Source organism: Sapajus apella, unplaced genomic scaffold (genome assembly GCF_009761245.1).
Source record: "Sapajus apella isolate SASKATOON/1434 unplaced genomic scaffold, GSC_monkey_1.0 scaffold20, whole genome shotgun sequence".
NCBI lineage: Eukaryota > Metazoa > Chordata > Mammalia > Primates > Cebidae > Sapajus > Sapajus apella.
The window spans coordinates 27,420,512-27,564,690 of NW_022436960.1; the positions used below are offsets into that span (position 1 = coordinate 27,420,512).

The 144,179-nt window shown below is 46.1% G+C and overlaps 1 protein-coding gene and 1 non-coding gene across 10 annotated transcripts; one reads left to right on the top strand and one right to left on the bottom strand.

Annotated features, from left to right (window-relative positions):
* Positions 1-43,577: 43,577 nt before the first annotated feature.
* Positions 43,578-88,281, bottom strand: JDP2 (Jun dimerization protein 2). 9 transcript variants are annotated; one of them, XM_032287799.1, is made up of 5 exons: positions 88,162-88,281; positions 77,035-77,258; positions 53,683-53,829; positions 52,625-52,729; positions 43,578-44,746 (listed from the first exon to the last, which is right to left on the bottom strand). In XM_032287799.1, exons 2-5 carry the CDS (start codon positions 77,233-77,235, stop codon positions 44,561-44,563), a joined length of 639 nt encoding a protein of 212 aa, XP_032143690.1. In that variant the 5' UTR covers positions 77,236-77,258; positions 88,162-88,281; the 3' UTR covers positions 43,578-44,560. The 9 variants fall into 9 exon arrangements, with proteins under 9 accessions (XP_032143690.1, XP_032143689.1, XP_032143691.1 ...); XM_032287798.1 differs by lacking the exon at positions 88,162-88,281 and adding an exon at positions 87,280-87,399; XM_032287800.1 differs by lacking the exon at positions 88,162-88,281 and adding an exon at positions 86,540-86,704.
* On the top strand, positions 72,474-72,639 carry LOC116558102. The gene has a single exon (XR_004271836.1).
* Positions 88,282-144,179: the final 55,898 nt, after the last annotated feature.

A 144,179-nucleotide genomic window follows, 5' to 3' on the forward strand; every position in this document is an offset into this window, starting at 1 on the left:
GAATATTCTATTAATGTTTGATTTAGGTTCAAGTTTTTTATTTCCTTGTTAATCTTCTGTCATTCCATCTATTAATAAAAGTGGGGTATTAGAGTCTTCAACTATTATTCTTTTAAAAAAATTTTTGAGACAGAGTTTTGCTCTTTCAACCAGGCTGGAGTGAAGTGCTATGATCTCGGCTCACTGCAACCTCTGTCCCTGGGTTCAAGTGATTCTCCTGCCTCAGCCTCCCAAGTAGTTGGGATTACATCCACCACCGTGCCAGGATAATTTTTTGTATTTTTAGTAGAGACAAGGTTTTGCCATGTTGGCCAGGCTGGTCCCAAACTCCTGACCTCAGGTAATTCACCTGCCTTGGCCTCCCAAAGTGCTAGGAGCCAACGCACCCAGCCTCAACAATTATTCTTGTATTGTCTATTTCTTTCTTTAATTCTATGAGTTTTCACTTCATTTATTTTAGGAACTCTATTGTTAGGTGCATATATATTTATAATTGCTAAATTTTTAAAATGGATTTATTATTGTGAAATGTCCTTCTTTGCCATGGTAACATTTGTTGATTTTTGTCTGATAGTAACACAACTACTTCAGCTTTCTTTTAATTGTTTGCCTCATGTATGTTTTTTTCCATCCTTTTACATACAACCTATTTACGTCTTTGAATCTGAAGTATGTTGTTTTTGTTTTTTTTTTTTCTTGAGACAGAGTCTTGCACTGTCGCCAGGCTGGAGTGGCACGATCTCGGCTCACTACAATCTCCGCCTCCTAGGTTCAAGCAATTCTCCTGACTCAGCCTCCCGAGTAGCTGGGACTACAGGCATGCGCCACCACGCCCAGCTAATTTTTTTGTACTTTTAGTAGAAACGGATTTTAACCATGTTGGCCAGGATGGTCTCGATCTCCTGACCTTGTGATCCATCAGCCTCAGCCTCCCAAAGTGTGGGGATTACAGGTGTGAGCCACTGTGCCCAGCCTGAATCTAAAGTATGTTTCTTATAAACAGCATTTGGTTGGATTATCTTTTTTATCCATTATGCCAGTCTCTATCTTTTGATTAGAGCATTTAATCTATTTATACTTGATGTAATTACTGATAAGGTAAGATTTATATCAGCCACTTTGCTACTTGTTTTCTACACGTCTTATGTCTTTTTTGTGCTTGCATTCCTCCATTACTGCTGGCTTTTGTGTCACATAGATATTTTCTAGTGTACTATTTTAACTACCTTGCCATTTCTTTTATTATATTTTTTGAGTTGTTTTTTTTTACTGGTTGTCATGGGGGTTACAATTAACAACTTAGAATAATCTAGTTCAGATGGATACAGACTTTAATTTTAAGTTTGTAGATTATTTAATTTTTAGAATTACAAAACTTTGCTTCTTTATAACTCCAATTTCCTCCTCTTCCTTTGTGCTAATATTGTCATAAAATTACTACTTTATTTACTACATGTACATCAATACATACCTACAGTTATTACTTTTTGCAGTTATCTTTTAAGTCAGATTGGAAAGAAAAAGTGTTATAAACAAAATATACATTTACATTGTCTTATATATTTACCCATGTAGTTAACTTTACTGGTGCTCCTTATTTCTTCTTGTGGATTCAAGTTACTGTCTAGTGTCCTTTCGTTTCAGCCTAAAGGACTCTTTTTAGTATCTCTTATAAGGCAGGTCTGCTAGTAATGATTTCTCTCAGCTTTTGTTTATCTGGGAATGCCTTAATTTTGTCTTCATTTTTAAATAACTAAATAAAGTTAAAATATATATATATATATAAAAATATATACAAATAAAAATATATAATAAAAATGTAATTCATATACTATATAGTTGACTCATTTAAAATGTACAATATAATGGCTTTGAACATATTCATACAGTTACACATCCATCACCACAATCAATTTTAAAACATTTTCATTACTCCAAAAATAAACTCTCCACCCCTTAGCCAGATTTCGCAAATATCTATCCATTCTCTCAAGCCCTAGGCAACCACTAATCTACTCTCTGTCTCTATAGATTTTTCTATTTATGGATTTGATTGTGTAAAAGAATGATCTTTTGATTTTATCCATTATCTTTGCTCCATTGGTTTTCTCTATACTTTTTCTACTGAGTATAGTTGTAGTTTATTTCTTCTGATTACTGTTGATATTCCAGTGAGTGAATGTAACATAATTTGTTTATTCAATTATTGAATAAATTTTGGATTTTAGGCACATATTTGATATGTTCGTAGCAGTCCAATCTTATTCTTTATTTATTTTTTTCTTTTCCCTTTCACAATGGAATACCCAGAAAACTGACTTACACCCAATGAGTAAAGACTTAACTGCTCTCAGCATATCCAATCAATCCCATTTTTGGTCTCAGTTGCTATACGGTTGAAATATCTAACTATAATAATAATTTCCTATAATTAATAATATTAATTAATAAATAATTAATAATTTCCTATAATTAATACTTTCACTTTTTTTTTTTTTTTGAGGTAGAGTCTTGCTCTGTCACCCAGGCTGGAGTGCCGTGGCATGGTCTCGGCTCACTGCAACCTCCACTTCCAGAGTTCAAGCCATTCTTCTGCCTCAGCCTCCTTAGTAGCTGGGACTACAGGCACACGCCCCCACACCCAGCTAATTTTTGGATTTTTAGTAGAGACAGGGTTTCACCATATTGGCCAGGCTAGTCTCGAACACCTGACCTCATGATCTGCCCGTCTCAGCCTCCCAAAGTGCTGGAATTACGGGCGTGAGCCACTGCACCCAGCCGAGCACTTTCACTTTTCTAGTTTTTACTATTTTATGAAAAAGGCAATATGCAATAAAATATTAGATAATTACACAAAAAGACTGTTATATAAAGAGGTAAGGCCTCACATTGAATTGTTGACTGCCTGAGAGAACCACCAAATATCCCACTCTTTTCCAGCTGTCATTGAAAGGACAGAAACAAGCGCAGTAAGGAGTTGACTCAGGATAAAACTGATCATGGAAGTGAGGGCATTAACAGACTAGAGATTCTAATGCATTACCAGAAGACTAAAAAAATGTTGGAAATGTATATTCTTTTCTTTTTCTTTTTCTTTGAGACAAGGTCTTGCTCTATTGCCCAGGCTGGAATGCAGAGGTGTGGTCACAGCTAACAGCAGCCTCAGCCTCCTGCTCAAGTATTCCTCCCACCTCAGCCTTCTGAGTAGCTGGAACTAAAGGAGCACATCACCACACCTGGCTAATTTTTTAAAACACTTTTTGTAGAGATGGGGTTTCACCACATTGCCCAGGTTGGTCTTGAACTCATGGACTCAAGAGATCCACTCAACTTGGTCTCTCAAAGTGCTGGGATTACAGGCACGAGCCACCATGCTTGGCTGAAATGTGCCTTCTTTAGCCAATTAGTTAAAAATCCAGTTTAGCACATGAAAGGAGACTGACTAGAGAGAGAGAAAGACAATGGTACAATAGAAAACTATTCAGCCACTAAAAATGATGCTGCAAAAGAATGATAAAATATATAATGATGCACAGAGATGTTCACAATATATTAAATTATTATTGATTAAATTATTATAATTTAATATAATATATAATTACATAATAATATAAATATATTACATTTAAAAGCAAGTTAAAAACTATGTATTTAGCATGTTCATATTTTTCTTAAGAAAGCACATGTATTTAATTGGCAGATGATACCAATTTGTGTCAAAACGGTAACAGTGACACAAACAGTATACATGTTTTATCTATAAACAAGTTTCAGTGGTTTGAATGTGTCCCCCAGAATTCATGTCCCCCAGATTGGAAACTTAATTCCCAATCCAACAGTACTGGGGCCAATAAGTGGGGCCTGACGGGAGGTGTTTATGTCATGAGGGCATAGGTTAATGCTACCATAGAAATGGTTTGAGAGGGTAAGTTTGCTCTCTTGTACTCATGCCCTTTCACCTTCTGCTATGTGATGGCACAGGAAGAAGTTTCTTGCAAGATGCTAGCACCTTGATTTTGGACTTCCCAGCCTCCATAACTATACACCAGTAAATTTCTGTTCATTATTAACCACCCTGTATCAGGTATTCTGTTACAACAACACAAAATGAAGACACATATAATGTAATAATAGAATTGACTGTAAATTATTATATACCCACAGAAGAGCGGATTTTAGAATATCTCTAAGCATTTCTGTGACTATGGCTGTTAGTGGGGAATGGCAGTAGTGTGGACAGGTTGGGGTTTATATAGCTCAATAAAATTGATAGACTTTTGCAAGATAAACCACCTTTTTCTCCATCAGCCTCATGTGTGCGTATGTCAAATTTTCTAATTTATGTAATAAGAAAGTCTTTAATCTGGTTCCTCAGCAAAAAGAACATGTTTGTCTTAACTCCACATGGTTTCCATGTTTGGACATACATGTTTCTACATTGCCCATTCTCCCCTTTGTGGCCTGCCAATGTTCTTTAATCTAGTCGCCCCCATGGTAGAAATAAACATCCTTGGGAATCTTCATGACAACATAAGTGGCCAGTCCCATGGAGCCTCACAAACTGCCACTCAGGAATGAAAGGATGAGATTTCCCTGTGAGCCGCCATCCTTTTAAACATAGGATTTATGTAAATGAAATATATCTCAGCAATGTATTTCTAAACAGATTCTGGCAGTACTGAAATAGCTGCAGATTGATTTAGGGGGCATTTTGTTTTTATTCCCACCCTGGAAGCAGGCAGGATAGAGCATATAATAGCCTCTCTATGCACACTGTTATCCTCAAGGATGTGTCTGGAAGGATACAAGATTATTATTCCTCTCTCATTCTACTGGTTGGTGTAGCTTTCTTGGATCCATGCAGATACATGGTAGGATTAAGAAGTTAAGGCTGGCTGGGCGTGGCTGCTCATGTCTGTAATCCCAGCAGTTTGGGAGGCCAAGGTGGGTAAATTGCTTGAGCTCAGGAGTTCGAACAGCCTGGGCAACATGGCAAAACCCTGTCTCTCCAAACAAACAAACAAACAAAAAGAAATGGAAAGAAAAGAAAAGAAAGTTAGCTGGGAGTGGTGGTGTGCACATGTAGTCCCAGCTACTCTGGAGGCTGAAGTGGGAGGATCACTCGAACCTGGGAGGCAGAGGTTGCAGTGTGCTAAGATCTTACCATTGCACAATAGAGAGAGACTCAGTCTCAAAAAAAAAAAAAAAAGAAAAAAAAAAAAAAAAAAAAAAAAGTTAAAGACTGAGAAAATAGTTGCACCAGTGGGCTTTCTAATTCTATTATTATCTAAAGGTTAATTTGAAAACCACCTCACATCTCTAATCCAAGACGGACTAAGCCTATGTGCTTCACATGCCGTTGAAATGATAGAGAAGACATGCAGAGAGGAACAAATTCATAACGACGCTTAATAACGGGAGGGAGACATGTGAGCAGGCCAGGAGACAGCCTGAATAATTTCTGGGTAAGAGAAAATGAAAGGACCATAGTGAGAGAGAAACCATGGTGGAAAGAGCTTTGGCTAAAATTAGCAATGTGTAAGTGCCAAGACTGGAGTGGAAAACGGAGCAGAAATGAAGGCGGGCATCAGGGTACTGCCTCAAGTTGCACCATCCAACATGATAGCCATTAGCCACGTGTGGGTATGGAGCCGTTGAATGTGCCCAATTAGTTCTATTAGAAACAAAACTAATTATTTATTTATTGAGCTGGAGTCTTACTCTGTCACCCAGGCTGGAGTGCAGTGGTGTGATCTCTGCTTACTGCAACCTCCACCTTCTAGGCTCAAGTGATTCTCCTGCCTCAACCTCCCGAATAGCTGGGATTACAGGTGCCCACCACCATGCCCTACTAGTTTTTTTTATATTTAGTAGAGATGGGGTTTCACCATGTTGGCCAGGCTAGTCTTGAACTCCTGAACTCAAGCAACACGCCAGCCTCAGCCTCTCAAAGTGCAGGGATTACAGGTGTTAGCCACTGTACCTGGCCAGAACAAATTAATTTTAGATGTGTACTTAAGTATCTAAAAGTGATGTGTCATATTATCTAGAAGTTATTTTCTAATGGCTTAGAAATAAATGTGTGTGTGTGTGTGTGTGTGTGTGTGTGTATTTTACAATGGTGAATCCAGAATGGAGTTCACTGTTCTATTATGGCAACTTTTTGATTGACTTGACTTTCCCCCACAAAAAATGTAAAACATGGGGGATAAAAAGCTACATGATCATAGTAGGAAAAGCTTATGCTCTTTTGTTACCAAGATGAAACAAAGGCGACTTAGAACTCCAGTAAAAATCTATATAGAAATCTATCTCGAAATCTCTAAATCTATCTGAACTAAGGTGTGCTGTAAATGTAAGACACAAAAAAGAAAGAATATAAAAATCACATTAATCATTTTTGTTGAAATGATAGTATTTTGGATATATTGGGTTAAATAAAATATCATTAAAATAAGTTTCTCTTTTTTGCTTTTTAAAATGTGGCTAGAAGAAAATTTAAAGTCACACACGTGGCTTGCATTGTATTTTAGTTGGACATCACTGGTCTAAAGGAACATCTGAGCAAGTCCCAAGACAGCACTGGAGGCCGGGCACGGTGGCTCACGCCTGTAATCCCAGCACTTAGGGAGGCAGGGGTGGGTGGATCACTTGAGGTCAGGAGTTCAAGAGCAGCCTCACCAACATGGTGAAACCCTGTCTCTACAAAAAATACAAAAATTAGCTGGGCATGGTGGGCGGGTGCACGGAGGCAGGACAATTGCTTGAGCCTGGGAGGCAGAGGTTGCAGTAAGCTGAGGTCGCGACACTGCACTCCATCCTGGGCAACACAGCGAAACTCCATCTCAAAACAAAACAAAACATAGCACTGGAGTTTACTCCCTGGGTAAAACTACAGAATTCAAACTAAAACAGTTTGACACTATTCCTGGGAATGACTAGTGTTCCTACTATGCATGTTATGCGTGTGTGTGTGTGTGTGTGCGTGTGCGTGTGTGTGTGTGTGTGTACCTTGCTTGTTCCCTGCCTCTGTACCGGAAAATGCAGCCTGAAAGACTACACACTCCACTCACACATCCAGAACTTACATCAAGAAATCTCTTGGGGAAACAGAACTTACATCAAGAAACATCGGAATTTACATCAAGAAATCTGTTGGGGAAACAGATCTATACCAAAGAAACCCATCTTCCTGATTTAATCTACCTAATCCTTCATTCCTAAATATGATTGCATAAGCAAGGATCATCAGATATATGAGGGAAATACTCACAGGAAAGAAAAGATAAAAACCAATAAATAGATCTTTGTCCCTAAAAGAAATAAAAATAATTAATTTTAAAAACTACTCTCCTCGAAAATACTTGAGAAGATATAGCATCCATAAAACAAGAACAGGCTGAAATCAGAGGCAAGAAAGAGTTCCTTGAAATTAAAATGTGTCAGCTGAAGTGAAGAATAATTTGGATGAGTTAGAAAAAAATTAATATAAAACAAAGATAATTTATCCAAAAAGTTAAACATTTGAAAATAAGAACAAACAGAAAACCAGAGGGGAGAAAACAATAAAATAGTCAAAGAAAATTTTCTTAAATTGGAGAAAGACATATCTTTAAATTACAAGTAGAAATAGAACAAATGTAGAAATGCCTACATTTAGACACATTTTTGTGACATTTTGGATACCAAGGATAAGGAGAAAAATCCTAAAAACTGGAAAAAAAAAACAACCACAACAGACAACTTACCAAGAAAGGAGATTTATATTGGTATCACACTTCTTTTTGTCAACATTGAATGCCAGAAGACAATGCAATAACATCTCCAAAATTCTGAGAAACATTACTTTGAAGCTAGAATTCTGTAGATAGTAAAAATATCAGTAATATCTGAAAGTAAAATAAGGACATTTTTATACATGCAAGCACTGAGAAAATCAATCTCATAGCCTTTTGCAAGAAAATTACTGAAGAACGCACTCTAGCAAAATGAAAATAAAACCCAAGGATGGCATCAATCCAAGTAAGAGTGACCCCAACCAAAACTCCAAAGAAAAGTAGCCTCAGGACCACTATTGTACAACAGGTCCAGAAAGCAGGATGGAAAGTCAGAGGCCTGCAACAAAACAAAATTTTAAAAAGAGAGAATTCTCTCTACCATGTATTATGAATAAAAGCTGGTTTGTCAAGGCATTACAACCAGAAACAATATGCAAACGCGAATTCGATTTTGGATTTTAAAAAGTTATAAAGTGTATTTTGTGGACAATTAGGGACATGTGAGATATAGACAGTGTATTAGATGATATTATTAAATTATTGTTAAATTCCTTAGGTGTGATACATTGTGGTTATGTCCTTGTCTGTAGGACATAACCTGTCCATGTCTGCTGTACACTGACTGACTTAACACTGATAGGTCACGTTCTCTACAAGTTATTTTCTAATAGCTTAGAAATAAATATATAAGCATGTGGTGTGAGTGTATGTGTATTTAAAAATGGTGAGCCTATTATAGAATGGAGGTTCACTGTTCTATTATGGCAACTTTTTCATTGACTTGCTTTTTTCTCTCCAAAATTTAAAAAATGCGTCATAAAAAGCTACATGAGCATAGTAGAAAAACTTGTGTTCTTTTGTCACCAAGATGAAACAAAGGTGACTTAGAACTCCAGTAAAAACCTGTATAGAAAGTTGTAATTGGAAAAAGAAGCAAGCCAAAATGTAATACAATTTTAAGCAATTGGTCAACTGTAACAATTTAAAAAATCCATTTGACATTTAATCTTGCAACAGTTCCCTTTGGGAGGCTCAGTTTTAATAGCATAGGATTCCATTTGCTTGTCTGCAGGTCAAACCTCACAATTTAGATTGGCACTAAAGAATAAACAATAAAAATATTATAATTATTGTCTTCTGTTTTCAATTCTTAGGAACCATCTTTGAATAAAGCCGGAACACTAAATTATAGTACCAAGAGAGAATGTAAATATTACAATCCCATCAGTACTAACGTCATGGTAGAATAAAACATGGCATAATGTTATTTGTGGTGGTGTTTCTTCTGGTTTTAATTTTATTATTCTCTTTTCTTGTTTGTATGTTTGAAATATTTCACAGTAAAAAAACAAAAAAATTAAAGTAATTGTTTAGCTGACCAAAATCAGAAATAGAAATAGGAGATACAGAAAAGATATGTATAAGTTTCCCAGAAAACAGACTGACTCTCTATGACTTGGGTAGAGGGGGTTATTGGAGAGCGTTCTCAGAAACGTCACCTGTGAGGGCTGAAGGAGCCAAGACCGGGCAGGGGAGGAGTGAGGAGATACAAGCCCCAGGCAATGCTGCAAGAAGCTTGGGAGAAGGTAGAAGGCCCTTCAAAGTTGCTCGATTTAGGCCAATAGGCTGGCTAGGCCATTGTAACACATAAGCCATACTGACCAGTCACTGGATATGCGCTGCCCTCTGGGAGGTGGCATAATCTCCAGGTATCTCCCTTCAGCCAAGAGCAGTTCCTGGAGAGGAACTCGGCTGAGACCTGTTAGCTGCCAGCACTCCGCAAAGTTGGGGAATTGAGGTCTTGGTCCTGAAAGGGATCTGGGCAGCACAGCACACCACGGTGGAAGGAAGTCTGCCTTGTGTATTTTCCTGAACTTACACTGTGTAAGCTAGACATACTGTAAAAGGCGACAGGCCAAGAAATAGAGCCTTAGGTAACTCTCTTTATAACTTCTTTAAAGTTATAAAGATTCCAAGAGACTAAATATAAAAATAAAAATTGGGAGGGAGAGCATGAGGTAAAATGTAACCGAGTTAAATTCCTCAATATTCAAAGTATAGAGGAGCCTTCAAATAATGTTTGAAGTAGATAAACTAAGAGAAGTATAAACATGTTTTAGAATTCTCTCTATAACCACAAAGAGGATAAAACCTAGATCTGATTTTAAATATTTATCTTTAATGAGTGAGTCTAGGGGCAGGACCGGAGAGGTGGAAAACTTATGTTTTCTTTATCCTTTTTGTAACTGTTTGAAATTTTATTACCACACACATGAACCATTTTTATAGTAGTTAAGAACAATAGCAACAACAAAAAAAAAACCTCCCCCCTTAGGAGCTGCTTGGAATAACTTTCTCCTTTTATCTCCTTCCAAAAGATAAATATACTGATTCGATCTGGCCTCTCCCATCTCATTCCCGATCAGAACGTGCTGCCAGGAAAGCATAAAATGACCAGGCTTAGGTGATACTCTACAGTTTTGTTTTTAATTTAGTTTTAATTTTTTGTTGAAACAGAGTCTTGCTCTGTCACCCAGGCTGGAGTACAGTGGCACGATCTTGACTCACTGCAGCCTCCACCTCCCAGGTTCAAGCGATTCTCCTGCCTCAGCCTCCTGATGTAGCTGATATTACAGATGCACACCACCATGCCTGGCTAATTTTTGTATTTTTAGTAGAGATGGGGTTTCACCACATTGGCCAGGCTGGTCTCGAACTCCTGACCTCAAGTGATCTGCCCACCTCAGCCTACCAAAGTGCTGGGATTACATGTGTGAGCTACCATGACGAGCCTTATTTATTTTTTTAATTAAAAATTTAAAAAACCATTGAAACCTATTATTTATTTATTTACCACCCTGTGCCCTACCGTTCTGAGTGAACATCATAAGGCTACCCTTTTGTGAGTTCTCGTTTGGTTTAGTCCTGGCAGAACCTAAAAGAATAGCCACTTTCAAAAACACAGTGGTAGGAGATGAGGTTCCAAAGCCCAGTACTGCAAGCTCCTATGATGGGAAGAGCAACTGGAGCCTGGGAGCTGGGACTCCTGGCGACCCCAGCTTGACACTGACTGTGGGACTCAGAATAAGCCTCTCTCAGGCTCAGGCCTCATCTGTGGAGTGAGCACAATGAAAGTAGCCACACACTATGTTGGGGGAGTTCAATGGGATGATGACTAGAAAGTGCTCAGCCATGTGCACGTGGCCGCCACTCCATAATGTCTGCTGTGTTCGTGTCACAGCTGCCACCATTTCGTTATCACGGCTGCTCCTGGATTCCTCTGAAAAAGCTCAGGGAGATGCCATCTTCAAGCCTCATTAGGCATTTCCTTTGTGAAGAGCTCAGCCCCAAGGACAAAATAAGGTCCCCATTGCCTCCAACAATCCCTACTCTCAAGCTGGAGGCAAAGAAAACAGCATCAGAGCCAAGTCTCCATCTACCTTAATGGCGCTGAGAGCCACGCCCGGGAAAGTTCCTGTGATGTGGCTGGAGACACTCAGCAAGACGTCTCTGCCATTTGCTGGTTTGACAAAGCTCCACCATTTTCTGCTGTGTTCGATGTTCAGGACAAACTGTCCAGGCAGAAAGTTCAGCTCACTCTACCCAAGAAGTTTCACAGGAAGACGGCAGCTATGTGAATTCTACATTTTCTGTTGACAGCCCTGAAACCATGAAGTCCAGGTTCCAGTGACTTAAAAAAAAAAAAAAAAAAAAAGAACGAAAAGCACACAGTCATGGTGGTATGCACATCCAGAGTCCAGACTGGGGGTCACCAGGCCCAGGGTCTTCTAGACGTTTAGTCTAAGGCAACACAGAGCCTGGGCTGGCTACTGAGGTTTCTTGCTCTGAATCACCCAGCACAGAGGCAGCCAGCAGTGGCTTTGACAACTCAAGCCACAGTTACCTGTCTCACTGATTCTGAGGAAAGAGATGGTCCTCAAACTCTCTGGGGGCTCCCACCTCATCTATAGAGCAGTTCTCTTTTTTTTTTTTTTTTTTTTTTTTGAGACAGAGTTTCACTCATGTTACCCAGGCTGGAGTGCAATGGCGCGATCTCGGCTCACCGCAACCTCCGCCTCCTGGGTTCAGGCAATTCTCCTGCCTCAGCCTCCTGAGTCGCTGGGATTACAGACACGCGCCACCATGCCCAGCTAATTTTTTGTATTTTTAGTAGAGACGGGGTTTCACCATGTTGACCAGGATGGTCTCGATCTCTTGACCTCGTGATCCACCCGCCTCGGCCTCCCAAAGTGCTGGGATTACAGGCTTGAGCCACCGCGCCCGGCCGAGCAGTTCTCTTATATGCATAGTGGGGTGTAGAGTCTTTTTCAGAATTTCTATGTCTACTTATTTTTATTCAAAAATAATAAGAAGAAAATGAAGCTATGATCATATTTAATATATTAGTACAAGAGTAAACATCTATTTTGTAAATAAAGATATGCATACTGTCTTGTAAACAATTATACATATGCTTTGTCTTTTTTTTTTTTTTTTTTTGAGATGGAGTGTCACTCTGTTGTCCAGGCTGGAGCGCGGTGGCACCATCTCAGCTCATTGCAACTTCAGCCTCCTGGGTTCAAGGGATTCTTTTGCCTCAGCCTCCCGAGTAGCTGAGATTGCAGGTGTGCACCACCAAGCCTAGCTAATTTTTGTATTTTTGGTAGAGATGGGGTTTCACCATGTTGGCCAGGCTGGTCTTGAACTCTTGACCTCAAGTGATGTGCTCACCTCAGCCTCCCAAAGTGCTGGGATAACAGATGTGAGCCACCACAGCCAGCCCTGTATTTATATTATATACAGATATGTACAAACATTTTTGCATGCTAAAAAATTTAATAGGGGGTAGGCTGGGCTAAGGCAGTAGGTCCCTGTGCAAAATAATTTTCTAATAAAATTTATAAATTGAAAAACTTATTTTCATTTAGCAGATGGACTGGCTAATCCAGGAGGATTGGAGGTGGCAGCTCTGCAGAACGAAGCCCCCACTCCCTCATGTGGTCCCTCTTCTTTCCGGTAAGCTTTCCAGCCAAAAGCTGGAGGCGTTTCACTCTCACTGCTCCGGCCACTGGCCCAGGACCCCCACCCTTATCTTTCTCAGCTCTGCTCTTCTATTCTTGCTGCTTCCTCTGGGTGGCCTCCTACCCCTCTGGCCTAGCCAACTCCGAGCTGTTCCTTAGGCCTGCACTCAGTTGCCATCCCCACTGGGAAACATTCTCTGATGCCCTAGGTTGGAGGTTCACTGCCTGTGTGTTCCCTTAGCATGGCATTTTCATCTCATTGCCGTTCCATCCACACGTCCGCCTCACACACTGGCTGTGGACAAGATTGTCTTAGTTCCTCTGCTCCTCCGTCCCCAGCACAATGCCTGCGGGGGAGGCCTCTTCTCTTCCATTCATGGCGCCATGAAGACCACTGATTAAAACCCATTGCAGAAAAGAATGAGCATCTTCTCCAGAGTCCCATTTCTTCCGGAGCACAGGTCACATTGTGACCGCCAGGCCAAGAGTCTCTCTTCAAGAAAGAGAAGAAAGTTCCCCTTCAACAACAGTCCCCCTACACCCCCTCAGGACTGTGGTTCCTCCAGCACGAAGCCTAACCAAGGACTTCCCCTGGTGGCTGAGTGAGCTCCTTCTGCAGAAACTCGATAACATCAGAATACGGTGAGGTTCCAGGCAGCAGACCGTCCTTCTGCTGTGACTGGAAGAGAGGCCTTCAAAAGAGCTGAAGGCCTCCTCTGGGCAGGGCCCTCCAGAGGCCCAGGGTGGCTGGCTTCTCAGGGTTTCTCATCACTGCTCTGCTGCTGTTCATCTCCCTCCATCTCTGCCCGCGGCCCTTCCCCACATGTCTGAGGACGGACACCCCCAGCTCCTCTAGCCAACATTGCCTCATTCCAAGTCATCAGAGGAATCTGAGCAGCCCCTCAAAGTCAAAACTTCAAACTGGGAGAGGGGCTCTCAGGAGTCTACTTCGAGACAAGAGTCTACTTCTGTGCACCTCAGTCACTCACTGGGGGTCAGAGGTTGATATTACAAACATGGCTGCCAGAGCCCATTCTTACAGCAGGTGTTGGGCAGCTCTCAGAGACAGGGGCTGGGGGGATTTACTTTCTACAGAGTGTCATCTGTAGAAAGTAAAGAAGGAGGTCAGGCGTGGTGGCTCACATCTGTAATCCCAGCACTCTGGGAGGCTGAGGCGCACGGATGACCTGAGGTCGGGAGTTCAGGACCAGCCTGACCAACATGGAGAAACCCCATCTCTACTAAAAATACAAAATTAGCTGGGCATGGTGGTGCATACCTGTAATCCCAGCTACTCGGGAGGCTGAGGCAGGAGAATCGCTTGAACCTTGGAGGTAGAGGTTGCAGTGAGCTGAGATCGTGCCATTGCACTCCAGCACTCTAGCCTGGGCAACAAGAGAAAAACACCGTCTCAAAAAAAAAGAAAGAAAGAAAATAAAGAAGGAAGAAGAAAAAATAGAAGCTGAGTTTCTATTCGGGGCCAGGTGCTTTGGCAAATGTCTTAAAAAGAAGGAGTTTCACTCTCTGGAGAGGAGGTAGAGGAGCTGACTTCATCCCTCTATGTCCACCTTGTGCCGGGAACCCTGCAATAGGGCAGAAGTTGGAGGAGACATACTTGCCTTGAAGGAGCTAACAATTCCCTTGGGAAAATCATAAAGGAAACTAAAGTGGCATTAGAAAGCCCAGCCCCTCCTTTGAGCCCACCCACACCCCACCCATCCCTCCCTCAAGGCCTAGATCACATTCCTCCCCCTCCCCCTCCCCCTCCCCCTCTCCCTCCTCACCTTTTCTCACCACTCCAGCTTTGGTGTTGAGAGGGACATGGTGTGGTGAGGCAGAGAGAATCAGGAACTGAGAATCGGTCACCAGGGACCTGGTTCTGGCTCTGCCACTAACTAGGTGTGTGACCCTGAAGATGCTGCTCGTCCAGCCTTGGTGGCCTCGTCTATAGGCTGAGGATGCTGATCTACTCTAGGGAAGCCTTTACGGAGGCTTAGAGCTTAAAGAGTCTATGGAAAATATTATCTCCAACTCCTTGGAATTTTTCAGAATGAAAAGTCGGTGCAACATGATTCCTTTTCTAATTTCTAATTGTCTTATCGTGGCTCAAGGTGAAAATACAACATGGCAGATTGGTTAGAGGCATGGGCTCTGAAGGTGTGACTTGTCCATGCCCTCTGCAGTATCTTCTCATTGGCAGAATGTTCTAGAGTGGACTGTCTGGCTGCTTCCCGTGGCATTATAAGCTTTGCAAAAGCAGAAGACCTCCCACCTCCCGTGGTTTTGCACACTTGGAAGCTTGCCGGCTCTGGACAACCCGAGTGACATCTGTGTTTTCTTAGCTACATTTGGGATCTTGACTGGCATTCTGGAACAGGTTCTACAAGTCTGAAAAATGTAAGCCTGTAGCTTCTATTGCTGGTACCCATATGGTTGCCAAACTGGAAATTATGTTAACTAATCCCATCAACAATACCAGCTGACCCTTAGGGCTGTCGTGGGACTGGAACTCAGCCAGTGTCTATCACCTTAATAGATGAAGAGAAATGAGCAGAGGTCCTAAGTGTTTTCAAATAGCTTGATAATTTATAGAAGACAAAGAAGAAAAGGGAAAGAAGAAGAGGTAGAGGAGGAAGAGGAAGGGGGGGAAGAAAAAGGAGAAGAGGAAAGGGTGAGAGGAGGAGGTAATGAAGAAGAAAATGGCACTGAAGTTTGATGTAAAGAACATAAACTAATTTTGAACCCCTAGGAACTGGGCAGTGACTGTAACATGGTTCTACTACCGCCTCACGCAGTTGGGTCTTTGTATACTGATGATGTTGCTACTTTCTGTAGACAAAATCTCAAGGTATCAGATGTCAAATGTCAGCAGTTGGAAGGACCTTGAAACTCAGAAACTCTATGAAAGGATATCCTTTCACATTGAGATTTTAACTAACTCTATCTACGCATAGACTTCATTTGAAATTCTGTTAAATGAAATCAACAGTTTTATGATACTTCCCTCCTCCTAGAAGGATGGGGGGAGCTAGAATCAGATCACTGAATTGAATCACAGCTCCACACCTTGCAAGCCGTGTGCCTTTAGGCAAATTACTTAATCTTTCAGCGCCTTAATTTTCTCACTTGAAAAATGAAGATATTACCAGTATATATACATCACGGAGCAGTTTGGAGGATTCCGCGAATTTACAGCTTGGGTGCACTTGGTGAATGGCAGCCTCTGCCATCATTAATATGGCCATAGGCAACATCCTGTGACTCAGAATGTGACTCAGAGGCAAAGAGTTCTCACATCATGTGACAAGTCTTTGGGGCAAATGTCCAGTGACATTGCCAATCTCCTTCCCAAAGCCAAGAATCACTTAGCCGCATGACCGCCCATGTTCACAGATTTCATTTCACTGGCCAGAGAATGGAAGTCCATCAAAACCACACATGTCCCGGTGGCTCATGCTCCAAATCAGCCTTTTAGCTATGCAGAGACGCACCAGCTAACACTCCCCAACACCAGCCCTTCTCTGCAGCGTGGTAGAAGAATGTCCAGCGCTTTGATTTACCCATGCTAACGTCTAAAGGTCGCTTCACCCATGACACACAATGAGAGGACAACTGAGCTGAATTCCCAGAGACCCTTTGAGCATCATGGGGATGGGAAGATGGGGTAATGGAATCTCCCCATCTTTGAAGAAACGTGACATCAGCATGGCCTGCTACCATCCACTCAGGCCAGTAAAGGTCTCAGCTGTAATGAGACCACCTTGCCCCATCCCCACTCCCAGCAAAATACTCTCCAGTCAAAATGAGCACGTGGACAGGGGCTGGCTCCCCTAGTTTCAGAGTAACAGGGCACATGCACCTGCTGATGTAAATCTTTAATGGATAATCATATGAGATGTGTCACTATAACCAGGCTTCTTTTAAAACATGAGTACAGTAGTTCCAACTTCATCACAATAATATAAAGAGTTGAAAATTCTAACAGTGCAGAACTTTTAATAAGAATGAGAGAGATATTTCCAGAAATGATAATCACAGCTACCATTTATTGAGCACCTACTATGTGCCAGGCCCCATGCTAAGTGGTCTACAGTCAGACTCTCATTTGAGGTGCACTCCACTCTGTGAGGTGGGAAATATGAGGGTCCCATCTTACAGATGAGGAAACTGAAACTCGTCCAGTATCACACCATGTTAGGAAAGAAAAAAATAGTTAATACCATAAGTGTAGTTGATTTATGATTCAACTATGAAGACTGGGATGGGAGGAAGCCCAGAAAAATGAAAACAGTTTATCTGATGGGGCGATAAGATTACCGGGGATGTTTTTCCCCTTGGTAAATATTTATGTTGTTTTTGTGCATTGATACATTATGCTACAGGGTAGGGAAGTTGATTTCAAGCAGGGCTTTGCAGCCTCAGAATGACATAGAAGAAAGACTGTGGGAAGCAGGGCTGTGGGGGGTGTCATGGACTTGTCAGCCTGGTGATAAATGTCCCAGGAGAAGACGAGCACCCTCCCCAGTCCTCCTCCCTGATCTCCATCCCCTCTCCTCCCAGCCCACGTCCCAGCCTGCTCCCAGGCTGTTGGTGAATTGCTGGGTATGCAGGGAGAGTTTGGGGGAAACCCCTTCTCCAGCTCAGACTGACTTTGTAAAGCTCACTGCAAATGTGCTCCTTTGGAAACTGGAGTGTTTTTTTTTTTCTTTTTCTCTTTTATGAATCAGCACAGAATTGGCCTGTGTGGGGGCCAGAGAAGTTTCTAGAGTATAAATCTCACTGAGGCCTGGTGCACCTCAGCCTACAGATGACTCCATCCTCCCTCAGATTCCCTTTCCCATCAGGGGCACGGGCCAGGCTTACCTCAACCCAAGCCCAAGCTGCGTCTTGTCCTCCCTTTCTCCAGGTGTGTGAGCCTAGAGACAAGACTCCCAGTCCCTCATTTCAAAGTCAGTCTGCAGGGCCCGTCCCTGTAATCAACATGTGTAAAGAGGGGAGAGGTCCCTGGGAAATGTGGTGGCTCCCCTCCACTAAACTCAGCTTCCCCCACAGGCGCCGTCTGTCTTTCCGCCCCGCTCCCGGCAGGCTCAGCAACCCTCCCCACCGCCAAGTTGGTAACGAGCAGCAGCCTGATTTGCTTGCCCTCCTTCAAGTCCTCCTGAGGTAATCTGTTGCCCCTCTGAGGGCATTTTCAGATCTTCCGGGTTCCATGATCGTATTTCATAGATGAGTCAATGGAGGCTCAGGGCCATGAGCGACTTGCCAAGATCACCAGCCAGGAGGTGCCAGGCTGGGATTTCTTGCCTCACCACCATGCTGTACCACCCCCTTGTCTTGTGAAATGAGGTTTCTCAAACGCAATATATAAAGACTACGGTTTTGTTCATGAACATTACCTTCATCTTTTTTTTTTTTTTTGAGACAGAGTCTCACTCTGTCACCCAGGCTGAAGTGCAGTGGCACAATCACAGCTCACTGCAGCCTCAAATTCCTCGGCTCAAGTGATCCTCCTGCCTCAGTCTCCAGAGTAGCTGAGACCACAAGTTTGCACCGCCATGCCTCGCTATTTTTTTTTTTTTTGGTAGAGATGGGAGGGGGCTGGTCTTGGTATGTTGCTGGCCTCAAACTCCAGGCCTCAGTCAATCCTCCCACCTCGGTGTCCCAAAATGCTGGGGTTATAGGTGTGAGCCACTGTGCCTGGCCAACCGTCATCTAAATGTCAGGCTGTGGAGGGGGATATGTAGCCAGGGAAAAGGCGCGATAGTTGAGCTTGAGGGGTCGGGTCTGAAGAAGTCCTTGGAACCCCAAAAAGAGAGGCCAAGAGTTGACCACAGCCCCCTCCCCAGACCTAATCTCAGTTACATGCCAAGACTTGCAAATACCAGCTACCCAGACAGAGTGAGGGGCGAAGGCAGGACAAACAGATCAGCTATAAAAAACAAAAACTTGTCCCAAAATAGACTTAGAAACAAAAAATAAAAATTAAACACTACTTATTTTGTTATTCCTGGAGCCATCAGATTTTCAATAATCTAATATCACTTTGACTGGTTTTTCTCTTCAAGTTTCTTTGTCATCATGTTCATTTTGTAAGCTACTGCAAAAATGCGGGGCAGTGAACAAGACATAAATCGTAAATAAGTAAGTGCAATCTATCACTTTATCGTTACGGTGATGGTTTTGCTTCCTATGTTCAAAGCCAGGCTCTGTAGGGTACAAGTGCTGGAATTCACTGATGGAGGGGACGTCCATGTGGGGTCCTCCTTGGTGACAGGTGCAGAGGCACAGACAACCTGTGACCACATGCAATGTCTCAGTTCCACTCTTAAAGAACAGAGGTCCCCAACCTCAACCTCAGAGGGCTTTCCAGCTCTGTTCCTAGACAAGGTGTCCCATGATTCTGAAACTGATTGAGTGGAGGAGGGGAGCATGTCACTCCAGGGGAGCCCAAGGGACCACTTGAAACCACTTCCTCTGCCCCCTCAGCCATCATCCCAGACATCATCATCAAACAATTATTTAACACCGACTTGTGCCAGGCTCCATGTCACAGCTGGGAATTCATCAGTAACCAAGACTGATGGAACCCCTGCCCTAGACCCCAACGTCTAATGGGGTAGACAGGTGAGTAAGCAATTACAATTCCAGCCTGGCACAATGGCGCACACTAATAATCCCAGCACTTTGGGAGGCCGAGATGGGAGGATTGCCTGAGCTCAGGAGTTCACAACCAGCCTGGGCAACATGGTGAAACCTCATCTCTACAAAAAATACAAAAGTTAGCTGGGCATGGTGGTACATGCCTATAGTCCCAATTACTTGGGAGGCTGAGGTAGAAGGATCACTTGAGCCCAGGAGGTTGAGGCTGCAGTGAGCCATGACTGTGCCACTGTACTCCAGCCTGGGTGACAGAGTGAGACCCTGTCTCAAAAACAAACAAACAAACATATGTGTGTGTGTGTGTGTTTATTTCCATGCAATAAATGCCACAAGTGAGGAAGAGAGGAAATACAGAGAAGGAGTATCCAATCCAGACCTCAGGGAGTCAGGATATCTTCCCAGAGGAACTAAAATTTAAAATAAGACAGCAAGGCTCTATAAGACATAGGCCAGCGTGGCAGAGACTAGCGCTATGTTTTCTCTGCCTCCTGGATACGCAGCAAGACTACATTTCCCAGCCTCCTATGCAGTGAGGTGTGACTATGAGTTTTAAGTTAATGGAATGTGGACAGTTGAGAAGCATCACTTCCAGGCCTGGCCCACGTTCTTTGCTCATTCACCAGCTAAATGCAGAAGACTCCAAAGCCACAGAGGAAAGTAGAACCACAAGACCAAAGGAGCTTGGATCCCTGAATCACCACATGGAAGACCTGCCCACCAATGGGGAGTTATTGCATGCATGAGATATAAAGTTTGCTGTAAGGCCATGGAGATTTGGATTTTATCTGTTACGGCAAGTGGTATTACCCTAACTTATAACTAAGGAGGAGAGGGAGATAAAGTCTGCCAGAAAAAAAATTAGTAAAAGCAGTGACATGTGCCTGTAATCCCAGCTACTTGGGAAGCTGAGGTGGGAGGATCACTTGAGCCCAGGAGTGTATGTAGTGAGACCCCGTCTGGAAAAATATAATAGCAACCAACCTAACTTTAGCAGGTAGCAGTCAACCAACTGGTCAGAAAAGAACAGAGGCTCTGAGGCAAGTGACAGGATCAAACCGTGGCTCCATATTTCCTGGCTGTGTGATCTTGGGCAAGTTAATTATTGTCTTTGCATCTTAGTTTCCTCGTTTGTAAAATAGGATAATATCTTCCTTGAAGGGTTTCGGTGAGTATTAAATAAATAGTACTTAGAATGCTTCCTAATCCATAAAAGGCTTGTCAGATAATAAATCTCTCACTCCTAATTGTATGCATTCTTAGAATGACATTTAATAATATGCTTTGGTAACTGTAACGGTAACAACAATAATAATGAACATTTACTAAGAACTATTCATGCCCCAGGCACTATTCTAATTATCCACAAGTATTAATTAATTTCATACTCAAAGCCCTATGAATTAGGCATTGCTCCCCCCCCACCAATTTTACAGATGAAGAAACTGAGGCACGGAGATGTTAGTAAAGTGTCCAAGGTTGTGAGCTGATACGTGGTGGAACTGGAGTTTAAAACTAGGCAGGTGTGGTTACAATTCCATGCTGCAGATGAAGAAACAGAGAGGTAGTATAAATTGCTAAAGCCACACAGTCTCAAGGTGTTCTGAGGTTGGGGGCTCCAGCACCAGCCCTGACTTCTTGGGATTCTGTAGGCACGCAGAGCAGACAGCCTCCTCTGACTCCATGAGAAACACCATCCTTTGCATCTTGGCAGGTGTGCCGGTGGCTTTGGCAATAACGATGCTGACCAAAACCAAAGACTGATCCTCAACCAGCTGTGAGTAGTCAGCAGGGTCCCCTCGGGCAATGATAACTGCATCTCTCTCTGGCTGTGAAACAGAGGCTGAGGGGTTTGGGTTTTTAAAAGAATGACTTTTCCACCAGAGCTTTAAAGAGGCTTACGCTGGAGCCACCTCATTGAGTTTAAAAGGATTCTCCATTTAAGAAAAATGAAACAAAACGAAAACAGTTCTAAGAAATGGGGCTTGAGAGGGCAAACCTAAAGAAGAAATTGCTGCACAGGAAAGGGGGCTGGACTTGGACTCGCTGCCCTTCCAAATGACCACCAGAGGGCAGCAAAGACACTGTCCAGAGAAGGCTGACGCCCCAGGATCTTCTAGAATCATCATTAAAGGATGGAAGGTGAAAAGGAAGCACCTTGTCTGTCACTCTGGGGAATCCCCTAGACTTGGAGTCCCAGCTGTTTAAAAAAGAATGGGCTTTGGGCTCATTCTTCAGATCATATAACTAATGCACAGTAACTCTGAAAAATTTGGGAGGTCTGGAAATATACGAATCAATCATTATAATCCTGCCATCCAGAGAGAACTCCTGTTAGTATTTTAATGAATATCCTTCTGGAGAGATGTAGAAATGGATGGAAATTTAGATACTAATATATATATATATATACACTTTTTTTTGGTTTGTTTCATGAAACTGACATTAGTCAGTATATATAATTGGCGGTCTGCTTTTAAAAACCCAACAGCAAAAACAGGTATAGCCATATGTATCTGCATGTATATATGGCTTATTTTTTGTCCAAGTGTCTCTCACGTGCTCACCTGTGAGCCCCTGGAGGACCAGTCCCTACTGCACCCAGCACAGGGGCTGGCACAGTGAAGGGTGGGCGGGCAAGAGCTGTGTCCTCTGGCGCCAGTGGTCTTTCTGCTAGCTCTCTTCATAGCCTGGGACTAAGTTTTCTGCAGTCTTAGCGGGAGGAAGTCGTGGAGCTTTCTAGCTCAAAAATGCTCAGCTGCATGAACAGGTGCTGTGAGTTCGTTGAATTTCATCTAAATGAGTCACACGGAGGGTGTGAATGAGTGGCAGGGTTTAAGGAGTTACCACTTCCTGGTTCCGCATGGGTACATCATCCTTTAACCCCAGATAGAGGCACTCCTCATGGTGGGAATTCTGGCAGCAGCAATGGGCATGGCGTTTTCTCACCAAATGCAAAGACTTCAAGCCATTTCTTTGTCTTTGGATGTCGCCACCTATTCCCAAAGAAAAACATCAGCGTCCTTACTCTGCAACCACTTTGATTGTTGTTAAATGAGCTTCAAGCCTAAAACCCCCCACTGAAAGTTCAGTGATGCCTGAATTGAGTTTTAAATGAGACACAGGTGTTGACTAGGTGAAGGAATGAGGACATCTCACTACCCAGAATTATAAGCAACTGTTGTTTCTCCACACAAATAGATGGGCCACCAATGATTTCCTAAGGGAATTCTTCATCCTTGCTTTGGAGTGAGATAAATCCGACTTTGAATATCCTCTCCATTACATCCTTATTTTGTCCTTGGGCGACTCACGTAACCCTGGGCATTCCAAGGTAGAGCCAAGATTAAAATGTTGGAACCATTTAGAAGGAAGTATCAGCTGTTCAGTCTGGCTGGAGCAGAGAATGAGAGGAGCCAGAGCAAGAGGGGGCGGGGATGCCATGCCAGGGAAGCCCACCAGGCACTGCCACGGGATTTTAAGCAAGAGTTAAATCATACGGTGATAGATGATATTTGCTGTTTTCCCAGTCTCACGAGAGTTATGGTGAAAACCAACAACATGCATTGGAGGTTTTATGTAATTTATATATATGTTAACTACACATATAGCCCATTGGCAGCATTCTCTCCTATTTGGGTGACCATTATTGGCTCCCATAGGCAGTTTGGCAGGCTTCCCACCCACCCCCACTCTCCATCCCAGGTGCACCCATGAGATAATTCCAGTGAGGGTTTTCCCCATCCGCTTAGATGTGTTGTGGTCACATTCACAGCTCAAATGGCGTTTCTTTCTTCCTTTCCTTCCCTACCTTCCCTTCCTTCCTTTCTTTCTCTCTCTCTCTTTCTTTTTTCTTTCTCTCTTTCTCTCTCTCTCCCTCCCTCCCTCCTTCCTTCCTTCATTTTTTTGAGATGGAGTCTCACTCTGTTGCCCAGGCTGGAGTGTAGTGGCGTGATCTCGGCTCACTGCAACCTCCACCTCCCAGGTTCAAATGATTCTCCTGCCTCAGCCTCCTAAGTAGCTGAGATTACAGCTATATATTTACTTTGAGACAGGGTCTCACTCTGTCATCCACACTAGATTGCAGTGGTGTGATCACTGCTCACTGCAGCTTCCACCTTCTTGGCTCAAGTGATCGTCCCACCTCATCTCAGCCTCCCAAATAGCCGGGACCACAGGCATGCACCACAATGCCTGGCTAATTTTTTTTTTTTTTTAATTTTTGTAGAGATGGCATCTCACTATGTTGCCCAGGCTGGAGTGCAGTCGTACAATCATGGCTCACCCAGACTCAAGCGATTCTCCTGCCTCGGCCTCCCAAGTAGCTGGGACTACAGGCATGCACCACCACACCTGGCTAATCTTTAAATTTTTTTGTAAAGACGGGGGTCTCACTATGTTGCCCAGGCTGGTCTCAAACTCCTGGTCTCAAGTGATCCTCCTGCCTTAGCCTCCCAAAGCACTGCCCCTGGCCCTGTAAAAGTTATTTCCTTCTGCCTCCCACACTGCAACTGGGCAGTACAGCAGAGAGGGAATAAATCCAGGCCTGTGGGTCACATAGACCTTGGTCTGAATTTTGCCCCTGTCCCTGATAGGTTTAGGACCGCAGGCAAGCAGTGTATAAACTCTTTGGGCTTCAGTTTCCTTAACTGTCAAGTGAAAAATCACATTATTTACTAATTCTTTTTTTTTTTTTTTCCAAGATGGTGTCTCACTCTGTTGCCAAGGCTGGAGTGCAGTGTCATGATCTTGGCTCATTGCAACCTCCACCTCCAGGGTTCAAGCAATTCTCCTGCCTCAGCCTCCTAAGTAGCTGGGACCACAGGTGCACACCACCACACCAGGCTAATTTTTATATTTTTAGTAGAGACAGGGTTTCACCATGTTGGCCAGGCTGGTCTCAAACTCCTGACCTTGTGATCAACATGTCTTGGCTTCCCAAAGTGCTGGGATTATAGGTGTGAGCCACTGCGCCCAGCCATTTTTTACTAATTCTTAAGTTATTGAGAGAATTAAATGAGATAAGCAAGCACGCAATACAACTAAACCAGAATGATTGTTACTAAAATTCATTGTTTCGTTCTCATATCTCTCCCACTGTACTCAAAGTTCCTGGGAGGGCAAGAATGGTATCATTCATCTCCCTGTGATAAGCAGTGTGGACTCACCCAGTAGGCCCAGTGGGCACAGTGGTTAGGGCACATGATACTTTTAGAAGCCCATGAAAATGTTTTAATTTATTTTAAAACAAGGGAAAAAAGGAAGGCAAACTAGCCTGAATATATTTGTCTTTATAGCAATGTAGTTGTAAAAATATCATTAATTTTTTTTAAAGCAGGAAGTAAGCTATGAAGGTAAAGTGCCTAGGGCTCATGAAATCATAAGGCCTTGAGTACAAGGGCCTGGAGTGACATTAACATATAAAATCAAATGTAAAATTCGGTGATGCCTTAATTCCTTCTAGATAGCCCCACTGCTATGGGAGTGCATAGAAAATAGGTGACAAGTAGTCAAAAGTGAGACCTTTGCCTCTTACCGTGTCTCAGAAATGGATTGTTGCTTCTGCCAAGTGGGAGAGGAATCTCATCACTTCCGTGGTGTAACAAACACGAGTCAGGTGTTCACCAAATCCGTTTCTCTTTCCTTCTGGGCACACAGCTAGGCTACAATTCCCAGCCTCCCTTGCTCAGAGTGTGACCTAGAGAAAGATGCTTGATTTTCCTGTTTCTCTTTTCTTTTTTTAAAAAATGGAGACAGGGTCTCGCTATGTTGCCCAGGCTGGTCTTGAACTCTTGGGCTCAAGCAATCCACCTCCCTCAGCCTCCCAAAGGGCTGGGATTACAGACATAGGCTACCATGCCTGGCCTTCAAACTGGCAATTTAATCTGATGCCATTTTGAGACATTGAATACATTTTTAAAAAATAAAATGAGTTAGTTACCAGCATTATAGGCTTGAACCACCGCGCCTGGCTGATTTTCCTGTTTCTTCATGGGAAGAGTGGGTCATTGATAAATCCTGCTTCCCAGACCACGAGTGCGACCCACTTTTGTCTCTTCTGTCATGTGTTTATGCTTTCAATGTCTGTCTTTCCCCACTAAGCTGTAAGCTCTATGAGGGCAGTGGAACATTTTAATTCCTACGTGTGACATTTACAGTTCTCTTACTGTGTGCCATGCATCGTTCTAACTGCTTCAAATGCATGACATCAGCCACAAAGTGTTTTATCCCATTTTACAAATGAAGAAACAAAAGCTAAGTGGCCAATGACTTGCCCAAAATCATATCATAGGAAATGGTAGGGATATAAGGGTTTGAACCCCAGGACCCACGCTCAACTGCAGTCTCTGGCTAGGATGGTCAGTCCAGAGCCTGGCAGACCGAAGTGGGAAAGAAGCAGGTCCCGGAGGTGTGATTGCCTCAGAGGATGTGGAGTCTGAGAACCTGAAATGAAGATTTGCTCCTGGGTGGGTGGCTGTGCAATTGACGAGGCATCAAGTCATGAGGAAGAAGTGCTCCCAGCAGACAGGTGTTTTCCATTCATGAAGGAGGAAAAGTTCAGGTCGAGAGAACGATCTGACCACATCAAGCACCACAGGGATTCTCCCCTCAGTGAGTCACCCTGGGAAGCCGACCAGGTTGGTTCTCCCTGGGTAGGGGAACTTACAAGCCCAAAGGGGCCCCCTAGAGCCCCAGGGCGGTGCAGCCTCCACCAGAACAGGCCTGGCGCTCCTCCACTGGCTCCCCTCCACCTGTCCACTGGATGCTACTCACATGTCCAGATATTGGTTGGTTGTTTTTCCACTAGAACTTTATTTTTTATAATGGTTATCTTTTCTGGTTACAAAATCACCCACATATCTTCGTCTTAGAAAAAGTGGAAAATACAAATAAACATGCACACAAAATAAACAAGTGAAAGTCCCTCATAATATCACCCCACAGGAATAACCTGTTTTCATATTTTGGTATTTGTTTTCCAGTCTTTTTTCATTACATACGAATCATATTTGACTCCTGAAACATTGAGATCACGCATAATACAGGTGTGTTTTTGTAAACTATTGGATAGAAGCTTTAAGAAAAACCATCAACAAAACAATTCAAATCATTATTATAATGACGACATATAAAATCAAATGTAAAATTCGGTGTGTCATGCCTTACTTCCTTCTAGATAGCCAAGCCTGTGATACTGCATAGAAAATAGGCGACAAGTAGTCAAAAGTGAGACCTTTGCTTCTTACCATGTCTCAGAAATGGATGGAATGGATTGTTGCTTCTGCCAAGTGGGGAGGAATCTCAGCACCTCCGTGGTGTAACAAACACGAGTCAGGTGTTCACCAAATCCATTTCTCTTTCCTTCTGGGCACACTAGGCTACAATTCCCAGCCTCCTTTGCAGTTAGGTGTGACCACGTTATTGAGTTCTGGCCAATGAAATGCAGACAGAAATCTGTATTCGCTATCTATCACTACATAACAAGTTATCCCCAAACTTGGCAGTTCATAATAAAAAACAATTATTATCTCTCACAGTTACCGAGAGTCAGGAACTCAGGGGTGGCTGAATTCAGGCGTGGATGGTTCTAGCTCACAGTCTTTCGGGAAGCTATATTCAATCAATTGACTGGGGCTGTGGTCTCTGAAGACTTGACTGAGACTGGAGCGTTTGCATTCAAGGTCACTCACATGACTGTTGGCAGGGAGTTTCAGTTCTTTGCCTCACGGACATGGCTCTCCACAAATTGGGTGACTCAAGAGGAGAGTTACAGCAGCTGAGACAGGAGCTGGTCCTTTTATAATTGAATCTTGAAAGTGACATGCCATCACTTCTGCTGAATTCCATTTATTGAAGTGAGTCTGTAAGTATGTACCTCTTTATACATATGTATAGATACATGCATACATATGTATAGATACATGCATGCATATATCTATACATGTGAGTACAATTATAAATATGTTTATATATTATAACATAAATATATAAATTATATATAAAATATATTATATATATGGTATAATATATGAACATATTTACATATTTCCACTTACAATTTTTTTGTTTGAGATGGAGTCTCACTCTGTCACCCAGGCTGGAGTGCAGTGGTGCTATCTTGGCTTACTGCAGCCTCCGCCACTTGGGTTCAAGCAATTCTCCTGCCTTAGCCTCCCAAGTAGCTGGGACTACAGGCATGCAGCACCATGCTCAGCTAATTTTTGTATTTCTAGTAGAGACAAGGTTTCACCAGGTAGCCAGGCTGGTCTCAAATTCCTGACCTCAAGTGATTCACCCGCCTCAGCCTCCCAGAGTGCTGGGATTACAGGTGTGAGCCACTATGCCTGGCATCACTTATGATTTTTTTTTACTTTACGAAGTTGCAAAAGTGATATGCATTCATTACACTCCTTGACTTATGGCAGGGTTATATCTACATAAACCCATCGTAAATTGAAAATGTAACTCAAACATTTGACTTATGATATTTTCAATTTACAATGGGTTTATCAGGACATAACCCTATTGTAAGTCATGGAGCACTTGTATACACACACACACATACACACATACACATATATATATACACACACATACATATATACACACATATATGCACACACGTATATATACACATATATATACACACACATATATACATATATACACACACATATATACACACACACATATATACACATATGTACATATAGATACACACATATATATACACACGTATATATACATATATATACACACACACATATATATTCTTAATTGGTTCCATTGCTCTGGAGAACCCTGACTTATACATCATTACGGAAATGGCTGAACATAGGATGGTTCATATATCCCATGATGTGTTGCGAGGGTTAATTCCAGCAGGCCTGGAATTGATATAGGCTGATTTACCCAAATAAGGGCTATTCCTGCACAGCACTGAGCCCTGATCAAGGCATTAAATATACTGATTCATAGTGCTGTTTGAGGGATTTCAAGGTGGTTCGTACTGGCTTATCAGCAGTGTTTATTTTTATTCTTTGTTCAGCATTGTGGATTGTTAACAGTGAGATTGATGATTTGTACCTGGTCTTGGTAAGACCCCTGGAGGACGGTACTTTCGGGGCTGGTGACACAGCAAGAAACATGCTGACATGAGCAGTGGGGTATATGATACCTGGTGGAAACTCCAGCTTGGGCCTCCCAGCTCTGAGGTGTTCTGTGACACACATGGGTGACTCTAGAGAGAAGGTGTGTCTTGCATGGCCCTTCCAGAGGGAGAACAATTGGAGCTTGCAGCTGGCCTCTCTGGATCCCTTGATGTCTTCCTTAACTGCTGCTGCCGCACTAAATGAATGCTTTTGCTGCAATAAGCAGCAGCTTTGTAAGCATTGTTAATGTGAATCCTGTGAACCTTCTTTAGCAATCAAACCCTGCCTGATGACCACTATTAGTGCGCATAGGAGGTAGGCAGTCCTGGTTTTCTTTAAAAAAAAAAAGAGAGAGACAGGGTTTTGCTATGTTGCCCTGGTTTTTAAAAACATTTAGATCTCCATGTATAGCCTGGAAAAAGGTCCATAATGTAAGTGAAATGACTAAACTGCAAACTAAGAGGTAAAAGATGATTTCATCTTTGTTTCTTTTAAATGTGTGATGCTGTGTGTGTGTGTGTGTGTGTGTGTGTGTCCATCTAGATATATTTGTAAAAAATTAGGGGAAAAACAGAATTGTAAACAAGTGTGGACACAAAATCATAAATGAAGGTTACCTTGTTGGCGGGTGTGTGAAGTGAGGGAATAGAATGGGCTGGAATGTCTACTGCTCCAGTTTGAATGTTTTTGTCCTCTCTGAAATTCATGTTGAAATTTTTATTTTTTTTATTTTTAGAGATGTGGTTTCACCATGTTGGCCAGGATGGTCTTGATCTCCTGACCTCGTGATCCACCCACGTCGGCCTCCCGAAGTGCTGGGATTACAGGCATGAGCCACTATGCCCGGCCTCATGTTAAAATTTAATCCCCAACGCAACAGTATTAAGAAGTGTGACCGTTAGGAGGTGGTTGAGGCATGAAAGCTCTGCCTTCATGAATGGGATTAAATGTTCTCATTAAAGGGTTTGATGGAAGGAGTTTGCCCCCTTTCCACCTGCTCTGTCCCTTCCACCATGGGAGGACGCAGCGTTTCTCTCCTCTGGAGGACGGAGCAACAAGGCACCATCCTGGAAGCAGAGACAGGGCGCTCACAGGCCACTGCACCTGCCAGCACCTTGATCCTAGACTTTCCAGCCTCCAGAAATGTCAGAAATAAATTTCTGTTCCTTATAAATTATGAAGTCTGTAGTATTCTGTTGCAGAGGCACAAACAGACTAAGAACTTGGTACCAGAGAAGGAGGCCTGTTGCTATAACGAGTATCTTGAAATGCGGAAGCGGCTTTGGAACTGGGTAAGGGATAGAGGCTGGAATAGTTTTGAAGCTGGAGAAAGCCTATATTGTCATGACCAGAACGTGGAGGGAGATTCTGATGAGGGCTCTGGAGAGGAAAGCTGCAGAGACAGCCTCAGTGTTAGGGAGTTTCTAAATGGCTATGAACAGGAGGCTGGTATCATAGAAAAAGCCGATCCGATGAAGTCGTAGATGAAAACGAGGAATATCAGAAGTCGGAGGAAAGGCTATCCTTGTTATAAAGCAGCAAAAACTTGGCCGAATTGCTCCTGTGTCCTACGCTTTGTGAAAAGCAGAATTCAGGATCAATGAACGAGTATCTTTAGCAGAAGAAATACCTACGCAAAGTGCTCAGGGTGCGCAGGTCTTCTCTGAACGCTCGTGGTAAAACGTGAGAAGAGAAATCATTTAAAGACAGAAGTTTTAATTCAAAGGGAAGCAGAATGATTTGGAAGATTCTCAGCCTGGCCATGTGAAGAATGAAAATGCCTATTAGGAGAGAAAGCCAAGGGTGTGGCCGAGTGACCACAGATTAGCAAATCTGTGACTCTCTTGATAAACAGGTTAGTGTGGACTGAAGGAAGGCAGATGCTGCTCACCAAGATGATGGAGGAATAACCCTGAAGCCATTTCTGAGGCCTCAGAGACGGCTCCGCCATCACAGGCAGGGAACTGAGGGCAAGATGACTTCAAGGGAGGGGCCCGGGGCCCCTGAGGAACTTGGGTTCCTTGGGATCCCAGTCCAGGCCTCCTCAAGTCTCTGCTGTGTGTATTCTGCCATGGTGCCCATTGGTAGCCCCAGCTGTAGCTCAGGTGGGCCCAGGTGCAGCTGAAGCCACCACTCCAGAGGACACAAGTGGTGAACCTTGGCGGCTTCCATGTGATGCTCACTCTACAGGCAGGCAGTGATGAGCTGCAGAGGCGAGGCTACCTCCACCCGGATTTCAAAGGATGCCTCAGAGAGCCTCAGGGCCCAGGCAAAGAAATGGCACAGGGAAGGGGCTGCTGCGGTGAGTCCCCACGGGGGCAATGCCCAGTGGAGTCTTTTGAGACCCCAGAATAGTAGAGCCTCAGGAGTGCAACCCCAGCCTGGGAGAGCCAGCGGCAGGCTACTAACCTCCAAGAGGCATCTCTATATTGTTTTACATGATTAAAAAGAAGAAATGGGATCATAGGCCTTTAAAAACAAAGCCAACAGACTTTATTTATTTATTTATTTATTTATTTATTTTAGAGACGGAGTCTTGCTTTGTTGCCCAGGCTGGAGTGCAGTGGCATGATCTCGGCTCACTGCAACCTCTGCCTCCCAAGTTCAAGCGATTCTCCTGCATCAGCCTCCTGAGTAGCTGGGATTACAGGCATGTGCCATCACACCTGGCTAAGTTTTGTATTTTTAGTAGACATGGAGTTTCATCAGGTTGGTCAGGCTGGTCTTGAACTCCTGACTTCATGATCTGCCCACCTCGGCCTCCCAAAGTGCTGGGATTACAGGCATGAGCCACTGTGCCTGGTCTGTCTATCTATCTATCTATTGATTTATTGAGGCAGAGTCCCATTCTGTCACCCAAGCTGAAGTGCAGTGGCGTGATCTCGGCTCACTTCAACCTCCGCCTCCCAGATTAAAGTGATTCTCATGCTTCAGATACCCAGATAGCTGGGACCACAGGGTCCCACCACCACACCTGACTACATTTTTGTATTTTTGATAGAGATGGGGTTTCGCCATGTTGACCAGGCTGAACTCAAACTCTTCACCTCAAGGCATCCACCCTCCTCGGCCTCCCAAAGTGCTGAGATTACAGGCATGAGAGCCACTGTGCCTGGCCAGTAGGCTTTCATTTTTAGTTTCACAGAAAAATTGAGTATAGTTTCTATATACCCCCTCTTCTCCACACCGCCTCACCCTGTGTACCGCCTCGCCGACACTTTCTCCTATTATTAATAAACTGCATTAGTGTAGTACCCTGATTACAATTGATGAACCAAAATGATACATTGTTATTAACAAAAACCCACAGTTTAGAGTTCGTTTGTTGGTTGTATAGTTCTTCAGGTTTTGACAAATGCATAATGTCATGTATCTATCATTACAGCATCACACGGAAACGTTTCACCACCTAATAATCCCCTGTGCTGCGCCTGTTTCTCCCTCTCTCCTCCCTGAAGCCCTGGCAACCACGGATTTTTTTTATGATCTCCCTCCTTTTGCCTTCTCCAGAACATCATATAGTTGGAATCATGCAGTATGTTGCCTTTTCAGACGGCTTCCTTCACTTAGCAAAATACATTTAAGTTTCTTCTGTGACTTTTCATGCATTGACAGCTCATTTCTTTTTATTGCTACATAATGTTCCACCATTTGAATATACCCATTTACCCATTTACCTATTGAAAGACATCTTTGTTTCTTCCAATTTGGGGTGATTATGAAAAAAGCTGCTATCAACTTTTGTGTGGACGTAAGTTTTCAATTTATCTGGGTAAATACCAAGACAAGTGCTTGCTGGATTACATGGTAAGAGTGTGTCTGGCTTCATGAGAAATTGCCAAACTGTCTTCCACAGTGGCCGCACCAACTCTGCATTTGCACCAGCAGTGAATGAGAGTTCCTGTTGCTCCACATCCTTGCCAGCATTTGGTGTTCGCTGTGTTTTGGATTTTAGCCGCTCTAACAAGTGGGTGCAGGTAGTTCAGTGTTTTAATTGATAATTCCCTAATGCCATATCACACTGAGCACCTTTTCACGTGCTTATTTGCCATTTGCGTATCTTTGGGGTGTCAGTTCAGATCTTCTGCCCATTTTTTAATTGGGTTGTTTTCTTCTTGTTGAGTTATAAGAGTTCTTCGTATATTTTAGCTAGAAGACCTTTTATTAGACATGTGTTTTACAAATATTTTCTTACAGTCTGTGGCTTTTTTCCATTCTCTTGATTATAGGTCATTATTTTAAAACAATCATTAGCTCAGTGTAGTGGCAGGCATCTGTTATCCCAGCTACTCGAGAGACTGAAGACAGGAGAATCACTTGAACCCAGGAAGTAGAGGTGGCAGTAAGCTGAGATTGCGCCATTGCACTATACCCTGGGCGACAGAGCGAGACTCCATCTCAAACACACACACACACACTTCTGTGCTTTTCAAGTAAATGTTTAGATAAAAACGATGAAGGAACAGAAATGACTTCTCTTCGTCAACCCCGCCCAGCTAGACTACTAGTATAAATTTCCTAGTAAGGAGGAATTGGCTGCAAAATGCAATCCACACCTCTGTGTTATACTTGTGAACAGCTTTTCTATTTATGTAACTGAGTTACATTAATTGTTTATCAATTTATGATGAAAGAAAATCCCCCTTATGGCAAATCCGAATTACAGTACTGCAGTGCTGTGTGTGGGAGGGGTAGAAACTCTAAGGCCCCACGTGGGTCATCTGCTCCTTGTGGAGAAGCCCAGTCAGGGATGGGGTTCAGCAGCAGGGGCTGCCGCCTCCTCCACCTGATGCAGAGCAGGGTCTGGCCCACCTGACCAGACACTGACCTGAAAAGCCCTTCCTTAAGAAGCTGAATGTTTCACTCGTGCTTACTTCATGAGCCTCAGGAACTGTGACCTTGGACTCCCCCTCACAGTCCCCTTCCTTTCTAATGAGGGAAGGGGTGTCTTGGGAGCCTGGGCTAGAGGCTGCTTTAGAAATGCAAAGGCTTCAGCTACTTGAAGGGAATGCATATGAGGGAAGTCTCTTCTGGTTTCTTCTGCACCTTCAAAGAGGTACAGAGCTCTTTCAGAAAGTCTGTATAAAGTCAGAGAGCTCAGATGCTCAATTCCCTGGGTCCCGAGGAGATTCCTTCTCAGGTGGTGTTATACAAATAGAAGAGTGGACTAAGTCTTTATTTCAAGAAAAGAAAGGCAGAGAAAGAGAATAATTATACCTTTCACATTTGGTCTATAAATACGGCAGTGAATAGGGCTGGAAGGGAAGGATCTGGGGACTGCTGGGGAGTTGAATCTGCAAAGCCTGTGACTGGCTTTTCAGGGTTTCTTCTCTGAGGAAGGGCAGTCAAGCTGGGATTGAGTGTAATGGCACCAACTGTAAAAGCCTCCCTGTGGCCGGGCGCGGTGGCTCACACCTGTAATCCCAGCACTTTGGGAGGCCAATGCAGGCAGATCACCTGAGGTCAGGAGTTCGCGACCAGCCTGGTCAACATGGCAAAACTCCATCTCCACTAAAAATACAAAAATTAGCCAGACGTGGCAGTGTGCACATGTAGTCCCACCTACTGGGGAGGCAGAGGCAGGAGAATCGCCTGAACCCAGGAGGCAGAGGTTGCAGTGAGCCAAGATGGCACCACTGCACTCCAGCCTGGGCAACACAGTAAGACCCTCTCTCTCAAAAAAAAAAAAAAAAAAAAAAAAAAAAGCCTCCCTGAGGACAAGGCCAACACTGCAGGAACAGCCTCTTGGTCACCTGAAAGCGGCAACTATGAGAAGTGGCCAAGAAGAAAGGGGTTCACATAATGTTGAGCTGATCACGGGGACCGGGGTGGGGGACGCCAGGGCTGCCTTTAAAATGTTGACAGGAGAGCTACATTTGGGGGAGCAGAATAAGGTGGTCACCAAAGCCCGACATACACCCAGCTGGAGTGGGTTTTATTTTTTACCTCCAAAGGAAAGTCACCTGACCTTAGGTAGAAGTCTCTTCCTTGTTGCCCCAGACCTGCCCCAGTCTAGCTCTTCCCACAGGGACCTGTCTTCCTCCCCAAGAGACTGTGCTCTCCCTGACGGCAGGGATTTTGCTAGGTCCATATTTGTCTTCCAGCCTGGAAGGAGCTCAGTTACTTTCGGTTGAATTAAGCCCAGTGGTACTGTCTGTGTGATGTTGGACCAGTCTCTTATCTACACCTCAGTTTCTTCCACAGTAAATATTAATAATAAGACTCACCTCACGAGAACCCAGCATATGGTTGGTACTCAGTAAAAACTAGCACCTACCCCTTAGTCCGCAGGGAAGCCATACTCTTTGCTGCAATTATGCAGTTGCTTTTTCACAGCAAGGGAATAGGAGTCCGTAAACCTTTGTAATCATCATCCACCTTTTAGCCTAGAAAACAATATATCAGGATATTAGAATTAAAGTATGTATACATATGAGTATATTTATAAATGTTTATATATTATATAGAAGTATATAAATTATATAAAAAATATAAATACATATTACATACATACTGTATAACATATAAACATATTTACGTATTTCTACGTATGATTTTTTTCTTTTTGAGATGGATTCTCACTCTGTCGCCCAGGCTGGAGTGCAATGGTACAATCTTGGCTCACTGCAACTTCCATCCCCAGGGTTCGAGTGATTCTTCTGCCTCAGCCTCAGTCTCCCAAGTAGCTGGGACTATAGGTGCCTGCCACCATGCCCAGCTAACGTTTGTATTTTTAGTAGAGGCTGGGTTTCACCATGTTGGTCAGGCTGGTCTCGAACTTTTGACTTCAAATGATCCATCCATTTTGGACTCTCAAAATGTTGGGATTACAGGTGTGAGCCACAGTGCCCAGCCTAGAATTAAAATTTTGTTGGAGACACCAAGGATTAGATGTGAAGCCAGATCACCACTTGCAGACTGTACACATTTTAAAGAACTGGTTACAAAATGATTGGACCCTTCTCCAGTCTGAGCATATAAGAAGGACCCCAAGAACAAAGGTTGGGGGGACATTTGTAGAGCTATTTCCTTGGAGAGAGCCCGTGTGGTGCTGAGTCCCTGCCTTCCTTCAGGCAGGAGGGAGGGGCTGCTGCCTCCTCTTCTCGAGCCCAGTGAGGAGGGGACTTCCATGGAACCGCTTGAAGAAGTGGCTGTGCGAGGCTAAGTCCATGTATCCTGTGTGTCTCTGGGCAAGGGATGTCAAGGGCATCCCAAAGCCATCCCAAAGTCAAGGGCTGGACTGTCCTGGGCTCTGTCCAGTAGGGCCATCTGGAGGATGCTGGGATGTACCAGCAAGATGCTACAAGTGACAGGCAGTCTCCTGGGACATACAGGAAAGAGGTCCCTGAAGATAGAAGCCTCAGAAGAACCCACAAGGCACCTATGAAAGAAAGGATCAGCTTCGAAGATGTGCCAAGACCAGTGCACCCAAAGCCGGCTCAGAATCCTAACAGGTCAATGTCATTAGGCCATTCCTGCACCCTTGCCACTGCTCTCACCTCCTGCTCCAACCTCGGGAGGCGTCGGAAACTGGCCAGCCAGCTTGGGAGGGAGGAAGGGAAGAAGGGAGGAGAAGGAGATGGGCAAAGGGAGAAACAGAGAAGAGACGGTCGGCTCTCCCTGCCCCACTGCAGGCTGCCTGCCTGCTGCAAGCCCCAGCTGGGGAGGGGAAGATTTGAGCATTAAATAAAACCTGAGATTTCGAGTCTACCTTAGACTGGAGTGTCTAATTAATACATTTTGCTTAGTGTGGCAGAAGACTGTCTGTTATCTGAGAGTGAGCAGAAAAGTTGTTGGAACTTTCATCTGGGGCAAGGAAAGATAATTCTTACTGGGTACATTTCGAAGTGAGGAATGACATATAAAGTTTATTTTAATTTATGAGTTGTGCATTTGAAATAGCCAACCTTATGGACCATGGAGACCTCTGGCTCTACTGGGTCTGTAGGTTACAAGGTATGAGTGGCAGCGCAGTGTGTACTGAAGCCTAGAGCTGCTGCAGAGCCCTTCCTTGCTCTGGGCTCCACTCAAAACTGGCACCTTGGCCGGGCACGGCAGCTCATGCCTGTAACCCCAGCACTTTGGGAAGCTGAGGAGGGAGGATCACTTGAGCCCAGGAGTTTAAGACCAGCCTGGGCAACATGGCAAGTCCCTGTTTCTACAAAAAGTAGAAATATCAGCCAGGTGTGGTGGTGTCCATCCATGGTTACAGCTACTCAGAAGGCAGAGGCAGGAGGATGACTTGAGCCTGGGCTGCTGTGAGCCAGGTCCAGACCACGGCGCTCCAGCCTGGGCAACAGAATGAGACCCTGTCTCAAAACAAAACAAAACAAAAAACTGGCAACCTTCCAAAGCACTGACAATTGGGTTAGAGCACCCCTCCTTAGGGTGGTTTCTGTGCTGCTTCCAAAATCCAAAGAGGTCCACGGGGCCCGTGCCTCTTTCTCTGTGATAGGGTGCAAAGTGCAATAAGCTGCCCCTTATTTTGAATGGGATGCTTCAGAATGCCTTGGACACTGCATCACTCACTGTCAACACCCTCAGCGTGGCAGGCCCAGAATCCTCGCGAGGCCTCCTGCCCCTCATCTTGTGCCCGTGTGCCACTAGGGCCTATGGGGCGCTTGCAGCTGCTGCCCTGTGGGTGTGATTAGCTCAATGCACCACACAAAGGGAGAAGGATTCTGTGGAATGTCAGGGAGATCAAAGCTCCTGTGGATTACACAATGGGGCGGTAGGAGAGTTAGGAATCCTCCACCTGGAGAATCAAAGGGAAAAACATTTATTCAATGTCTGCCTCTTGACTCTCAATTAGTCAAGGGAGGCCCTGCAGGCATTAACTCCCCAAATTTCCAGGTTTCCATATGCGTAAGTGCCAAGGAGGCAGCCACAGAGGCCCCCCAGGACAGGAAGTGGAAGGTCCAGGGTGTGCACCTGTAGGGAGGCTTTGTTAGGTTGCACCTGTGTAAAGTTGCTCACCTGTTCAGAACTGGTCATGCGACAGAGTCAGAGGATTTTAAATGGAGCAGAACAGGTGTCTAGTACCGACCAACCATCCTTTAGAGAGGTAGAGGCTGACCCAAACATGTAATTACTTCACAAATAGTCCAAAGCGTTAGTAGCCGCCTCTTTAGGAACCACCCACAGAGTCCAGAGTCAGTTTAGGAGCCAAACAAAAAATCAGTCTCGGGCTGGGCATGGTGGCTTATGCCTGTAATCCCAGCACTTTGGGAGGTCAAAGCATGTGGATCGCCTGAGGTGAAGAGTTTGAGACCAGCCTGGCCAACATGGTGAAATCCCATCTCTACTAAAAATATAAAAATTAGCCAGGTGTGGTGGTACACACCTGTAATTCAAGCTACTCAGGAGGCTGAGGCAGGAGAATCTCTTGAACCCAGGAGGCGGAGGTGGCAGTGAGCCGAGATCACACCACTGCACCCCAGCCTGGGCGACAGAGTGAGACTCCATCTAAAAAAAAAAAAAATTAGTCTCTCACAATATCTAGTTTTTAAAGCCAAAACAGTATGTCCACCTTACTTAATCTCCTTACTAACCATAAGTTAGCTATTTCCAAAGAACGAAGATATGCCAGTGTGATGAACAAACTCCTTTCAGAATTTCAGAAGTGTAATATAAAGCAGTAGGACCTGCATCAATCTCATTACTTTGCATTTAATGTATCTGTGAATACATGTATTTATGTATCTACATGTGTATCTGCGTGTCGTGCATGTAACCATGCTTGTGTCTGTATTGTATCACATATCTGAGTTTGTGTGTGAGTCTGTAGGTTGTATGTCTATGTATAGTGTGTGTTGACCTTCTGCTATGTACCAAGCACTGTGACAGGCACTAGGGATGCACCACGCAGGGACTCCATCCTCATGGCACTTACACTGGGAAATAGCCTATCTTGCCTAGTAGTGAGATGGGTCACGTTAGGTTGGTGCAAACGTAATTGTGTTTTTTGCCATTACTTTTAATGGCAAAAACTGCAATTACGTTTGTGCCAACCTAATAGTTAAGAACCTTCAATTCTGAATATCCTGCTGTGGCAGTCAGAATAATCTCCTCTCAAAGACGTCCATCTTCTAATCCCTGGAACCTGTGGATACATCATGTGGCCAGGTGGAATTAAGGTTGCAGGTGGAATTAAGGTTGCTAATCAGCACACATTAAAATAAGGAGATTATCTGGATTAGTGGGGTGGGCAGCGTGTCTTCACAAGGGCCCTTAAAAGATGGAAGAGGGAAGGCTGGGCTCAGGGGCTCACGTCTGTAATCCCAGCACTTTGGGAGGCCGAGATGGGTGGATCATTTGAGGTCAGGAGTTCAAAACCAGTCTGGCCAACATGGTGAAACCCCATCTCTACTAAAAAATACAAAAAATAGGTCAGGTATGGTGGCTCACCCCTGTAATCCCAGCACTTTGGAAGGCCAAGGCAGGTGGATCACCTGAGGCTGGGAGTTAGAGACCAGCCTGACCAACATGGAGAAACCCCATCTGTACTAAAAATATGAAGTTAGCCGGGTGATGATGGGCACCTGTAATCCCAGCTACTTGGGAGGCTGAGGCAGGAGAATCGCTTGAACCTGGAAGGCAGTTGCAGTGAGCCAAGATCATGCCTTTGCACTACAGCCTGAGCGACAAGAGCGAAACTCCATCTCCAAAAAAAAGATGGAAGAGGGATGCAGAGAGTCAGTGTCAGAGCAGTGGGTGAGAAAGATGTGTGGCCACTGGTGGCTTTGAAGGTAGAATGCGGGCAGCCTCCACAACCCGGAAAAAGCAAGAAAGTGGATTTTCCCTGAGAGCCTCCAGTGAGAAGCATTTTGGGCTTTGGACATCCAGAACTGCAAGACAAAATTTGTGTTGTTTTAAGGCATTAAATCTGTAATAGTTTATTATGGTAGCAACAGAAAGCAAATATACCTGCGAAAACTGGGTTCCCGTCTTCAAAGCCTTCCCCTTTGCCGGGCTTCCAGTCCACAGCTCCACTTACAGGCACAGTCCAGTTAGTTTTGAGTAGGGGTTGGGTTGAAAAGTCAGCATGTGAGGAAGAAGTCTAGAGTCCAGATGAACCTTGAACACTTCATTAATTGCTCCTCCTGTAGAGAGCAGGGACCAGGATCCACTGAGTGCAGAGCAGAGCAATTGTCCCCAAGGTGGCCTCAGCCTTGGGCACCCTCCCCCAGGGGCTTAGCCAGCTAAACTCATCCCACCCTGTGAATTGTCTCTCTCTCCCTCCAGGCATGTAATTAAATTTGCATACATTCAAAGAACATATGCTGCAATTCCTTTGTAATTTCAGATTTGTTTTATTTCCTGAGTTTGCCAAGGAAATAATAAAAGCAAAACCTACTCTTTGCATTGTGGCTTGTTCTTTTTTACTGCAGAATATATCAAGCATAACAGGAGCGTAGAGAAGACAGCCCACGTCTATGCACACATCACCCACTTCTGACAAATCCTTACCCACTTCTGACAAATCCTAACGTCATTCTACATTTGATGGGTATTTTTTTTTTTTTGAGATGGAGTCTCATTCTGATACCCAGGCTTAAGTGTAGTGAGTGGCACGATCTTGGCTGACTGCAACCTACGCCTTCCGGGTTCAGGCAATTCTCCTGTCTCAGCCTCCCAAGTAGCTGGGACTGCAGGCTCGAGCCACCACACCCGGCTAATTTTTGTTTTTTTAGTAGAGACGGGGTTTCACCTTGTTAGGCTGGTCTTGAACTCCTGACCTCAGGTGATCCACCAGACTTGGCCTCCCAAAGTTCTGGGATTACAGGTGTGAGCCACCATGCCCGGCCGACGGGGATTTTAAAAAAATAAACAAAATGTTACATTTAGAGTTGAAGTTGAAATCCAGTATCCTACTTACCCTTGCCATGCCATGCCTAGTTTCCTCCTCTCGCCGGCCCTCCCAGGTGCACTCCCTATGACTGATTGTGATATTGACAGCATTCTTGTGCAGGCTTTTATACCTCTATTACCCAGATCTGTGTGCACCCATAAGCATTAAAGTATCAACGTACATACACATTTAGTTAGAAACATGGCATAAGTGGTATCCTTCTGCAATTCGCTCCCCTACTCTCCATCTCAACAGTAGCTTTCTGAGATTTATCCACATTGATACGTATAGCTCTGGTTCATTCTTTTTACCTGTTAATGAATATTTAATTTTAAGAAATGACCACAATTTGTATATTGGTTCTTACGCTGATCGGCATTTAGATTGTTTTCAACATTTTTTAAATACAAACAAAGCATCGATGAACATTCTTGTACATTTCATTTTGCCCCTGTGCTAGAGCTCCTCCCAAGACTAGGGAGGAAAACTGCTAGGTTGAAGGATGTGTTTAGCTTTCGTGTTACTGGCTATTTCCAAATTGCTTTGCACAGTTTCTCACTGGCAGCATATGTAAGTTTCCTCTAACCCATATTCTTACCAACACATATTTGTTTCTGCCCATCTGATGGCTAAAGGGTCTTGTCTTTCTCAGGCGATGGTTGCATTAATCAACTTGACTGATTCTCATAGGAACCCTGGGCGGAGGTGGCACAGGTCTTATTTATGGCCACCTGGCAGGAGGGCACATTGAGGCCCAGGGAGGAAATGATGCATCCAGCACGGCTGGTTGTGACCAGCCAGGAGCTGAACAGATCCAGAGGTCGGGGGTCCCAGGCATTCATCACACAATAGGGACTGTGTACGGGGTCAGAACACAAACTTGGCAGCCCATTTTTAGAGAATAAAACATATTTAAATAACCTGAACTATGTAAATATCAGCAACTATCCACACTAACAGAGGACAAAATAATTACCATTTTAGGGAGCTGTTATTTCACAAAACACTTTGTATAGCCGTTCCTTTTTTGATCCTGATAACTCCATAAAAAGACTTGGATTATTACTGTTCCCACTTCACAGATAAGAAAAATGAGGCTCACAGCTAGTCAGTAGAAGATCACATCATGAACCCGTTTGCCTTGAAAGTGTGTCTTCTGTACACACCCTTGGAGATGGTGTGCCTGAGAGTTGGGAATTCTTAATATGTGCTGTGAGCACAGGTGGGTCTGTGCCATCTCTCCCGGCTTCCTGCACAAGTTCCCTGGGAACCAAGGTCACACCGCAAACATGGAGCATTTCCTCTCACAGGGAGGCTCAGCCCCAGGTTGTATGCCCCTGAAGTTAGACTGGTAATAACACACTGGCTCTGCCACCTAACACCTGTGACCTTGGACAGGTCACCTCCTCTGTGTGCCTCAGTTTTCTCATCTGTAATGTGGGGATGCTAGCATGTACCTTCCAGCCAGGTTGCACAAAACAGCTGAGGTCACACATGCACAGTGGCAGGTGCCCAGAAGAAACTCAAACGCTGGCTCTTGTGACAAAGCCTATAATTGTGACTTCTGGCCACAGGCGCAGCTAGGGGTCCTGGTGAGGAAGGCTCTGCACAGCACAGTCACTGGTGTATTGACTTTGGAAGACAGCCCACTTGCATAGGCTCAGGAGGCTTTATTTTGGAGATGCCAGCTCCTGGTGCCCAAGCACAGGGCCAGGGCAGCCACAGCCAGTAGCAGGCAGCAGTCCTGCAAGGACATCTTCGAGGTCACTGGAAGGGCCCTTCTAAGTCTTCTTCTTTGTTTTTCTCGTGGCTTGAAAAAAAATCAAAGGATTATAGTGTGAGGGGTTCCTGTGGGCTGCCACAGTTGACAGTAAGCCGACCAGGCTGTTTCCAGGGCAGGGTGCAAGGGAGTCCACGCCAAGTGTGTTGGGTGGAGGGAAACAGGTGTGTTCATCACCATTCTCCACTTCCGCCCATCCCAGAAGGCCTTGTCCACCATTTGGGAAGCAACCCAGGTTCACTGCTCTTCTTGACGTGAAGTCATCACCAGCAACTAGTTATCCTAAGTCCAGTGATAGAGGAGAAAGGACACATGATTAGAATGCAGGAGTCAAGTTTAGTTGGGTAAACCGTAGACTTTGCAAGCTTCAGTATACAAGGGAGCTAAGAACACCTCTCCCACCTTCCTGGTGCATGACATGCCCTGAGAGCTACCGAGTGCCAGGTAAACAGCAGGTACTGAGTAAACGCCACTGAGCTGCCCTGGCTCTGGGGGGAAGGGATTCAGCTTTGGAGGTGATGAGATGGAGAAGCCATCCACACCCTTCCCCAGGTCAGGCACACATTTACCAGGGTAGCAGGTTCGCTACCTGTGATCATGAGACAGCCTGGAACTCTATCCAACCTTCCCAGAAACTAAGTCTATAACTACGGCCTCATAAGCTTCCTATTCAACCATGAGGACAATCATAGTCGGTTGATGACAAGAGGAGACTCACAGGCCTTTGGAGGTAGAGTTCAAACACCAGCTCCATCCCTTGCTAGCTGGGTAACCTTGGGTAAGTCACTTACCTTCTCTGAGCCTCTGTTAAATCATCTGCAAAATGAGAGGAATTGTGCCTATTTTGTGCTGTTGTGAGAAGGGAATGAGACTATGTCTGTGTGTCACAAAATAGGTCTTCAACAAACGGTGGCTGCCAGTAAACTCACCCTGGGCCTCTGATTCCCCCTCTTCGAACTGGGGACATGTGCTGCTCCCCGGCAGGGCTGCCGTGAAGGTGAAATGAGACAGTGTATGGAGCAAAGCACAGCATTCGCTCCTTACTGAAGGCCCCACGAGGGCAAGACTTAGGTCTGTTTCATCCTCCAGTGAGTTCTGAGGGCCTGACACACACATGACAGGCTCTCAGAAAACATCTGTGGAGTGAGTGAACACGCTGACTGCTCTCAAAATGGTAACTGCAGGTGGCTTAATGTCTCTGAGCCTTAGCTTCCTCATCTGTGAAGCGGGAGGGCTGTTGTGAAAATGCAGAGGGCCTGCAGCAGAGGTTCCAAACGGTCTCCCACCCCGAGTGTGCCTTGCTCCCCTTCCCCAGGCAGACACCACGCAAGGCAGCTGTGTACGTAAGAGCAATGTTTACTGAGCGATACAGGACTGAGTACTATGAAGGGTTTACAAGGATGGAAATGCACCCCGCCCCCGCCCCGGCCACCCCCAACACCCAGAGACTACAGTACTTAGGAGTTACACACAACGGCCGTAACTGGTGGCTATCTGTTCATAACAAACAAACCATAGCATATTTATACTGTATCACATCGAGTGATTATAGAAATCCATATATATATTGCTTGTATAAAATCTTTTCTTGTAAAAAATATTTAAAAAAAAAAAAAAAAAAGGAAAGTATAAAAAACATGTGCAGTTGAAAGCCCTGCCAGGACAGCCAGTCTGTAAACATTCGGTGAGTATGTGCTTTGGAAGGGCGCCCGCGCCTCAGTGCCCACAGCAAACTCCAGCAGGGCTGGCGAGGGTGCACCCGGCTGCCGCCTCCTGGGCAGGGCCGCGCTGGACCGAGGTGGGTGGGGGCATCAGGGCCCCGCAGCATGCCCCTCTCCCGCTTCGCATCAGGGTGAGGGGCAGGGCTGGGGGCAGATGGGTTGCAGTTTCATTCTGAGTTCCATCCTCAGCCGCATTTTGGTTGCAACTCATGGCTTTTCCTGGCTGTTGGGAGGTTCCTCGGGTGGGTGCCCTGGTGAAGAGGCCGAAGAAGGGCCCAGGGTTGCCTCGTTGGGCGTCTCCCTGGCCTCGGTGCCTCTGTCCTGCTACCTTCAAGTGGGGCCCCAGGCAGGACAACCCTACCCGAGGGTCAACTTTGGTCTCAGCGCTTGGTCCCTCTGGGTTTCCTCAGCCCGCTTTTCCCCCTGGGTGGCTGATCTGAGTTTCACAAAAAAGCTCGGCTGATGTTGGCTGTGCCGAACCCCATTGCACAGTTTTTCATGCACCAGAGGAAGGGCTCTCTGGGCGCCCCGTCCTCCTCGATCGTTGTCACTTTTCCTCCTCCTCCTCTTCCTCCTCCTCCGCCTCCTCCCAGCCCATGGTCACTTCTTCTCGAGCTGCTCGAGCAGTGGGTTGCCTTCTGACTCGGGAGTCTTGACGCTGTCGGTCCGGACGATGCAGGTGGGGCGGTGTCGGTTCAGCATCAGGATGAGCTGCTGCCGTTCCTGCTTCAGCTCCTCGATCTGAGTCTTCAGCTCTGCATTCATGAGTTCCAGCCGCTCCGATTCCTGTACGCAAACACAGAAGCACGCTGTGAGTTTCACCGGGACCGACTCTCGGGGGATGCTCTGCCTGGGCACTCTGGACTGGCACTGGCCTTTCTGCCTGCCACGTTCCTGTAAGAGGAAGCAACAGACTCTGCTACTGAGCCCCTGGCTAACGGACTCTCTGCAGCCAGTGCCGGCCACACCGGTGACACTGGCCTGCATCACAGTGGGATGAGTCCAGGTTATATTCTGGGGCCAGCCAGGCTCATGTCCCATCTGTCTCCCCTCCCGCAATCCACCCCAGCTTCAGTGATATTGCTGTTGCTCAAGTACGCCAAATACTCTGCTGCCTCAGAGCCTTTGCACAAGAAAGAAAGGGTGGGCAAAGAAAGGGGGCCAGGTGGACCTAGAGCAGGTCTGTGGAGCAAGCATGGGGTGGGGGGCCTCACGAGGGGACACAGATGGCAGTGTAACGGCAATGTGCTTTGATGTGTGCAGACACATGTGAGAGATACCTTGGCTTGCGGGATCAGTGAGTGTAGTGTGGTCACATTCCTCCCAAGACATGTGCTTCCTAGCTATTAGTCTATAATTACTTAAATAGCCTCTTCCTTATCCCTGTGATCTGGAAGCTTTGCCCACAGAGAGGGAATCAACGGTCATCCTGCTGGATCCCAAATGAGGTTTCCAACAGACCTCAAGTGAGATTTCCAGGGAACTTCCGGCTCAGCGGGAGAGGTTCCGGGAAAGGAAGGAATGTTGGCGATTTGATGCGGGAGGTGGTGAGGGTTACACGTCCATGGTGTGGATGCGAGATAGGCGTGTCGAGTCAAGGCTTGGAGGGTTGAACAGTAAAGCAGGCAGCACCTGAATAACTTAGCTTGGATTATGTCTAAAACCTTTGAGAGTTGACATTTATTCGAGGGCCAGCAAAGTTTCAGACCAGTGGTTCTCAGCTGGGAGTGATTTTTGCCTCCCGAGAGACATTTGGCAATGTCTGCAGACATTTTTGATAGTCTCAACTCAGGGGGAGCTGTGCTACCAGCATCTAGCAGGTAAACGCCCTTCAACACACAGGCCAGCCCCATAACTATTTAGTCCAAAATGTCGATAGTGCAGAGATTGAGCGACCTGTGTCAGTCAAACAGCAAGCAGTGGTCGCTACTGCGTGTGTGACACTGGAGGGCCTGTGACCGGAGGGGCTGTGGGCCCATACGCTGCCATCCTCCTGGCAGGGCACGGGTGGAGCGGCCTCCCCAGGGGGTCCCAGGAGCCCTTCCCTCCAGGGGTTCCATCTTCCTCCCCCCACAGCTGGTCTGACCAAAATGCTCCTGTGCCTATCTCCAAGGCAGTAGCATGAGCGCCTGGGAACTCAGAACTGCTGAGACAGGCCGGCCTCGTGACCAGATGCTGTGAGAAAACAGCCTCACTCAAGGGAAAAAAAAATGCTGGGGGAAATTATTAAAAATCAGCTCTGGTGGTTTTTGGTTCCACAGGCTGGGACATGACTAGGAAGTTGGCCTGGTCCTCTGCCCTGAGAATTCCAAGAGGGACACATCTCGGAGGGCCAGGAGAGACCCCGCATGAAACCCTGTGAGCACTCAGGCCGGGGCAGTTAGGTGCCAGTGTCAGCCCCCTGCCCACTGGTGACTCTCTGGTGACATTGGGAACTTCTCACAAACCCTCTGACCACCACGGTCTCCCCAGTCCTAGGGCTTAGCTCCATCCTCAAACTCTCCTGAGCCCCTGCCTCAAGGAGTATCGGGAACCCACCCGTCCGTGAGTGTTTGCTGAGGCCCTGCTGTGTACAGTGAATGCCCTGGGAATGCAAGGGCCACGAGTCCCCACATGGCTCTTACGGCATTTCCACTCTAAGGGGAAGATGTAATGCATGTGGCAAGGCAGAGCTTAGTGTGTGGCCATCAGCCACCCAGGGTTCAGAAGATTTCAGAAAGGGCTTAAAGAGCAGGTCTCTCCTGGGGCATGAAAGATGGGTTGACTCTGGCTGGGTTGAGAAGGGGAAGGAGGGGCTTTTTCGGGTGGGGAAACCGGTGTGAACAAGGACCCAGACATGGGAAAGCTTAGGATGAATTTAGAAGGTGAAATGATTCCACCGTAACCATAGCTCACTTCAGGACATAGTAGGGTATAAAGCTGCAAAGGTGGGTTTAAAGCCAGCCTGTAGCTCTGGAAAGCTTATGGGTTGAGAATCTGAGTCTAGAAATAAGTTTCTTTTCTTTTTTTTTTTTTTTTTAAGATGGGGTTTCACCACGATGGCCAGGCTGGCCTTGAATTCCTGACCTCAGGTGATCCACCCACCTTGGCCTCCCAAAGTGTTAGGATTACAGGCATGAGCCACCGCGCCCAGCCAGAAATAAGTTTCTTAACTTCTCTGAGCCTCAGTTATCCCCTCTGTAGACAGGGGAGGATCGTGAGGATTAGATGGACTCACAGGGAAAAGCACTTTGTAAACCAAACAGTTAGAGAGGCTTAAGGAATTTCGCCTGTAACACATGAGCAAGAGAATAGCATAAAGAGGAGAGAGAAGAAGAGAAGCAAAACGTCTCAAAGAAAAAATCAGCAGATCTTGGTGACTGCCTGGATTTGGAGCAGGAAGGAGATAGGGCAGAGAGCTGACTATGAACCTGACGGAGGGTCTGAGGACCGGAGCCTGGGAGGGGAGCCGTTCTGGAAAGTGGTGGAAAGGAAAAGGAAGAAGTTTGTTTTGGGTACAGTGAGTGTGAAGTTAAAACTGGACATGCAAGGGGAAGTGTCTGACAGGCAGAATTCAATAGCACTGCACACACATATCCGCCTCTGAGAAATTACCACGTGTCAAACCAACTATGTGGGAACATCTGTATCACACAGAAAGATCAATGCAGTGTAGGGCAACTTGCTTTACTCATGCAGTTATCGTGCAAAGAACATGATATTCTGTGGGTTTTAAATGTTAGGGTACATCATGGACTATCCCGAAATCTGATTGTCCGGCTGTCAGAATGTAGCTGCCTTTTTTTTTTTTTGAGACAGAGTCTCACTTTGTCACCTAAGCTGGAGTGCTGTGGGCACGATCTTGGCTCACTGTAACCTCTGCCTCCCAGGTTCAAGCAATTCTCGTGTCTCAGCCTCCCCAGTAGCTAGAATTACAGCCATGTGCCACCACGCCTGACTAATTTTTGTATATTTAGTAGAGACGGGGTTTCACCATGTTGGCCAGGTTGGTCTTGAACTCCTGGCCTCCAGTGATCTGCCTGCTTCGGCCTCCCAAAGTGCTGAGATTACAGGCATGAGCCACCATGCCCAGCCAACATATAACTAACTGCGTTTTAGTTTCACTGCCTTCCATCCTCAAAGTGTTACTGGTTGGCTCTACATATTTATTTATTGTGTAAGTATAAGTTGATTTCAGAAGAATCTTTTTTTTAAAACCATGATTGTAGAAGTGGTTTGTGACTTTGTAATGGCAATTACCTAATTTGTTTATCTAATTAATGAAGGAACTGAGCTAGGATCTTTCTCGCATTAATTATGAAGCATATACCTCTGGCTGCATTTTTGTTCATTGTTTTGCCTTCTGTTGGATATTTATTGCCCTAGAGAAAATGAAACCATTTGTTGTTTTAGAATAAAATTAGTACAAGTCAAGTTCTGCCACCTACACTGTGGTTGGCAAAGGCAGTAGAAAGAATACAAGGTGAGGGGCTGGGTGTCCTGGCTTTTAATCCTAGCTGTGTGACCTTGGCCACGTCACTTCTCTCTGGGCCTCAATTTCCTCCCAGAAAATATGATGATAGGCACAGGGACTTTAAGCATTAAGATTGTTTGAATTGGCTGGGCATGGTGGCTCAAGACTGTAATCGGAGCACTTTGGAAGGCTGAGGTGGGAGGATCACTTGTGTCCAGGAGTTCGAGACCAGCCTAGGCAACACAGGGAGTCCCTGTCTCTATAAAAAATAAAAAATTAGCCAGGCATGGTGGCATGCCTGTAGTCCCAGCTACTCAGGAGGCTGAGGTGGGAGGATCACTTGAGCCTGGGAGTACAAGGCTGCAGTGAGCTATGATTGTGCCACTGCACTCCAGCCTGTGTGACAAAGTAAGATTCTGTTTCAAAAACAACAAAAGGTCATCTGAGTCTATATTTTTAAAAACCCATTCTAAGGCACATAAAATGGAATTCCACTAACTTTTTGTAAGAGCTGGGAAGCAGCCTGATATGGCCCTTGGAGCCTGAAAGACCTGTCTGGATTAAAATCCTGACGCTGCTACTTGCTAGCTATGCTTCCATTAACAAGTTTCCGATTTTCTCTTAAGTCTGGGCAACCTGAATATTGTTTGGGGCACAGAGGAAGCCCCAGGTTCTAGTCCTGATTCAGCCACCGTGTGACCTTGAACTTCATCAATGGACGGGACTGCCTTTCCTCCTCCCAGAGCCACTGTGATCATCAAGGAGAGAGTGGCCATGAAGACCAGAGGGCACCACAGGACTGCGAGATAGCATTATTGCTACCAATCTCGAGAGAACTGTTCGGACAGCAGCGTGACAGGAGCTGTCAGCTTTATACAAGGCAGAAGCCTCAAGGCCACTGCTCCTGACTGCAGACAGAGGAGGTGCTGAGGTAGCCCCAGGGCCTGCAGGGTGTGGACCTGACCCCTCCCAAGGCCTGCCCCTTCCCCAGGTTCAGGGCCTCAGCTAGTCTAGGCAGGCAAATTCCGAGATGCAATAAGAATCTTCCAGGTATGGAGCTGGGTGTCCAGGGGTCAAGGGTGGGATGGTGGCTTTTTACCTATAATATATACACAATTTTCTCTCAGTAGCCTTGGGCGATTGGTCCCAGGACTCCCCGCGGATACCAAAATCCGAGGATGCTCAAGTTCCTTCCATAAAAGGCCCGTTATTTGGATATCACCAATACACATCTCTCGTATACTTTAAATCATTTTCTAGGTTATTTATAATGACGAATACAATGTAAATGCTATGTAAATCGCTGTTATGCTACATTGTTTGGGGAATAATAAGGAAAAAAGCCTGCATGTGTTCAGTACAGATGCTTCTTTTTCTGAATATTTTTGATCTGCTGTTGGTCGAATCACAGATGCAGAACGCTCGGCTATGAAAGGCCACCTACAGATATATGTCCCAGTTGTATATATCCCCTAACTTAATAATTAATATTTATTAACAATGAATATATGCATCTCTGAGCCTTGTAAATAGTTTACTTATTGAAAAAAAATACAAGAGGAATCCCCCAGGTCTGCAGGCACTGACTGTCAACACAGCCACCTGCACTCCTGCCCTACACTTCACACCCAACCTCTGCTTCCAAGGCTGGGGAGGAGGAGGAGAACACAGGGGTGCGGGGAGGACTGGGTTTGGGCCCCGACAATGCTGCCCAAATCTCCCCCAAGACCCCAAGGCTGCACGCTTCCCTTTCACTGGAACAATATGATACTTCCAAAAACTGATCCTTCCACCCCAATCTGTGCCCCCCGCTGCAGCCAGAGGGATCTTTTGAAGGCGTGCCTCCCCTCCTGCAACCCTTCAGTGGCTCTCCATGACCGTATAATCCATCATCCTAAGGCAGCACTTGTGAGAGTCAAAGAAGGGGCTACTAATCATGAGGCCAGGACAACAGGCACAGACTAGGCATGCCTCAGGCAACCCGGCATCTAGCATCACCCTATTATGAGGGATCTGGGCCCTGCCTGCCTCTCCACCCCGACACGTGGTACTCTAAACTCCGGCCGGTCTCCTTTTCAATGCCTTAAACACATCTGTAAACAGCACCTCTTGCCTTTGCTTGAGCCCTTCCATTCCTGGTAACCCACTAGGGCCTTCATCTCACTCCTCTTTTATGTCTGAATGGAAGCAGCCTTTCCTTAGCCTAGACCAGGGTAGGGCCCCTGCTGTGTGTTCTCACAGCTCACTGGACTTGCCCGCTCAGCATGTCACTATTTCTCGTTTCCTGCCTGCCATTCCACTGCCGACACCCCCGCCTGCCCTCGGTGCCGCAGGCACTCATAAACATCTACTAAAAGGACGGGCAGATCAGCAAAGGATGAATGAAACCAAGCTTACCACTCACTTGGCCAAGTAACTTGACCCCTCTGAGCTACAGGTCAGTCTCTAAAATGGGGATACATGATATTATCTCACTGGACTGTTATAAGGATTAAATAAAACACCAGAAATGCCTCGCACACAGTAGGTGCTCAGCAAGTGTTCCCGGAATGTGAAGGGCAGTGAGCGCCGTTCATCGGGCACCTACTCTTTGTGGCACTCGTGTGTCACTAACATGCTGTCCACTCGGGCCTATCTCGCCTGGTAACTGGCCGACAAGCTCCTGAAGGCAGGGATCTCACACGAAGGTTCCCCAGTCCCTGCAGTTTCTCATCCAGCTCTGCTCATGGCAGGCACTCAGTGCTGGAAATGAGGTATGTGACACTCCATCCATCTTGAAGGCCCATGTCTTAGAAAATTCCTGAAGATTTCCAGCCCAGTGTTATAGCACCATCTCTTCCAAGAAGCTCCCAGATCCAGGAATCTAACCCCCATCTATAATAACCATTCCCTGCCCTGCACACTCAGCCTGGAAGTAGATATGCGGCCCCATGCTGTCTACACTCAACTACAGAATAGCTCTCTGCTTGTTGCAAGCATGAGAAGAGACCCATAGACTCTCCAGCGTCCAAGAACACTCGGCTAGTCTAGGCTAGTCCTAGCCTTGTCTCTCCAGCTCCCACAGGAGGACTGTCGCTCCTATGTGCCCCCAGTGTACCCAGCACAGAGGGGCACATTTAGTACATGCTTAAAAATACCTGTTGAATCAATTAATGAACAAGAGAGCAAACAAATGAATGAATGAATCAAAGCCAATATAACAGAGATGTGGGCAAGTTACTTAGCCCCACTCTTCCTCAGTTTCCTCATCTGGTGAAAGAGGATAATGAACGGACCCACTTCATGTGGTTATTATCCCAATACAATGAGATAATGTACATACAACATTTAGCACAGCACCCAACTTTACAAATAGTGGCAACTATTGTTAATCACTGTGTACGTTTAGAATAGGACCTGCTCCATTATGTTTTTATTATTCAGCAATGAACCAATAATCAGGGGTGAAAAGATAAGAGTCTACTGGCTTGGACCGATTAGCTTTCTGGTCATGTTCCCTCACTGCCAGCCACCATTTCTGAGATGCAGGGAAGCTCTAAGAGGCAAGACTCCGGGGAGAAAAACAACTAACATCCTGCTCGGCACATTCCACATGAAAGGGCAGGTAGGGCCAGGAGGAAGAGCAACCCCTGGCTGACCTCTGCATGCAGAGCTGACCCCTGATTCCCAGAGGCAGCAGCAAAGAGCTTGGAGGCCACCTTCAGTGTGGCTGAGGGGCTGGCCAGATGGCATGCAGGGCTGGATAAGCCACCTGCAGCTGAGGGAAGGAGCTTTTCCCTGTGCAGATGTAGCCAGGCCAGAGGCTGTGTCCACTGCCCACATGCAGGATGTTACGACCTAGCTTCATTGGCACCCACCCTAGACAACTTTGGTAGCCACCAGGGAACCAAAATAGACAGTGGCAGTCCTGGGCCATCTGGGTCAATCAGCACCAAGGGTCTAGCTTCAGTGGAGGGGAACGCGGCACCTCCTTCTTTCTTGGGGTTCCAAGGGTTGTGTGGGCAGGAACTGCTGAAGGCTGCCCGTGGTTGTCTTGGTTCAGAGGTGGGGCGGAAACAGGAGGTAGGAAAGAGCAGAGGGGCCAAGGCTGCTTTGGCAGCTGCTAGCAGATGTTCACTGACTACAGAGACATCTGATGGCCTCTCCCGGTCCAGAGTACACAAGCTCACTCCGAGGAACGGCAGGCCTCCCCACCCACCCGGCCAGCTCACCCGCTGCAGGAACTCCGTGCGCTCCTTCTTCTTGTTCCGGCATCGTGCTGCTGCGACTTTGTTCTTCTCCCGGCGCCTTTTCCTTCGCTCCTCTTCCTCATCTAACTGTGAGGGCACAGAGCCACTGATTAGACGTTGAAACAGGCCTGAAGTATGGCTTCTCACCTGACACACAGACAGAGGGACAATTTCGCCTTCCTAACCCACAACTCCGCAGGGAACAAGGGAACACTTCTGCCAGCTCACTGGCTGGAGAGTTAGAAACATCTCCCAGCCAATCTAAGGATCCTCTCAGAACATCCCAGGGAGGAGTCAGCGGCCCAAAAGGGCAGGGATTCTGCTATGGTTTCCCAAACTTCAAGTGTTAGAAGCTTAATCCCCAACACAACAGTGTTGAGAGGCGGCGCCTGTAACAGAGGGTTAGTAACAATATTAATGAATGGATTAACGTTGTTATAAGAAAAAGGGGTTTGTTATAGAAGGAAGTTTGGCCCTTTCTTGCTCTCTTGTGCTCGCTTGCTTTCCCACCTTCTGCCCTAGGATGATGCAGCAAGAAGGGCTTCACAAGACACCAGCACCCTGACAACGGACTTCACAACTTCCAGAACTGCGAGAAATACATTTATTTTCTTTATAAACTACCAAGTTGGCACTCTACAGCAACACAAAATGAACTAAGACAGACATCCGGGTTCAGATGTCCTGAGAGAGAAGCAAGCCCAGAGACGCAGGAGGCCCCTCGCTTCTGCCTCCGGGGTCCTTCAGCTCTCCCACAGGTGGGCCTCCTGGAGGAAGAATACGCAAAGGCAGAGAAAAGGGTTAAAGCCAGATGAGGAGTGCAGGAATGCCGGAGCCTGGCAAGTCTACTCACACAGAAGTGGCACCCAATGGGCGGTGACGGCCTTTTCTTTTGCCCAGCCCAAGCCCTCTGGGTACAATTTTCCAGGCTAGTGGCTCCCAGGCACTTCCTTTAAAAATGCCTTGGGCATGAACACAGGTTCCACATTCCACTCCCGCCCCTTCCGGCCTCCTTGACTATGTTTGTCCTCCCCTCTTACCCTCTGCTGGGATTTAAGATCTTCCCTGCTGCTCCATACCCAATATTCCTTTCTTGGCCCTTCCAAATGCTGGGACCCATTTCCTCTTGTCACTAACAGTGTCCCCAGCCTCCTCATCAGCTTTAATCCCTTCCCCAGGATGCCCACCTGTGGGAGAGTGGAAGGACACTGGGGCACAAGCAAGGAGCCTCCTGAGTCTCCGGGCTTGCTTCTCCCTCCTGACATGTTAGGAAATTCACCATTCATGAAATAGGACCCCTCAAAAGGAGAGAAGGAGACTCACTACCCACTGGCACAGACATCGAATCAAAGTTGCTGATGCTATTGCTCCATTAGTAATAATAACAAGGGGTACCATTTGTTACCTCCTTTGCTAAATGCTTTAAATACATGTCATTTAATCCTTGCCATCAAAGTTTTATGAGGGAGTTACTATTACTGTCCCATTTTACAGATGGTGAGACTGAGGCTCAATAATTCAATTTGCCCAAGGCCATACAACTAGAAAATAGCAGAGTCAGGATTCAAACTCAGATTTCTCTGGTTTCAAGCACTCTGCTCCTGGCCACTGGCCCTTGAAGCCCCAGTCCATCAGGAACACTTTGATGTGGTACCTCTTGCTGTCTGTTACCTACCAGGAAAGTCTGAAGGACACCAGGACCAGCTGGGCTGGGGACAGCCCAGAGTCAGGCCATTAGAGAAGCCACTGGATTGCCCTGGGCTTGCCAACTCTCTCACTTCTCCAGCCAGGGAGGAGGATGCGGGCGGTGACTCTTGCAGCCCAAGGCCTGGAACAAGGTCTCAGCCCAAAGGGCTATAGGCCAGGAAAATAAACAGCCTCTCTCTGAACACTCCCAGCATGCTCTGAGAGCTCAGGACAGAGGGCCCCGGGCCCGAGAACAGCACCATGGCCGTCAGCACAGGCCTTGGCAGGGCAGTCCCCTTTCTGATTCCCCACTACCTCTGAGCTTCTCCCTGCCCCATTCCCACCCCACCTGGGAGTCAGCTGCAGAGCCGCCTCATCAACACCGCCACACCCAAGCACCTCCCAGTCCCTTGGCCTCCTTTGAAACTGAACCAGAAGTGACAGCTCCTCTGGCTGACCTGCATCTGGGAAAATAGAAACCTGGCCGAAATTGATTCCGCCCAGCCTTAACCTCACCCCCAACAAGGCCAAGGTAACCGTGACGACAGGCAGAGGGAAGGAACTGGAGGAAGTGGCTGGCCGTGCAATCTCCCCTCGGCCAGGAGGGTTTGCCCACAAACTGTCAAGGTGATGTGTGCAGCCTGGGCACTGCCGGGCCTTGTGTCCTCCCCTGAGCAACCAACCTCTGTCCTCCAAGGCCTTACTCCCTACCCTCACCCCGCAGAGGGCTTTATTCCACAGAAAGTCAGAAGCAGACGGCAGAGAAAGCTTCAGCAGCAGATGCAAAGAGGCTCAGAGCTGGAAGAAAGTTTGAGATCAACTGGGCCAGGCTAAGGCCCAGATCAGGGGCCACTCCTCCTCCTCTCTGCAGCCACATTCACCCGCTCCTGCATCACCTTCTATTCCAAATGTGTCACCCTTCTCCAAGCCAGCCATGCCCTCTCAGATATCCTTCCTTTCCCACTTGGTAAACTCTTACTCAACCTCAAGAGTAAATGTCACCTCCTCCAGGAAAGGTCCTTTGACTCCCTGGATAGAATCAGCTGCTTTTATCTAAAAACAGAACTACCATTCAACCCAGCAATCCCATTCCTAAGTATATACCCAAAGGAATATAAATCGTTCTACTATAAAGACACATGCATGCGTACGTTCATTGCAGCTCTATTCACGATAGCAAAGACATGGAATCAATCTGAATGCTCAATGACAGATTGGATGAAGAAAATGTGGTACATATACACCATGGAATACTATGCAGCCATAAAAAGGAATGGGATCATGTCCTTTGCAGGAACATGGATGGAGCTCAGGTTACTATCCTTAGCAAACTAACACAGGAACAGAAAACCAAATACCGCACTGATAAGTGGGAGCTAAATGATGAGAACACATGGATACAAAGAGGGGAACAACACACACTGGGGCCTACTTGAGGGTGGAGGCTGACAGGAGGGAGAGAGATCAGGAAAAACAACTATTGGGTACTAGGCTTCGAATCTGGGTGATGAAATAATCTGTACAACAAACCCCCATGACACGAATTTACCTATATAACAAATCTGCACGTGTCCCTAAACCTAAAATAAAAGTTAGAAAGAAAAAGAATCCACTGCTCTTTTGGTGCTGCTACAGCACCGCAGGAGTCTCCACCGCATCCTACCACAGCCCTTGGTTTACGTAGGTGCCTGTTTTCCCTGCTAACCTGGAGGACAGGACCTGAGCATTCCCAGCACCTGGTACAGCACATGGCACTCAGACGAATGAATGAATGAATGAAAGTAAGGATTCCAGAGAGAGATGCTACAGGCTTGGATTCTTTCATTACAAAGTGACTTATGGCCCGTGTTTGCACCTGCATGGCTTTTTCCCCAGTGCTCACAGGAGCTTTCTCTGCCGGGATGGCCTCTTCTCTCTATTTGTAGTAGACCAGCAAAACTGGGAGACTGGGGCCTGCCTTCCCCAGAAGCACACTGGCTGAAGGCAGAGTCTAGATTTGGGGGCACAGGCCCCTGATAGCTATGGTAAGTCTGCATGAGTCCTAAGCAGGCCCGTAAAAAATTTAGGGTGTGTGCTGAAGCTTAGAGCCCCCAGTTCCACAGCCACCACCAGCCTCCAAGCCCATCCCCAGGCCTTTTCTGTACCCATGCTCCCCACCTTGGCTGATATCTCCCAATGAGGCAAAATGTGACCCCAAAGCCCCATCTTCACACCTTCCCCATTAAAACTGTGCTGCATTGCCCCTAAATCATCCTGCTGCTATTTAAGAGTTGCCCAGAGATGTAGACAACAGCTGTTGAGGCCCTATCAGAAACAAGAGAGGCATTCAGCAGAGCTCCTCTGCCCTCATGCCCACAGCTAATGCGGGCAGCGCCATCTACACCCCCAGGGGGGACCACTTGGAGACTCTCCCCAGCCCTCTTCGGGGCTCTTTCATCCCCAGAGTCAGGGCTGCTGCCTTCTCCTTCCTGGTGTTTCTTGAATTCTCTGAAGCATTTGGCCATGAGTGGGTGAAAGACGGCAGAGAGTGTTTGCACCACACACGGCTCTGACATCTGAAACCGGAACCCCAAACTGGTTGAGATGATTTGTTTCCGCAGATACAGCTGGAAGAACCAGGATTGTTGAGGAGGCAGGTTGACGCTCAATACACTTAAAGAACCATGAGGTGCAGGCTGGGGGTCAGAGCATGCTTTTCCTTGTTCTCAAGCTGAGTGTCGGCTCTGTTTTCCTGCAGTTTCCCAGGAAGGCCCAAGGGCAAGACTGTCCGGGTCCTGGCAGTGAGGGGTGCTGCCGCGCCGCACTTCATATTGGATGGAGAGACCTGGGGACTCAGGACCAAGATGGCCCGTGTGCAAGCAGCCCCTTCTCACTCAGACCCCTCCTCAGACGGCCTGTTCTCAAGCCCCTGCCACAACTGACTGGACAAGGCATGAACGGCTGTGCCGAGCTGGACTCACTCTCCTGGAATTTTCAGTTGGACTGGGAGATCCTGAGTGCTGGACTAAGGGGTCCTGGAGGGCCAAGCAACCAACGTCAGCCACGGGCCTGGGGAGGCGGGAAGATTGGGCTGTGAAGTTTAAAGTGAACAGAGACCACAGACCACATGACAAGAGAGAAACAACCACTCAGCTCTAAGAGAGAGTCCGAGAGACAAAGAAACGGGCAAAGAGAGGGAAAGGGAGACAGGGAGAAAAGCCGGGCCTGGAGCAGGGAAGGCAGACAAGGTGCCCAAGGCACACGTTTAAGCAATCGCAGGGTCAGCACCAGAGAGGGAGCACCTCCCTAAATGGCCCGGCCCCGTGCACTTCACCCAGGCTAGCTCACCCCACCAGGCCCTGAGACAAGAGCGCTCCTGACAAACAGGCAGAGACAGACAGACACAGAGACAGTGGGACAGAGAAACACACAGAACACGGAGATGAAGAAGGGGAGACAGAGACAGAGAGACAGAGCCACAGGGAGAGAAACATGCAGAGTTGTGGATGGAAGCCAATGGCACAGACAGTAGACAGACAGAAGACACACAGAGAAAGATGCTGTCTTGGTCCTCTTGATTCCACCCTGGGGAGGCCTGACTATGCTCCTTATCACTGGGACTATGAATCTGTCCTGAAAATTCTTCCTTTGGAAGAATTGAAGGGAGAAGGTTTCTGCCACATGCCACTGAAAGATGCCTGGGACACCAAGCTTCTGCCCTTGGAAGTCAGGTGATGCCAGGGGCTAATGAAGGAGCTGAAGATGGTCCCCAGTGATCCAGGGGAGAAATCCTACCCAGGAGCAATGTTCCTAAAACTGCTGAGAAAGCATCAATGTTCCTAAAACCACTGAGAAAGCAGCAGAGTCTGGATTCAGAAGGGCCCTTAAGCAGCAGCCAGTCAAAGAGGGGACTATCTCTGCCTTTGATACCGACTGAGGGGACCACCCTCAATACCGAACAAGGGTGGTCCCCTCAGTTGGTATCAAAGGCAGAGGTAGTCCCCTCGGTCAGTATCAAAGCTCCTAGACTAGGGGGTCCCAGCAGGAAACAGGTGTTTATTTTTTAATTAATTTATTTATTTTTGAGACAGAGTCTCACTCTGTTTGTTGCTAGGTTGGAGTGCCATGGCATAATATTGGCTCACTGCAATCTCTGCCTCCCAGGTTCAAGAGGTTCTACTTCCTCAGCCTTCCGAGTAGTTCGGATTACAGGTGCTCACCACCACACCCAGCTAATTTTTGTATTTTTAGTAGAAACGGGGTCTCACCATCTTAGCCTCGATCTCCCGACCTTGTGATCCGCCCGCCTCAGCCTCCCAAAGTGCTGGGATTACAGGCATGAGCCACCGTGCCCAGCCACAGGTGATTATTTAAAGGACATTAATGAGGGAACTATTTAGAGTGGTGGATGGAGCTTAGGGAACCCGGGACCAGCAACAGTGGAGTCACTAAGACCTCTGGCTTAAAGGGGTTAAGATCAAGGGTGATGACTGGAACCCAGAGAGAGCTGTCACTTAGCCATGGGAGATAGTCATCAGACAGGAGCTGTGCTCTTTGGTAGAGGAACACAGCCACTGCCCAACAGGTGCCCGGCAGGGAGGGATCAGGGGAATGAATATCCCAAATTCTTTTCCAAGGCTGGTCCCACCTAATGGCCAAGTTCAACCAGAAGCCAGCGTGGAAGGACTTCCTGAGTAATGCAGTCCATCGAGATGGGCTACCTGGGCCACAGAGCAGGGTAGGATGAAAATGGATCTGACCGGCAAACAAGACTATCCCTTGTATGCACCCATCTCTGTGATTCACATAAGTCCACCCCCAGTCCCGGCCCCGGTCAGGGCCTTTAGGCAGGAGTCAATGACAGCAACAGTTGACAGATTCCTACAGGGCTCGGTCATCCCCACTGCGAGCACTTCCTGGATATTTGCCTGGAGTCAGGCACTGTGGAGTGTGGTTGGCTGACAGCACAATCAGCCTCCCCTGAGTGCTTGCTAGAAATGCTGAGACTTGAAGGCTGCCTGGACCTACTGGATCAGGGTCTGCATGCAGTACATGTGCACACAGATTTGAGTGTCCAGAGAAGTTTGCCCTGGAGCCAATTAAGGACTCACACAGTCTATTCAGCAGGTAGTAATGATTCCACCTGCAAAACACATCTCTAACGTGTCCACCACATTCTCCATCCCTGCTGCCTCCAGCCTGGTCCAAGCCCTCATCACCTTTGCCCTGGATGACTGCAGTGGCTCCTAAGGGCTCTCCCTGGCTAAAACACAGTCAGCTCCTTTGCTTGCAACCTTCCAACAGCTTCTGTCACATGTGGCCCACAGAACCGAGAAAACCTGGCTCCTCCTGCCTCTCTAACCTCCCACTACACGGCTCTCCTCTATCCCTCAACTCCAAAAACGGGGCCTCCTTCCTCTCCCTCACAATGACAAGTTATCTTCCCTGTCCCCCGGTTTGCGCTTGCTGTTCCTTCTGTGAATTCTTGACGTCTTTGCTGACTACCCCAAACTAAAACCAAGCCCTGTTCTGTTACCATCTCCCTGTGTATTTCCAAGGTGCAATCACTAACAGCACTGACCTTTTCCCATGCACGTTTGCCTGCCCACTCATGTCAGTTTCCCATGAGAACCTTAGTTAATCAACTCATAGTTAAACTATATAAATATCTCAGTCTATCACCTCCACCACTACCACCCAGCCACCAGAGCTGAGCATGGCATAGAATGAGTGTTTATTACCTAAATTAACTACGTTTAATTCGCTGTCTCAGTAAGTCACCCAGCACAGCTCTATCAGCTTCCCCACTTTTGCAGATGAGGAAGTTAAGAATATCAAAGCTGCAGAGATGCTTAGTGACAGCTCAGGATTCCAGTCCAGGTCTTTGGGCCACAGGGCCCGAGCACGTCCTGCTCTTCAAGGGGTAGGTGGTCTATGCGTGATCACTGCCCTTAGAGTTAGAAGTTGTTAACAGTTTTTTAAAAACGTTATTGCACAATTTACATGAAGGTGTAACATTCAAGCTCCATGGTTTAAAGGAGGGGGCTTTAAGAAGGGGGCTTAAAGGAGGGCACCTCACCAGTTCCTCTCAGGCCTAACCCTCACCCATCCCTGTGTTCCTCAGGCCCTGTCTGCAGGTGGCACAGCATTTCTGCAGTGGCAAACAGCAGCCCAGATGTGATTCTGAATTCTGACTTTTCATAAGCATTTTCAGAAATATAGATTTCAGGACCCACAAAGACACAGAATGAGAAAGAGAAACAACATTCCCAACCCAAAGCACTGAAAATACAGAAACTCTCACGTTGACAAAGCACTAAAGGAAGTGACAAGCAAAAATAGAGAAAAAAGAAACACCGAAAAGCCCTGGCACTAACTGGGGCAGCACAGGTCTGAAGGGCTCCATCTCATCCTAAGACTGTTGCCTGGGCAGAAAGAACCAGGCTCATCTGAGACTTGTGGCATCAGAGTTGACAGTGTGAGCTCTGGTTGGTGGGGTTGGGGGGTGGTCTTTAAGACTTGGGTTCCCCCAGAAGCTCTGCTGTAGACCAGCTGTGTGCTTCTGGGCAAGTTACTTGGCCTCTCTGAGCCTCCATTTCTTACTTGTACAGGAAGGTACTGAGCCCTGCAGCACACAGTAGTAATGAGGACTGAGTTCCAGCCCAGAGCCGGGAACACAGGAAGAGTTCTGTGATGCCAGCTTCCCTGCCTTCCTTCCCAGGCAAGGCGGAGGCGGTGCTATTGCAGCCACAGCAAGCTTGGCCTGCCTCCGGGTAGAATGCAGCACAGAAAGGAGACCTGCAGAGAGAGAGGAGCAGGGTGGGCCGTGGCGTTCTGAGCATGCTGAGTTGTCAGTGAGCAGGCCTGGAGTAACAGCCCCGCAGCCTCCAAATCTAGCCTTGGGCCTTGCATAGCCGGCCAGGCCCACCAGGGCCCCCCTGCATGGAGGAGCCACATTTCAACACCAGGGACCCATGAGCACCCTGGGAAGTAAACACCCAAATACCAAACATACCAGACATTCCCCCACATAAACAGAGCTCAGGGAGCCAGGGGCTGCGGTCCCTCCCCACTCCCCCACCCCCCATCAACAAAGTAGGGTAGTTCAGGGACAGAGAGCCACAGCCTCCTCTGCCTCCTCCTACCCCAGGAGGGAGGAATGAGGAAACCCCTGGGGCCCTCAGCCAACACCCTTGCTGACCCCCCTGCAGCCAGCAGGGGCCAGGCCCTCCCAGCATCCCCCATGAGGCTGAGCTGCTGGAAACTCTCTGCCCTCCTGTCTCCTGCCAGGCCTTCTTACTCAATGGCCAAAGGTCTGGGCCTCAGCTGTGAAATACTGGGCTATTTCAATGAACAGCAGGCAGGGCTTTAGGAGAAAATTCAAGACAAATGGTCAGTCTGAGGCTGGGGTTGCAAACTCACATCACCTCCAGGGGTCAAGCAAGTAACTCACCATTAGTGAGGGAGTAGGGCTGGACGGGGCAATGCCCACCCCTCCTGCCACAGGAGGGGACACCCCAACTAGCCCCAGTGGGATGCAGGCTCAAGTGCTGATAATTCTTCCAAGTTTTCAAGAAAATATAAATTTTTAAAGTAAAATCTCCCAATTTTGAATGTCAGCAACTTATGCAGTGAAAGGAACACCGCATAAGCCAAACAAAACACATCTGTGGGCAATGCTGGCCCACGACTGCTGACTGATGACCTCTGGCAAGCAGCCACCCTAGAGGGCTTGTCCTCAGAAGCCTGGGCTCTGGTCACCACAGTGCCCTACTCTGTGACCCTGAGTCAACCAGGTCACCTCTCAGGTCCTGGGGCTCATCTTTAATAAACACAAGTAGCTCCCACTTCTCACTAACCTTCAAACACATCTGCAAGTTGGGTCTTAGGGGCCTCATTTTATAAGTGAGAAAACTGAGGTTCAGCGAGGTGGAGTGTCTGCCCGAGGCTGCCAAGCTGGGAAAAGATAGGGATTGACTCCATTCCATCAGGCCACCTTCCCCACGGTGGGCTGGGCTAAAATCTCCGCAAAGTCCTTTCCACCTCTGACTTCCCTGGGTTTTTATTTATCCAGCCTTCAAGGGCAGCATGGGCCTGATTGAGGGGAGAAGGGGTTAAGGGTGCCCTCTAACTCCTTTTAAGCAGTTTCTTAGCTGGGCACAGTGGTGTGTACCGGTAGCCCAGGATGTTGAGACCGCAGTGAGCCATGATCGTGCCACTGCACTCCAGCCCGAGAAACAGAGGGAGACTGTCTTGAAGAAAAGAAAAAAGAAGTTTCTGCTTTTACAGACTCTTAGTGCCAGGGGCTCTTGGAAGCACCAAGGCTAATCCCTAGATTTTACAGATGAGGAAACTGAGTCCCAGAGAAGAAAATGGCTTGCTCCAAAGCAGACCCTTGAGGACAGGGACTGGGTCTTCACAGACCAGCCCAGAGGACACTGCTCAGTCTGTCCTCCTGGGACACTCTGCTTGACTGTGCATCATCTCTCTTTCCTGAATTTTCCATGCCCTGTACCTGCCTGTCCTCTGACCTTGCCTTTCCAGTCTCCTGCCTCTTCCCATCCCTTCCGGGCTGTTTTCCAGGTCCCACCCATGGCCTGCTACTCTTCCTCACTCCATATGCACAGCCCATGGATCACCATCCATTTTCATTTACGTGGTTTCAGCCACCACCCATACACTAATGCCAACCAAATCTAGATTTGCAGACCCAACTATCCAAGTGCCAGCTGGGCTGGATGCTCAATGTGGACGTCCCTAAGGGCTCACTACCTGCCTCCCCACACCCCGTCCCTCTTGTTATCTCCAATTTTGATCACACCAACCATTCAATTCTAGATTTTTTTTTTTTTTTTTTGAGACAGAGTTTCGCTTTCATTGCCCAGGCTAGAATGCAATGGCATGATCTTGGCTCACTGCAACCTCCACCTCCCAGGTTCGAACAATTCTCCTGCCTCAGCCTCCTAAGTAGCTGGAATTACAGGCAGGCACCACCATACCTTGCTAATTTTTTGTATTTTTAGTAGAGACAGACTTTCTCCAAGTTGGTCAGGCTGGTCTTGAACTCCTGACCTCAGGTGATCCGCCTGCCTCAGCCTCCCAAAGTGTTGGGATTACAGGCGTGAGCCACCATGCCTGGCCCAATTCTAGATTTTAAATCTTCAGATTTGCTCCCCCATCCGTCACCACTGTCACTTTCCAGGCCCACTATCTCTCCTGGTCTACTGCCCCAGCCCCTTAGGAGGCCTCCAGATCCTGCACCCCAGTCATCGGAAGGATCTTTCTAAAATGCAAATCTGACCCAGTTACTGTCCACCTTACCCTCCAGATGAAGCCCAAGCTCCAATGTCAAATGAGGTTGCTAGCACTTGGCCCAACCTGCGGCAGTCCTACCTCCTGTCGATCCCAGGGTTCTGCTCTATGCTCCTGAAACGCTGAGCTGCCATATCCCACACACTTCCCTGGCCGGCATGCCTTTGGCCTGCTGTCCCCTTGCTTACTTCTCATGTCTCCTGTACATGCAGCTGGAGCATCACCTCCCACAAGAAGCCGTAGGCTGAGGAGATGTCCTTCTTCTCTGAGTGTATCCTGGCCCCTACTGTATTCTATTCTATACTCTGTTTCTGACTCCTTCACTAAACTGGGGGTTCTATGAGGGCAAAGCCTGCATCTTGTTGACTTTTTGTGTGCTCAGCACCTTGCAGGGTTAGGGAGGAAGAAGGCCTGATCTACAGAGCTGGTGACCTGGGCAAGAACCCAGGACACCTGACTCTAAGTCCAGGGCTCTTTCCACTTCATTCCAGCTGTCCCCAACACCAGGATGTAATCAAGCACATTCACCTGTGAACAAACCCACACACTGGACGCTGTGCTCACTCAATCAGCTCAGCCAACCACCAGGTGAAGGCTCTGAATAAGAGCTGGCAGAGGCAATGGCTCCACCTGCCAAGATGAGTCACTCGGCTCCCATGGCTGGGGGCGAGGGTGGATAAGCTCTTGCTCTGTGTGCACAGCATCGGCAGGAAACCGTATAGGGAGGAGGGTTGCAAACTCAGCTCCAGCCTGAGATTCTGCAACTGAGAAGACCTAGAGACTCTAGATCCTGCCTGCATCCTCAGGCCAGGAACTCAGGGTCAGAGAAGGGGAATGAGTGTGCCCAGGTCCTGGGCCAGACAGTGATAGGACCAGCTGGAAGGCTACTGCTTTCTGGGAAGAGGCTGGGGATGCTTTCTGGGAAGAGGCTGGGGATGCTTTCTGTATGAACTGAAAGCCTGACACCCTACAATCCTTGTGGGGCTTCAGAACCCACAGGTGGATCCTTCTAAACTGACTCCTCGGTCTCCTCGTACCTCAGCAAGATGAAGCATGTCTCTGACCACAGCCCTCCCAACTCCCCTTGTCCATAGTAAAAACCTTCTGCATTAAGAGAACCCCAAAAACAATAGGCTGCCGAGGTGTGAGGCTGGTTTATGTGAACAGAATAGGAAACGGCCATTCTCTCAAAAAGCAGTGGAGAACAGCCCCATTTCCACCGCTAAGAAAAGAGAGCATTGTGCTTGGAACAAAGCCTGAGAAAGCCAGCTACGCAGGGTGACACCCATTTGCAGCCGGTCCTGCTAAGGAAAGAGCAAACACTGTTACTATAAAAGTGAGAAAGAGTCCAGGAGACATAGGAAAAATCACCTTGGCACAGGCAAAAAACCTAACACCGAAGAGAAAAAGAGATGATGATTGCTAGGAAATCCTTTTGCTGGAGAAGAGCTATTTGGGGAAGGATGTCTTTTGCTGAAATATGTCTATTTCAGGCTCGTTTCATATTTATGATTTAGTGGGGTCTAGTTTCCCACTAGGCAATCAATCTGTTTTCTTGTGCAATTGACAGTCACTTCAAAGGATGAGAAAAGGAGAGAAATGGTGGCCCCCACAAGACTCTTGCCACCCCCAAAAGACTGGTGAGAAGCAGAGTGCATCTGGCAGGGAAAAATCTGTCTTCTTCTCAAAGAGTTAATAATACAGCTGAAACTGACTCTTTAACAACAACAAATGGTGTAATATGCCTTGATTACACTGGGTCAAAAATGGAGACAAGAGCTCCTGGAAAATGACTCTATCTACAATTAAATGAAAATGGAGTCGTTGCGCAGAATATTTATGAACAAGGCTGTTCTGAAAGTCCCGAGCTGGCCAAAGTAGGAGAACATTTCAAGTGCCATCCTATTAAAGCCTTTGGAAGTCATTTGTCTTTCATCATGAAGGTGAAAAACAAGGTCCTTGGCTTAATTATTCTCTACCAAGGCAGCTCCATTTAATCTGTATGCAGGGTGTGTGGCTAAAACATGCATTTCAGCCCATTTCTTTCAAGCACAAGGCACAGATAACAGACAAATCTCCCAGCAAAGGCAACCTCTCCATCAAGGGTACTGAACATCTACTAATACAAACCCCACCGAGGTGAAAGGGCCAAACAGTTCACAACCAGAGATATCCAGCCTGGAGGATGGAAGGCGGGGGGGTTACCACAAGTGATTTATTTAAAGAGATGGATGCAATTTAAGAGCAGAGAGGAGGTATGGAAGGGCTTTGCCACACTGAGGCAGATGGGGTGGGTCACAGAGCTCCCCCTCGAGAGGGCTGTGGAGTGGATCATCAATTATCAGACCAGAACTGCTGCAAATGAGGACTCCTTTGGCATGAGAATAGCTTCTCTGATTCTCCCTTCTAAAACAATAAAGGAGCCAGCCTATTGACAAGCTTGGCAGCTTAATTAATTGGGAAGTCCCTTAGGGCGTGGACACAGCAATGCTGAGCATCTCCAGACGTGGAATAACTAAGGCGTTTGCTGACTCAGAGAACAACCCCTGCCTTACACAGATTCGGGGGACAATACGCGTTAATGAGTATCCAATGGCAGGTGGATCCATCTAGGAAACTTGAGATAGGTGTTGAGAAAAATGTGGTTTTAGACCCTTTAACCATTCTCAGAATCATTGCCAGTCAGAGCTGGAAGGGGTGATCAGGTCATCTGCATGAGCAGGGAGCATCGGAATCCTCTGGGGAGCTTATTGCATCATGGATTTCTGGGCCCCACCCTTTAGAAAGTGTACTTCAGTATGTTTAGGGTAAGACCCAAGAATCTGTACTTCGAACAAGCTCCCAGATGCTGGTGCCCCTGCAGACCCCACTTTGAGTAGCATCCATTGGTTTCAGCAGCAGAAGCATCTTGCTCAAATGATACCACAAAATACTCAATAGGTCAAGGTGGTGTATATTTTACTTAATGGCTTACTTAAGGGCTTATAATTGCATCATATCCTTATTATAGTCATTCAATGAGAACAAAAGGATGTGTTTTTGGCTGGTGGAAAACCTTTAATTCAGAGGTTATCTGGGATAGTTGCAGGTTTCTGATAATCTCGTATCCAAATTATTCCTGTCTTCTGTTTTTCTTGTACATTCAGATCAGTAGTTACAGATGGTAAGTAGGAGGCAGGGAGAGAGAGAGAGACAGACAGACAGACAGATAGGCTGGGCACGGTGGTGTAATCCCAACACTTTGGGAGGCCAAAGCAGGCAGATCACTTTGGGCTCAGGAGTTTGAGACCAGCCTGGGCAACATAATAAAACCCCGTCTCTACTAAAAATACAAAAATTAGCCAGGTATGGTGGTGCATACCTGTAATTCCAGCTCTTCGGAAGGCTGAGGCAGGAGAATTACTTGAACCCTGGAGGCTGAGGTTGCAGTGAGCCGAGATCACACCACTGCACACCAGCCTGGGCGATAGAGAGAAACTCTGTCTCAAAAAAAAAAAAAAAAAAAAATAGATAGAAGATAGATAGTGCCTCATTAGCTTGCTTTCCACTCTCAGAATGCTTATCAGCTAATGAGAAGTAGCAGGAAGAGCTTTGTTCTGAAGTCTGCAAAATAGATTAACCTGGCACCAGATGTCACCTTGGCAGTGCTCTCCAAGGTGTTAGATCTGATAACTAATGGGTGTGAGCATGTGTGTGAATCTTGCCTTTTTTTTTTAATAGACAAAATTATGCTTTAAAAATGAGACCCTAGCAAGTGACTTAATCATCTGAGCCTCAGTTCCCTAACAACTCATGCTACCAATAACTACCTCATAGGGTGGTTGGAACAGATCGGAGATGATGCCTCCAAAAGAAATTTGCAAACTCTAAAAGTGCATTGTTTGCATATGACTGCTGTCCTGAACACAGATGCCCTCGCTCCTTCAAAGACCAGGGCTCGTTTCTTACCTGGATGACCAGGATTTTCAGCTAATGTCTACAGGTTAGAACACCTACCAGCCCCTCTCAGACCAACTGAATTAGGATCAATATTTTTGAAAGACTTTTCGGGGGAATTCTAATCAGTAGCCAGAGTTAGAAACTGCTGTTCTATATCATATATCCTCCCTAGTTCTATATGAAATCCTATCAGATTGCTCTCCTTGCTTCTGGATAGTTACTAGCAATGAAAAGGAAAAAAGGTTTCTTCACTGCTGCTGGCCTAAAAGGGGGTTTGAATAACCCTAGCTACTAATTCTGGAACATTGCTACACACTGGGGGATTTGCATACATTAACCCTTTCCAGCCTCCCCACACACCTGTAAGGCAGATATTATTATGCTCCATTTTTAAAAGAGCTGTATTGAGATAAAACTCACACATACCATACAATTTGTCCGTTAAAGTATACAATTCACTAGCTTGTATCATACCCAGAGTTGTACAACTATCACTACAATCAATTTTAGAACATTTTCATCAGCACCAAAAGAAAAACCCCATATCCCTTGGCCATCACTCCCCACTCCTCCCATCTCCCCACCCCTAGGCAGCCATGGTACTGGCTCCACTTCCCATCTCTAAGGATTTGCCTATTCTGGACATTTCATCTAAGTGGAACCACGCAATATGGGGTCTGTTGCGGCTGGCTTCTTTTACCCAGCATAATGTTTTCAAGGTTCATCCATATTACAGTATGTATCAGTTCTTCATTCCTTTTTATGGCTAAATAATAATCCATTGTATGGATAGACCACATTTCATTTATTCATACACCAATTGATGGGCATTTGAGCTGCTTCCACTTTGGAGCTATTGTGAATAATGCTGCTATAAACACTCATGTATGTGTTTGTATAGACATGTTTTCCTTTCTGTTGGGTATATATGTGTGAGTGAAATTGCTGGATCACATGGGAGCTGTTTAGCCCTTGGAGGCACTGCCAGACTGTTTTCCAAAGTGGCTGCATCACTTTACATTCCCACGATCAATTCATGATGGAAGCTTCTCCACATTCTCACCCATACTTGTTATTATCTCTCTTTTTTCATTAAAGTCGTCCTAGTGGGTGCAAAGTACTATCTCGTTGTGGTTTTGACTTGTATTTCCTTGATGGCTATGATGTTGAGCATTTTTTCACATGCTTATTCGCCATTTATATTCCTTCTTTGGAGAAATGCATATTGAGACCTTTTGCCCAATTTCCTACTGGGTTATTTGTCTTATTATTGAGCTGTAATCATTCTTTATATACTCTAGATACAAGTCCCTTATTAGATCTATGATTTGCAAAAATTTTCTCTCCTTCTGTGGATTGCCTTTTTACTTTGTGTCCTTTGAAGTACCAAAGTTTTAAATTTTGATGATGTACAATTTATTTTTTTATTTTGTTGCTTTTTTTTTTTGGTGCAATATCTAAGAAACAACTGCCTAATCCAAGGTCACAAAGATTTATGGCAGTTTTCTTCTAAGAGTTTTCTAGTTTTCACCCTTAAAGTATTTGATCCATTTTGAGATAATTTATGTCTATGATACTAGGTAGGGGTCTATTCCCCCTAATTTTACAAGGGACGAAATTGAATTTCAAACATCTAGTGAACTCTCCAAAGCCAAACTATTCCAGTGTAGCAGTCCTGCTTTGCTACATTGCCTCCAAAAAGGCAAGAGTTTTTATTCACGGGGCCTGGGGAGCTGGTAGCGGGTAGGGAGGGCTAATGAGGCAAACCACGGAGGGGTTTGTCAGAGCATACACATGTACTATGGTGAGTAAAGGGGGACCCTGCAGCCACAGAGCAGAGCACAGTCAGTGAGCCCCAGCATATGGAAGGCTGTACACAACCTCGAGGGGTAGCTAAACCCAGAGGAGGCCCAGGCCCTCACTCCCAGCACTTTCATATCCCCCCTGAATCCACCCATCAGTTCCTCTAGATCTCCATGCTCCAACCTCAGGCCAGGTTGCCTTGTGCCTTTTAGGCATAGTAGAAGGAACAGACACTTAAATGGCTTCACAGTTGTTCAGCCAGATGAGCCTCACCCATGAAAGGGCTCAGTTTCCCAACTCTGAGTCCATGTTGCCAGCAGATCTGGGAACATCAAAGTAATGATAGCGTTGACAGTAGAGTTGACAGCCCTTCTTAGGGCTGCTAAAAAAATTGATGGTTGATGGGAATCCAACAATGACATTAACACCACAGGAAACAAGATAACGGGTCACAGAAGGCAGCTTAGGGGAAAACAGAGGCTTGAAGAGCCTTCTCATTTATGGTTTGCGATGATAACTAAAACTCCGGCTGCATCTAAACTGCATAAACAACCAGAAACAGGAAAGCGTGCTTGCTTCCCTGAAGCCCAGGCTTACACTTTAGAAAGGTCAGTTCTGTCAGAACAGGTGCTTCACTACACATGGACTCAGCCTCTAACAAAGGCAATTTATGGACACACTGAACTGCAGTCAAGGTCATCTTTCACACAGCACCTCACTTAATCTTCAGGGTGAAACTCCATGACGAAGACACGGATCCAGTCACTGTGTGGAATACGTGCAGGAAACTGCACCACACTGGAAAGGTTAGTTTCGAGCTAACTTTCCCAAGGTCATGCTGGGAATGAGCAAGAGAGCCAGACTTTGAACCCAGAACTTGCACCCAAGCCCGGAGCTCTTCCCAGGCCCTAGAAGCAGCTTCTCTGGTTAGGAGGCCTGGATGGTACCCCGCTCCCACAACACCTAGGCACCTCCAAACACTCAGACCACCCACCATTTCTGAGGGCACAACACCCTCGAGTCAATAAAAGCCCAAGAAACAGGTTTCTGATTCAATTATAAAAGCTACCTTGCATGATCAACACATTTGAAAAGTGAGTCACAAGCCTACCTTATATCTGTGTCTTGTTAAGTGCCAGGCATCATGTGAAACCTTTGGCAGCATTAGTTCATTTCATTATCATGGCAACAGCAAGGCTTGGTGGCTCACACCTGTAATCTCAGCACTTTGAGAGGCTGAGGTGGGAGGATTGCTTGAGCCCAGGGGTACACGAACAGCTTGGGCAACATGGCAGAACCCCTATCTCTACAAAAAATACAAAAATTTTTTTGTCCCAGCTACTTGGGGAGGCTGAGGCAGCAGGATTTCTTGAGCTCAGGGGATCAAGGCTGCAGTGAGCCAATATCACGCCACTACACTCCAGCCTGGGCAACAGAGTGAGAATCTGTCTCAAAAAAAAAAAAAAAAAAAAAAAGGCCGGGCACGGTGGCTCAAGCCTGTAATCCCAGCACTGTGGGAGGCCGAGGGGGGTGGATCACGAGGTCAAGAGATCGAGACCATCCTGGTCAACATGGTGAAACTCCGTCTCTACAAAAAATACAAAAAAAAATTAGCTGGGCATGGTGGCACATGCCTGTAATCCCAGCGACTCAGGAGGCTGGGGCAGGAGAATTGCCTGAACCCCGGAGGCAAAGGTTGCGGTGAGCCGAGATCGCGCCATTGCACTCCAGCCTGGGTAACAGAGTGAGAATCTGTCTCAAAAAAAAAAAAATCATAACAACACTAATAGGGAGGTATTATTATCCTCACTTTAAGATATTAATAGAAAACCTAAGAAGCCATAAGACTTCCTGAGCTTTTCAGAGGTGTGTGATTGCTGCTAAGGACATAGAGATCCAGCCACGTCCTCACCACCACCTCTCCAAGGGACCCTGTGTTAGGATAGCAGTGGGTGTGACCAGCCTCCGATTTTAAAGAAAAGCTTCAGAACCCTTGTGAATGCTCTGGATATGGTATCAAATAAGACTTAACACCACAGGGCCAATGTCAAACACACTCATAGCTGCCTTTAACTATCACTCATTCTCCCTCAAATTTAATTTTTTTAAGCTAACAGTTTTCAAAAATGTGCTAACAAAGTAATGGAACTAAAGTGGAAATTACAGATTTCAAAGATGAGTTGGGAGATTCTGTTCCAAGAGAGGACAGATTGGACCTCTCTGCCAAACAAGTATGAGACAAAAAAAGCATCTGAGTCAGGGGGAAGAAGGCCAATGCTATTCCAGAGAGCCACAATTAAAAACCAATTATGCAAAGCTTGCTAAAAAATGTCAGTGGGCTGCCTTTACGTTTCAAATCACTAAAAACACAGGCGTGCTTAGGCCAACATTTACCCAGCACATCAGCTGGTTTGGGGCAACTTTTTCTGCTCAGGCTAAACATGGATGCACGTCTTGGTCTCTGTTATGAACAAAGTCTGGGAAGACCACCTGGGGCTGAGTGAACACGGCTTCCAAGGCTGCTCTATGGTCCATGGATTCCTATTCACACTTCATCCAAAGGGGAAAACCCTCTCAATGTTCTCCAGGGGCCCTGGAAAAGATGGGAAATCGCCAATGTGAAATCCACAGACCGTCAAGTCTCCTCTCCAGCTCTGAAACTGATGAGGACACAGGTCCAGCCCTCATGTGGAATACACACAGGGAACTGCCCTACGTTGGAAAGAGCAGTCCATAGCGATACGTACGCACCAATTCCTTAGGGTGACACCCTCAGAAAGCTCCCTGACAAGGATCGGAAGAAACCGTTTAGTCACGTTTCCAAAAGTAGCTGAGTCATCTCTGGGCCTATTAGCTGTACTGATTCCCAAGACTCTATCCTCGGAGATTCTGATTCCATCAGCCTGGAGTGGGGTCTGGAAATCTATGTTAAGAAGTTTCCCAGGGTGTTTTGATGACCAGCCAAGTTTGGGAATGGTTGGTTTGATTTTTGTTGTATTTTCTTTTTTTTCTGCCTGAAGTCAAATTCAGAAATAGAAAAACCTAATGAAACGATTAGCTGGAGATGAGAATTGGGAGATAGAGCAATCAAGGGATAGAAAGTTTAAGCCACCAGCCCTTGATACTAACCGAGCTATCTATATCCTAGCCTTGTGTCAAAGGCTCGTGATGTGCTGTGGTAGCTGGGTTCAAGAAGTGCAATATTAAAACAAAAACGATGAGTCTTTTAAGCCCAGTGTGTAATGATACATTCTGAGTTATAACTCAGAGGCACAACTGGATAGTGAAGAAAAAAAAAAAAAAAAAGAAAGTTTAAGCGACTTGCTGAGTTAACACAGCTAATAATGTTCAAGCCAACAAGCAAGGTCTGTGGGACCTGAACATGGGTCACAGACTCAAAATCAGACTGGTAATACAGACAGTGTGAAGTGGGATGCGGGCAGGACATCAGCAAGTAGTGGGGACTGCAGTAAACCCAAGACTGTACACACGACAGCAGGCATCTGCTCCTCAGCTCCGACCTCTTGCTGCATATAAGGGTGTGGCCTGATGTGGCTAGATATTCTGGTTTTTTAAAAGAAGCCAGAGAGTCCACACTTCCTGGCTTTTAAATATAGCAATTCATTCAATTTTTTAAAAAAGAAAAAGAAAACCACACTGTGATTTTGTTAAAAAAGAAAGAAAAAGAAAACCACCCTGTGAACAAGATTCATCTGCAGGCCGACTCCTGCCCCCAGAATGACAGTCTGCAGCCTCTTTCCTGAAAGGTCATCCAGTTTAGCCTTCCTTGAACTCCTGAGTCCCCTCTAGAGCACTGAGAGGTAGCCAGAAGGTGAGGGGTCCTGTCTAGCAGGTTGATCAGTAAGTGTTTTGTGTGTATGCGCGTGCGCAAGGATGGGGCTTCAGGCCTCCCTCCACTCCCAACTGAAAATGCATTCCAGACCCAGAGACAGGGTGTGGCCACCATAGCCACGGCTCGCTGGGAGATGACCTGGGAAGGGCCAAGATCTGTAGGCCAATCGGGACTGGTTTGTTGAGGAGTCCAGCTGAGAGGGGCTACAGAGGAAAAGTCAAGGAAGGAAATCTCGGGAGAAAGCCAGGGAGCAAAGCTGTCCTGAAAGGGAATATGAGAAAAGAAAGGAGAAAGGGGCGAGAAAGAAGCAACATCTCTAAAAATCCCATAACCCAGGAAATAACATTCCCAGAGTCCCTGGCCAACCATCAGAATGAGCGGTCTTGCCAATGCCATGCCCTTAGTCTGCTTAATCTTTCTTCATGGTTCTGACAACTACCTGACCTTATATATTGTGATGCCCTCACTGCAATATGCAGTGCTGAGAGATGTAAGGCTTGGTCTGCAGCTGGGTTCCCAGTGCCTGGTGCAGTGCTCAGCACATAGCAAAGTGCTTAAGGAACATGGCTTGAACAAACGGACTGCAGGCAAGCAGTTGGCACCAAAACAGTTTAACGTCATGAGTCGACCATATAATAATAATGACATCAGCACAAAGCACTTTATAATTCACAAAACCTGCCGTTGAACTTAATTCCTCCCATTTTCTTTTACTGAATTGCTCTGTGCATTTGGACACGACCCAGGTGACTGCTGACCCCTGCAAGGTGAACAGCCCAAGAGCGAGCTCTGACAGAGCTGCCTACACAGCGGCTCAGCCGGTATGCACGCTCGCTCTCTCTCTCTCTCTCTCTCTCTCTCTCTCTCTCTCGGCTAGGAGAAAATGAGGCTGCAGAACTGCAGGGTTCAGCACTCATTGGGCAATGTCATCGAAATGATCGAATATTCTGGGGCCAGGTTCATCCAGCCTGCCCAGCCCAACCAAGCTCTGGTTAGAAGCCGGGAAGGGGTATAGAGGCATGGCAGGCCACACAGCACGTGGTTAAAGTTTGGGCTCAAGGCAGACTGCCTGAGCTAATTTGCCAGCTAGTGACCTCAAACCTCCCTCAGTCTTGTTGATCTCATCTGTAATGTGGGTATGACCACGACAACACTAATTACCTCATAGGGTGCTTGTGCAGGGTAAACAAGGTACTTCACAAAGAGAGCCTAGTACTGTGCCTAGGACTTAGCTCTGCACAAGTGAGACCTGGCTGCAATGGCCGTATCGTCCACCACACCAGGCCCCAGCGCTATCACATCACAGCAGTGTGACCCTGAGTGACGGAATCCCTTCCCTAAACCTCAAATTATTCTTTAATATGGGGATAACCTGCACTCCAGGACTGAATAAGGAATGAATGAAGTCATGCATGTTAAACTCTTTGCGCAGGGCCTGGTACATATTAAATGTTTAATGAGCTAGTATCTGATTATTATTCAAGAAACTTTTGCTAGTCCAAAATGCCAGTAAGAAAATCCACTCAAGGCGGTTTGCCATATGCAAATAAATCTTTGGACCATAGATTCTTCAGTTGCAAGTTTCTTTCCCCGCCCCGCTTTAGGTTTTAGTTACTCCAAGAATTAGCTCTCCCCGCCCCTGGGATCTGACCTAGGAAGCATTTGGAGGTCGGTTCGCAGTGCAGGGCTGGTATCCCTCTCCATCGGTACAATCTCACAGCTCCATCTGCCTCTTCGCCCCCATAGCACTGCAGTCTGACAGCGAGGAAGAGGACATGCAAATATGCCCTAAAAATGGCTTGTTATTTTCACGGCCTGGATGGTGCACGTCTGTGGGTGCCTGTGAGGACAGCGCATCACTGTCGGGTACAGGGCAGATGCCACCAATTTGGGGGTGGCTATAAGATGTAAAAATACCCAACCCAAATAAAAGTGGCTTTTCCGAAAAAAAAAAGGAAAGAGTTCCTCCAGTGCCTTTTGCAGAGGAGAGAGGCAGTAACTCAGCCCCCCAGGCGAATCCCAGCTTGGCCACCTCTGCCCAAGACACCTGGATCCTCATCAACCCACACATAGCCTTAGTGCCCGCATGAAGCTGCTCAGCTACTGGCTCTAAATGGCAATTTTACTGTGGAATGACCCAGAAAGAGATGCTCTCAACTTACAGACCTGGGAAGGTGAGGAGCAGAGGGCCAAAAGGCAAGGACCCTCCATCATGAAGACAGAATACTAAATAAGCCGGGAAGGGCTCCGACAACACTTTGGTTTACAAGATCAATTCACAAGAATAGAATCACAGTCAACTCGCATCTTCTAATCCACAGTCTTTAGTAGGCACCTATGATGGACCTCATTCACGCGTCTTGAGCACAAATGGCTACAGGGAGCAGGCAGTAGGGGAAAATGAAGGCAGATGGTAGCAGCAGAAGCAAAACCAACAATATAAGCAGGATCAAGAATAACAGGGAGGTGCAGAGGCCTGTGTCCCACTGGAGAGAGGAAGCAGTGACATGCCTCTGTCCACCGCATTTAGCCATTGCCATGCCGGAACAGGGCAGTGGGTGACGAGATCTTCCTATTTTTTGATAAAAAATTTTAAGTGAAATGTGGGTTTGCATTTTTTTAAAAACACAGAGCTAGCCAAACAAAATACATCGGAGAGCCAGGTCCAGCCTGCAAACAGCCAGTCTGCCATTATGGCCAAGTCCCCAACAGTCCTCTGCAGCTCTTAGGCACCTGTCAGGAGAAGGGGAGCTGAGAAATAGCTGCTACTATCCCAGCGCTTGCCTGCGGGTACCCAGACAACCTCCTCCAGGCAGAAGGCCCCCTCTCCAGCACTGCCAGCACTTCAGCCCTCCCAGTCCGCCCAGGCTCACCTTTGCCTGTGAATCCTCCCTCCAGGCACAGCCGCCATTCCCAGATGCTCAGCTGTTTCCCACACCCTCCCAGTCCCAGCCTCTTCCCCACCTGCCACCACTGGCTCCCTCTCCTTTCCAGGGGGCAGCTGCTCCAGCAGGCCTCTGAAGAAATGGCCCTGCTGGAACCTTGCTGGAGCAGGCCTTCAGACAAACGGCCAGACCTGGGCAAGTGGCCATGGAGCATGCCCTGCATGGATCCTCCGCCATGCCGGGACTTCCGCTGCTCACCAGTGCCCCTAGAAAAGGGCTCATGAGAGCTGCAGGTGCAAGGGACCTGAGGAGGGGTCTCTTGCAAATGCCATGTGTGGGTGCTCCACATGTGGGTCCCTGGCAAATGTCATCTAAGGCAGATGCTGCTGGGTGACTGAGGCCATGCTCAGCTCTGGCAACTGCTTGGGAAGGGAGGCCACACTACTCTTCTTCCAATTTCCCTGGTTCAGCTGCAGAAAGGGCCGAGAGGGGTGGAGGCCATGATGTAAGTAATGATAACAATTTTAAAAGATAACCTAATATTGGCATTCTCTTGTCTACTTTTTAAAACATGTCCACATTCCCATTTTCCCCCATCCTCCCACCACCCCGGAGAGATGGCCGAGATATTGCTATTCATTACTGTTATCACTCTTCCCCTGCCCCTTGGAGAACCAGAGACAGGTTGAACGTCCTCCCCTGGCCCAGTGTTTCTCAAGCATTAATATGTCCATGAATCCCTGGGGAATCTTGTTGAGATGCAGATTCTGATTCAGAAGGCCTGGGGTGAGGCCTGAGATTCCGCATTTCTGATAAGCCCCAGGATGGTATGGATGCTACCGGTCCTCAGATCACACTTTGACCATTAAGGTTAAGGTTCCATGGTGGGTTTAGGGCCAGACTGGAATCTGCCAGGGATAACGAGGCTCGCTCACCTCACTTTTCACGGGCTGGGGCCTCTTGCCCAGTTTCACCTCCAGGAAGTGCAAGGGTGCGATCATGGCCCCGAGGTTGCGGATGTCAGCGTATTTCAGCTCCTCCGCGGTCAGGGCCGAGCTGGGGAGTCCAGTCAGGGGGCCAAGCCCTGGCAGGGAGCCTGCAGTCACCGAGGGGTCCGGGATCTGCCCAGGCATCATAGCAGGAGGAGTGGCAGGCCAACCTGGAGTGGGCAGGAAAAGAGCAGGCCAGTCAGCCAGGTTAGGGGCTCCAGGGGGACTCATGTCCCTCATCTTCCCATGACTGTCGCTTCTTTCACCAATGTTCCCCTGAATCCCTTTCCCACCCAGCTGCTTTTCCTGCCATGAAGTCCTTCCTGTTATAGAGGAAAAGTTGCTCAATTCACTCACAACAAGGTCACCCTTGGCACTGCCCGGAGTGTCTGCCTTTTCTTTGTTGTTGTTTTTTTTTAATTTGTTTTTTCTTCTTCTTTTTGTTTGTGTCTGCCTTTATTTCGCAGGCAATGCTTGACCCAGTCGTCAGCAACATGTATTCAGCATGTGCTATGTGCCAGCCCCACGGTAATCCTGCCGCCAGTCCTATTAGGCTGGATCAGAGGTCATTACACAGAGGAAGTAGCCAAGCTTAGAACGATAACTCACTCGAGGTTGTACACAGTTAAAACTGGTGGAGCTGGGATGTAAACGGCAGCATACAGTCTCCGAAGAGAGTGAATTATAACAGCGGAACCTCAAGCACCTTTGCACCTGTTTCAGAGGAAGCTATTTTTGGTCTCGCATAGTGCCTCCCCTCAATCACACATCCTATTCTGCATACTTGTTAAGACACCCTGAATAGGAGATGAAACCAATCAAAGTTAAAGGTGAGTGTGTGAAATATCTATGAGAAAGAGACTGAGGCAAAGCAGGTGGCATTAATTAGCATGTCCTTTCCCTGTGGAACCCAGTACCAGAAAATTCCTCCATGGTCTCTTTTGCTTTTTTTTTTCCCAGGCTGGAGTGCAGTGGCACAATCTCGGCTCACTGTAAACTCCGCCTCCCAGGTTCAAGCAGTTCTCCTACCTCAGCCTCTTGAATAGCTGGGATTATAGGCACCTGCCACCATGCCCAGATAATTTTTGTATTTTTAGTAGATACGAGGTTTCACCATGTTGGCCAGGCTGGTTTCGAACTCCTGACCTTAAGTGATCTGCCTCCCAACATGCTGGGATTACAGGTGTGAGTCACCATGCCCGGCCACCTCCATGGTCTCTTCATTCTCAGAGCAAACACATATTCTGGCTCTGCCAGACCCAAAAGGTATACACAGGAAGACATTCAGACATGGAAGAAGGATGTAAATTAGGCAGGTCAACACCAAGGGAATGCTTCCTCCCTTTACTGAGGGAAGCTCATGGGTAAAGAAATGGTCACTTCAAGACACAGATGGCGGTGAAGAAAGCTGGTCTGCCAATAAAGCCAGTTCCTTAAAGGGCTCCTCCCCCCTACCCATCCATCCAGTTACTGACCACATATTATGAGGCAGCAGACACTAGGAATATGGAGGTCAGATGTGTACAGTCTTAGCTTTGAAGCAGCCTTATAAGTAGCAAATTAAGGCTAGGCTCAGTCGCTCAGGCCTATAATCCCAGTACTTTGGGAGGCCAAGGTAGGCAGATGACTTGAGGTCAGGAGTTCGAGACCAGCCTGGCCAACATGGTGAAACCCCGTCTTTACTTAAAAAATACAAAAATTAGCCACGTGTGGTGGTGCATGCCTGTAATCCTAGCTACATGAGAGGCTGAGGCAGGAGAATCGCTTGAACACAGGAGGCAGAGGTTGCAGTGAGCTGAGATTGCACCATTGCACTCCAGCCTGGGTGACAAGAGCAAAACTCCATCTCAAAAATAATAATAATAAATAAGTAGCATGTTAGTACAAAACTTCTCTTGGATTCTAGTCCTGTAAAGGAAATCATTTCTTCCTCTTCTCACCTTTCTGCCCAGAGTCATAAAATCAAAATCCTCACTGGCTTAGAGCTCTTGAGGGAGAATCTTTGGCCTATCCTTCCATCTTTACCTGTCTCTTCCCATGGAGAGAGATGTATTTGGCAGAAGAGGGAAGATCTGATGTCCATCAGACAATGCCTCTCTGTTGGGCAGTTAATGTACTCAGATGGCCACATGGTTCTTAGGCTGTCTCCTGCAGGAGTGGCCTTGGAGGGTGACCCATGACCACCTGCGCCTATTCAGCTTCCCAGGTGTAGATCATTCCAGAAAGGGGCATTCGTGAACCTGTTTTGGCCACAAGCGCAAGCCATATTCTCCATCTCCATTTCACTTTTGAAGGTGAAATTTGGTTCCCTGTCCAAGTCCAGAGTCTATTTCCCAATAAGTTCTATTTCTCTAAGGGGAAACACATGTGAGTAATTTGCACCGTCAAGCACAAAGGCTTCCACTGGCCATCACTTTGTCTACAGCAGGGTGTCTAAAGCAAGGTGCCTGGGAATGGGAAGTGAGCCTGCCATTTCATCCACAACACACCTGCTGCATCTGCCATAAAGCCATCTGCCCATAGCTTCCTGGCTTGCCCCAACATTTTTATGTGGTGTGCTCTGCCTATCTGTGCTCCTGTGCTCCTCCATCTGTGCTCTGCCTACTGTACCTCCCATACCCAGTCCTCTTAGCACGCTTCCCGCTTACATCCTTTCTCTCCCTCCTTCACCCAGTGTCCCCGGGCCATCGGAAAAGGATCTGAGACTCAATCACATTGAGTTACAGTCTTAGAGCTGAAGCAGGACCTGTGCTCATCTAAACCACATCCTCATTTTGACAGGAGGAAACTAAAGCTCAGAGAGGCTAAATGGCCTCCCAAGGTCACACAGCTGAAGAGGATCAGAGCCAGGGCTCAACTCCTGGTCCCAGGGTTTTAGGCCAAAGCTGTCTCACCCTGCCCTTTTTGTTTCCCTTCCTGGGGTCCAGTAGGTAATGATGCCTTCAGCAGAAGGAATGACTTTCTCATGGTGGGCTTTCAGACACCAGCCCATAGTAGAGGGTCATTGTCTTGCACAGATGACCCTCCACCTGCCCTGGAGATCCAGGTTTAGGAAGTTCCCTGAATAACTCCATGGTACCCTGTATGGGAGCCCAGACATAGAAATAGCCCCTGGGACCTCTGGTATGTGGGTGTTCAGTGTCTTCAGATCCCCCAACTCTGAGCTGGACTGGAGCCCAGTGGCAGCAAGAGAGCCCTTTCTCCACCCTCTGGAATGGAATCTGCAATGCAGAGAGAGCTGCAGCCTGCCATGCTGGGAGGCTGCTCCAGGGCCCTGTGGATGAGCTGCATGTCTCCCCCCACCTCCTCTAGGGAGAACAGGGAAGGGGCCAGCAGGAAGACCTACTCCTCGCGACACAACTGTGCCTGAAAGAAACCATGTGGCCACATGGCCAGCAGGGCCGTGATTCCAGGTGGTAAGCAGGAGTCATGGCTGGTTGTTGCCCTGGTGACCCCAGTGCTTAGCATCATTTCTGGTGGAGAAAAGGTCATCAATAATACTCGTTGAAGTAAGAAATAAGTGAATAAATGAATGAACAAATGACAGCAAATTCACGGCAGAGCAAAATTTGGCAAATGCAGTAAGAATCCATCTTTAGAAGCTTAGATGCTCATTATCAGGCTGTGATTTCACCTCCAAGTTATTCATTCCCACAGTAGACCCCAAGAAAAACACTCCAGAGGCTTCTGTGTATTTCCCTGCCTAAGCCTTCCATCTCTGGGAGATAGAAGCCAGACCCCATTCTGTTCCAGGAATGATAGGCTCTGCTTGCAGCTTCTGTTTATTCTCATACAGATGGTATAAATGAGACACTAACAAATGATCCCAAAATATAATGAATTTTCTGCTACTGTGGAACCCCCTGAAGGGACGGCCATCCCCTGGGAGCAGTGGCCCTATAAATTTTGCCATTCCTGCTCCCCTGTGAATCCATCCCAATGACAAGCCTCACCCAGGAGACAAGGCACTAGTCTTTCCTTTGTAGAGGCAAAGGTCCCCTCTCTTTCCTCCCCCTGCAAAAGAGTCCCTAACTGCTCAGATACAAACCACAAAGCCCTCAGCCATGCCATTCCTAGGAGACAACCACAACAGCTGACATTCACCAGCGAGAAGTCATCCTAAACATCTCTGGGGGTTGGGGGAGCAGAAGATGGAGGAACTGAGCAGCTGCCGTTCATAATTGGATTCTCATTAACTGCAAAGAGCTGGCTGACGATCTAAGGCGGAAAGGCAACTTTAGTGATTTGAAAAATAAAACAATTTGATGTGACTTAGGGATCTATAAAAGGGGGGAGGGGGCAGTGGAGGTGGCAGCAGCAAGGAACAAGTGACAGCCAGAAGGAACTTACCCACTTCAAGGAAGACTAGGAAAGATGACAAGAGGTGAAATCATCTCCCACACTTGTTGTTCCATACGGAAACAATTTAGTAGGAAAAGAAGAACTATACACTAAAAGCTTCAGGAGAACAAACCAGAGTTTTTTCCTCTTCAGGGCCCAGGAGGTCTGAAAGGCAGATAAACGCCCTCGGTGTCTCCAGGAGTAACTAGGGGGCATAAGTAAGGAGCAAGCTCTATATGGTAGCAGAACACCAACACTGGGAAATGGGGCTCGTGCCTCAATATACAGGCCTGCAATCCAAGAAGACTTTGGCAATGCGGGACACTGACCAGGAATAAGCTAGAAGCCAGCCAATGAAGGAAGGCTGGGTGAAGCACAAATCCAAGAGGCAGATTGACTAGCAAGGCATGAATCAGTCAGGTGAGGTTCAGAAGGTCACAGTGAACCCTAAGCAGTTGCTGATCCTAAGATTATGAGGCAGCTCCCTGAAAGCCAGCTAGAAGAAAATGGGGACCAGATGGATCCAAGAGGAAAGAACTTGGAAAAAAAAAAAAAGAAAAAAAAGAGTCTGGTAGCTGTACTCTCTACTCTTCCTCAGTAGTGGCCTGCGGGCACACAGTTAGGGCACTGCGTTATAGAAGCAGAAGAAAAGCCATAAAACATTTCAAGTCTAGAAAATAGACCCTCCCGGGAGATATTAACATGAAGAGACATTTCAGCCAAAAGAAAAGCTAAAGGTTCTCTCATTTTTTGTTTGTAAATCTGTAAGGTATTAGGTTGGTGCAAAACTAACCGTGATTTTTGCCATTCCGCTCAATGGCAAAAACTGAGATTATTTTTGCACCAACCTAATACCTTAAATCTTTTTTAAGCGGAGTGTCTATAAACAAATAACAGTCTTGTTTTATGCGTCAAATTTGTAAGGGCTATTCTTGTTAGAAAGTGCCCAATAATCAGCATTTTCATCCAGAATGGCAAAGACAGGTAAATAAAAAGAGACAGGTTAAGGGAAACTTAGCAACTGCACCATGAACTTCCTGTCCGTAGAAACAAAACTGTAAAGGAGGCTATAAAACCCCTGGGCCTCTTCAAGAAGGTAAGCTCCTCTCCAGGCCAGCAGCTGGCTTGGGCTGCCATCGGGAATAGGGAATAGGAATGGGTACGCACATGGGTGCAGACAGCCTAAGGGCCAAGGCTTGGTGCCAAGAGAATGTGGAGGTGAGAGTGACAAGTCAAGGAAAGGGGGAGTTTACAGGGGCAAGCCCCATGAGAAATGAGGGGCTGGAAGTTGAGGGCAGGGCATGGGCAATGGCAACTGAGGCTCAACAAGAGAAGTGGGCTCTTGCATTCCCAGGAGAGAACAGGATGCAGAGGGCAGGAGTCCACAGAGAAGGGCAGAAAGGTGACAGGCCAGTGATCATGGCGCATAGCACCTGCTACCATGAATCTTGGAGAATCAATCACCAAGCCTCTTCTTGGAGCTAAGGAGTCACCCAGGATGACCTCTCTCTTGGAATCTGAATGATGTAGGTCAAGCAGCTTCCAAAAGTTGAGGGATCCAGAAGGCGAGAGGCAAGACAATGGGGAAGGCCCCAAGACTGAGAGTGAAGTCAAGCAGCAAAAGGCCCTCTTCAGATGGTCCCAGCTCTGTAGACCACGAGGAAGGTGGGGTAAGAGTGGTGGTTCGGGAGCCAGATGATCTGAGTGTGAATCCTAGCTCTGCCCCTTCCTAGCTGTGTACCCTTGGGCAACTTCCCTAATCTCTCTGTGCCTCCCTTTCCTCAGCTGTAAAGTAAGAATAACAATGTTATTTGCCCTGTATGGCTGTCAAGAGGATTAAATTAGTTAATACTTGGAAAGTACCTGGAGCAGTGCCTGCACGTAGTCAGTGTGAAGTCAGTGTGGCCACCACGGCCTTCCTTCCTGGAGGGCCACTAGCGCCAGATGACCCCTCAAGGTCCCTTCTGGACTAGTCTCTCTTTCCTGCAGCCTTGAAGAGGATTCTCCCCAGAGGACTCTCTGCTCTCCCACTTTCCAGCTCTAAACCCCAAGGGGGCAGGGCCGTCTTGCATCCTGACAGTTAACTGAAGAATAGAAACAAAGTATGCCAGGTCAGGGCTGGGTACAAAGGTGCAGAAATGGGGCCCAGCACCTGCCCTTGGCCTCAGTTTCCTCTAAGGTCTCCTTCACCTTGCAGGCCAGAACATGGCTGCACAGACCCTGGCAACAAGGTACCATCAAGAGCTAGATTTCCATTCCTGCCCCCAGGCAGAGAGCCAGCATCTTCTGTGTCCTTCAATCTGTCCATCCCTGCACTGCTTCAGAAGAAGACAACGAGGGGTAGCTGGGTTCAGGAGAAGCCACTGGACCCGGGTAGCCATGATCCTGCACAGCCATCCCAGCCATAGAGGAACCTGGAACCATCCCCCAGGGAACTCCTGCTCTTCCCTACAGACCAGAGAAATGCTTCTGAGGCCTTGCCTATAAACAGAGCTTTGTCCTCTGCCTAATGTAGGTGCTCAATAAATACACATGAAGTTATCTCTGCCAGGGATCCTTAGCCCAGGCAGCAAGAAGCAGCTGGGAACGTTCAGCCACTGGACAAGCTTTCTATTTCCCCTTCCTGCTTCACGCCAGCTCTGGTCCTTGGTGGCTGGCAGGGGTTAACAGTACAACACCTAACACAGACACACACATAAGTTGTGATAACCGCCCTGGTCTTTAAAAAAAAATGCCATTGGCCAGCTGAAGCTTTGCCATTGGAGCTCCCCAACTAAATCCCGTGGGCTACAGCAAGAAAATGGACTTAAAAACAACAACAACTAAGAATGGTGGGCTCTGGCCAGGCCTCCCACAGCCAGCAAGAAGTAAAGAAACACAGGCTGAAAATTCCAAGACTGGGTCGCTAAGGCATTTGTCTCTGCTGAGTTCCGAGAGGCCAAACCACACACACACGCGCGCACACACGCACGCACACACACACACGAACATGTGTGCACATAAATGCGCGCACACACACACACGCACATGGAGCTTGGCAGCCCCTAAGTTCCAGAGCTGGTAATACAAGCCACGGAACCGACTGCCAAGACAAGCAACAGAACGAGCCAGGCCCGGTTTCATTGGCCACCATATGCTGCATATGGCCCAGGACGCAGCCAAAACAGTGTTCTCACCCTCCTCAAAGGCATAGGAGACCCTCTGTTTTCAAACACACCTCCACAGAGCCTTAATTAAAGGAAAATGGAAAAATAATGTGCCTGCTGCTCTCCCCCTGCCTATATAGGCATGCACACACACATACCCATACACACTCACTCCATTTTTCTCTTCCTCCCATTTCGGTTTCAAACATAATTCATTCGTATGGAAAAAAAGCAAACTGCATCCTGCAGCAGAAAGGCTGAAAAGAATGTAGCTTGCCCTCAACCCTGGCTCTGATTGCTCAAGCGGAGCTGGGGCTGAATGAATACAGAGCAGGCCGGCCTAGAGTCGGCGTTGGCCCCTTTCTTTCCAGAGTGGAGCTGGAAACAGACACTGGAGAGAGACAGCCCATTGCAACACCAGTAGCCCACGACAAACGAGGCCCAGAGAGCCTATTCCTGCCAACGATTCTGCAGGTTGGAAAAGATGCCCATACACCCTGCAAACAGGTAGGGAGATGACAACAGACCCAGGGAGTCATGAGGAGCATTCCCTGGTACCTGCAGAAGTTAGGCAGTAGGTGAGTGGGAAGACCCTTATCCAAACCCTTCCTAGGGGACATTGTCACCACTTTGCAACACATCTCCTTGGAGGTGGCTGCAGCCAACCTAGAAGAAAAGCCTGAAGGCTACACACGCAGGACTTCCTGCAGCCCTTCAAATCACACAGCACCCAGCTCTTCAGGAAGATTCTGGAGCTGCCTGCAGCTCTGAACCAAAGCCAAAGTAGTAGGGAACAGAAGAGTCTTTGAGAAATCCATCCTCCCTGCTCTAAACAAGGCAAAACCTTAACCACCTAGAGGCATGAGAATAGATTTTGCTTCTCTTCCTCCATCCTCAGGTTTATATAAAATCAGAGCCACGCTCACGCCTGATACCTGGTTAAACGCTCCCCAAGAAACCTGCAAAGGAAGATAAGCCATCCATCCAAGCTGCAGCTAGATTTGCTGGAAAGGTAAAAGCAATGGGAAGTGTTTTTTAAAAACCCTCAGGGAAAGGAGGTTGGGGGGAAGGGAGATGATACGTGGATGCAGTTCCTAGCAAGGACTTAAAGGACGTTTGGACACAAAGGTACCCAAACATGGTTCAAAGCTTCCCAGTTCCTGATGCTCCTCAAATTAAGACCCTGGGGAGAGTTCACCAAGATTTAAGCCTGGATACACACGCCTAAGCAGGCTGCGAGCCCTTTCTGAGATACAGACCTGAGCACATTTGCCCTCAGCACATGTGGTCAGGCCATAGCCCCATGCCCTGGATGCCAATAGGGAGGGCAGCACCCTGGGCAAAGGCCAAGCAATCTTGCAACTGGAGATGACCTAAGGGGTCGGTTGATTTCTCCTTCCACCAGCCTCTCCATCCCTGCAAAAGAGCCAGGACCTCCCATCTTCCCTGCTCCTCCCAGTGACCCAGGCAAAGCCTGGCCTGCCACCCCAGGGTCCAGGGGTCCAGGTAGAAAACCCACCCCCACACCTCCCCCCCAGCCCCCACTGCCCCCCTACCTCTCGACAACCTCCTTTGAGGGGAGGAGCAGAAGAGAACCTTCTAAGCTGGGCTGGGCAAGGGAGAGGCTTGTTACCTACAGGAGCCTGCTTGCCTCCTTATATAACCTGGCGTGGGAGACAGGAGAGCCCAAAGGGGACCCCGGTCACCCTTAGATCCCTTCCCAGCCCAGAGCCCCAGAGCAATGGCCATGAAAGAAGCTGCCTTCATTGGATGGAAATCCCGAGCCCTTCTCAATACCCGCCTGCGGGAGCGGGTCCTCCGGGAGTCGCGCTTCCTCCCTGCCAGCAGGTCCTTGTCATCCCTCCACAATCGAACTCCCACGCCAACCCCGCACCTCCCTGGCCCTACACCCTCCATCTCCACCCGCACGGCCCGTCTCCGCGGGCAGTTTTCTCCCCACTCACCCCGCCTTCCCCGCCGCCCGAGGAGAGCACCTCCTTGCAAACGGACGGGGGAGGAGAGCGCGGGAGGGAGAAGGAGGGAGCGCCCGGCTGCCCAGGGAGCGGACGGAGCCTCCCGTCCCGGGGCGGGAACCAAAAGGAAGCCTCAGGCTACCAGGCGCCTCGCGGGAGGGGCCCGGCTGCAGCGCCCCGCGCGGGGAAAGCTCGGGATCCCAGGGCTGCGGGAGCCTCCCGGCGGGACTGGGCTGGGCTGGGGCTCCTCGCGCTCCGCCCGCGCGGGGGCGGCCGTCCCAGGTGCCCGCGCCGCGCCCCGCTCCGCCCCGCCCCGCCCGGCGCCCCCAGCGCGCGCCCTCGCACCCACCGTGCAGAAGCTGCTGGCGGAGGCGGCGCCCCCGGGGCCGGGGCCCGGCTGCAGGCGCCGTGCCCGCTCCGCGCCGCTGCCGCCCGGCCGCGGAGCTCCGCCCGGTGCCCAGGCCCGTCCCGGCCCGGGAGCCGCCGCGGCGCCAGCCCCGCCGCCAGCGCCCCCCGTCGCGGCCGCCGAGCGTCCCTCCCGCAGGCTGTGGCGGGCGGCGGGACGGGTTGCATCAGCCCCGGCTATATAGCGGCCCCTGGGCGGCGGGGAGGGGTCGGGAATGCGGAACCGGCCGAGCTGCCAGCTCCAGACGTCAGAGGGGGACGGAGAGGAAGGGAAGGAGGGGACCGGGGAGGAGGGGGTGTGGAGCCGGCGCTTCACACCCACTGACCTTAACCTCCCCCGCCGCCTCGGGCGCCCTCCTCCCGCGGCCGCTCGCGCTCCTCTCCCCGCGGGGGCGGCCCGGGTTCATCCAGTCCCCCGGCTCCGCCACCCCACGGTGCAGGAGCGCGCTAGAAAGCAGGACGCGGCGAGCGATTATGTAAGCGCACCCCCCGCGCACTGCCGCCCGGCTTGTGCCCGCCAGGCAGCAGCCGCAGCCCTGGGAGAGAGAAGCGACGCCGGGGCCGGGGGACAAGTCAGAAGCCCCTTCACGCACAGCCTTTGTGGACCCTGTTCCTCAGTCCCGGCGCTTCCCCGCAAGCAGAGAGACAGGGAGAATTTCGGCATAATTTCATCCTTGGACACTTCAGGACTGAGCGGGCAAGGAGGCGATCTCGTCAACCTGCTTTATGTTTCGGTGGAGAAGGATGGGCTGAAATGAAGGCATTTGGGGACCCCTACTCCTACCCGCCGGCCCCCGCCAGCGCCCTTAGGCCCCCAGGCGGCTCGCCGCACCAGCCTGCCCTCCGCTAGGGCTGCAGCCTAAGACCGCGGCTTGCTCTGCTGCTGGCACAGTTAGACCCTTGGCACAGTTGGACCCTTCTGCCCTGCTCCAGCAGGCTTCTCCTGTGCCCTCTGGACACAGCAGTGAGCAGACCCAGCCCTCAGTAGACCCCCGGTGACCTTCTTCCCCGTTACAACTTCCATAGCCAACCCCACTCCCACCTTCCATCATCCTAGAGAGGAAATGGTGGAGACTCCAGAGGAAAAGTGACATCCATGGTGCCTTCCAGTATACAAAGGCAGCGACACAGAGCCCTCAGGTAGAACGGGGTTCCCTAGATGGCATCTCCTACCTCCAGTGCTCCTGGGTACCCATCGAGCCCCCTACCTTCTGCCTAAACCGGATAGGAGTGACGATTTTTATACTCAGCGACTTTCGGCCTCAGAGTGATGTCAGATCATCACCCATAGAAGAAAGGAAGTGAAAGAAAAAGTTCATGCCTTCTTGGAGTGCAGATGCTCAGAGTGAAGGAAACAAGACTGGAGACAGATGGGTGCAAATGAGCAAACTCAAGCATGCATGTCTCTTCCATGTGAGTGAGTGCATGAGATCTTATTCTCCTTATTTCCCCAGTACACTGAAATCTTTCTGGATAAAAGAACTGGGCTAATGGAAGGAGAGACAGACCAAGTTCCAATGACATTGCCTGACCATTTTCACCTTCACCAGCAATCTCCCTGGCAACACTGGTGTGGGCAGGTAAGAAGAAAGCAAGGACCTGAGAGAATATACATTGGAAAATGAGCAGTAATTTGATAGTCTGTGAAAGCACATCATTCTCCACCCCAGAAAGGCCAGCGACACCTTTACTACAGCATAAAGATCAAAGCCAGGGACTGTGAAACTGACTCATCATGTTTCTCCCACAAGACTTGCATCTGGACATTTATACGGGACAAAACATGGAACAGAGGCGATGCTACTTTATGTGTCTTCGGCTGGGGCTTTGGATAAACTAAACTGATCTCTGTGCAGGGACTAATAATTAGGGTGTGTGGTTAGGCCCTCCCTAGGGCCTGTTTTGGACCGTGGCTGGGCCACCAGCAGTCAGTCCTGCTGGGCCTTTGCTTCCCCCGCAAATTGAATATGTTACAGGGGTGGCACCAAGGGTGACTTGGGAGGTCTTTAGTCCCCTCTACCTCCTATAATAGTCAGTGGGTCTTCTCTGTTGTTGGTATGATATGGATGTTTTTCAATTTCATACAGGATGCTGTAAGACCACAGACTCAAGGCCTCCCTTCCAGCCACATACTCCCTACTAAGCCCCTATACTTAATCACTGCCTCCAGGAGTGGCTAGAGGGAGAAACCATAAACTGGGTCCTTTATGCAGACACTGGGGGCTGCATGGAGCTGATCTACCCCTGGCTCTTAGGGACAGACAAGTGACTCAGCCTAAGGCAGTTTGAATTTAAGTTTCCTATCACAACTAGGAAAGTCCTGATGAACACCCAGCCCTGGCCAATGGGCTGATCGAGAGATCGTGAGGTATCCCAGGTGAATCTCATGAGACTAGGAATGTTGTGCATCTGCTGGAAAGAGAAGCTGCCAGAAGCTGGACCTGAAACTGCCAGAAGCTACCACATGAAAGGGATCTACAGAGAGTGAAGCTAATGGGAACAAGAGTAGAGCCAAGCCATGGAGAGAAAGACAGATCAAGTTCCAATGACATTGCCTGAGTTCCTGAATTCAGTCACGCCTGACAGCATCCTGACCTCTGCAGGTTTTAGCTATAGGAATCAGTAAATTATGTCTTACCCAAGGCAGTTTGAATTTGGGTTTCCTATTTCCTGCAATTAGAAAAGTCCTAATTAATACATCAGGTTTTCATCTCTAACTTATTTGGACTATTTCATTTTAAAGTTTAATGGACATTGATGAATCCCATGCTCTTTGCAAAGAGGGGAAAAGTGAAATGGTGAAGTAAAATAATGAATTCCCCACACCTGTTCCTCCAAAATCAAAGGAGAAAGTGATAGTTCTGAGTATGTAATCAGCCAATCAACTAGTCTTTAACCTAGTATTTACTGAAAATCTATTGTGCACCTTCAAAGTACACAAAGTTTAAGACATGATCTCACCTGTTCCTACTTCCCGTCTAATTAGGAAAAATAATTTGCAAACTAATGAATAGCAAGACCGAGAGTATCTAAGAGCTAGTGATGTCACACAGGCTGGAAGCACTGTCAGAGTTCACACAGGATTGCTCCTCCATTCTCTATTCAAATTGTGTAAATCAACATTGCAAACGAGTAGCTGGCAGGCTGAAAATCCAGCTTTTCTGGCTTCCACTTTAAATTCATTTTTTAAAAAAAGACAGGCATGGTGGTGCTGACCTGTAGTCCTAGCTACTCAGAAGACTGAAGCAGAAGGATCATTTGAGCCCAGGAGTTCAAGTCTAGCTCAGGCAACATAGCAAGACCCTCATCTCAAAAAATAATTGTAGAAAAGAATCCTTTTTTTAAGATATCAAAGATTTCATACAAAAAAATCTAGATTTCAAACTTTCTTTTAAAAGTATCAGTCAGGCAACATTGGGCGTATGTAATAGGATAAGCTAGGTTTTGCTGTAGTAACAAACATGCCCCCAAACTCATTGGCTTTACAAAAGAAAGGCTACTTCTCAGCCACACAAGAAAACTGTAAATTGAGGCGATTCTCCAGGGCAGCTGTCTTATAGGTGATGCCTCAGTATTGATATCTTCATATCACCAAGTGCCTTCATGGTCACCATGGCAGAGAAAAAGAGGTAGAGAGGCTGAGTACTAGCAGTGAAATCCTTCCTCCTGGAGTGACATACATCACTTTATGTTTCATTGGCCAAAGCAGGTCCCATAGTCATTCTTAAAGATGCAAGGAAGCTCAGTCCTCCCATGGACCACGGAGGTGAAAGGAACCAGAAAATAGTACACAATCTCTGCCACCACATGCATTTCCTTATGGCAGCAATAGGCCAGAGCCCGCTACAAGCTGCCCTTTGAAATGGGACTTAAACACCCAGTTTGACACAGCCTCCACCCAGCCTGCCTGGCCCTTGGGGGCATTTGACTTTGCAAGTCCTGGTATCAATAAAACCAATCTCAACATCTGTCTTTCAGGTGACCCTGGTGATCCATGGAGTTATCACACAGTTTTCAAAAACAAATGTTTTGCTCTGCTTAAAACAAAAATTTATGCCATGCAGAACTCTTCCGATGAAAGGCAGGCTGGTATCATGAAATCAAACAAGAAGTTGAAACTAGCTGTTACTGTAGTCTGCAAATTACATAAACCTGTTTATGGTGATTTCTTCCTGCTGTTCTTCCCTTGATCAATCAAACACCCACCAGGAGAAACAAGCCTCCCGAGCTGTTCCCTGGAGTGGTAGTGACTTGGGAAGGGAGGCAAGGGGCTGTCTGATTTAACATTTTGAAAAATATATATGTGAATATACATACATATAGATGTGTGTGTGTCTATATAAATATTCAAGGGTAAAACATTTGAGAAGAAAACTTGTGAGCTAGGAATAGGAAGGCTTCTCTTCCCATAACCACCAATGAGAATGTGATACGTCTAAAGGTTGAAGAATAAATCAGCATCTGTAGAAATGTAGCCATCTCTTGGAAAAGCCTAGCGTCTTCTCTTCAATCTCCTAACACAATAAGGTTTTTGGAGGATGAAGAAATGGTAACTTCTCTGGTTAAAATGCTGGGGCAAGCTGGGTACAGTGGCTCACACTTGTATCTAGCACTTTAGCTGGCCAAAGTAGAAAGCCAGCCTAGGAAACATAACAACACCCCATCTCTACAAAAAAAAAAACTTATTAAAAAAGAAAGGTGGGGGGCATGGTGACGTGTGCCCATAGTCCCAGCTATTTGGAAAGCTGAGGCAGGAAGACGGCTTGAGCCCAGGAGTCTGAAGTTACAGTGAGCTGTGACCACTCCACAGCACTCCAGACTAGGCAACAGAGTGAGACCCTGTCTCAAAAAAAAAAAAAAAAAAAAAAAAAAAGCCAGGTGTGGTGGTGGCTTATGCCTGTAATCTCAGCTCTTTGGGAAGCTGAGGCAGGAGGACAGGGAGATTGCTGGAGCTCCGGAGTTTAAGAGCAGCCTGGGCAACATAGTGAGACCCCATCTCTTAAAAAAAAAAAGCCAGGGCAGCAATCCCATTACTGGGTATATATCCAAAGGATTATAAATCATTCTACTATAAGGACACATGCACACGAATGTTCATTGCAGCACAGTTTACAGTAGCAAAGACCTGGAACCAACCCAAATGCCCATCGATGATAGGCTGGACAGGGAAAATGTGGCACATATATACCATGGAATATTATGCAGCCATCAAAAACGATGAGTTCGTGTCCTTTGTAGGGACATGGATGAACCTGGAAACCATCATTCTCAGCAAACTGACACAAGAGCGGAAAATCAAATACTGCATGTTCTCGCTCATAGGCGGGTGTTGAACAATGAGAACACATGGACACAGGGAGGGGAGCATTACACACTGAGGTCTGTTGTGGGGAAATAGGGGAGGGACAGTGGGGGGTGGGGAGTTGGGGAGAGATAGCATGGGGAGAAATGCCAGATATAGGTGAAGGGGAGGAAGGCAGCAAATCACACTACCACGTGTGTACCTATGCAACAATCTTGCATGTTCTTCACATGTACCCCAAAACCTAAAATGCAATTTAAAAAAATGCTGGGGCAGATGGAGTTAAGGAGAGGAGGAATATAGTGGATGTATGTTGTTCTCAGCATTCCTTTCTTTGAAGAACCACTTCACTTCTCTCTCTCCTCCCTGTGGCCCTGGAAGGGGCTCATTGCCCCCATCCAGAAGTGAGGTGTGTTACCTGAATTGGCCAATTACAGTAGTCTGTATCCAAAGCCACAGTGATTGGTTCAGGGATGAACACATGACTCAAACAGGGCCAATCAGAGTGTTCCTTGAGATTTGACATCTAAATGCCAGGAAAGAGAGGGGTTCCTTTCCTTTAAAACACCAGTGTATGAAGGTAGTTTGTGGCTGCTAATGGCCATTTTTTTCTGTCATGTGACAAAAGCCTGAGAAGGAAGCCATCACACAGAGGAAAAGAGAGCCAAGACATGGAAAAAGAGAAATAGACATGAGATTATCATTTGAGTCCCTGAATCTCTAATATGCCATGAAAACATGCTGAATTGGTCTTTGAACTTCACAGTGTGGGAGTTAATATAGCCCCTTTCTCTTTAAGATGGTTTGAGTCAGGTTTTCTGACAATGGCCACTAAAAGAATGCTGAAGAATACATGAATAAAATGACCCAAAGTCAAGCTTATAAAGGAGTGCTGAACTGACACCATGGCACTTTATCGGTTTGCTATTCTTGCCTCATCTATCATATGCCATTCAACCTCTGCGAGACTAAATACAGAACTGTACTGAGCTGCCTTCTCACCGCTCAGGATTCAGTTAGTCATTTAAATGACTCAGTCAGACAATCTTGTTTGAAGTTTGCTATGAGCCATGCGCCACGTGCCACACTATTTGAGGAGGCCAAGCAAAAAGGAAGAGATCATCCCTGCCCATAAAGGATGACAGACTAGAGGCCCAAGAAGATGAATAATATTCATCAAAAAATGGGCAGATCAGGACATCAGTGATTTAGGGAAAACCTGAAGCATATGCATTCTGCTTCCAGAATATTATGTTTTAAAATACGTCCTGAAGACACATGGTGAGAGGATAAAAGGCCCAGGTTGAGGATGTCATTGTGTAGGTCATCCTTATATAGGGGGTTCCTGAAGTGGACACCAGGATCATAAATCCTGTTCAAACTTTTCAGATGAAAGATGATGTTTTAGTCATATTAAATTTTAAATCATAGGTGATTAACACATAAGTGTTGAGTTAATAAATGAATGAATGAGCGAGGCCAGGCACAGTGGGTCACGCCTGTAACCCTAGCACTTCGAGAGAAGTGGAAGGTGGAAGAATCAATGAGGCCAGGATATTGAGGCAAGCCTGGGCATGATAGCGAGATTCCATTTTTACAAAAATAAAAATAGCCTAGCATGGCTGGGAACAGTGGCTGACGCCTGTAATCCCAGCACTTTGGGAGATCTAGGCAGGTGGATCACCTGAGGTCAGGAGTTTGAGACCAGCCTGGCCAACATGATGAAACCTCGGCCCTACCAAAAAAATACAAAAATTAGCTGGGTGTGGTGGTGCATGCCTGTAATCCTAGCTTCTGGGGAGGCTAAGGTAGGTGAACCACTTGAACCCAGGAGGTGGAGTGAACCAAGATTGTGTCACTGCACTCCAGCCCGGACGACAGAGTGAGACCGTCTCGAAAAAAAAAAAAAAAAAAAAAAAAGCCAGGTGTGGTGGCACACACCTCTAGTTGCAACTACTTGGGAAGCTGAGACAGGAGGATCATCTGAGCCCAGGAGTTTGAGGCTGAAGTGAGCTATAATTGCACCACTGCACTCCAGCCTGGGCTACAGAGCAAGACCCTGTTCTTTAAATAAATAAGCAAAGCTAGTCTAGAACTCAGTCTTGAGAGATAAAGAAGTTAGGAGACAAGAGGTGTCCCAGAAGATCAAAGAAAGAAAGGCACATTCACAAAATTGCAAGTCTCCTCAAATCCCCTCTCCTTTGCCACAGGCTTCCCAACTGTCATGAAAGTCAAACCAGGTTGTCAGAGATAAGATCTGAGATGAGTTTGTGGTATTTGCTCAGATCTAAAAGAGTAAATTATAGCTATAAAAATGTACAATCTAGAGAGGCCTCAAGTTGTTTTTAAGAGAGGGTTTAATCTGAAAATATAGGCATTAGATATTATATTACAAAGATGTTTTCACTTAGCGCTCACACAATGCTGCTTCTAGGAAAATCGAAGACCCTTCTTCACTTTTTTCTTTCTTCTTCATCCCTGCCTCCCACTCCCAGAAGGTGTTGCTATACAGGTTGGTCAGATTCTTCCATAAAATGTTTGGGGCAGGGCGCAGTGGCTCACACCTGTAATCCTAGCATTTTGGGAGGCCAAGGCGGGTGGATCACCTGAGGTCAGGAGTTCGAGACCAGCCTGACCAACATGGGTAAACCCTGTCTCTACTAAAAAAACAAACAAACAAACAAAAAAAAACCTGGGCATGGTGGCAGGTGTCTGTAATCCCAGCTACTAGGGAGGCTGAGGTGGGAGAATAGCTTGAACCCAGGAGACTAAGGTTGCAGTGAGACGAGATCACGCCATTACACTCCAGCCTGGGCAGCAAGAGTGAAATGCTATCTCAAAAAAAAAAAAGTTCTTGCCTCAGTTTCCTCAACAGTTAAATAAGGACAACAATGGTGCCTACATTAGAGCCCATGCCACATGTCATGAGCCCAATACATTTGGCTATATTCATCACCACCACCACTGTCATCATCATCAATATTTTGGGTCAGTCAACTCAAATCCCCCTGCTATGTCACCTTCTCAGATCGGTCCAACCCACAGTGATTTCCCCCTTTTCTGACCTTAAGTAGCATTTCCCTTCTGACATCTAATCATATACCATTTAAGATTTTTCTCCTTATTTCACATATGCATTATCATTCCAACATGCTTAAAGCTACCAGTAAGGACAGTATCTTAACATTTTTTTTTAACTCCTATAGCACCTACCACATGCTGAGCTTATGTTTGGCACTCCATGGGATGCTTAAATATGTGATTGCATTTACTTAAATAAAAAAGTAAGGAAATAATTTCTTTTGTATCCCTGATAATATTGAAAGCAGTCTGGGCTCTTGGCACTCAAAGAATACTCGTTGACCAGGTGCTTGTTGAACAGAGGTGTGATTATCAGTCACACCTTCCACAGCACGAACTTGCAGAATAGGAAAGCGAGGAAGAGGCCATATTTTACAGATGAGGAAATTGAGGTCCCCGTTGATGACATAGATCTCACTGAACAAAAGTTCTGGTGGAAATAATTCTCAGGACTCTTTCTGTTATGTGTTTTGAAACAACCACCAATAAAAAGTTATTTCAGCGAATGTTTATTGAAGGGGAAAAAAAAGTCCCCTTAGGTTTTCTGCGGGAGATGGTGTTTCCTCTTACACTCAGCAATTGGGTGGTGTGGTAGACAGAGGTGAGGGAAGGAGCCGAGGGGGTTCCTATGACTGGGCTGTTGTGTAGGCCTTGGCGGGGGAGGGGTGAAATTGTCACTTCTTGGAAGTCTCTTCCAGCTCCAGGCAATCCGGGCCAGGGTTTGACACCTGCAGGTCTGAGCACACCATCCTAAGTCAGCTAAAGTGTACCTTCCAGAGAGCAGCTCTCCCTGCTCAGTCCCTGGGGCTCCTGGAAACTCACCCCTAGAGACCAGAATAGGTCCCCATAGACCAAAAAAGGCCCCCCCACTCAGAACTGGAGGAATCGGCTGTCCTTGAAAAACAAGGATAGGATGTTTGCAATTAGAATGCGCTCCTGTAAGAGGAGACATCTCTGCGCTGGCCTCAGGGGTGAGCTGGAGTAGGAGGTGGGCATGGAGGGGGTCAGAAGGCCTCTGGAAGGAGACCTGGGGACAAGGGCTTCTTTGGTAGCCCTGGCCGGGTTCACAGGCTCCCTTTCAGGTTTTGTGCCCACAATTCCCCCACCCTCCTCCTGCCAGCATTTCTCTATCTCTTAAATACACCTCCCTAATCCTCTCCTTCCTCCTTTTTAAAGCCTGCCTTTCCTTTCAAATACTTCCTCAAATGCCAACTTGTTATGTTTGCGCCCTCCCCTGTACGTTCCTTCCCCAAGAGCTCTGACTGAGAGTGTATTTCACACCAGAGTTGGATTTTTATTCATTCCTTCATTCAGTCATTCATTCATTAACAAATATTTGATTATTTCTATATGCAGGGCTCACAGAATACTGAAATGATGAGGCAGACTGGCCCGGTTCTTAGGTGGATGAATAATTAGCTAATTAAATAATTATGAGCATAAAAAGGAGTATGAGTGGTGTTAAGAGACAGGCAGAAAAGCCATGGGATGGTTGGAAACTTGAAAAGAAAAACTAAAACATTACAATTAAAAATAAATAAATAAAAACCATTGGAACCAGTCTTCCTCCGTTTGTCAAAAACACTTAATCAAATCAGCCTGGTGCCCTGGGACTATCCCACTCCACTGGCACAGGAGCAGATAAAGCTTTAAAAAGCCTTCCTACATGGCCTGGCAAAGTGGCTCACACCTGTAATCCCAGCACTTTGGAAGTCAAGGTGGGAGGATCATTTGAGGCCAGGAGTTGGGAGACCAATCTAAGCAACACAGCAAGACTCTGTCTCTATAAAATAAACTTTAAAAAGTTAGGGGGGAAAAACGAGAATAAAAAATCTTCCTAGTAACTTGTTTGGGGGCAAAGAAATTCCTTGTACCTTTCCTTCCTCCCACAGGTCAGAGTTTCAGAGCTAGAGAGGATCTCTTCAGATTTCACTGACCAGCCATAATTCTTCCAGTCCCACTGGCCCTGTTGCTGTCTCAGATGGGCCATTTACACAGTTTTTACATGTCTGGCCTTTTAAGATTAATGTATTGGCCAGGCGCAGTGGCTCACGCCTGTAATTCCAACACTTTGGGAGGCTGAGGTGGGTGGATCACTTGAGGTCAGGAGTTAGAGACCAGCCTGACCAACATGGAGAAACCCCGTCTCTACTAAAAATACAAAATTAGCCAAACATGGTGGCACATGCCTGTAATCCCAGCTACTCAGGAGGCTGAGGCAGGAGAATCGCTTAAACCTGGGAGGCAGAGGTTGTGGTGAGACGAGATTGTGCTACCGCACTGCAGCCTGGGCAACAAGAGTGAAATTCTGTCTCAAAACAACAAAAACAAATAAACAAAAAAAAGATTAATGTATCATGCAAGGCAGCAGAATACAGTGGTAAGGCGTGTGGACTCTGGGACTCGACTGCCACTGCGTGCGTCCTATCTCCGAGTGCGTCCTGTCTCTGATGCTTACTAGCTGTGTGGCCTTGGGCAAGTTACCTCTCCATGCTCAATTTCATCATCATTAAAATGGAGTATGTATGATAATACCCAGTCCATAGGAGTGTCATGAAGGCTTAATGAGCTTCTGCCCATTGGAACAGTGCTTACCACATAGTCAGGAGTCAGGAAGGCAGCTCTTGGATGCTATGCTTTGGCCCTCCCCCAGCAAGATGTCCAGCTGTGGCTCCTAAAACCCATCCTGGCTTGTAGTCTTAGGCTGCTGCTTGCCCAGGAGGTGAGGCTGAAACTTTTTTCAAGGGACAAGCTGCTGGCAGTAAGACTGCCTGGATGCTAAATAAACAAAGGCACTGAAGGATGTGTTGTATGAATCCTTAATTCTCTAATACCAGGAGCCTCTCCAACTGTCCATTGCTCAAACGATGAGCAGGGAGCCCAGAGACCCAGTTTTAACCCGTTTATGCCGGCAGTTGCAATTTTTTGTGTGTGAAAAATCAGAGCTTGGCAATGACCTTGAACAGTAGGCTATAAATAACTCCCATAAGCTTAGTGTTCCAATAATGGAACACTAGGCATAAAAGGGGCAAGCAGGGTTCACCTACCCCTGACTTCTTCTGTGACTCTAAACAAAGATTATTTCTATGCTTCTATTCCATTTTTTAATGGCAGAGAATAATATTTGTAGAATCATGGAGTTTGAATGACCATTGACCAGTTACAACACCCTAATATTCTTTTTTTTTCTTTCACCCTGCTGACCAGGACCCTTAATTTTCATCTAGGAAACTGAGACTCATAAAAGTCATATGACATAGGCAGCCTGGGCTGGTGGAAAGAGTGCTAAATTTAAATCCGAGGGTCACATCTTCTCTGAGACTCATTATCCCCTTTGGTAAAGGGAAGGTAGTGATTCCTACTGTGTAGGGTCACCGTAAGGACTAAATGAGATCAAACATGGAGGCACCTAACCCCAGAGCTGCATATGATTGGGTAGGGACTGAATAAAGGCATTTCCTGGTGTTGTTTGACTGATTGTTGATCCCTTCCTTACCTTTTTCACAGGGTTTCCGAAAGAATAAAGTCAAGCCAAAAAGAAGGACTTCTTCCTTGAGATCCGTGTATAAAAACTTAGTTTCTGGTTCTTGGAGGTTTCTCCTTTGGGACTAAGCCTAGGCATGGTCTCAAGGAGAAAGCTCTCTTAAGAAGGTTTCCTATGCCCGTTGCCTTTCTTCCCTCATTGTGTTACTGAAGTATTGAAGTACCTGAGTGACCTGGGGGTTTGGCTGTCAGCTTTCTCTGAGAGCAACTGGGGGCGAGTCCACAAGTGTTACCGCTAGGTCAGCAGCTCAGGCACCTCCAGCCAGGGAGTTGCACCCTCTCCCTAGGAGGAGGCTCTGCCTTGGGCCAGTGTGGACCTGCAGCCAAGTGCCATCAAACCACAGATCCAGCCTCGGTGCTGTCCAGAGATGAGCAAGATCCATAGACCCAGTGTCAAAGAAAGTTGGTCAGGTGCTCTTTGAAAGATTGCTGTGAGCAGTAAATAAAACAAGCCTGGCGGAAATTCAAAGCCCTGCCCATTGGTGGAAGAAGACAGACTGTGATTTTTTACTCTGTTTTTAAGATCAGGGAAACCTCTTTTTTAGCCTTCTTCTCACATCTCGTTGCCAGAACTGAGTTACATGCCTACTTCTAGACCTATTCCTGGTCAGGGGTGGGATCATGGTGACTGGTGTAGAGTTGAGTCACTGGGAGAAAGTATGGGTTCACAGAGTAAGTAAATCTAGGCTTTATTAGTGGGGAAGGGAGAAATTAGAGCTGCAACCAGTGATAGCTACTCCAGCAACCCATTCACATCCAAAAATGGGAGAAAGCATTAAGACTAATAAATCAGACAGGCTTTAAAGCCAAAGAGCTGGGTCTAAATTGTGCCTCTTGCTAACTGAAAAGGCTTGGGTGGGACTGTGATGGTTTGAATGTGTGCCCCCCAAAATTCATGTGTTATAAACGTAATCCCCAACACAGCGGTGTTAGAAAGTGGGATCTTTTGGGAGGTGTTTCGGTCATCAGAACTCTGCCCTCTCCTTTATTCTACTACAAAAAGGACATGGGAAGTAGGTTCTCTCTCTTCTGCCATGTAGGCTTGCAGCAAGAAAACCCTCATCAGATGCCAATGCCTTGAGCTGAGACTTCCAGACTCCAGAACTGTGAGAGAATAAATTTCTGTTCTTTATTAATTACCCAGTCTGTGGTATTCTGTTATGGCAGCACAAAATGGACTAAAACAGGACTCTTAGCCTCTGAAAGCCTCAGATTTATGTAATAGGACTTTTGTGAGGTTGAAATGAGGTCGTTTAATGTTCATAGGACGTTGTCTGTCATAGCTACCATTATCACTGGAGAGTGAGATACCATTAGACTTTCTATCAGAGGAAGTCTTTGCAGGTGCTTTTTGTGGGCAGCCATTCCTTGGGAGTTTTTTGTTTCATTTTGTTTTATTTTTTTGAGACAGGGTCTCACTCTGTTCCCCAGGTTGGAGTGCAGTAATGTGATCTTGGCTGACAGCAACCTCCACCTCCCCGGTTCAAGTGATTCTCCCACCTCAGCCTCCTGAGTAGCTGGGACTATAGGTGCACACCACCACGCCCAGCTAATTTTTGTACTTCTTGGTAGAGACGGGTTTCACCGTGTTGACCAGGCTGGTCATGAACACCTGACCTCAGGTAATCCACCTGCCTTGGCCTCCCAAAGTGTTGGGATTACAAGTGTGAACTGCTGCGCCCAGCCGCTCCTTGAGTTTTTACAGGCTGTGGCCAGATGAATCTTAGTTCAAGGATGACTTCTTGGTCTTTTGGGTCAAGGTCGACTGTAATAACTGCTCTTAATTATATTAATACCTGTTTTTTTCTTTATCTGAAAACAGTATATCTTAATTTAGGTTCTTGAGGCCTGGAAAGTATGTGTCCTTTAAAAAGAAATCCTAAATCACAATGCAAACTACTTGTATTGCTATGCATATGTATACATTCCAACCACAATTATGGCATTAGAGCTATTTCAGAAAATGTTCCATCAATATTAGATGCATTTAAAGTAAGCAACAGAAGATCAGAGTTCATCAAGTGTTCTCAACGAATCCCTCAGAGGCAGTGATGCTCATGGGAAGGCAACTCCCGGATGATACAATCCCCTGAAAACTGAAAACCCATCTTGGCCTAACCTAGCACTGAACTTTCTTCCCCAGAGCGACATCAGAAGCAGGACAATGCCTGACTGGTTAAGGGAAGAAGGGGAATTAGGGTCTCTACCAAGGCACTCAGTCGAATAAGACATGAGTGTATCACTGCTTTTCCTGCCTGGTCTGTTGGCATGGGCCCATCAAGAGGTATTCTCTCTGAGCCTCAGAACATGGTTAGACTTGAAAGCTCTGGCTCTGAAAAAGGTCTTCCACCCCAACATACAGTGAAGAGAATTAGTCTGCCTGATGTCTGACTGTCCATCCTGAGTGCAAGGAATTGCTCTTTCTAAAAGGTAGGGATAGCCAACCAATTAGAATCATGTCTTAAAAAACGTTTCACTTTTTAAATAGTAGCTAATACTGGTTGGCCACTTAACACTGTTCTACATGCTTTAGATGTATTCATTCACTTCATCCGCACAGAAACTTGCAAAACAGGCACTATTATTATCCCTATTTTACAGATGAGGAAATTGAGGCCCAGAATGTTTTGCTAACTTGTAGACAGCTAGTTAGAAGACAGAGCCAGGACTCAAGCCCAGAGAGTCTGGCCCCAAAGCCTGTGCTCTTGATAGTACACAATACAATGTTTTTTGTTGCCCGTTTGTTTTATTTTAAATTGACATTGTTTCTTAGAGCAATTTTAAAGCAAAATTGAGTGTAAAGTACAGAGATTTCCCACATACCCGTCTCCCCCATTACCAACACCCTCCTCCTCAGTGCTACAATGATACAACGGATGAATCTACATGAACACGTCGTCATTACTCAGAGCTCACAGCTTCCATTAGGGTTCACTCTTTGTGTTACCTTCTATGAGTCTGAGCAAATGTATAATGACATGTAGCCACCATTGTAGCATCATACAGAATAGTTTCATTGCCAAAAGACAATCCTCTGTTCTCTGCCAGTTCATCCCTTTCTTTCTCCTAATGGTGGCAACCACTGATCCTTTTAATTCTCCTTTTACTGCCTTTTCTAGAATGTCACACAGTTGGAATCCTACAGTTTGTAACCTTTTCAGACTGGCTTCTGTCACGTAGTAATATGCATCTACAGGTCCTCTATGTCTTTTCATGCCTTGATACCTCATTTATTTCTTAGCACTAAGTCAGAGTTCATTGTCTGGAAGTACCGCAGTTTATTTATTTACTCACCTACTATAGGATGTCTTTGTTGCTTGTGAGTTTTCAGTAATTGTAAAGAAAGCTGCTATAAGCATCCATGTGTAGGTTTTTGGGTGGATCTAAGTTTTCAATTCTTTTGGGTAAATACCAAGGAGCACAACTGCTGTATCATAGGTTTAGTTTTGCAAAAACTTGCCAAATTGTCTCCCAAAGTAAGTGGCTGTGTCGTCTTGCATTCCCACCAGCAATGAATGGTGAGTTCCTGTTGCTCCAGGTCCTCACCAGCATTTGGTGCTGTCAGTGTTCTGTGTTTCGTCCATTCTAGTAGGTGTATAGTGGTATCTTACTGTTGTTTTTTAAATTTTCATTCCCCTGATGACATAGGATGTTGATCATATTTTTATATGCTTATTTGTCATCTGTATACCTTCTTTGGTGAGGTGTCTGTTCAGGCCTTTTGCCCATTTTTTAACTGAGTTGTCCATTTTCTGATCATTGAGTTTTACAGTACAGTGTTTTCAGGGGCACAGTCATGGAAGTTATAGAATGTCATGGATGAGAGGACTCCAAAACCATCCAGTCCATTTCGCATTTTACATGTGTAAAAAATAAGCCTCAGAAACACAGAGGCAAAGCTGATACCAACGCCCACGAGTTCTGTGCCCCTTCAGCACAGTGCATATGCTGCCTTTTCCTTGGTGAGCAGTTAGCACGTGGGTATAGGAGTCACACCTGGCCGTCTCCCCTACACAGTGCCTGGCACATGTTCAGTGAGTGTGTGGGGGAGGAAGGAAGGAAGGAATGCCATCTGTGTTCCCTTTCCAAACATCTGGCCCTCTTATCTCTGCTCTAATCAATGAGAGGAGAGATGAGAATTAATATTCTAGATGTTCCACGGTGCAATGGTGGGGGCAGAGGCCAGGTCAGTGTTATTCTTTTTTTTGAAAAAAGACTGAGTCTCGCTCTGTTGTCCAGGCTGGAATGCAGTGGTACATTCTTGGCTTACTGCAACCTCCACCTCTGGGTTCAAGTGATTCTCATGCCTCAGCCTCTGAGTATCTGGGATTACAGGCACCCACCACCACACCTGGCTAATTTTTGTATTTTTAGTAGAGGCAGGGTTTCACCATATTGGCCAGGCTGGTATTAAACTCCTGACCTCAAGTGATCTGCCCACCTCAGCCTCCCAAAGTGCTGGGATTATAGGCGTGAACCACCGTGCCCGGGCCAGAGTCTCTTTTAAAAGGGCATTAATCCCATTCATGAGAACAGAGCCCTCATGAGCCAATCACCTGCCAAAGGCCCCACTTCCTGATACCATCACACTGTGGGTTAGGATTTCAACATGTGAATTTGGGGGAATACGAACATTCAGTCTATAGCACCTGGTAACCCACTCCACTTATTTTTGGCAGTGATGTTATCACTGTGATTGGGAGGCATCTTTAGGCATCTCCAGTTATCTTAAGGGGTTTCATTGACAACTTTAAAGCAAACACTTTTTAAATTGAATTCCGTATTATAGATAACTGTCCTTTCAGAGAAAGGATGTTACAAAAACAGAAGAAAAAGCAAGCAGCAATAACAGCAAAAGCAACAGAGCATTGCAAGTCTAAAAAGACTGGAAATCACTACCTTATTGTGAACTTTTTAGGTGTCATGTTGGTATTCATTCCCACACTTAGACCAGGTGTGGTGGCCCACACCTAAAACCCCAGTACTTTGGGAGGCCAAGCGGGGAGAAGCCCTTGAGCCCAGGAAATCAAGACCAGCCTGAGAAACACAGGGAGACCTCATCTCTACAAATAACTTTTTAAAAATTAGCTGGGTGTGGTAGCATGTGCCTGTGGTCCCAGATAGTTAGGAGGCTGAGTCAGGAGGATCACTTGAGTCAGGTAGGTTGAGGCTGTAGTAAACCACAATCACACAACTGCACTCCAGCCTGAGCAACAGAGCAAGACCCTGCCTTCAAATTAATTAATTAGTTAAAATGTAAAAATATATTCCAAATACTTAAATTATGGAAGGGGTGCCTCTCCACATTTAGTCGAATTGGTTTTCTTCCCAGGTCATTCAATGCAGAAGTGGCAGTGTAGGGGAAGACCCCACTTCCTGGAGCCTTGTTTAAATTTCCTATGGCTAAGCTTATCCATCTCACCATGTATGAGTGGCTCTGCTCGCAGAGGTCAGCCAGAAGAGCAGGATGCTAATGGTTCCAACCCAGCTCAACAATCAGACAAGCTGGGCTCAAGTCCAGATTCTACCACAGCCCAGCTCAGTGACCCTGAGCAAGCCACTTCATTTCCACGAACATCAGTGCCCTTGTGTGTGAAATAAGTCCTTGTGTGTACCTTCTGTGATTGTAGTGAGGATAGATGAGGCGTGTCGAGTGTTTATTATAATGCCTGGTGGGTTGTTTTTAGGATTCCTGCATCCTAGATCATGGAAATTATGCAGGAAAAGAGTCTCCATGTACATTCAGCATCAAGGCAGGTGGAAGAGACACAGTGAAGGGAAATCCATGGAATAAATTCCTACCTACAGGGGAAGTTTGTCACTTGCTTTCTGGCCCTGAGTCAGGTATCACTGATGCTGGGGAAATATTGAAGGGGCTAGTTTATTACTGCAGGTCAGCAAAGAGACTTTTGTGTTGAGTCAGAAATAAAAATATTGATTCCTGGGGTTGAATCCTGGAAGCCTACAGTGTCAAAGCCAGAAATGGGGTGCTACCTTAATTTAGAGGGTCTCTCAACCCAATCTAAATCAATGCTGTCAGCCAGGAAGTTACAACTTGTCTTCAGAAACACTCAGATCAACATGAGATTGGCACAAGGAGGGGTTGCCATGACAACCAGGGGTCAGTTCTGCTGGTAGACCCTGAACCGCCCCTCCCTGCCACACACACACACACACACACACACACACACACACATACACACCCCACTACTTGGGCCTATCTTGCCAAATGCCTGCCTCTCAGAACCACAGAAGCTGGGGTCCTGCAGGTATAAGAAGCAAGTGGGCCTGCCCATTTTGCCACTTCGCACAGCACTTGAAGCTCCGAGCTCCCCGGGAGCCTTATTAAACTGTACTTGACGGAGCTGAAGGCACTCTCAGGATAATTGCTCTCTCAAAATAGCTCGCTGGAATGATCAGCCATGGGGCCCCGGGGAATCAGGTAGGAAGCTAAACTTGGGCTCATCAAAGCACCAGGTAGAAGGGGTCCTCAGTGAATCAAACACCTTCATTCAGCCCCAGTCTGTCCTGTCCCATCAATCTCCTCCCATAGAACTGGCCTGCTAAACTCTCCCCACTCTAGTGTTAGAAAATGAAAGTTTAGGGGATTCTATTTCCCAGGGGCTTTTGCATTCTAATGGAGACTCTTGAAAATTAAAATACTTTCAGCCTCAAGGAAGAAATCTCTTAATAGGGGAACTTCAGACTCCCTGGAGGGATGATAGACGGGGGCGGGGGGAGGGGGGGCGGGGGGGGGGGGGGGGGGTGGGAGTAGGAAGCAGGTGGGGAATGATTCAGGGACATGGTGAGAAACCCCTTTACCCAGAAGGCTACAGTTCAGGTTTAAAGTCCAGCAGGTCTAGGTTTGAGTCCTTCCTGTGTAACACTGACTAGGAGGCTCAGTTCTCATGTCTATAAAATGGGGCCATAACACGTAACTCATATGGCTGTTAGTACAAGTAGTCTGACACAGTATCCCAAGGCGTCAAGGTAAGACCAGCCAAGACGACTATTGTGGTTGCCCAGCCAAGGACCAGGATTTGTTCTGACAGTCGGGGCCTGGGCTGGGGTGTTCATCAGTAGGGCTATGTCCCGCCACAGAAGCAGACAACGGTGGAGAGAGGGGCCTGAAAGAGAAGCAGATTAAATAGCCAATGCTGGGATGCAATTATAAGTTGTTGGTGTTACTTTCTCCCAGTGGAGGAGGCTGAGAAAAGTTGAGAGCACTGAACACTCAGAGTAGAAGGAAAGAGAGGAGGCCCCAAAGAGGGCAGAGACTGGGAAAGGGAGGACCCTGCCCAGTCAGTCACTCCCTGATCCAGGACTCCCAAGACAGAAGCACTGCTGAATAAAATGGGTCAAGGGAAGAGAAGGTAACTGTCAAAGGACTTGCTTTCTCAGCAGGATGTCTCGGGCATGGAGGTGGCCAGTTTGAATATGAATGATGTATGGCCTCCTGTACCACAAAGCTATCGACTCCTGCTCTAGCTAAAGTGGGTTGGCTCTTATAAAACCAGTGTAGCTGCCAGTCACAGGGGATGTTGAGCTAGAAGAATCCCAGTCAATTTGGGGGAGATCTAGATTTGAGACCAGCCCCCTAGGGCCCCAACCCCACCACTTGGTAGGGCCATTAAATCATGGTCTACTAGGATAATTGCTTGAACCTAGGAGGCGGAGGTTGCAGTGAGCCGAGATTGCACCACTGCACTCCAGCCAGGAGACAGAGCGAAACTCCCTCTCACAAACAAATAAATAAATAAATCATGGTCTGCTAATCCCTACCCAGGGAGAAGTCAAGGCACCAGCAGCCTCTTTAAATACAGAGGTTGCAGGAGAAGCAAAAAGGCCTGTAGAGTCATGGGGTCGCTGCCGTGGACAAACTCAGCTACCTTCCAGCAGGGAGAGAAGAGACCCCAGACCCCACAGGCCAGGCCCTGCAGCCAGATGGGGTCCCTGCCTTCCTTAACTGTTTGTGGAAGGGCTTTGCACCCTCTGCCTAGATTTCTCTTCCTCTGAGTCCTCACTCTTCACCCCTACCCGCTTTAGGCTGATTAACTTCTCATCCTTCAGATTTCAGTTCTGGAGGCACTTCCTCAGGGAGACCTTTTCTGACCACTGCCTATCCTGATATTTGTCAACTCATGGACACTCCTTACACCAGGGATCTCCACTCTGTGGCTGTTACCACAGTTAGGAATTTTTTGTGTAGCTTTTTAAAAAAAAATTATTGACTGTCTCTCGTGACAAACTGTGAGCTCTTTGAGAGCAGAAGCCTAGGCTGGTTTCGCCCCTTGCTGTAACCCCAGTACCTAGCTTTGTGCCTGACACATATTGGGAGCCTAACAAATAGAAAGAGCTAGACCACGTCAAACTGACAATATTCAGCCGTTTTTGACCTACGAAATGGCCATTTCATAGGATTCATCCTAACATTAATTGAATGAATGAATGAGTCTATCCATTAGATTTTTCCTGAGCACCATCCACTGCAGCCTAGATCTCAGTATGAGGAGGGTCCACTTTGGGCCTGTTCAAATGGGCAGTTTTCCTGAAATTATAAAAAAACTGAGTATCTGTAAGCAGCCAACAACATACGAAGAAATGCTCATCACTAATCAGAAAAATGCAAATTAAACATACAATGAGACACCATCTCACACCAATCAGAATGGACATTATTCATTATTTTAAAAAGTCAAAAAAACAACAGATGTTGGCAAAGATGCAGAGAAAGGGGGATGCTTTTACACTGTTGGTGGTAGTGTAAATTAGTACCACCTCTATGGAAAACCGTATGGAGATTTCTCAAAGAACTAAAAATAGAACTGCCATTTGGTTCAGCAATCCCACTACCATGTGTGGGTAGCTACACAAAGGGGGAAAAAAAACATTATATTAAAAAGACACCTGCACTCATATGCTCATTGCAGCACTATTCACAATAGCCAATACATGGAATCACCCTAAGTATCCATCAATGGATGAGTGGACAAAGAAAATGTATCTCTACATGGTATTCTATGGAGTACTAGTCAGCCATAAAAAAGAATAAAATCACGTCTTTTGCAGCAACATGGGTGAAACTAGAGGCCGTTATCTTAAATGAAATAACCCAGAAACCAAAGTCAAATACCACATGTTCTCAGGTGTAAGTGGGAGCTAAATAATGTGTACAAATTGTTACAGAAAGTAAAATAATAGACACTGGAGACTTGGCAAGATGGGAGGATGGAAGGAGGGTGAGAGATGAGCAATTACCTAATGGGTACAAGGTACACTGTTTGGGTGATGATTACACCAAAAATCCAAATTTCACCACTGTACAATATATCAATGTAATAAAACTGCACTTGTACTTCCTAAATCTATTTTAAAAGGAAAAAGAACTGAATATCTGGTCCCTAGTCACAGTCTAGACTTAAGCGACGCTTCTCACACTTCAATGTGCATTCAGAGCATGCTATGGTTTGAATGTCCCCTTCAAAACTCCCCAATGTGGCAGTATTGAGAGGCAGGGCCTTTTTTTTTTTTTTTTTTTTTTTTTTTTATGCCCCTTACGGAGTCTTACTCTGTTGCCCAGGTTGGAGTGCAATGGTGCAATCTTGGCTCACTGCAACCTTCGCCTCCCAGGTTCAAGTGATTCTCCTGCCTCAGCCCCCCAGGTAGCTGGGACTACAGGTGCATGCCACCATGCCTGGGTAATTTTTGAATTTTTAGTAGAGACAGAGTTTCACCATATTAGTCAGGCTGGTCTTGAACTCCTGATCTCGCGATCCACCTGCCTTGGCCTCCCAAAGTGCTGGGAATATAGGCATGAGCCACTGCACTGCCAAGGTGGGGCTTTTAAGAGGTGATTGGGTAATGAGGGCTCTGCCCTCTTGAATGGATTAATTTATTTATGGCTTAATGGATTAAAGGGTTAATAGGTTAGTAGGTTATCATGGAAATGGGACTGGTGGCTTTATAAGAGAAGGAAAAAGCCAGGCACAGTGGCAAGCACCTGTAAACCTAGCTACTTGGGAGGCTGAGGCAGGAGAATTGCTTCAGGTGAGGAATTCAAGACCAGCCTGGGCAACATAGTGAGACCCTGTCTTAAAAACAAGAGAGAGAGAAGAGAAAGAGAGGCCTGAGTAGCACACTCAACCATGTGATGCTATGTGCCACCTTAGGACTCTGCAGAGGGTCCAAACAGCAAGAAGGCCCTCACCAGATGCAGTCCCTTGACCTTTGACTTTTCAGCCTTCATACCTTTAAAATAGTCTTTTCTTCATAAATAAGCAAGTTTCAGGTATTCTGTTATAAGCAACATTAAAGGGACTAAGAGCCCCCAGGGATCTTATTAATGTGTAGATTCTGATTCAACAGGTCCGGGGTAGGGCCTGAAAATCTGCATTTCAAACCAGCTCTCAGGTGACTCCGATGGGAAAGCAACCAGAGGGAGGGAGGCCAAAATGCAGACTTGGAGCTGGCTGGTGAAGCCAGTTTTTGTTTTTTGTCTTGTTTTGCTGTGAGGCTTGTTGTCGGTCTGTTCATTGGTTTTGGGGGTTGTATTGATTTTTCTCATTTTCTGGTTCCTGGCAGTGTTCCAAATAGCTGGGGTTGCCATATAAATCACCTCTGAACAAGTGAAGTGCTGTACCCTTTAAATAGACTTCTAATTTAATTCTGTACTCATATAATTAAATTTGAATTTAATTTTGGTTGTTGGTATCCCCCCAAAGCTATCAGGGACTCAACTCATAGATGGCACATATCCCTATGCCAAAAGACACTGAATATTCCAAAGAACCCAATTATGCCCCCATCCACAGCATCCTCAGAAACGAGTACGTTAGGATTGTCTGACTTTAAATGGAATTCATGCCTCACGTTGAGTTTGAGATTATTCTGTGGACTAATCTAATGGCAAAACCAACTAACTTGGCAAAATCTTCTTGTTAAGAAGTATTTTGACAGGGGCTAAGACTGGGCTGCTGACCAACTCTGGCGGATGTAAGCAGAACAGGAATTTATTAACAGGATGTTGGATAATTCACAGAATCATCAGGTGGACTGGAAGATCAGGGTTGAGGCCATGCAGCCAAAAACGTACCCCAAATCACATGGCAGAACCAGCTCAGTAAGGAGCCACCAAGCACTGGGTACCTCATCTTGCCTCACACACACCCCTGGCACTGAACACCAGACACAACCACTACTGCCCAGGTCTCAAGCCTCCTGCCGAGGCTGTCTGGACCGGAGAGCCTGCCCTTCGTGGAGCCTGATCAGAGGCTGTGCCCTAGCTACAAGACAGCCTGGGAAGACAAATGTGTTATTCAAGCTTGAGTTCTATCTATTTTGGTAGAAAACTCAAAATAATTATGGTTTAAACAACATAGAAATTTATTTTTTAGCCAGACATGGTGGCTCACATCTATAATTCCAGCACTTTGGGAGGCCAAGGCAGGTGGATAACTTGAGCCCAGGAGCTTGAGATCAGCCTAGGCAACATGGTGAGATCCCATCTTTACAAAAAATACAAAAATTAACCAGGCATGGTGGTGCAGGCCAGTAGTACCAGCTACTCAAGAGGCTGGGGTGGGAGGATCACTTGAGCCTGGGAGATCAAGGCTGCAGTGAGTCATGATTCTCCCACTGCATCCCAACATAGGCAACAATGCGAGACACGTTCTCAAAAAAAAAAAGAAAAAAGAAAGAAAATAAAGAGGTTTTTTTTTACTTTATGTAAAAAAAGTTTGAAGGCAAACAAAGTTGAAGTGAGACCACTCTGGAGCTCCTTCTGCATTGCCTTATGGACAAATATGGCTGCTTGGGAGCCTGCCATCAAGTCCACATTCCAGACATTACGAAGGAGAAAAGAGTGAGAAGCCGGACCCCTCCCTCCCTTTACAACTACTTTCTGGAAATTGCCTATATCACTTCTGTCTCAATGGATGAAACTTGATCGCTTGGCCACATCTGGCAGAAAAGAGTCTAGGAAATGCAGTCTTTGGCCCAGACAGCCATGTGCTCAGCTGAACATTGGAGGTTCTCTTACTAAATAAGAAGGGGAGAGTGGACACCCAGGAAAGCCACTGGTGGTGCTGGCCACAACAAGTACTTAGCAATGTTTGCTTTGGGTACTGGGATGGGAGCTCTGTTCCCTACCATGGCTCAGAAAAGTGTGTGTGTGTGAGTGGGATAGTCCTTACTCCTCAAATTCAGAAAGGGGGTTCAGAAGTTAAACCATATACATATATGTAAATAAACTGAGAACACAAAATGGCCACCGTACCATTTCTTCTGCTCTGTGGTGGGCTTATTTGCAGACTCACATGGTATGAGAGCATTGGAAAGAGGGCATTTGCAGAGGAAAACTGGAACATGGAACAGACAAGGTTTGGAAATAGAGGCATTCACATCACGCAAATCTTCATTTTGTCACAGGTTTGCGGGACCGGGGCAAGAATTCAAACAATAATTCACATACCACGATCTAGATATTTAAAAGCCATAAGTCATGATAACAAATTATTCAATAAAATACATCCTCATCTCCTGCCTTCACAAATGAACTTTTGTAATGTTCTGGAAGGCCAGGTATGACTTTAGAATCCTCAGGCTCATCAGACCAGAATGTGGCAGCATAAGAAGAGGCAGCCCCCGCTCAGGGCCTGCCTCCCTTTTGTTCCAACCCTCAGCCAGGGACCCTTTCCAAGGGCACGTGCTTGACACCAGCCTGCACCACCGGATTCTGCCCACTGCCCAGCCCCAGCAGCTATCCCTTGGCCACCAGCCACACAGGCCGCCTTGAGAGGTGGACCATGGAAACAGGCCCACGTGGAAACTGGAAGTAGGCTTGGGCCATTCGGGCAGAGATTCTGGAGTCCTGAGTATGGGGCATGGTCTGGATGGGGTGGCGGTGGGCATGGACTCTGCTTGGGCATCACCCTCAGCCCTAGGGACTTCTCACCCCAGGGACAAAGGGAGGCTGGGGGGAGGGGATATCCAAAGGGCAGGGGCCTTTTGCCTGGTCTCCGAGTGGTCCTGGGTCACTTTGTCACACTGACTGGGCAGGCTTGTCCATAAAGTGAATTGAAAATAACTGGAAGCTTTTTTGAGAATTTTCTCTATTCGATATGGGATCTAAAGATTGCCCCCGGGTTACTGACAGTGAGAGAGGCATTTCTTCAGCCATGACTCTATGTTGGGGGAGGATTCAGCACTAAGTACATTTTTCTTCACCTCTGGAAACAAATACAAACTATAAAACCAAAACCAAAACAGAACAACGAAAAACAAATCCCTCTTCCTTCCCTTGACACATTCAGCTCATTTCTCTGTCGGTTTCCTTCAGCTCTGACACCCTCCAATCAGGCTTGCTCCCATGTCTTTCTGCCTTTCCGTGCTCACTTTCTTCACCCCGCCCTCCTTCCCTGGCTCCTGTCTTAATCCCTGCCATAGCGACAGGGGAAAAACAACATAACACTGGGTAGATGAGAGCTGAGTTTCAGAGCCCTACTCAGAAGCGCAGGCTAGCAGGGGACCAGGAGTTTCCATAACGAAACTGACCAAAGGAAAACCTTGAAACCTTGGAGCAGTAATGAGGAAAAACCTTGGGGTTAGAGAAAGAAGAGGCTTTCCAAAAGCCCAGAGGAGGCCAAAATAAAAAGAACAAGGAGGGGCCAGGCACGGTGGCTCACGCCTGTAATCCCAGCCTTTTGGGAGGCTGAGGCAGGTGGATCATGATGTCAGAAGATCAAGACCATCTTGGCCAACATGGTGAAAACCCGTCTCTATTAAAAATACAAAAATTAGCTGGGCGTGGTGGCGTGCACCTGCAGTCTCAGCTACTCAGAAGGCTGAGGCAAGAGAATCGCTTGAACCTGGGAGGCGGAGGTTGCAGTGAGCCAAGATCATGCCACTGCATTCCAGCCTGGGTGACAAAGCAAGCGTCAGTCTCCAAAAAAAAAAAAAAAAAAAGGAACAAGGAGGAAGGGCTTTGTAAAGTTTGTAAAAAGGTTAATCTAGTTGCCCCCAATGCCACATAGCCCCTGACCATCCCAAAATACAATCGATATTCTTGGGATGAATTATGAGCTGAGGGAGAAATTCCCGGGGGCAGGGGGGCAGCACAGGGAGCAGACATCGGGAAAACTGAGATTCTTCTTCTGAAAGGACATAAAAGGATAATGTTTTTGTAAATTGGAACCCAAGCGTTTCAGGCCTGGTGGGATGATAAGGGGTTAAAGCTTCCATGGAGCAAACCTAAAGTAGCTAGGAAGGGCGTGGCACTCAATTTGATTTATTTTAGAAGCATGGAAAGCTGATGAATGTGCTTCTGGCCACAAGACAGGACAGGTGAGAAAAAAGAAAGGAAAGAGGCCTGGTTTGTGTTTCCTGGAAAGGGAGTGTCCTTACGGCTCTCCTGGGGAGCACACACACGCCTCTCATAAATGTATATGAGCCCTGATTACTTGGCTCCTGCTCACCACCCTAGCATGTTCCCAGTGGCTGGCTCCTTGGCATTCTGGCACTCAGGGCTGCCAACACCTGCCAAAAACAAGGAAGCTGGGTACTGGGGCTGCAGCTTTTGGAAGCTGCTTATGAAACAGATGACTAAGCCCCGGGGGCAGGAGGAGGGTGCAGCTCATGCCTAGCTCAGCGAGAACTCAGTCCAAGTCAGTCTTGACCCGGTGCCAACCGTGTGCCAGGCTAGTCCCTGGGGATGTAAAGATGATGAGGTGTGGTTCCTGCTCCAGAGGACCAAGCCTACCCATAAAGATCTGTACTCAGAGGCATGAATCTGCAAAAGGGGAGAATGCAGAGTTTACCGTGAAGATGATTTCCCAGGGGGACAGTGATAGAGGCAGAAGAAGGAGGAAGGGGAGTTTCTCCATTTGTGTAGTCAGGCTAAGAGTTTTAGCCTCTTCCCAAAGCATACATCCCCTTCCTTATGCCCCGTTGTCCAATTAGTCTGGCTTCTGTCACCCAAGTGACTCCTTCCTCTTCTCCCGTCTTGGCTCAGGTCCTCATGTCTGGATTTGGTCTAGGCTCTTTGCACTCAGCACTGCAGACAACTTCCTACAATTCAGGTCCAATGGGCTCACTCTCCTCCTGGATGCTTTCTGTGGTTTCCCATTGCCCCAGAATAAAAGCTAAGCCCCAGGGTCCTTCACATTGCAGCCCCAAATTGCCTAAAGCTGAGGGAGTTGTCAAGGAGGCTTCAGTGTAGGTTTGACTCAGTAGCACCACAATATCATCAAAGCCCCTTTTTCTTCCTGGTGTTGTCCTCTCTGCCCTCCATGGTGTTGTGTCTTCATGCTCAGGCAGGCTTTTCTCGTGGTGACAAAGTGGCTGCCACAATTCCTGTTCTCACACCTATATTCTATGCCATGTAGAAGGAGAAAGGGAGAGAGCTTCTTTCCCTGGAGCTGCCAGCAAAGTCTTCTGCAGTCTCTCGGGTCAGAATTGAGTCATTTGCCCATCAGCAGGCAAGAAGGGATTTTGCTGATTAGCCTATACTGGGGCTATTTGCCCCACCCCTAGGGCCAGGGTAGAGTTAGCTTCCTCCAAAAAATATGGGAAGTGTAGGGAGGGTGGATACCCCAAAAAAAAGGGGGTGGTTACCAAGAGAGAATGGATGCTGAGGAGGCCACCCTGCCAGCATCTCCTCCCAACGAGCCCCACCCAGCTACTTCGTGTTCCCAAATATGTCATGCTTTTTGATGTCTCCCAAGCCTTTGCATATGCTTTCCCTTCACCTGGGATGTCTTTCATTCCTCTCGCTCAGTGGATGCCTACTCATTTCTCAAATGCTTGCCCATCCTCATGGTCCCTATTCTTTAGATGTTGCAGTCAGCTTAAGGACAGGTTCTTATTCACTCCCAGCATAATGCAATACATGGCAAAAAGTTGGTGCTCAAAATAAATGCTTATCAAGTTAATGAACGCTGCTGATGAGACAACAGCATATCCCAAGTTCACAACAAAGAACCAGTGTGTCTTCAAAATCTCTTCCCAACGTCCGCAATGTAACAAATACAGGCAGAATTATAATGTATAAAGCTATGAGTTCAGGTAAGGAAATGTTGAGGGGCCGGAGTTTGTCCAAGCATCTTTAGTGTCATCCCAGAAAACGGGCTCCCTCCCAGGCTGGCAGGAGTGTTCTCGTTCTTCTGGCAGGTTTGTAGATCCTGAAATGGAAATGAGTCTATCAGGCTATCATAGTTCAATCCATTCATCTTCTAACCATTTGGACTAGCCTAGTGGGAGGAGATTGAAATGGTCAGCCAACTCAGGCACTCTCACCTGGCTGACAATGATAATCTTATTGTTCTTGAATAATTTGGCCTTCTGGTTTACCAGAGAATCTGCATTTCATTAGCATGGCTTGGTCTCTGAGACCAGCACTATTAGTTGATTCCTCATTGTTTTCTTCCTTAGTTACAGAACCCCTGAATTTTAGCCAGTCACATGATCACCTAGAACATAGACTACATTTCTCAGCCTCCCTTGCAGCTAGGTAGGGCCATGCTACTAAATCCTCACCAATGGATGTCAATAAAAGTACTATGTGTATAACTCCTTGGAAGTGCCATGAAAAGGCAGCAGTGTGCCCTTCTTCCCTTTTCCTTTTCTGCAGGCTGGAATGTGGTTGCACTGGCTGGAGCTGGAGCAGTTATCTTAGACTGTTGAGAAATTTGAAAATAAAGCCCATGCATAGTGGATCAACAAGATAGAAGGAACCTGGGTTAAATATTGCACAAAGAGCCATATCAGTAGCCCTCAAGGCCTACCTAAGCATTTACATAAGAGAAATGCATTTCTATATCTTTTTTTTTTTTTTTTTTTTTAGAGATGAGGTCTTACTCATCTCTTAAAAATTGGGCAACATAGCAAAATCCCACTTAAAAAAAAATTAGCTGGGCATGGTGAGGTGTACCTGTAGTCCAAGCAACTTAGGAGGCTGAGGTGGGAGGGTCGCTTGAAGCCAGGAGGTTGAGCCTGCAGTGAGCTATGATCACATCATTGCACTCCAGCCTGGGCAACAGAGCAAGACTCTGTCTCTCTTAAAAAAATCACATTAATTACATGTTGAAATAATAACAGTTTAGCATATTGGGTTAACATATTCTTTTTACTTTTTAAAGTGTTACCACTAGAAAATTTTAAGTTACATTTATGGCTCACACTATACTTCCTTTGGCCAGTGCTTCCCTGGGCCTTGTCCCCTCTGTCGGAACTGATGATATCAGATTATTGAGCCATATAAAGCTGAGAGATGACAAGAAACTGAGCTAACACTGACCCACCAATGTCTAGACTCTAACTCTGCCTCTGGCTCTGTCTGTCTGTCTGGAATCCCTCATCTTATTTGCTAAATCACCTTATCCGCAAACAGAATAGGTATAGCTCAGCACAGAGCATGGGTCAGCCCAGAAGGCATGAGAACAGGAAGCAGGAGGTACTCAGGAAGTTTCAAAGGCACGTCTCTGGGATCCAGGCTGCGGTACCTACCTAAGGCACCAGACCACCCACAGGTACATCATCGCTTTTATCAGCAGCAGAGAACCACATTTCAACCATGCCAAGTCTTCTTGAAAGGTTTCAGAGAGGGGTTTTGTATTTGGACCTCCAGGAGAAATACAACAATACATATACTTTCAAATTGTCTATTGATCTGAAGGAGAAAAAAGAGCATGTCCACCTGCTCGGGGTGCAGCTCTATGTGAAGATTTTAGGTAGAGCTGTGTTAACCCATACCTTAGTCAGCAGAAGCTATCTTGCACTTGTTCAGGCAATACAAAAGAAAACTTCCTGGAAGAATCCTGGGATATCCATGGAAGCCAGGGGCAGCTGGTTTCTCCAGGAATAGAAGCCCAAGAACTGGAAAGACACTGGGAACCAGGCAGTATCTCTGCATTTTTAATCTGCAGCTCTGTTTCATTCTCCTCTCAGCAAATCAGTTCTGCAACCTCACCCCACCTACACACTCACACACACACACTTTCTTTTTTTAAACAGAGTCTCACTCTGTCACTCAGGCTGGAGTGTGGAGTGCAGTGGCACCATCTCGGCTCACTGCAACTTCTGCCTCCTGAGTTCAAGCAATTCTCATGCCTCAGCCTCCCAAGGAGCTGGGACTACAGGCACATACCACCAAGCCCGGCTAATTTTTTTATATTTAGTAGAGATGGGGTCTCGCCATGTTGGCCAGGCTGATCTCGAACTCCTGGGTTCAAGTGATTCACCCACCTCAGCCTCTGAAAGTGTTGGGATTATAGACATGAGCCACTGCACCCAGTCCAACAGTTTCTCATTTGTATCTCTTCCACTCAGGGCACTGTATCAAACCAACTGGCTGTCTCTTGGTCATCAAAATTCTGATAATCTGATTGACCAAGCCTTGGGCAAGTGTTCACCTCTGGTTTACAGAAATCAGGAGGCAAGGTCACATACTTTACATAGGCTGTCAGATACTCACCTCTTTGGGTGACTTCCCCATGCTACCTATGAGCTGGGTGGGTAGCATCAGAAGTATCCATCAACAACCTGGGAGCAGTCATTGGTGTGCCCTATGCCAAAGGACACCGTCAGCATTACCATCATCCCTATCATCTGTCCTACTCACAGCCAACACATTACTTCATTCAGTCCTCTCAACGGCCCTATTTTACAGATGTAAAATTATGATCGTTCCTATTTTACAGATGTAGAAATTGAGGCATCACATGGCCAAGTTCACACAGTTAGCTAAGGGCACAGCTAGGAATCAACTGCAGGTCTGCCTCTAGTCTGGGTTTGTAACCACTGGATTCTACTCCCTGGAAGTACCCAGATGCTCTGCCCTCCCCAGGGAAGCCCAGGAAGAGTGACATCTCATCCCCCTCTGTGGCATGAGCTCTGTTCCTCCCTGCCCTCCGTCCCTGCCACTCAGGCTCACACACAGCCCTCAGCCACACACACACGACATCTCCTTTCCAATGTTCCTTCCACCTTTCCTTATGCTGTTCCTCTGCCTGGAGCCCTTTTATCTTCTCCCCACTCCTGTTCTACATGACTGGCTCCTTCATGTCTCAGCTTAAATGTCAGCCTCAGGGTGGCCTCATGACACCCAAGCCCCAGCCAGACCCTTCTTATGTGATCTCTCCACTCCTTGACTCTATCCTTTGGACCACTTCTCATCATTTGTGATCAGATACCTTTTGCATGCTGCCTGTTTCACGTCTGTCTCCTGACCAGATTATAAGCCCCAGTAGCGTGAAACTGAGGTCTGGCTAGTTTCTTGCCTTATCCTGATCCCCATCTGAGTGGAGGCTCAGTAAATATTTGTTGAATGAATTAATGAAATGGAAAGGTACCAGGAAACCAACAATATGAAATGAAACAGAACAACCCTGGAAGCAAAGGGAGAAGGGTACCCAGAAATGTGCAATAATAGCTAGTAACAGACAAAATTTAGGATGCTTGGGAACATGGGGCAAGGGCGCAGGGCCAAAGCACCCCCTGGCCTTCTAGAATGTTCGCAGCTCCGGGGTCTCCTCTGAGAGGGTGCTGACCAGAGATCTGGGTGGATTTTGGCACTCAGAGGACCAACCTAATACTCCCATGCAGGAGCCCTGTCCCAGTGTTGCTTGGGAAAAGATGCTACACAAAGGAGCCCTTCTCTTGCTTACATGGAAACTCCTGTCTGGAATAGCTCCAGTCGCAGCCTTCACTGCTGGGTCCCAGCTTCTCTGTCTATAAAATTGCATCTGAGCAAAATCAGATTCTTGCTGAAAATTAACATTTTAATTCCCAGGTGCAGACTCAGCATTCAGGAAGTTTCGAGAGTCCAACACAGTGTGGCAGAAAGAGCAAGGAGACAAAGAGCTTGGCTTCACCTCACTGGGCTTCCAGTTCCTCTTCTGCAGAAATCAGAGTTAGATTCATAACTCTGAGGCCCTCTCCACTGCCAAAACTCTATAATTCCTTGACTAAATCTTTTAGAAACTGAAGCTGCCTTTTAGGGCCCTAGAATATAATCGTAAATGATAATAGTAAACCATACTAACTGACTCTTACAAAGTCATTCTTATGTTTCAAGCCCCATGCCTCGTTCTCTTCACACATTACTTCATTTACATCGGTGGAGCCAAGACCCACCGATATAAATGGTAAGTCATTTACCCAGGGTCACACAGCTGGTAGGTAGTAGACTCAGAATCTGAGTCCAAGCAAAACATGTGTGTTTAATTATTACCATCTTCTGCCTAACCCAGTGGCTCAAACAGCTGGGGATTCATTTAGACACTCAGGTACCTGAGTCATCTTTGTGAATCAAAAGTAATAATACTGACCTGTCCTGCTGAGGGATAGGGGAAGATGGGCTGCTGACTCTTCCTGCAGTAGGACTCAATATAAAACAGGCAAGAGGTAAAAAAATCAAATAAGGCTGGACACGGTGGCTCGTGCCTATAATCCCAGCACTTTGGGAGGCTAAGGTGGGAGGATTGCTTGAGCTCCAGAGTTGGAGACCAGCCTGGGCAATGTGGCTGAACACCATCTCTACAAAAAATGCAAAAACTAGCTAGGTGTGGTGGTGTATGCCTGTAGTTCAGCTACTCAGGAGGCTGAGGTGGGAGGGTCACTTGAGCCTGGGAAGTCAAGGCTGTAGTGAGTGCCACTGCACTCCAGTTTGGGTGACAGAGTGAGACCTTGTCTCAAAATAAAATAAAATAAAAAATAAACAAGAAGATACTCCAGGTACATAAAGCCTCAGTGATCTGGAGAGATTCTGATTCTGATTCTGTCAACAGCCTCTGGTTCTCACAGCATGGTGGAGAGAAAGGATGGCGAGGGAAGGATTTGCTGATCACTGCACCACAGAACACGGGAATCAGGTTCACCCACGCTTTGTCTAAATACTCCCCCGGGGCAACCCGAGATCAGAGCTGATGAACCCCGGAGTGCAGGCCGCATTGTCAACTGCCTGAGGGACACTCTCAACTCGCCCAGCCTCCCATTTGCTGCACCTGCTGACTATAGCCCTTCGGTGTAGGGATCGTGAACTCAGGTGCTGTGAGAGGCAGGCAGATAACAGAACTGGGCAAAATGGGAGGCTGGGGACGGCAGCTGACTATTGTCTTGCCCTGTTATACTGCTTTCAGATAAATAGATAACTTAGACTTTATTCCACCTTTATGTGAAATGTGTTGATTTTTAAATACTTAGAAACTTACTTTTAAAAATGTCTTAAAACCATGGCAAGGCGAACAATACATAGAAATGGACCAGATGTGGCCCAGGGATCCCTTTGCCATCCTGTCTTCTGTGTCACGGAGGGGAGGCTTTTTATTAGCAGACTAATTATTAGAATGCCACATGGCTTTCTTCTCTAATACTGCAACCACTACTCCTGCACAGGATGCTAAATCATGAATATTCCAGTTCTTTTTTTTTTTTTTTCCAAGACGAGGTCTCGCTCTGTCGCCCAGGCTGGAGTGCAGTGGCGCCATCTCGGCTCACTGCAATCTCAGCCTGCTGGGTTTAAGTAATTCTCTAGCCTCAGCCTCATTAGTAACTGTGATTACAGGCTCTGGCCACTGCACCTGGCTAATTTTTGTATTTTTAGTAGAGACAGGGTTTCACCATGTTGGCCAGGCTAGTCTCAAACTCCTGACCTCGTGATCCACCCTCCTCAGCCTCCCAAAATGCTGGGATGGGATTACAGGTATGAGCCACCACGCCTGGCTCCAGTTGGTTCTTTTTTTTTTTTTTTTTTTTTTTTTATGTCCTTTGCACATTTTGCACAAGATTCTCTTCTCAAAAGGAGTTTCTATTCATGTCCTTTGCACATGTTTTAATGGGGTTGTTTTTTTCCTAGATTTGTTGGCTGCGTAATTGTACAAAGGACATGAACTGACACTTGTTAAGAGAAACCCACTTTTTAATGATTTTTTAATTGTAAAGCTTTTTTTTTTTTTTAAAGAAAGAAAGAGAAAGAGAAAGGGGGAGAGAGAACAGGAGTCTTGCTCTATTGCCCAGGCTGGGATGCAATCTAAAAATAGGTATTAAAAACCTCTTTTATGCTGATAATTGTGTTTAACAGTGGAGACAGGAAGGAATAGGGGAAGAAAATAACAAACAGCCAACCAATATTTCATTTAAGCCTGTGAAATGCTATGCAAATGCTGAAGAGTGATTTACTTCCAATTATGTGGTCACTTTCAAAATAGGTGTAATATGATACTGAGAAAAATGTATGTTCTGTGGACCTGGGGTGAAGAATTCTATAAATATTCACTGAGTTTACTTGTTCCAGGTCTGAGTTCAAATCATAGATGTCCCTGTTGATTTTCTATCTCTTCTATCCGTCGAATATTAACAATGTGGTGTCAAAGTCTCCCGCTATTAGTGTGCGGGAGTCCAAGTCTCTTTATAAGTCATTAAGAACTTGTCTTATGGATCTGGGTGTTCCTATATTGGGTGCATATATATTTATGATCATCGACGCCTGTTGTTGCATTGATCCTTTTACCGTTATCTAATGTCCTTCTTTGTTTCTTTTAGTCTTTGTTACTATTAAAGTCTATTTTGTCAGAGACAAAAGTTACAACTCCTGTTTTCTTTTTTTTTTTTTGCTCTCCATTTGATTGGTAAGTCTTCCACCAGCGCTTTGAGTCTTTGTGTGTCCTCGCTTATGAGATGGATCTGGATACAGCGAACCGATGGGTTTTGACTTTTTATTCAATTTGCCTGTCTGTGTCTTTGATTGGGGCATTGAATCCATTTAAATTTAGGATTAATATTGATATTTGTGAGTTTAATATTGTCATTTAATGCTAGCTGGCTATTTTGCCCATTAGTTGATATAGATTCTTCATTATGGAGATACTCTTTATGTTTTGGTAAGTTTTTGGGATGACTGATACTGGTTGTTCCTTTCTGTGTATAGTGCTTCTTTCAGAAGCTCTTATAAAGCAGGCCTGGTGGTCTGAGTGCTTGTTTGTTCATGAAAAATTTTATTTTTCCTTCATTTATGAAGCTTAATTTGGCTGGATATGAGATTCTGGATTGAAAATTCTTTTCTTTGAGGATATTAAATATTGACCCCCACTCTCTAGTTTGTAGGGTTCCAGCTGAGAGATCTGCTGTGAGTCTGATAGGCTTCCCTTTATGGGTAACCTGACCTTTCTCTCCAGCTGCCCTCAGAATTTTCTCCTTTATTTCAACCCTGGTGAATCTAACAATTATGTGTCTTGGGGTTGCTCTACTTGAGGAATATCTTTGTGGTGTTCTCTGTATTACCTGAAGTTGAGTATTTTCCTGCCTTACTAGGTTAGGAAAATTTTCCTGAATAATATCCTGAAGAATATTTTCCAGCTTAGATTCATTCTCTTCATGACATTCAGGTACACCTATCAAACGTAAATTAGGTCTTTTTACATAGTCCCATATTTCTTGGAGACTTTGCTCATTCCTTTTTACTCTTTCTTCTCTAATCTTGTCTTCTCGTTTCATTTCATTAAGTTGGTCTTCGACCTCTGATATCCTTTCTTCTGCTTGATCAATTCGACCGTTAAAACCCATACATACTTCGTGGAGTTCTCGTACTGTATTCTTCAGTTCCATTAATTCACTTATATTCCTCTCTAGATTGTCTATTCTCGTTAGGATTTCGTCAAACCTTTTTTCAAGGTTCTTAGTTTCTTTACATTGGGCTAGAACATGTTCTTTTAACTCCCAGAAGTTTCTTATTATCCACCTTCTGAAGCCTAGATCTGTTAATGGAATGCACTCGTTCTCCATCAGGCCTTGTTCCCTTGTTGATGAGGAACTGTGGTCCCCTGTAGACGGAGAGGCATTCTGATTTTGGGTATTCTCAGCCTTTTTATACTGGTTTCTTCCCATCATTGTAAATTTATCCACCTGTCGTCTTTCTAATTACTGACTTTCAAATTAGGTCTCTGAGTGGACGTCCAACTTGTTGATTCCCAGCGCCGGAATCTGAGCAGCCCACTGCGCTGGCCAAAACAGCGGCGTTAAGATTCGTGGTGCTTTTCTGCCGGGGAATCTCTGGTCTGGCTTCCTTCAGTCCCTTTTTTCAATCAGCTGAATAGGCAACTCTGCCTTCCCAGAGCTCCAAACGTTGACCAAAAGGGGACCCAGTCCCGTTTACTCTGCACCAAGAACCGCCGCGCCGGCCACAAGAGTCGCGCTGGCGACCCGTGGAGCTCCTTTGCTGGGAATCTCCTGGCCCGTGAGCAACAAAAATTTGTCTGAAAGTGTGGCATCCTCCTGTTCTCTCCGCTTTCACTGGGAGCTACAATCCTGAGCTGCTAGTAATCAGCCATCTTGGATCTCTCCCCATAAAGTTGTTTCCAGTTAGTTCTTAACTTATCTGCTGTGCCCAAGCCATCTCAGGGCCCATTTGGTTTTCTCTGTGAGATAAGCGTCAGGGCTCTTACAGGCAACTCCATGGGGCAGGGCAGGGAGCCCAGGAGGGAAGCTCTGAAAAAGGGGCCCACCTGGGGTTTTTGAGAATCCCGGCTACCCTTGCCGGTGTGAGGGGATCTGTTCCTGCAAGGGGACCCTGGTCAGAGCATCAGACTCCAGTTGAGGGAGCCAAGCAGAAGGGCGGAGGCGTTCCCCTCCCCACACTCTCTGCGTGAGAAGCTTCAAGGTCAACTCAACTCGCTGGCTCTGAACGCCCCCAGCCTACCAGTTTCAGGTCTCCAGGAAAGAGCAAACTGCTATGGCCAGCCTTGCACCAAGAGGAAGCCAGCTCTCTCTAGGCCTAAAACTAAGTGTTAGTTCTTCTCTCTGCTCCAGGGAGAGTCCTGGAGTTGCCAATGCCTCACAGGTGAAGGGGAAATCAAGCTCCTTCCTCACTATCCCAAGTAGCACTCCCATCTCTGTGTTTCTAAGACCAAAACCAAAACAAAACAGGCCCCTAAGCCCCCCAAAAACTGCAAGCTGACATTCAAAAGAATGTGACTTTGTTTTAAACTCTTTAGTTCTTTTAAAAGCAAATGAATGCACTTCACCTGTGTGAAACTCTGCCACGTGGCAACTTTCCAGGTCTCTATGACCCGAGCTGCCTATTTGTTCTTTCCCAGTGTCACTGCCTCCATCTAGAAAAGGAGGATTAAAATTCCTGCCTGCCTACCAGACAGAATTGCTGTGAGGTGCCAATGAAATAATGTATGAGAAGCACTTCCAAACCAAGAAGTGCTTTATCAATGTAAATTGTGATTATTTGGAATGTTTACATCGCTAAGAATAGACTTAAACCCCGAGAAAGTCCTGTGAAAGCCAAATGTCATAAATGCCATGTATTAATGTAGATCATTTATAGGAGAACAGTTCAGGCCCTCAGTTTCTGCCTATTTATTCTTGTTTTACACACAATTTGAACACACTTGGCTTCTAGGTAGGCAGATTGATTACAAAGCGGGAAGGAGCTGCCTGAAGCACCCAGACAGCAGTCTGAAAACAAATTACCCAATAACTATATCCATGCATATATGTATATAGCTATGTATATATACATGTAGTCATATAGAGTTCTATAACTATGTATGTACATAGTCATATGTATATTAAATTAACTAAAATTCATACTTTACTTATATTTCCTTAGTTTTCTTTTTCATTTTATTTTTTTGTTTCATTTTTAGTATAGAGATGAGGGCTCGCTTTGTTGCCCAGGCTGGTCTCGAACTCCTGGGCTCAAGTGACCCTCTGAGCTCCGTGTCCCAAAGTGCTGGGATTACAGGCGTGAGCCACCGAACCCAGCCCAGTTTCCTTAGTTTTTACCTAATATCCCTTTTCGGTCCTGGGCCCACATTACATTTAATTGTCGTGTCTCCCCAGGCTCCCTCTCTCCAGATTGTACTCTTCAGAGGAAAGTCACTATGCACAGCCCACACTTAATGGGGAGTTTTGCTCCACCTCCATGAAGACAGAGAATCTGCATAAATTATTTGAAATTCTTCTGCATGGGAGATTTAATCATCTACTTATATCAGTATGGACTCCTGGATATTTATTTTATACTTAGGATTACAATCCAACACTATTGTGTTTATTTTGTTGTTCAAAGTGTTCCAGTTTTGGTCACTGGCAACTCTTTTCATTGGTTTCTGTGATCTTTTGACAGACTTCCATGAATGGGGAGGGTTTTCTTAAAGCACTTTCTTACTTTTTGGCACTGCAAAATCATTCAGGCTCACTGCATATGTTTTCTGGAATTAGGGGCAGAATTAGGGTCTCTTTTCTTAAAGGGACCCTAATTCCTTTTATTGGAGAATAGTTAGAAATTAAGATCTGGGTACTAGGTGTACTCATTGCTACAGGGGTGTCTTTGCTTCTAGGGCCTCTTAGCTGGCAAAGCAAGGAACTGTATGTGTGCATACTAACCCGTGGACAAACAGAGATCTAGAAATATATATACATTTTTTCTGAGACAGGATCTTACTCCTGTTACCCATGTTGGAGTACAGTGGCATGATCATGGTTCACTGCAGCTTTGACTTCCTGAGCTCAGGTGATCCTCTCACCTCAGCTTCCCAAGTAGCTGGGACTACAGATGCCCACTACCACACCTGGCTAATTTTTTTTTCAGTAGAGACGAGGTTTCACCATGTTGCCCAGGCTGATCTCGAACTCTTGGGCTTAAGCTATCCACCCACTTCAGCCTCCCAAAGTGCTGGGATTACAGGCATGAGCCACCATGCCTGGCCAATAAATATTTCTATAAGTAACAATCTGCATCTATATGATGGTTTAGGTTCTTCAACTCTAATCTATTACCACATGGATCATTCTAGACTCATGCCTGGCTTATCTGCAAACTTGCATTCTAACAGTGAGAAATCTGGCTTCCATCAACTGTCATCAATTGACTTAATTGTTTAATTCACGTATATTTGTATAGTAGTGTCAGCATTGTGAGCATGTGCCTTTTTTGTTAACCACTTTCTCAGCTATAGCACAGTACTTATGTCCAATTCCCTTTGCTTTTAGTCTCACTTAAGTCCACTAATTTCCAAAATTACTCAGGTCAGCACCTTTTCCTCCCATTCCCTTCACTTAGGTTGTTTCATGCATTCATAAGACGATTAGATTCCTTTGTCACAATCTGCACTTCATGATGCAGATGATGAATGATGATATCTGGCCTCCAACGTGATTTTTTTTTAAAGTTTGCACACATTAATGTTCTCTCTTCATGCTGTTAAGTTCTATGGGGTTTGACAAATGCTTAATGTCATGTGTCCACCATTACAGTATCATACAGCATGGTTCCACCACCCTGAAAAATCACCCGTGCTTCACCTATTCAACCCTCTCCTGCTATCCAAATCCCTGGCAACCACTGATCTTTTTACTATCTCTATAGTTTTGCCTTTTCCAGAATGTCATATAATTGGAATAGTATACTATGTAGCCTTTCCACACTGGCTTTTTTCACTTAGCAATGTGCGTGTAAGCTTCCTTCATGTCTTTCCATTACTTGATAGTTCATTTCTTTTTATCCCTGGATCCTATTCCATTGCATCAATGTGTCACAGTTTGTTTATTCATTCACCTACTGAAGGACATCTTGGTTGCTTCCAATATTTAGTGATTATGAATAAAGCAGCTATAAACATTCCCATGCAGGCTTTTGCATGGACATATGTTTTCAGTTCATTCTGGTAAATACCTGTGAGTGCAACTGCTGGATCATATGGTAATCCTATGTTTAGCTTTGTAAGAAGCTGCTAAACTGTCTCCCAAAGTAACTGTGCTACTCTGCCCTTTCCACCAGCAGTGAACGAGAGCTCCTGAGGCTCCATGTTTTTGCCAGCATTTGGTAGTCCGGATTTTGTTTTGTTTTGGTATTTTTTTGCCATTCTAATATGTTATCAAACAACTATGTAGTTGTATCCCCTGGTTATTTTAATTTGCAATTCCCTAACGATAATGTTAGCCATCTTTTCATGTGCTTATTTGCCATCTGTATATCTTCTTTGGTGAAATGTCTATGCAGATCTTCAGCCCTTTGATTATTGTCCGTTTTCTTCTTTTATTGCCAAACTCAACATAACCTGGATTTTCTTGTTTTCTTCTTATCTGTGAACATAGAATACCTCTCTAGGTGTGCTATAGTTTTGCATTTCATATTTAGATCTGTGATCCATTTTGAGCTAATTTTTGCAAAAGGTGTATGTTTTGTATCTAGATTCATGTTTTGCCTGTGGACATCCAATTGTTCCAGTGCCATTTGTTGAAAAGACTATCCTTTCTTCATCGCGTTGCCTTTGCTCCTTTGTCAAGAACAATTTAACTATGTTTGTGTGGCTGTTTTCTTTTTTTTTTTTTTTTTTTTTTTGAGGCGGAGTTTCACTCATGTTACCCAGGCTGGAGTGCAATGGCGCGATCTCGGCTCACCGCAACCTCCGCCTCCTGGGTTCAGGCAATTCTCCTGCCTCAGCCTCCTGAGTAGCTGGGATTACAGGCACGCGCCACCATGCCCAGCTGATTTTTTGTATTTTTAGTAGAGACGGGGTTTCACCATGTTGACCAGGATGGTCTCGATCTCTTGACCTCGTGATCCATCCGCCTCGGCCTCCCAAAGTGCTGGGATTACAGGCTTGAGCCACCGCGCCCGGCATGTGTGGCTGTTTTCTAACAGAGCTTTTTATTCTATCCCATTGATCTATGTGTCTATTCTTTCACAGATACCACAGCTCCAATTACTATAGCTTTATAGTAAGTCTTGAAATCAGATAATGTGAGTTTTCCAACTTTGTTTTTCTTCTTCAGTATTGCATTGGCTAATACTGAAGAAGAGTAACAAAGTGGTTGCCAGGGATTTGGGTAGGTCTTTTGCCTTTACATATAAATTACATATAAATTTTAGAATCAACTTGTTGATATCTACAAAATAGGTCCCTGGGATTACGTCAAACCCAGTGATCGAGTTAGAATAGTTGACATTTTAACAATATGGAGTCTTCTAATCCATAAACATAGAATAGCTCTCCATTTTTTAGATCTTCTTTGATTTCTTTGTTTCACAGTTTCCACGTATTGATTCTGTACCTATTTTATTAGACTTATACCCAAGTGTTTCATTTGTTTATGCTATTATAAATGATATATTTTTTAATTTTTAAGTGTTTATTGCTGGTATATAGAAAAACAGTTGACATTTGTATTAGGTTGGTGCAAAAGTAATTGCAGTTTTTACCATTAAAAGTGATATAGTGACCTTGTAGACTACAACCTTGCTATACCTGCTAATTAGTTACAAGCTTCTCATGGGTTTATTTTTTTGGTTTTGTTTTCTTTCATTTTGCTTTTGCTGTTGTTTTTGTCAGTTATTTGCATTTTTTCTACACAATCAAGTCATCTGTGAACAAAAACAGTTCTATTTCTTCCTTCCCAACCTGTATATACTTTATCTCATTTTCTTTTCTTTTTTAATTATAACACTAGCTAGGACTCTTTGTACAGGGCTCAATAAGAGGGGTGAAAAGACACATACTTGCCTTGTTTTCAATCATAGAAGGAAAGCATCCAGTTTCTCACCATTAAGTATGATGTTAGTTGCAGGGCTTTTGTAGATGTTCTTTATTAAGTTGAGGAAGAATCCTCTATTCCTAAATTGTTGAGAGTTTTTATAATGAATCGTGATGGATTTTGTCAAATGCTTTTTTAGAATCAATTGATATAATTATGTGATTTTCTTCTTTATCTTGTTGATGTGAATTACATTGATTGATTTTTAAATGTTGAAACAGTCTTGCATTCCTGGAATAAATCCCACTTGATCATGCTCTATAATTATTGTATACATTTTTTTATTTGATCTGTTAATATTTTGTTGAGGATTTTTGAATTTATGTACATAAAAAATAGTCTTTACTTTTCCCTTCTTGTAATGCCTTTTCTGGTTTTGGTTTTAGGGTAATGGTGGCCTTACAAAATGAGTTAGGCAATGTTCTTTGTGCTTCTATTTTCTGAAAAAAAACGTTCCTTAAACGTCTGGTAAAATTCACCAGTGAAATCATCTGGGCCTCATGCTTTCTTTCTTGGAAGATTATGAATTACTGATTCAATTTCTTTGATAGATGTAGAACTATTCAGACTATCTGTTTCTCCTTGTGTGAGTTTTAGTAGTCTGTGCCTTTCAAGGAACTAATCCATTTCATCATAGTTATCAGATTTGTGGGAATAAAGTTGTTCATAGTATTTCTTTTTTTTTTTTGAGACAGAGTCTCACTCTGTTACCAGGCTGGAGTGCAGTGGTGTAGTCCCCACTCACTGCAGCCTCTGCCTCCCAGGTTCAAGCGATTCTCCTGCCATAGCCTCTGGAGTACCTGGGACTACAGGTGCACACCCCCATGCCCAGCTGATTTTTTGTATTTTTAATAGAGACGGAGTTTCACCATGTTGTCCAGGATGGTCTCGATCTCTTGACTTCATGATCCACCTCCCTCGGCCTCCCAAAGTGCTGGGATTATAGGCATGAGCCACCGTACCCAGTCGTCATAGTATTCTTTTATTATTCTTTTAGTGTCCCTGTGATCAGTAGTGATAGCCTCTCTTTCATCTCTGATATTGATAATTTGTGCCTTCTCTTTTTCTTGATTAGCATATATTTTCCTAAATGTAGATATTTTTGTTATTGATACTGCTTCATGTCCTCTGAGCTCCCTGGAGCTGAGGTTTGGTGTCTGTCATTAATTTGGACAATTCCATTATTACTTCAAATATTTCTTCTGCCCTGTCCTTCAGTTTCTGGCATTCCAATTATGTGTATGTTGCACCTCTTGAAGCTATCCCTCCGTTCTTGGATTTCTGTTTTGTTTTCTCTGTTTCTTTTTTTCCTCTTTGTATTTCAGTTTGAGAAATTTCTATTGACATATCTTCAAGCTCACTGATTCTTCCCTTAGCCAATTCATTCTACTAATGAGCCCATCAAAGGCATTCTTCATTTCTGTTGCAGTGTTTCTGATTTCCGGATTTTCCCTTTAATTCTTTTTCAGAGTTTCTTAGTTTTCTTTTTTTTTTTTTTTTTTTTTTTTGAGATGGAGTTTCGCTCTTGTTACCCAGGCTGGAGTGCAATGGCGCGATCTCGGCTCACCGCAACCTCCGCCTCCTGGGCTCAGGCAATTCTCCTGCCTCAACCTCCTGAGTAGCTAGGATTACAGGCACGTGCCACCATGCCCAGCTAATTTTTTGTATTTTTAGTAGAGACGGGGTTTCACCATGTTGACCAGGATGGTCTCGATCTCTGGACCTCGTGATCCACCCGCCTCGGCCTCCCAAAGTGCTGGGATTACAGGCTTGAGCCACCGCGCCCGGCCTGTTTCTTAGTTTTCAGCTCTCTGCTTACATTACCCATATGTTCTACCATGTCATATACTTTTTCCAGTAGAGTTCTTAACGTATTAGTTATTTTAAATCCCCTGTATGATGAATCCAAAATCTGTGTCATTTCTGAATCTGGTTCTGCTTCTTACTTTGTCTTTTCAGACTGTACTTTTATTACCTTTAGCATGCCTTATAATTTTTTGTTGAAAGCCTGCCACAAAGGCAACCAAAGCAAAAATGGACAAATGGGATCATATCAAATTAAAAAGCTTCTGCCCAGCAAGAGAAACAGTCAACGAAGTGAAGAGAAAACCCACAGAATGGGAGAAAATATTTACAATAATTTGGAGAACATATATAAACAACTAAAACAACTCAATAAGAAAGAAAACTAATAATCTGATTTTTAAATAAGCAAAAGATCTGAATAGACATTTCTCAAAATAAGACATACAAATGGCCAACGGGAACATGAAAAAATGCTCAACATCATTAATCATCAAGAAATGCAAATCAAAACCACAGTGAGATATCTCACTCCAGTTAGAACGGTTTCTATCCAAAACATAGACAATAATGAATGCTGGCAAGGATGTGGAGAAAGGGGAACCCTTATACACTGTTGTTGAGAATGTAAATTAGTAGAGTCACTATGGGGAACAGTATGAAGGTTCCTCAAAAAACTAAAAATAGAGCTACCATATGATCCAGCAATCCCACAGCTATCCCCAATATACTTTTGGGTATATATCCAAAAGAAAGTAAATCAGTATATCAAAGAGATATCTGCACTCCCATGTTTATTGCAGCACTATTCACAGTGCCAAGATTTGGAATCAACCTAGATAAAAAAAATGTGGTGCATATACACAATGAAACATTATTCAGCCATAAAAAAGAATGAATCCTGCCATTTCCAACAACATAGATGGAACTAGAGAACATCCCATTAAGTGAAATAAGTCAGGCCCAAAGGATAAGTTTCACATGTTGTCATTCATATGTGGGAGCTAAAAATTGAAACAATCGAACTCATGAAAATAGGGTAGAATGGTGGTTACCAGAGGCCGGGAAAAGCAGAAGCAGGGAGTGGGGGAAGTGAGGATGGTTAATGGGTGCAAAAACATAGTGAGATAGAATGAATAAGACCTAGTATTTGATAGCACAACAAGGTGACTATAGTCAACAATAATTAATTATGTATGTTACAATAACTAAAGGAGTAGAATTGGAATGTTCCTAACACAAAGAAACTATAAATGCTTAAGGTGATGGATACTCCAATTACCCTGATGGGGTTATGACACATTGTATACCTGTATCAAAACATCACATGTGCCGGGCGCGGTGGCTCAAGCCTGTAATCCCAGCACTTTGGGAGGCTGAGGCGGGTGGATCACGAGGTCAGGAGATCGAGACCATCCTGGTCAACATGGTGAAACCCCGTCTCTACTAAAAATACAAAAAATTAGCTGGGCATGGTGGCGCGTGCCTGTAATCCCAGCTACTCAGGAGGCTGAGGCAGGAGAATTGCCTGAACCCAGGAGGCGGAGGTTGCGGCGAGCCGAGATCGCGCCATTGCACTCCAGCCTGGGTAACAAGAGCGAAACTCCGTCTCAAAAAAAAAAAAAAAACATCACATGTGTTCTATACATATGTACACCTACTATGTACCTATAAAATTTAAAAAATTTAAAAAACCAAAAGCTAGCCGTGATGTATGGGGTAATAACAACCGAGTTAAAAAGTCTTTAGTACGGCGGGGTGTTATGGCGCACACCTGTAATCCCAGCACTTTGGGAGGCTGAGGCAGGAGGATCACTTAAGGCCAGGAATTTAAGTTTACAGTGGGATATGATCATGCCAGTGCACTGCAGCCTGGGCGACAGAGTGAGACCCTGATTCTAACAACAACAACACAAAAAACCAGCCAGGCATGGTGACTCAATCCTGTAATCCCAGCACTTTGGGAGGCCAAGGTGGGCGGATCACTTGAGGTCAGGAATTCAAGACCGGCCTGGTCAACATGGTGAAACCCCATCTCTACTAAAAATACAAATTTTAGCCAGGTGTGGTGGCAGGTGCCTGTAGTCCCAGCTACTCAGGAGGCTGAGGCAGGAGAATCGCTTGAACCCCAGAGGCAGAGGTTGCAGTGAGTCAAGATCCTGCCACTGTACTCCAGCCTGAGTGACAGAGTGAAACTCTATCTCAAAAAAAAAAAAAAAGAAAAAAAAAGTCTTTAGCGTGAAGTTTTATGTTAATCTGGCTAAGAGCTGGGCCATGTTTAATGTTTTGCTCTAACTATAGGCACCAGGAGGCTTCAGATGTATCTAGTGTCCTTGTTTGTGTCCCTCCATGTCTTTGGGATTCCCTAAGAGTTCCTCCTTTAGCAGAGACTGCACCTGGTGGCTCCTTGAGCTGTAATCTGCTGTTATGATACTGGAGCCTTGTTGACGCAGTGGTGTGGTGTGAGGAGGGAACGTCTTATATAATCACAGGATTTAATCTCAGTCTTTCTCTGGGCCTTTGTCTGGGCTGGGATCTTTACAACTGTTTCTTAGCTTCCCTGGTCCCTTTAGGTGAGACGGGAAGACTAAAGGGAGCTAGAGTTGGGTAACTCCCCTTCCCCCAGGGGGTGAAGGCTCTGGGAAAGTTTTCTCCCCTGAAGAGTAGGTCTTTGTTCTAGAGAACATTCTGGGTAGATTTTTAAACGGTTGCTTTTCCTCTACCCCTGCTAGAGCCACAGGGAGCTCTTTCTTGGCTCTCATTGTGAGAACTGTTGGAGTTCCCGGAGGCAAAACCCTCAAGAGTGTGGACGGTACCCCTAAGGCTGTGGCCCTCCTAACGTTTTCACTCTCCTGGTGGTCCATGCTCAACCTCTAGCAATGCATCAAATTAGCATTTAAGCGTTTTTACCAATTTATGGCTCCAGCAGCTTCTGCTCCGGACAAGCTCATCTGTGCTGCGTTTCTCCGTAGTTGTCTGTCTCTCCACGTTTCAAGGTAGTGATTTGTCCTGAAACCTCAATGCTCTGATGAGTCCAAGAAAAGTCACTGATTTTCAGTTGTGCAGCTTTTTTTCTTGTTATAAGGCCAGAAATGACAACTTCCAAGCTCTTTACATGCTAGAGCTGAATCCAGGAGTCTGTTGTTCTGTTTTATGCTTTAGTAAAATTACATAAAATTCAAAATACATAGCTGTCTGGGCCCACTTAGTGTGAGATCAAGGTATCCTGTACATAAGATCATAAGGGCAATGGAATACTATAGTGGGTACCCTAACTCATCAAGAAAAGGCTAAATCGTGTTCCAAATACGCTACTAAACAAAGCAAAGAAGTATTTATACATTTTCTAAAACTCATCAGAATGATTTAACTTTAAGTTTGAGCACCCAAGGATTAAACCTTTTAATCCTTTGGCACGACTCATCCTTTTGGAGTTCCAAATAGCTGAAGTTTTACCACACGGGCTCAAAATATCTGAGTAAAAATATTCTAAATCAGGCCGTAGTCTTCTTTTCTCTTCCCAGTTATTACTTAAGAGATCAGCTACACTTTAGAAATTTATAGATAAATCAGCCTCCATGTAAATAGCCTCTAGGCCAGATTCCTTCTGGTGTCATGAGGTCAGGGCCACAGTAAATTCCCAGAGGGAGAGGCACTCAGTTCTGCTGTGACCTGGAAATCTCCACTTGGTTCCTTCTGTCTCTAGCAAAAGACACTGGACCCTCAGAATACCCCCAGCTATGCTGAGAGCTGGGATGTCTGAAACAAAGGTGCCATATCTGATGTGCTAATGAATTAATGAAGCTGCCTAGTGGAATGAGGTTGTAGGGGATGCTGAAAAAGCTTATTTCTCTCTTCTCTTCTCTTAAAAAAGTTGGCCTTTCTTTTTGTGAGTGGGTGCACACACACACACACACACACACACACGCACGCACGCACGCACGCACCAGGCCTCTAACCTAAAAAAAACTCTTTACTTTCCAACTGTCCCAAATTACTCAAGATAATATTCGCATCTCTGAGATCTCAGAATATTCAGGTTCTGTCTTGATTTCTGATCTTCACCTTCTGGAAACCAATCCCCTTTCTCAAAACTCAAGCCCTGTATGGGTCTCCTTGTGTGACATTCCTTGCTTTTGACGTGTCCTAGCCTGTTGTGTGCTGCTATAACAGAATACCGCAAAGTAGGTAATTTATAAGAAACACAGGCTTAATTCTTGCAGTTCCAGAGTCTGGGAAGTCCAAGATCAAGCGGCCTACATCTGGCAAGGTGTACGGCAGACGCCCCTGAGAGCAATAATGTCCCTTAAGCATAACCTGAAGATGACCCTGTGTTCTGAGAAGAATGTGTGTTCAGAGCCCTGAGCTGAAGAATCCAAGAGTGGCCAATGCAGAGATTTGCTCCTTATCTACTGAGGGCATCTGAACCTCTGGCCCATCCCTTGGAACACGGGCATACAGGGGATTGAGGCCCTGTGCTTCTGGGCAAATGGAGGTTGCTAGGTGGAGGTTGCTAAGTGAAAAAATGCTACGTAAACTGCATGCTTTCTACAAACTGTAGCAGTCTTCCTGTCCAGCCTGCCACCACTGGACTGACCCATATGTAAGTCCCCCCAATAAACCCTCATTTGCTCACTCCAGGACTTTTTTTTTTTTTTTTTTTTTTTTGGCCTCTTGGAAAAATTGCCATCCAAATTGAAATCAATAAGGGTCCGGCCCTACACAAAGGAGCTTCATGAAGCATCACCCCATGGCAGAATGCAGAAGGGCAAAAGAGCACATATGCTTGAGAGAGAGAGAGGAAGCAGGAGAGAGAGAAGTGGAACAAATTCATCCTTTTATCAGAAACCCGCTCCCGAGATAACTAACCCACTCTCAGTGATAACGGTGTTAATCCATTAGCAAGGGCAGAGTCCTGCAGGCTGGAGCTGTGCACTGGTGGCCCTATAGTTCTGGGATCTCAGGGGCTGCCCACTCTGTAGTTCCACTGAACATTACCCTGATGTCCCCAGCAGCCTTGCTCCTAAGGATCCACTGAGCATTGCCCTAGGTGGGGCTCTGCAGTGGCTCTGCCCTGCAACAAGTCCCTGCCTGGGCCCTCATACTGTCCAAAACATCCTTTGAAATCTAGGCGGAGACTGCTAGGGCCCCATCGCTCTTGCATTCTGCACACCTGCAGAATTAGCTGCCACCAAGGTTTACAGCTTGTACCTTTCAGAGCAGTGGTTGAGCCACATCTGGGGCCACCACTTGATTCACTGCTGGAGTAGTTGAGCACTGCACCCAGAGTGTGGTAAGCAGAGACCCAAGGTGGTACAGGGGAGCAAATGCTTTGGAGAACTTGCCCTCCAAGTTCTTGGCTGTAGCTTCCTTCAAAGATCTCCGAAATGCCTTTGGGGTCATTCTCCCACTGTCTTGATGAATAGAACCTGGCTTCCTTCTACCTGTATTAATCTCTTTAGAAAATGGTTCCTTGGCCATATCCTTAGGATTCCATCCCAAACATACTTTTTCATTCTTTACATGGCCAGCTTGAGAGTTTCCCAGATCTTTCCATTCTGTTGCCCTTTTAATTATGCATTCTGTCTAAATCATTTATCCCTTCTCTCATTTTCCTGTAAGCAGCCAAAAGAAGCCCTGCAGCACCCCGGATGCTTTGCTGTTTGGGTATTTCTTCTGCTACGTATCCTACTTCATTGCTCTTAATTTCTGCCTTCCGCAAAGTCCTAGGACACTGACACAATTCACCCAAGATTTTCTTTTTTTTCAACTGTTTAACAAGAATGGCCTTTACTCCAGTTTCCAACACTTTGTCCCTCATTTCCATCGGAGACCCCATCAGGATGGCCTTTGCTATCCACACTTCTACAAACATTATCGATCACAACCACTTACATAAAATCCCCAAGAATATTTAGGCTCTCCCTGCAGCTCTTCTCTTCTGAGCCCTCATGAGAATTACCCTTAAAGCTCCATTCACGGCAATCTAGGCTTTTTCTAGACTGCTCCTTCCAATTATTTCAGCCTCTACTCATTACGCACTTCTAAAGTTGCTTCCATATTTTTAGGTATTTGTTACAGCAACACCCTGCTTCTCAGTACCAGTTTTCTGTCTTAATATATTTCGTACGACTATCCCTGAGACTGGGTAATTTATAATAAAGAGGAACTTACTGATCATTGTTCCCGAGGCTGAGAAGTTCAAGACTAAGTGGCTGGCATCTGATGAGGGCCTTCTCACCACATCATCCCATGGCAGAAGAGCAAAGAGCAGGTGAGTGAGAACAAGTGATTGTACTCACAGTCTCAAGCCCTCTTATGATCAGTATTAATACATTCATGAAGGCAAAGTCTTCATGACCTAATCACCACTTAAAGATCCCACCTCTCGGCTGGACATGGTGGCTCACGCCTGTAATCCCAGCACTTTGGGAGGCTGAAGCAGGAGGATCACAAGGTCAGGAGTTCAAGACCAGCCTGGCCAACATAGCGAAACCCCGTCTCTCCTAAAAATACAAAAAAAATTAGGCTTGGTGTTGGGTGTCTGTAGTCCCAACTACTCGGGATGCTGAGGCAAGAGAATCACTTGAACCTGGGAGGTGGAGGTTGCGGTGAGCTGAGATTGCATCATTGCACTCCAACCTGGGCAACAAAAGTGAAACTCTGTCTCAAAAAAAAAAAAAAAAAAACTCACCTCTCAACACTGTTGCCTTGGGGATTAGGCTTCCAACACATAAACTTTGGGGGACACGTTCAAACCATAGCAACATTTTCTCTCTTCTAGATTGAAAGTACCTTAAGAGCAGAGCCCATGTCTTATTCCTCTTAACTCTTGTATCTCCCAAGATCCTGATGTATACGATGCCTCACCCAAACACACTGGGCAAATGCTTGCTGTTTTCACTTAATTGTTCTAACAATAATAAATAGGTAACACATTATCCAGCACTTACAATGTGACAGACACTCTTCTAGGTACTTCACATGTATTAATTCATTTAATTCTCCTAATATCCCCAATATTGTCCCCATTATACAGATGAGGAAACTGCTACACAAAGTTGGTAACCTTCCCCAGGTCACAAAGCCACTACATCATGGCAGAGCTAATATCTGAACCCGGGTCTATATCTGGTTCTCCTGACTGTCTTCTAAATCACTTGGCTGTATTCCTTTCCCAATGCACAGAAGACCCTAAAATGATTTATCAATTTAGCGCCTGCAAAGCTATCCTTTGGTGTCTTAGCAACAGAATATTGGCTGTGATATAAGACACAGCCAAGAGGGCGTTGTTTGTGACGACAACTGCATTAAAAACGAGTTCCTTAGTTTTTTTCCTCACCAAGTAGTCCTTGCATCATTTTTGTAGCTGCATTCAGGCACGTGTGGAAGAGATAACAGAGGTGGGGCGCTTCAGTTGACTCCTTTTCAAATTTGAGATCCAGAGAAATAGTGTAGACGTATGACACTGGTGAAAAGCAAAAACATTATCTCTCTGCATTTCCCTTATCTGTAAAGTGGGATAATAATATCTCCCAGCATTATTCTGAGGCTCACTTGAGCTAGCTCTTAGCAAGAATTTCTATACCACAAATATGCAGAGTTTCCAGATTCTGATCTTGATCAGGTGCCGGGTTAGGGAAAAGGGGGCTCTCAGGGGCAAGACAGCATGACATGCAAGCAAAGCCTGTGGTAGAATGTGGGCAGAACCAGGTGTATTAGTCAAGGTTCTCTAGAGGGAAAGAACTAATAGGGTAGATATATACATGAAGAAGAATTTTCACTCTGTCACCCTGGCTGGAGTGCAATGGTGGGATCTTAGCTCACTGCAAACTCCACCTCCCGGGTTCAAGCAATTTTCCTGCCTCAGCCTCCGGAGTAGCTGGGATTACAGGCATGCACCACCACAATCGGCTAATTTTTGTATTTTTAGTAGAGACAGGGTTTCACCATGTTGGTCAGGCTGGTCTCGAACTCCTGACCTCAGATGATCTGTCCACCTCAACCTCCCAAAGTGCTGGGATTACAGGCGTGAGCCACCATGCCTGGTGAAGAGGAATTTATTAAGGCGTATTGACTCACACAATCATAAGGAAGACCCACAATAGGCCGTCTGCAAGCTGAGGAGCAAGAAAGTCAGTTCAAGTCCCAAGCTCGTGAGCTCCTGGCAAACCACTGGTGTGTAAGTCCAAAATTCCCAAAGCTAAAGAACTTAGAGCCTGATGTCTGAGGGCATCCAGCATGGAAGAAAGATGAAGGCCAGAAGATTCAGCAAGTGCTCTCTTTTTATCTTCTACCTGCTTTATTCTAGCCATGCTGGCAGCTGATTAGATGTTGCCCACCCAGACTCAGGGTGGGTCTGCCTCTCCCAGTCCACTGACTCAAATGTTAATCTCCTTTGGCAACACCCTCACAGACACACACAGGAACAATACTTTGCATCCTTCAATCCAATCAGGTTGACATTCAGTATTAGCCATCATACCAGGATGGCCCTGACCTATAGGCTGACCCCTTTGTTTTAAGTTACACCATCATCAGGTGGCTCTGCGGAGCTAGTTGCTGCCTTCCTTTTGTCCTTTTATTGAAGCATACACATTTCCAGAAAGAACGGCCATGTCTGGTGTAAGGAAAAGGATCTCTGGATGTGGAGTGGGGAGGTCTGGAGTCTAGCCCTAGCATAGCCACTCTCTCTGTAGATAACAGGGGCCAACATCCTCTCCGTCCCTCCTCCCCACTCCCACCCCAGTGAAATAAAAGGATTGGACTGGCTATCTCTAATGACTCTTCCATTGCAAAAAACTTGTGGTCTTTAATTTGGGGGAGGGTGGGCTCCCTGGGCAGCTTTCCTCCAGGATAGTGCAGGCAGTACAAAAGTCTAATTAGAAGGTTGGGGCCCCAACACCTTATAGCCTGAGCCTTGGTTCTGGCCAAGGATACAGAGAGAGCTGGCTCTGGCCAAGGATAAAGCGAACCTAGTCTGTGGGCAATGCCAGGCTTCAGGCAGTACCCACAGTCCCTCAGACCCACAGTGCCACATTGGCAATGCTTGATTTTGAAAAGGTCCAGGGAGAAATTTATTGATATAGGCTGGAAGTTGGTTGGCCACATTAAGAACTCAGCTTCCTCTTCACCTCATCCTGCTAGCTACAAAAGGAGCTTTGTCTGCTGTGGGGCAGCCAGTCCAGGATGTGACCACCAGACAGAACTCAATCTTTAATAGGCAGCAATGTCTGCACAGAAACCCATGACTCCAAGCACTGCACCCCCAATACTGGATGCCCTCTACATCCACCCAGGCCTGGGTGGCTGGGGCTGGCTTGGCTCTGAAGAGCTAGAGGCCTGAGATGGGCGCAAGCTTAGACCACCCTTCTTTTCCCATGACTCCCATGATCATCCTGAAAATGAACAGAAATTGCTAGAAATGCAGCTGGGTGAGCTAAGGGGTTTTCCTTTCCCTGTGGTTCCCTCTCAGGTAATGTTCAAGGAGCTGTTCAGGTTCTTACCTGGGTTAGGAGAGAGTATGGCTAAGAATATTGCCCTTTGAGTGGTGGGACAGAATCCTGGATTCAGAATCTGCATCATCCCTCCTTCCTCCCTCTCCCCAGCTTCCTGCCTAGCCTGGTGGGTGACCAGGGTCCATAACACCTGAGGGCTAAACCGTGAGGCAGAGAAAATTCTGTCTCGGGCACCTCACTGCTCCATGGGCCCTCTTCAACCAGACTTCCTGGACCATCTCAATCTCCTCCTACACCATCCTCATCTACACACTCAGCTGCTCACTCTTTCTGGCCTCAGAGGCTCCTGCCTTCTGCTGTCAGTGGGACTTCATGGTTGAAAAGTGATCTGTACAGCAATATAAGCTAGTTGCAATTTCCTTGTGGGCAGGGATATGTCTTTCCTGTCTGTGTCCCCAAGCCTTCCACGGTGCCTGGCACATCAGAGTCAAATAATGTGTTTGTAGAATCACTGACAGAATGGATGAATAAACACATGAGTGAGTGAGTGAGTGAATGCTAGTGTTAAAAATAAGTTATATGGACCGGGTGTGATGGCTCACGCCTGTAATCCCAACACTTTGGGAGGCCAAGGCGGCCTGATCACCTGAGGTCAGGAGTTTGAGACCAGCCTGGCCAACATAGCAAAACCCCATTTCTATTAAAAATGCAAAAATTAGCCAGGCAGGGTGGCACACGTCTATAGTCCCAACTACTCTAGAGGCTGAGGCAGAAGAATGGCTTGAATGGGGAAGGCGGAGGTTGCCATGAGCAGAGATCATGCCACTGTACTCCAGCCTAAGTGACAGAGCAAGACTCTGTCAAAAAAACAAAAAAAAGTTTTATGAAGGAAGACAGGCAGAAAAAAAAAAATCATACTTAATGAGATACTTCTCCGAGCAGTACGTGCAATTTGTTCCTTTAACCACATCCCAATGGCAGAGCATTTTCTCAGTGGTTGTAAGAGCTCACCAAGTAGATGACTTCTCTAAAAGTAAAGTTTTCCTATATTTCCCTGTGTGGGGTAAGGGTGGGGGGCTGTTTCTGAGAGAGGAAATCAGCACAGTCAAGACAGGAAGGAAGCATAGTTTTTTGGCCCTCTGAAAACGTTGCCTAAAGGGATCTTGGATTCTGCCCAGCCTGCAAAGGGAAAATCATTCAACACTGTGGCTGCCCCAGCTGCAGAGAAGCACTGAAAGAGTTTGGTCCATCCACAGGCAAGCGGCCAGTTCTGTGGCCGCAGCAACTGAAATACTCAGTAGAGAGGATAAAAACCGGAGGAGAGATGGGACGTGCTCACAGCTGGAGATCAGAGAAGGGTGCACTGCGGAGGGAGCAGGTGAGATGGGAAATAGATTTGGATACACAGATATTATGGGAAAGCCTTTCCATTATGGGAAACAGAGAGACTCACGCCTGACAACCAGAAGATACAGATGTGCTAGGCGAAGAGTTTGGCAGGGCACATGGTACCTGAAATAATAGGAAACAAATTGGGGAAGGTCAATTGGGATCCAATTATGAAGGGCTTTGGGCCATGCGAAAGAATTTGAACTTTATTCCATAGGCAATGGGAGCATTCTTTTTCTTTTTTTTCGTCACCCAGGTTGGGATGCAGTGCCACGATCTTGGCTCACTGCAATCTCTCGGGCTCAAGCGATTCTCCTGCCTTAGCCTCCCAAGTCACTGGGATTACAGGCACCCACCACCACACCTGGTTAATTTTTGTATTTTTCATAGAGATGGAGTTTGGCCATGTTGCCCAGGTTGCAATGGGCACATTTTAAGATCTCTTAGCAAAAGAGTGGCTTAATTAGGGAAATAAATCCAAATGTGTTCAATACCAAGGGCTAGGCACTCTACAAATGTTATCAAATATAATCTTCACAGTACTCCATGAGGCAGGTGACATGATTCCTATTTTTCAGTGGAGGAAATTGAAAGGTAAAGAGATTAGGCACTTGCCCAACCCCACAGCTGGTAAGTCCTCCTGTAAGTACGCAATAGCTACCTCTTGTGCATGCCTCATGGATAAGCTGAACAAGAACACACTCCAGCAAAACTGGAGTGAGCAACAAAGGAACAAAAGAGTAATATGAGAATACAGGAAATGGCAGAATTAACCCAAGATTCCAGTGAAAAGAAATTTCAGGGTGACAACAGTTTAGTGAGCCTCAAAATAAATTGGTGTTCAATAACATGGCAGTGGGTATCAAGGAGAATGTCTTCTAGAAGAATAGAATGGATTCCAAGCAACACACAAAATGAGTAAGGAGCTAAACAATAATTGGGGCATGATGGCAAAGTTTCTTTACCCAAGCAGAAAAAAGAGAAAGTAATCAACAACCCTGGGAAAACAAACCATTAAACAAGAAAGTCACAGTGCTAAAACAAAGCGATGTAAGAGGTAGGATGCATTTGTGCAAATGGTGGCACATAAAACAAGAAAGTCTATTTGATCCCATGGCTAAGAATATCATGCTTTGAGTGGCACGGGCATCTGCCCTTGACACATAGGGAAGGAAATATAATCACAGCCTATCACCAGAAATTGTGCTCATTTATCTACACAAAATACTCTACCTAAAATGCCATTTGATAGTTTTCAACTTTTAGGATGGACCATAGACAATGAAGAGAAGAGCCCACTATGGTTTTGGGACAGGACATAACGTTACTACACTTGACAATGTAAAAATGAATAGGTGATAGAAGAGATGAGACAGGAGGAGGAGAGGAAAGGATAAGGGGCGGTGATTCTAATATCTTACCCTACAGAGTAAAGAGCCAAGCACTACTGGGAGCTGATGAAACAAAGCTACTGATAGAGGAACTAGAAATAATGACTGTATCAGTGAGGATTCAAGAAAAAGGGAACTATTGTAGAGAGTAGACTTTATGCAGTTATGGAACCTGGCTAGACAGTCTACATAAGAGTATTGCCTCTGTGTCTGGTGTTGGGCCTGAGGTCAGCAGAATTGGGAGTTGGGAGGAAAGATGGGAGTGGGGAAGGGAAAGGACAACCTGAAACCCACAAGGACCTGAAACCACCAATGACAAACAAATCTGCATCTACCTCTCTCTGCCTTCACTCTCCAGGGTGTGGGTGATCTTCTGGATAAGCTGGTGTTCCCATCATGGAACTACAGATGCATCTGGCCCAGGACACAGAGGAGCTGAAGGAGGAGAATAGGAGCAGCTGGAGGAGCCATAAGCAGCACACCAGCAAGGTGACACTCATGCTAGCTGCAACAGCACCTGGCCTGCAGCAGCCTTCAGACAGTAAAAATGGCTGTTTCTTCACTTCTGCCTTCCAAATTTGCACAAAATTCCCTCATGGCTAATCCTAAGTTGGAACCACACAGGGGAGATAATTTGGGGAAATGTATTCCCCGTTTAGTTAATTTGACACAATACAAATTAATATATTTTGAAAAATTGGAAGAGAGCAAGGGTGATTATTGTAGGTCGAGTTCCTTGGAAGCAGGTACTGAGACAGTTTGGGGCACATGATGTATATTAAAATCAACCCCTGTGAAAAGAAGGGGAAGGAGGAAGGCTGGGCAGATGGAGAAGTCAAATTGTGATGCAGACCCAACAAAACTTCCACCAACCCTCCCCAGCACACTGAAGTACCCTTAAAGTGTCCAAGCCTGGCCTTTATACCTCACCTGGCTCAGTCACTGGATCCAGGCTGCCCCAGGAAAGGCATGACCTTGGGCAAGGCAGCTCTGTGCAGCAGAGACAGACCCTGAAAGAGCCAGCAGCTGATGGCCATCTGCAGACCACACTCCCTGCTGCGGTGCAGCAAGCCCGTTTTTGAAGAGGGCTCTGTGTAGTGCATCTCTGTGTCTACAAGAGTATATGGATGATTAAATCCTCCTTGTCATGGATTGAATGTTCCTTCTAAAACTCATGTTAAAATTTAATTGCCATTGTAACAATGTAGAGAAGCAGAACCTTTAAGAGGTGATTAGGTCATGAGGGCTCAGCTCTCATGAATGCACTAGTGCCATTATTATGGGAGTGGGTTTCTGATTTAAAAAAAAAAAAAGGAATGAGTTCAGCCCATTTTCGCTCTCTGTCTCTTACCCTCTCTTGCCATGTGATGCCTTCTACCATGTTATGACATAGCAAGAAGGCCCTCATCAGATGCAACCCCTTAATCTTAGACTTCCCAGTTTCCACAATCACAAGCCAAATTGAGCGTTTATCAATTACCTAGTCTGTGATATTCTTCTATAGCAGCAGAAAACAGACTAAGACACCACTTTATCAGAGCAGGGACACAATAGATAATGTCCCCAGCTGACCTACTGGAACACAGAATTATTATCATATTGCTTAGAGATATGAAGGCAAACTGGCATAACCAGAAATTGAGACAGTTAAAAGCTACTGCCTCCAGGAGGCAAGATTGAATCCAAGGAGTGGGATGGAGGCCTATTTTTAACTGTAAGTCCTT

Bases quoted from the DNA above. Each gene is read 5' to 3' on its own strand.
- JDP2 (XM_032287797.1), bottom strand. The intron at 53,830-77,034 runs GTGAGCGAGCCT...ACTCTCCCACAG, and splicing joins CCCAGCCCGTGAAAAGTGAG to GTGGGCATCCTGGGGAAGGG. The intron at 44,747-52,624 runs GTGAGCTGGCCG...GTTTGCGTACAG, and splicing joins GCACGGAGTTCCTGCAGCGG to GAATCGGAGCGGCTGGAACT.